The sequence below is a fragment of the Acinonyx jubatus genome, chromosome A2, assembly GCF_027475565.1.
Source record: "Acinonyx jubatus isolate Ajub_Pintada_27869175 chromosome A2, VMU_Ajub_asm_v1.0, whole genome shotgun sequence".
NCBI lineage: Eukaryota > Metazoa > Chordata > Mammalia > Carnivora > Felidae > Acinonyx > Acinonyx jubatus.
The window spans coordinates 163,771,319-163,911,898 of NC_069383.1; the positions used below are offsets into that span (position 1 = coordinate 163,771,319).

The window sequence follows — 140,580 nt, forward strand, 5'->3', positions numbered from 1 at the left end:
AGAAGCTAGGACAAAGAGCATACAGCAACAGACGGAAATAACAATTCATACGAAACTATACTCTTGCAAGCTCTCTGCATACCTACAAATTTCTAGCCAATTACATATTCACAAATTTGCAAGCCAGCAAAATGGAATAATGGAATAACGATCCTCTGGCCAAAAAAAAAAAAAAAATGTGTTGAGAACATATACCTTATGATGTAAGTAAAGAAGTGTCAACTTTAAGTGTCAAGTTGTAAGTTCTCTCAGGAAGATAGTAAAATGGAATATATGTATGTAATGGGAAAGTGATGCCCAGCTTGGAACATACGTGGCCAGTAAGAAAATCCAAACAAATACCAACGTCACATTAGTCTAAAGGCCCCATACTTACAGAACAATTTTAAAACTATATAAAATTAAACCTAATGCATATTTAAAACACATCAACCACCCGTGGGTGAATCACACTTCAAAATGGATGCAGAAATATTAACTGAATTCATGAAGGGGGAGAAAACCTACAATATATCAAAATTCATGTACTGTGTAGATGTACTCAGAATACTTGAGAATTTTCATCTCAATGTTTAGTTGAACGAGACATGGAAATTCACTTGCCAGAGGTCCACATTAAGGATGAGATACTGAGCACTACTGTGTAACTTTTATAATATTTCTCTTCTGGTGTGGATTTTCCAAACTATTTTACATGAATTAATATGCACTAGGTTTTCTTATATTTAGAAACTTTGACTGTGAGTTCTCACATGACTACGAAACGCTTTGAGACAACTGAAAGTTTTCCCACATTTTTCACACGTCTGAGGTTTCTCTCTAGTCTTTATCCTTATGGTTTTAGAAGGATTGGGACCAACTGAAGGCTTTCCCATATTTTTCACACTTAAAGGGTTTTTCTCTAGTCTGCATTCTTACATTTTTGGAAGGATGACTGAAAGCTTTCCCACATTGCTTGCATTTATGGGTTTCTCACCACTGTGCTTTCTGTCATGTTTGTGTAAGGATGAGGACCAACCAAACGCTTTCCCACATTTTTCACACTCGTAGCGTTTCTCTTCAGTGTGCGTTCTTACATTTTTGGAAGGATGAGGGCCAACTGAAGGCCTTCCCACGTTGCTTATGTTTACACGTTTCTCTCCAGTGTGCATTCGGACATGTTTGTGTAGGGATGAGGGCCAACCAAACGCTTTCCCACATTTTTCACATTTATAGGGTTTCTCTCCATTGTGAATTCTCACATGTCTCTGAAAGGATGTGAGCCAACAGTAGGCTTTCCCACACTGCTTACATTCATAGGGTTTCTCTCCAGTGTGCATTATCATATGTACTCGAAAGGATTTGGGACAGCTAAAGCCTTTCCCACACTGCTTACATTCATAGGGCTTCCCACCATTGTGCATCATCACATGTACGCGGAAGGATTTGGGGCAACTGAAGGCTTTCCCACATTCCTTACATTCATAGGGTTTCTCTCCAGTGTGACTCCTTATATGTCCAGTGAGGGAGTGGGAACGGATAAATGTTTTCCCACAAAGTTTACAGGCATAGGGTTTCTCTCCACTGTGAGTTTTCACATGATTCCTTAGGTAGGAAGAACAACTGAACGCTTTCCCACATTCCTCACACTGATATAGTTTGCGTCCAGTATGACTTCTTTTGTGCCTCTTAAGGGATGAACGATGCCTGAAGACTTTTCCACACTGAATACACTCATACAGTTTTACTCCAGTAGGCGTTTTCTTGTACAGCGTAAGACTTGGAATATGGTTGATGGTTTCTCCACATGTATTACCTTTGCTACTGTCACAGAGTCTCTCCACCATATGATTTCTGCTAAAAAAAAAAAAATGGAGGGGGCACATTATTAATGGTTTGTGTATTAATTATTTATTAATATTTGTTAATGAGCTCGAGGGTTACATTTCTACCATTTTTCTGTCTAAATATAGGTTTTCTGTCCTGTCGGAATTAGTTCAAGGTGGAATAAACTAAATGCTCTGAGAATGGGCTGAGGCACAGCCCATTACTACAACAGCATTTCTCATATGTACGGTTCCCTGGTCATTGTTTTCCACCAAATTATTTTTCAAACGCTTAATGTCTGAGTCACATGAAGGAAAAAAAGGGAGGGAATGATTTGTGAATAAACAAATCTGGAGCTAGGTTTATGGGTCTCTTGTTTTTGTTTTTGTTTTTTAATTTCATGAAATAGTAAGATTCTCTACTGTGATATTGCATTTTCTCCTAAATGCAACTCACCTCAAATGTCTCCCCTGGTTGTTGTGCTTATCTTCAATGCACTGGTCTTCCCAATTTTCTCCAAAAAGGGAGGTCCAGGAATCATTTTTTGTGAACCTTGCTATTTTCTGCTCATTGGATAATTTTTCTCCAAAAATAACCTGCTGAGAAGTGGACCCATTGGTTCTAAGTTGATTCTCATCATCTAAAACAAAACAGTGAATAAATCTTATGAAAAAGGCAACTGTGAGAAAAGAAATACATTCAGGAGTTCAGTGTTTCAAAACTTAATTATTAAGAGACACAAGAGGGGTTCCTGGGTGGCTCAGTTGGTCAATTATCTGATTCTTGATTTCAGCTCAGGTCATGCTCTCACATTTCATGGGTTCAACCCCCACACTGGGCTCCACATTGTCAGTGACAGAGAACACTGTTAGTGTGAGCCTGATTGGGATTCTCTCTCTCTCTCTCTCTCTCTCTCTCTCTCTCCCTCTCCCTCTCCCTCTCTCACTGCCCCTCCCTGCTCATGCATGCTCTCTCTCTCTTAAAATAAATAAATAAAATTAAAACAAAGAGGCACAAGAAGTCAAAATAGTAGGCAATTTAATATGCATGGAAAAAAACACAAGGTTTCAAACAACAAGCTTCTTCATGCCCACAAAGTGACCCACGGGTATATACACATACTGAGGACAGTGAAGAATGCTGTCTTTTAAACAAGAAAGGAAGAAAAACACAGGTCAATATATAGATTTTTACCGTCACTGAGAAACTGTTAGATTCTAGGTCTGTGACGGCTGTGATCACGCCTGTCTTATTTTCCAATGCGTCTTCCTTCCGCATTCCAGATTTTGAAATGGGCTTAATGAATGAGAAATAGTTGTTATCGAAATAACTAAGTGAAGGATTGATGCCACCCTTACCTACTGTGACCAGGTTCCTGAAGGTTTCTAGCATCACATCTTTGTAGAGCTTTTTCTGAGCAGGTTTCAGCAGGGCCCACTCCTCTTGGGTGAAGTCCACAACCACATCCTCAAAGACCACTGAGTCCTAAAACAAACCACAGATGTGTAGGAGAATGGGTAATACAGGGGAAGTGGACTCAAATTCACAGGAAGTTCCAACAAGATTCTATGGTCTCCCCACATCTAATCTACATCCACACTCACTTTCTGTATCATGGTCTTAACACACCACTAATACATTGAACTTGTCCCTCTCTCCATTTTTACTGTGACCCTTCCTGTGTGATCCCTGCCTTTTCACAGAGTCTAGAATAGTCCAAAACACATTGGAAAAATTAGAGAAATGCTATACAAATGAAACAAATATTTCCATTTTATGACCACCAATTCCTTGTGACAAAAACTATTTCATCTGTCTCCTTATTGCCCACCGCATTGGTCAGCACTGCATAGGTCCCAAGTTCAAATTGAAACGGGACTCTAATAAACAAAAATGCACTGAAGTTTTTCCTTCATTTCCCCTCACCAACAAGAGGCCCAAGGTGGAAACCCAACTTGCAACGTGGGCCAGCCGATCCTGTGTCTGGATGTACTCTAGGCAATTCAAAGTAGATATGTCCAACTAGGAGCATGAAGGCATTTTTCCTGGAGAAATGCTAATATTAACTTATATGTGTATTATTTATGTATATCATTTATCACAGAATCAGTTGCTACTCTTTCTTCCTTTGTGTGCCCTTGAGACAGAAGAGGTATTGAGAAAGAGGAGGAAAGAGGAAGACAAGATAACTCAGAAGGAGGGAAGAAGGCATGAAAACTTAGACCTTTCCATAATACCCACATTCATAAACCTTGGTGTCGGTATGCATTAATTTTGAGTACACACACACGCACGTGCACACTGAGGTTCTAAGATGCCAAAATAGCTCTTTCCACCCAAGATTTCTGGTGCCTTGATCTTGGACTTCCCAGCCTCCATACGTGAGGCTTCCCATTTCTCCAATGTGAGAAATACATTTCTGTCATTTCTAAGCCACTCTTTGGTGTTTTGTTATAGCAGCCTGAATGGGACGAAGACACATAGCCAGAGACTGGAGCAAAGTGAGATGGGAAGTAAGTCAAGAATGGTGGGGAGTGCTGGGAGGTTGGGCCCATCATCTTGTGGGGAACTAGTCAGATTCGATTCTGTGAGAACTGTGGAGCTACTTCAGGCTTTTGCACAGAGGAGTGGTCTCCTCTCTAGCTTTAATGATCCATCACTTGTGTTGAGACCAGACTATGGGGAATGGATGTAGAGACCAGAACACCTGTTAAGAAAATAAAGCCATAACCGGGTGAGAGGAAGGTGGGTCGGCCGGGGTGGTCACAGTGGAATGTACAGGGGAAATATTGGGAAGGGCTACAGATTCCTGATGGACTGAAGTTGGGGCAAGACAGAATGAGAGGAGTTGATGACGCTGATTATGTCTCACAATAAAAACTGAAATAATGGGGGCGGCTGGGTGGCTTAGTCAGTTAAGCGTCTCCCTTCAGCTCAGGTCATGATCTCATGGTTCCTAAGTTCAAGCCCACATTGGGCTCACTTCTTCCACATGGAGCCTGCTTCAGATCTTCTATCCCCCCCTCTCTGCCCCTCCCCCACTTGTGCTCTCTCAAGAATACAAATAAAACATGTAAAAAATCTCAAAAAAAAAAAACCCCAAAACCCTGGAAAGATGGAGTTTCCATGAACTGAGATGTAGAAGGCCATATGTAGACTAAGGTCTTGGGGAGAGGATGAGAAGTTCCTAACAGGCAATACCAACATGGGAATAACAATAAGACATCCGAGTGGACACATTCATTAATAATGTCTTCAGGAGCACCGGTCAGAATGGCAAAAATCTGAAAACACCCAAGTAGCCACTAGTAACAGAGTTAATAAATAATGGTGGTATATCCTTGCAAGTGAATACAAGAGAGCAATTAAAGGTTAATTAACTATTATTACCACACAGAAGACCGTGAAATAACTTTAAACAAAAGGAATCTTACCTAAAATCTACACTGCGATTCCATTTACATGCAACGTGGGACATGCAAAATTAGAGTATCTTTATTTAATGCTGCATACACAGGTGCTAAAAGAGCGGACACTGCCTTCACACCATTCAAGATATTGGTTACATCTAGAGAGTGAGGAGGGTCACTGGGAATCATTTCCAGTGGGGTGTCTGATGTCAAGCACTGTTTTAGCTCTAGGGCTGGATTTTACTTCACAGGTGTTTATTTTTTATTATTGCTATAGACTGTCCAATATGTCTTATGTACGTTTCTGCATGTATGTTATACTTTGCAATGAAACATGGTAATCAATTAACACAACTTACCTGACATCATCTTAAGAATTATAGAAAATGATTTTATACTGTTCAACAGAAACACATGAAAAAAAAAACTCATACTGCAGGGGAACCAATGGTAAGACGCATAGCCCAATAAAGAGCATAGTGGTGGGGGGTGGGAAGATTATTCAAAAAGGAAAATATAGGGGCCCTTGGGTGGCTCAGTCGGTTAAGCATCTGAGTCTTGATCTCAGCTCAGGTCATGACCTCACAGTTTGTGAGTCTGAGCCCTGCGTTGGGCTCTCTGCACTGGCAGTAGGGAGCCTGCTTGGGATTCTCTCTCTCCCGCTCTCTGCCCCTCTCCTGCTTGCATGTGTGTGCATGCACATGCTCTCTCTCAAAATAAATAAACTTTTAAAGAAGGAATGTATAAACGGTGTGAAGTTTTTCTACCAAAAAAAAATGTACAAAACTAAGTTCCTCTTGCCTCACTCCTGGTCAACATTACATGAAAAAGCCAATCCAGTGCCACAAGAAAATAAACAAATGTGCAGAATTACAAAAGAATAAAAAAGATCACTGTTATCCTTAGCACTAAGAAGCCTCTGCACAGGACCCCGACAGAACAAGAAGAACCACAAAATAAGATTTTTAGCACGATTCTAGAATAGATACACAGGACGAAAATAAAACTCAGCACCTTTCCATTTCATAACAACATTAAGTTGGAAAATTCATGTCAAAAAGTGAACACGAAAGCCATCAGTTCAAGCCTCTGGAAACAATCCTTACTAAGGACATAGAGCTGAAGAAACGAGTATTCAAGAAACTATGCGAATTCAGTACCAGAAATTAACAGTTTGGTATTTGAACCAAGACCACTCCCTCTCTCCCTAGACTTCCTTTTCTGACTGCAGCCGAGAACACAGGACCCCTGTCCACACAGCTCCCAGCCAGAAAAGGGGGGCGTCAGCATTTCTCATCCTGCCCCAGTTAGCTGCTGCTGAGTTTAAGCTCCAAGCAAGTGCAGTCGACAGGAGGGCCTCTCTACTTCCGCCAGCCCCCGCTTGTAGAATGGGGGCTCTACAGTGGGTACAGGGGATGCTGAGAATACGGGGACCTGATTGTTCTTGTTTTGCCTAAGGCGGAGGTTCCGCACCCAGGAGAGGCAAGCTGAGAAGACATCAAGCAAATGCTCTTCCTCCACTTAATGCTCAGCTTTTTTTTTTTTAACACGTATTTATTTTTGAGAGACAGAGCATGAGCGGGGGAGGGGCAGAGAGAGGAGGAGACACAGAATCCGAAGCAGGCTCCAGGCTCTGAGCCATCAGCACAGAGCCCGACGCGGGGCTTGAACTCACAGACCGCGAGATCATGACCTGAGCCGAAGTCCGACACCTAACCGACTGAGCCACCCAGGCGCCCCAATGCTCAGCTCTTAAAGTGGACTTGTCACTCAGGTGGAGGTGTGCCATTGTCCCCACTTCAACGCAGCCCTCTGGCTCAGAGATTCTTGACGAGGAGGAAACGCAGGCTGTAAAACAGCTCCTAGTCTTTCCCCCCAAAGAACTGACTTCATTTACAACAGAACATGGAGATTCCCAAGCCTAAGGCTGCTCTCAAAAACAGTGGAAGTTGTAGTGAAAGGCAACAGGGAAGAGATTCAAGATACAGGCAAAACTGTGGCCCCCTTGTTTTCAGGGGACAAATAGGGAAAGAGGAAGCTGGGAGGAGCCCCTCAGGGGTCTGAACGATCAACAAACACTAACCTGTGCAGCCATTCCTTCAAAGGAGTCCAAATTTGACTGGATTAGTCGATAGAGCAATGTACGCACCATGGCATGTTCAAAACAATAAAACAGTCAGCCTACAACTAGTGGAGATTAACAGCTAACAGCGGTTGGTCGAGAAAAAAATGAAGAAAACCCTGCCAACACTACTGCCATCCCAGGGTGACTGAGGAGAAACATCAGAGGCCTACTACTGAAGGGGTTGGGAGGAGAGTGAAATAGACTTGACTAAAATAATCCAGCCAGTCCCCAAGCAAACACAAATAAACAACAGTCAGGAAGCCCAGAAGACAGGGGCCAGTACCCAAAGTTGCTACAATATATTATCTATAGTGTCCAGTTTCCAACAAAAAATTACAAGGCATGCAAAGAAAAAGGACACTGTGACCCTTACAGCAGAAAAATAAGCAGGGGTCGGGGGGCACCTGGGTGGCTCAGTTGGTTAAGCGCCCGACTCCAGCTCAGGTCATGATCTCACGGTTCCCAAGTTCAAGCCCCGCTCCAGTCTCTGTGCTGACAGCTCAGAGCCTGGCGCCTGCTTTGGACTCTGTGTCTCCCTCTTTCTCTGCCCCTTCCCTGCTGGTGCTCTGTCCCTCTCAAAAATAAATAAAAATATTTTTTAAAAATTGTTTTAAAAAAGAAAAAATAAGCAGGAAACAAATAGCAAACAGATGTTGGTTTACAGAAGGGTTCAAAGTAACTTATAAATATGTTCAAAGAACTAAAGGAAACAATGATTAAAGATGTAAAGGAATATATGATAACAGTGATGCACCAAATAATGTCAAAAAGAGATCGAAATTATTCTAAACGAACCAAATGAAAATTCTGGGGTTGAAAAGCACAATAACTTTTGTATCCCTTGCCTCTGGAGACATGTCCAGTAAGAAACTGCTATGGCTGAGGTCAAACAGGTTGCTGCCTATGTTTTCCTTTATGATTTTGATGGTTTTGTCTCAAATGTAAGTTTTTCATCCATTTTGAATTTATTTTTGTGTATGGTGTAAAGAAAGTGGTCCAGTTTCATTCTTCTGCATGTGGCTGTCCAGTTTTCCCAACACCATTTGTTGAAGTGACTTTTTTCCATTGGCTATTCTTTCCTGTTTTATTGAAGCTTAACTGGTCTTCATACAGTTGTGGGTCCATTTCTGGGTTTCCTATTCTCTTCCATTGACCTATGTATCTGTTCTTGTGCCAGCATCATACTGTCTGGATGACTACAGCTTTGTAACATAGCTTGAAGTCTGGAATTGTCATGCCTGCAGTTTTGTTTTTCTTTTTCAGGATTGCTTTGGCTGTTTGGGGTCTTTTGTGCTGAGCGTGGAGCCTGCTCAATATTCTCTCTTTTGCCCTCTGCCCCTCCCCGCTGCTCATGCTGTCTCTAAAAATAAAAAATAATAATTAAAAAGGAAATGCAGGGGCGCCTGGGTTGCTCAGTCGGTTAAGTGGCCGACTTCGGCTCAGGTCATGATCTTGCGGTCCGTGAGTTCGAGCCCCGCGTCGGGCTCTGTGCTGACGGCTCGGAGCCTGGAGCCTGTTTCAGATTCTGTGTCTCCCTCTCTCTGACCCTCCCCCGTTCATGCTCTGTCTCTCTGTCTCAAAAATAAATAAACGTTAAAAAAATTAAAAAAAAAAGGAAATGCAACAGATTTCTATCGATTTCATATCGTGCAACTTTGCTCAATTCACGTATCAGTTCTAGCAAATTTTTGGTGGAGTCTTTTAGGTTTTGTACAGAGTATCATGTCATCTGCAAACAGTTAAAGTTTGACTTCTTCCTTGCTGATTTGGGTGCCTTTTATTTCTTTTGGTTGTCTGATTGTACTTTCAGTACTATGTTAAATCAACGAAACTAAAAGGCAGCCTACAGAACAGGAGAAGATATTTGCAAATGATAAAGGGTTAGTATCAGATAAAGATCTCATAAAGGGTTAGTATCCAAAATCTATAAAGAACTTATCAAATTCAACACCCAAAAAATAAATAATCCAGTTAAGAAATGGGCACAAGACACGAACAGACATTTTTCCAAAGAAGACATACAGATGGCTAACAGACACATAGAAAGATGCTCAACATCACTCATCACCAGGGAAATACAAATCAAAACCATGACAAGATACCACCTCACATCTGTCAGAATGGCTAAAATTAACAACTCAGAAAACAACAGATGTTGGCAAGGACGTGGAGAAAGGGGAACCTTTTCACACTGTTGGTGGGAATGCAAACTGATGCAGGCACTCTGGTAATAGTATGAGGTTCCTCAAAAAGTTAGGGGCGCCTGGGTGGCTCAGTCGGTTGAGCGTCCGACTTCGGCTCAGGTCATGATCTCACAGTCTGTGAGTTCGAGCCCCGCATCGGGCTCTATGCTGATGGCTCAGAGCCTGGAGCCTGCTTCGGATTCTGTGTCTCCCTCTCTCTCTGACCCTCCCCCGCTCATGCTCTGTCTCTCTCTCTCTGTCAAAAATAAATAAAACATTTAAAAAAATTTTTTAAGTTAAAAATAGAACTAACTGGGATACCTGGGTGGCTCAGTTGATTGAGTGTCCAACTTGGGCTCAGGTCATGATCTCACAGTTCATGAGTTTGAGCCCCGCATCAGGCTTGCTGCTCTCAGCACATAACCCACTTTGGATCTTCTGCCCTCCTCTCTCTCTGTTCCTCCCCACTCACGCTCTTTGTCTCTCAAAAATCAATAAAACATTAAAAACAATTTTTAATAGAACTACCCTATGACCCAGCAATTGCACCACTAGATTTTTACCCAGAGGATACAAAAGTACTGATTCAAAGGGGCACATGTAACCCAAAGTTTATAGTAGCATTATCAACAAGAGCCAAACTATGGAAACATCCCACATGTCAATCAACTGATGAACGGATAAAGAAGATGTGGTATATACATACAATGGAATATTACTCAGCCGTCAAAAAGAATGAAATCTTGCCGTTTGCAATGACCTGGATGGAGCTAGAGTGTATTATGCTAAGCAAAATAAGTCAGTCAGAGAGAGACAAATACCATATGATTTCACTCATATGTGGAAAACAAAACAGATGAACACAGGGGAAGAAAGGAAAAAAAAAAGAGAGAGGGAAGCAAACCATAAGAGACTCTTAACTACAGAGAAGAAACCGAGGGTTGGTGGATGGAAGTGCACGGTGGTGGTCTAAATGGGTGATGGGCATTAAGGAGGGTAGTTGTGATGAGCACTGGGTGTTATATGTAAGGGACGAGTCACTAAAGTCTGCAGCTATATGTTACTATATATGTTAACTACACAGGATTTAAATTACAACTTGAAAGAAAGAAAGAAAGAGAGAGAGAGAGAGAGAGAGAGAAAGAAAGAAAGAAAGAAAGAAAGAAAGAAAGAAAGAAAGAAAGAAAGAAAGAAAGAAAAGGCACAATAACGGAAAAAAGTCATCGGAGACACTCAACCATAGACTTGAACTTGTGAGAGAAAGAACTACAAAGTATGTTATTCCATTCACATGAAACGTCCAGAATAAGAAATTCTCAAGAAGCAAAAAGTACCTTAGTGGTTATTTATGGCTGGGAGTAAGAAGGAAGGTGATAGATAAATGGTCTGAGGTTTCTTTTGAGATGATGAAAATGAACTAAAGTTGACTCTGGTGAGAACTATGAATAAACAGACCACTGAATTCTACACTTTAAGTTGGTGAATTTTATGGTATGTATAGTATGTAAGTTACATCTTGGTAAAGGTCATTTTAAGCCAGCGCATAATAAAGAATTCTAATGAAGGGTATAAAAAGATTCTAATGGACAAAAACCTTCAACTCTATTGGATAATATCAAAGTAAAATGCATGGAAAAGCCGTACATGTTCTTTGAAAGAACTCAATGCCATGAGGATGTCAGCTCCCCCAAAAGAAACCCGTAGTAGTCTTTATAAAGTTCCATTAAATCCTCAGACCTGATTTTCCAGAACTTCACAAAAACAACGTCTCGAAAGTTTAAAGTTCTCCAGAGAACAAATGTCCAAAAAAAGGGGGGAAAAAGTTTCTTAAGAACATGATAGGGGCTTTCCAAATGCATGAAGGAATTTGAAACCACAGTAATATGGCCAGTATGTTATTAGTAGAGGATAAACCAATAGATTCATGGAAAGGGAAAGAATCCTGAAGAGACCCTATGCGTATGGAAATTCGATTAATGACAGAACAGGCATCGCAAAGCAGTGACAGAAATGCTGTATACTTTAATATACAGGTCAGGGAGAAATTAGCATCCAACTAGGAAAAATGCTTGGTATTGCCATCTAGTCCATGGGCAATAATCAATTTACTCTAGATTTAAATGCAAAAGACATAACTAGAACTCTTTCAGAAGTTAAAGGGAAAGGTTTTTATGATGTAAGAATAGGGGATTTTTTCTTAAATAAAATTTATAAGTATAAAAGATTATTATAATTAAAATTATAACCATAAAATGTTTACATATAAAACTTTCCTTAAATAATAAAAAAAGAGTAAGCTATAAAGGAAGAAACTGATGATTACAACCCTACTAAAGTTAAGAAACTGAAAAGGTAAACCACAATTCGAGATAAATATACTTGCAACACATACAAATATAAAAATGTGTGTGTAAAGCAAAACGGAATGGTCAAACAAATGAATGAGAAATCACAAAATGGTTAAAACATGTATCACAAAAGATGTAAGACTACATATGAGAAAAGAGTCAACCTCGTTGTCAGTGAGCAAATAGAATAAAATCTTGTTTCATACCAAGAAGGGCAAAAATTACTAAATTAGATCATGTTGGGTATTGATGGTCACATGGAACAAATAAGCAGTTATGTACAGATGTTTAGAGAATCAACTGGTACATTCCATTGGAATTTCCTAATAAATCTGAACTTGGCCATGATCCACAATCTAGAGATTTTCCTCCAGTATGTCGTAAATGTACCATGCATTTGCACTCGTACACTGAAACAAGACTCATGGGAGTGGCATTTTTCACAAAAGCAAAAAAAAAAAAAAACTTCAAAAACCCAAATCCCATAAGCACTGGAATGGAAGGAAGAATGATGGCAGTTTCAGACAGCAGCATGTATGAAACAAACTGAGGCAAAGAACCCTGGGGAAGCCTTTTCAGCGTAATTCCATTAATATTTATTTATTCAAAGTCCCGAAGGGATAAAAGTAAGCAGAACACTGCTTAGTAAAAAAAACATAAAAGGTAAAGGCATGAAGATTAAGCAAAGAAACAAACAGTAGTTACCGATGGGACAAGACCGTCATTTAGGGAGGGTCATGGCAGGAGTCTCTACCCAAGACCGATTTATGAATCTAGATGGTGAGTCTATGGATGTTTACACCATGATTAGTTTTAAAACGTCCAATAAAACTTTGTATGTGTGCTAAATACGATAAATTTCACCATAAAATTTAAAGCATCAATTAAGGTTGGAAAATTATATGCTTTTTGTATGTTTGCTTACCACGTAACATGAAAAAGTTTGATTAATGAACTTAAATAGAAAAATATTACATGCAGATCGATTGCCTAATTAGAACTGGTTGCATAAACTTGAAAATCAAAGACATCTGTCATTGCTACGAAAAGGTCTGCAGAATTAGCAATAGAACAAATAAGAAAAGTGTGCTGCACGTGTACGTCATGTCACCTTTCCTATAACAAAAGAAAAACTCTTGCACTTTTAATCGTTTTTATAGAAAGAAACACTGACAAAAATGCACAAGAAATCATTAAAACTAGTTGTCTGAAGGTGGCTGGGGCAGGACCAGCACGGACCACAGTATGCTGGCAGGGGATTGTCTTAAGTTAGATTTTCAATGTTTTACAGATTTTTTTAACCTTTGCATCCATTATTTACTTTACAGAAAGAGAAATCTATATCAATTATATTTTGCTTTTTAATGGTTTTTATTTTTATTTGGGAACCACTTTTCCATATAAGAAGTTATGTTAAGATTTAATCCTGTGAAAATTAATAGAGCAAAGTCTCACTAAAATGGAGTGGAGAGAAAAACAGTAATAATAAATGAAAAAATAAAAACCCAAAAGAAAAACAAAACAAAACAAAACAAAAGATAAAATGGAGTCAGGGGACCAGAAGGGGTAACCACACCACTCCACGTCAATTACAGGAAAGAACTGTCAATTACAGGCCGAGAGATGTCCATTGCATCTCCTATAAGAAATTGACTACCCCTAGGGGCGACGGGGTGGCTCAGTCGATAAGCCTCCGACTTCAGCTCAGGTCATGCACTCATGGTTGGTGAGTTCCAACTCCGTGTCGGGCTCTGTGCTGACCTCTCAGAGCCTGGACCCTGCTTCAGATTCTGTGTCTCCCTCTCTCTCTGCCCCTCCCCTGATCACACTCTTTCTCTGTCTCAAAAATAAATAAACATTAAAAAAAAAAAAGAAAGAAAGAAAGAAAGAAAGAAATTGACTACCCCTAGGGCACCTGGCTGGCCTAGGTGCATGAGACTCTTGATCTTGGGATTGTGAGTTTGAGCCTCACGTTGAGCAAAGAGCCTACTTACAAAAATCTTAAAAATGAAATAAAAAATAAGAATGGAGGATCCTTTACAGAAAAAGAAAAGAAATTGACTACCCCTATAATTCATCAAGAAAAACTGCCATCAACAACTCAGAGAAACTGTCATCACCCTGAACTCTTGCCTCTGTCCAATGGACTTTTGTCCAAAACAATCCCTCCCAACTTCCTCCTTGTCCATAAAATAATGTTGTTCTTTTGTTTGTTGGGTGTGCCTAGGGTTTTGCTGTCCTCGCAGGTCCCAAATTGCAATTTATATTCCAAATAAATCCATTTTTGCTGATAAAATAACTGACTTATTTTTAAGGTTAAGAATCCCCTGAAAGTTAAAGTTTATGAAAATGAAATATCTCAAACATCTTTACAACTAAAATGACAGGTGACACCGTCATTATTTGCATTTCCACTCCATCTCAGTTGAGGAACTATTTTCAAAAATGAGTAGAATACTTTGCACATCAGGGGTTTGGATCCAACCTATTCAATGCACTAGGATTTTCAAGGATTTGCACATCCAAAGGTAATTTTCCTCATATCAATTAAAATAAGAATTGTCTTGGGAATAGTACATTTGAAACTTCATAACTCTATAGAGACAATCACTGATATAAAAAAAAATATGGGAAAAGTGAAAAATTAACCTGAGAGTTTACTCTTTTTTTTTAATTTTTTTTCAACGTTTATTTATTTTGGGGACAGAGAGAGACAGAGCATGAACGGGGGAGGGGCAGAGAGAGAGGGAGACACAGAATCGGAAACAGGCTCCAGGCTCTGAGCCATCAGCCCAGAGCCCGATGCGGGGCTCGAACTCACGGACCGCGAGATCGTGACCTGGCTGAAGTCGGACGCTTAACCGACTGCGCCACCCAGGCGCCCCAAGAGAGTTTAAATACACCCATCTCCTATCTGGAAGTCCTCTTGTCAAAAAAAAGGAAGAAAAATTCTGTATGCTTTCAGAATTCTCTTCTATTGTATCTCTCAATCCATTTCTACTCACCCAAGAAAATAAAAATCTTACAACACTCAAATAGGGAAATCAAAAGGCCAAAGTTTTAGGGAGACTGGAGTTATATGGCAGCAACATTCAGTACAGAAATCAGAAGGGATGAAATTCAAACATTTCCATTGGCTCAGATAGAGCCACTGACTTATCCACCATTCCCAAAGAACACCCACCAGGTTCAAGAAGGTGAAACACACCCACAGGCTTGGGGTCCAGAACCTCACTGCAGAAATGCCAGCCTTCTGCTGGATCAGTCCCCAGCGATGGAGATAGGGTGACCTGAGCAGACACAGGGATGAACTCTGGAGCTCCACACACCCTCCACTCCCCTCCCTGCAGTGCGGAAATGCTCCCTCTCCAGGCTTCAGTTCTCACTACCCAGGAAACTCTTGGCTGGAGCCAGTTTAAAGTTCTAACCCAAATGATCCCCCAAATTCATAACTCTTTCTCCCCCAACCACGCACATTTTTCAGTGCCCTGCAGCATTTCTAGGTACACACATTCCTCCTGCGGATGGTGTGGACAGGCTGGGACATGAGCACAGAAGAGAAGCTCCAGAAAAAAACCATTTCATTCTCTCTCTCTCTCTCTCTCTCTCTCTGATATCTCATGATTGGCCTTACTTAGCTTGGAGTCACTGGGCAGGGCCCCTATCCCCACTTGAGGTAGTCACTCTTGTTGGACCCTATTGATTTAAATGACACAAACTCAGTGTTTGAGGAATCCGGCAACATCACTCAAACCCAGTGTTCATGTATAAAGGAGAGAGAAGACGAAAGAAGAAAACCCACAATGGGTCTAATGACTTTTTAAATGACTCAAGAAGAAAACCCACAAGTATCTGTTCCTTTCAGAGAAAATAAAGATGTCACTTTATTATTTCCATGGGAATAAAATGCTTTATAAACAATCACATTTCAACATGTGATGCAAATTTCACGAAATAGGATTTAGCATTAATCTCTGAAATCCAATAATACCAGACAGAATAAAATTATCCACAGTCATATATTCCCCACCCAGTAAACAAAAAATAGCTGACATTTTGGTGAGTCTTTGTAACTCACCAATTAATAGGCCAAGCTTTTGTGTGTGTGTAAATGCATTCATTTTTATGCATTCATAATGCAAGAGAAGCTTTCTCTATTTCTCTTAGATTCTTTTCCCCAGTAGCATCCTCGAGGCTAAGCCCTGGAACTCCATTTGTCGTCACCAAAAAGAAAACAACAGATGTGAGAAACTTAACCACACATGCTCAAGGAGAGGAAAAAAAAAAAAGGCACAAAAGAATTTTTAACAAATGGTATGTAAGACTAGATCTTTTTATTATTATTTCTGAACTTGAACCTTCCCGTTTCTTTGGAATTATTTTTATCTAATCTTTCTATTAATTAAATGTATTTTACATTTACTGACAAATCTCAGGCTCGAATAACCAAATAAATCTTTGCAAGGTGACAAACTCAGGGCGGGGCAGTGCAGAACGGGAACACTGAGATGACTCAAGGGTCAAGCACGGCCATCCTACCACGTGGGACATCCACCCCCCAACACCTGTTCTCTGAAATGCTCGCTGAACAGCCTCCCAAAGGGCACTGGCTCCTGTCCCACTGCGGGTCTGCAGTGCACTTTGCTTTGCAGGTTGCAGCACCAACTCACTGGGTTTTCTTTGTCCTTCGGGTTTTTCATCCTTCACCGTGAGAATCCAGGGGGCAGGAACCATTCCTCTCTTCCCTTCCATACCAGCATCTGGTCAACTGACAACTAACGTCCCTCCAGGAAATGAGAACTGGGGTCGAGGTCACCTAGGGATCCAGGACATACCAGGGGATCTCTCCGAGCCCAGGACCCCAAGCAGGACTCCCCGCACTCCTCACTCGTCCCCTAAGGCTCTCTTGTAGGAGGAGCTAACTCCGGGCTGAGATTCCCCGACCCCCGGGTGGATAGCAAGCTGTGCTCATCTGGTCACCCCAGGCAGTCCTGAGAACCCCAGACCCGCGCGGGGATGGGACAGGACGCTGGGACCCAACCCCGCGGCCAAGGACAGAAACTCGGGTCAGACCCTGGAGAGGGGTTGGGGAGAGGAACCCGGGCCGCGGCCACCTCCAGACGGTACCGGCTGTTGAACAAGCCCCTCCCGGTCTCGGCCGACCTCGCGCACTCACCATCTCGCGGCCTCGCTGCAGGCTCTCCTGGCGTCCTCCCCGTGGCTCCATGGCCCAGGCAGGTGAGCGCGACGCCGACCCAGACACCTGCAGCCGCACGGGGCAGGTGCACACTAGCGCCTCTGGCGGTCTCAGAGCCCAGCCCACACGGCTGGGAGCCCGCCCGCGGTTCTGATTGGACGGTGCTCCGAGGCCGCGGACCCTGATTGGACACGGCTTGCAGACCCCGCCCCAGCCCTCCCAACCAGATAATCCACCACCCTCGCCCCAGGGCCCCCGACGGGACGATTCAGCACGACTGCAACACGAGTGGCTGGCCCCTTCCGGCTGGTCACAGTAGGGACACTTGGGTACAAGTAGAACCAGCTCTAGTTCCCCCAAGGACTTCGGCGTCTTCCCGCAGGTCTGCGGCACCTCCTGTTTCCAGACTCCCATTTCCCCACCGAGCAATACCTCTCTGTCCAGAGAAGGAGGGGTGCCCAATCCCGGCTGGGCTGGGACAAGACAGGACAGGAGGCCCTGGTGTCCTCCAGGGGTCAGAGGTTGGCTTGGGACTGCAAGGTCACCCTTGGGTCTGGGCTCTTTAAGAACACAGACATTTGGGGGCACCTGCGTGGCTCAGTCGGTTGAGCGTCTGACTTGGCCTTAGGTTATGATCTCACCGCTTTTGAGTTCGAGCCCCACATCAGGCTCTTGTGCTGACAGCCCAGAACCTGGAGCCTGCTTCGGATTCTGTGTCTCTCTCTTAAAAATAAAAAATAAAAAAAAAAAAAACATAAAATTTTTTTTTTTTTTTAACACACATACATTTGATCGTGACTTCACCACGTGCAGTGCAGGGTCTGGATACGTTTTGATATTTGGCCCTTGACACCGTTGTGGCCTCACCCATGCTTCCCCACCCCCCTCATCTGCTGCTTTAGATCAGGAAACTGCAGCCTGCAAGTGCCAGGTGCTAGCGAGGAATTTGAACCCCACAGCCTGAAACTGGGCTCAAGATCTTTTCTCAGAAGGACCACAAGTTACCGGACATGTTCATTAAAATCCTCAGCTTCACATTCTACACTAAAAGGAAATTATTTGCAGATCCATGTTTTAGTATATCCCTAGAGAACTTTGAAATGTGAACGGTTATGCTATCCCTCAGGCCATTTAACTGATAGAAGAAAATAGCAAAAGCTTATATAAATTTGGCATGGACCCAGAAGTTTAATATGCTGAACAGATTGAGTCAAAATTCCTAGTGCATTTAATATGCTTCCCTTTTCTGAAAATACCTCCCAGTTTAAGAGCTAGTGGAAGGACACTCTATGGCATATCTTATTTACAAAGTTGAAGAAATTCATATTTTATGGTTTGCAAAAAGTATTGTCCGCTTTCATAAAAATTAGAGCTCAGAGAAGTAGCATGTAGAAGAGAGGCTTCTCATTAAAAATATATTTCTCATTTGATTTATAAAGTATTAAAAATTAGATATGGTTAATATACTTGTTTATTGTTTATAAATGAACACCAAGTTTTAAATAATCAGCACGAGGTTTAGAAATCTGCCTTAAAACTCTCTCCTAGCATACCCTCCAGAATTCGTGTCCATTTGCCCCCTCCAAATTCCAATTTTATTAGTTTTTGTACCTATGACCAGTTTTTCTTTATGTAAAGAGAAGCAATTTCAACTACGTTTTTTCTCCTCTTAGATATATTAAGGTAACATGGTTACACACTGGTATATGCTTCAACTTTATTCAATTAGAAATAAATTCCTGCAGCTCATTTCATATCAAGGTGCATACAATGGTATAAATTCGTGTAACCAGTTCTCTCTAGACACTGGGCTCATACTTAATCTGTTGCTACTCAAATGAATATAAGGGCAAGTTAAATGGGCTCAGTTAAAAGACTTGTGAATACCTTCCAAACAGACTGAAACCAAAACGAGGTAGGTGGTCAGATAATACAGTAAAACAAATATCTTTAAATTGTACTTTTTTTCACATGTAAACAATTCTTTAAATTTGTGTAGCATGTCTCATACTTTGCAAACATTGCATAAAACATTTTATCTTAAGTTTATTTTTTTAAGTTTACTTATTTATTTTGAGAGAGAGAGAGGGAGAGAGAGATGGAGAGGGAGGGGCAAGAAGAGAGGAAGAGAGAGAATCCCAAGTTCAGCACGGAGTCCAGCTTGGGGCTCAATCTCACCACCATGAGATCATGACCTGAACCGAAATCAAGAGTCAGTTGCTTAACCAACTGAGCCACACAGGTGCCCCAATTTTATCTTAAGTTTAAATATTAATATTGTAGGGGTGCCTGGGTAACTCAGTTGGTTGATGGCCCAACTCTTGATTTTGGCTCAGGTCGTGATCCCAGGGACCTGGGATCCAGCCCCGCATGGGGCTCTGCACTGAGCATAGAGCCTGCTTGAGACTTCTCTCTCTCTCTCTCTCTCTCCCCCCCCCACCCCCCTTTGTTCCTCCCCTACTTGCACACATGCTCTCTAAAATTAAAACAATAAATATTAATATTATATAAACTCTGTAGTTTGGAACAATCATCGGTAGACTTTGGGCAGATATTAGACCCCAGTGTGTCCACCCTTCATTTCCCTCCTACTCCCAGATGTGACCAGTATTTGGAATTTTATAGTTATTCTTCAGAGCTTTACTACGACTCATCACTAAGTAGTGTTTTGTCTAACTCTGCCTTTTTTGAGCTTTTCATGAAAAGATAGGAATAGAATTACCTGGAACATGGTCGTCATTGATTTCCTTGCCTCAGTCTGTTTCACGCATGCAGGCATCTGTGGCTGGGGGTGACCCAATTTACTCATCCTTTCCAGTGCTTATAGTTTCGGGGCTCTTTCATGTGTATGTTTTCCTGGCGTGGAAAATGCTGCTCCTATCATTCTTGTCTCGATTTCCAAGTGGCAGTTCATAACAAATCCTCTACACATTGGAGAAAAACTACTGAATTGGAGACTATGGATAATTTCAAATTATAGGAAATGCCAATGGGATGTGTGAATCAACACTCCCACTATTCTTGCATAAGATGATTGACCACACTGCAACTGTTGAATATTTGCCTATATAGTCCATGTGAAACAGGATTGCCTCGTGTGTCTTGCTTTTTACTAATTACCAATGATATCGAGCACTTTGTAGGTCTTTCGTCTGTGTAATCTTTATCATTTTCTTACTTTTAATTCATTTGTATGCTTATTGGTTTCTTCTGATTTCTTCATATACTCTGGATATGCATCTTTTTCATTTGTACGTATTGCAAATATTGTCTCCCAGACTGTGGTTTATCTTTGTACCCCCTTTATTCTACATTTCAGTGGTCTGTAATGAGTTTTAATAGTTTAATTTCTCATTCTCTTCCTTTGTAGCTTACTATTTTTTCTTATGTAAGAAAACTCCCCATATTCCAAAGTCACAAAAACTTGCCATAACTTCCAAGAGTGTTCTAGCTTCCTCCTTCACGTAAATCTTCAGTAAGTTGATTATCATACATGGAGTTGACAGATTTATTACTCCCTTTTAAATAATCCTTTGTTACTGTCCATGTGTTAACATATCCATAATTTTTACCACTGGGCAGCAATGCCTGCTTCGTCTTCTTGGTAAAATATGATAATAAAATATGATAATATTTTATAACATGGAAACATTTTTATCCCTGAAACGAGCTCCAGTTTTTGGTAGGTATCTAATAAATTGAGAATTTATACTGTCCAATATCCCATTTGTAACTTAGTCCTCATTCAAAACTGAGTTTTCTAGTTTATTATGATCACAGTCATGGTTTCATGGACACGTATATGTATCAAAGCATTTATGCATAAGGAGAGCCTGGGTGGCTCGGTCATTAAGCATCCAACTCTTGATTTCAGCTCAGGTCCATGATCTCCTGATTCAGGAGATCGAGCCCCACATCAGGCTCTGTGCTGACAGCAGAGTCTGCTTGGGATGCTCTCTCTGCCCTGCCCCCACACTTCTCTCAAAATAAAGAAACCTTAAAACTTACTTATATACCTGAATTTTATTTCATTTCACTGATTACTGAATAAACCTAAAAAGTTGGCTTGATCCCAACCTTTCCATTTCATGCAGTATGGAGCTTGCACAAACTTACTAAAAATAATCGTAAAGGTTTCCAGTTTTTGCACACGTAGGAATTTAATACACGATAATTATGTGCCTCTTAGAAGTTAAGTAGAGCCCGCTTGTAAATCTGCACCTGACAGGCCTTTATATTTCATTACACACATACTGGGGAGCCCATACATAGGCACAAAAAAACCACTACCGCATGCAGTGAGACAGGCACTGACACTCCTGCCTGGACACAGGGACCATCATCACCAGGATGATGGAACACATGGAACCTATCAGACAGACACATGTGGCCCTGCAGACAAATATACAGAATCACCCAGCCTTCATCACTGGAAATACCGATGGCACCCCCAAGCACACATCCTAGGCACACCCTCAGAGATAACGGTCCCAGAGGAAGACTCTCCCAGAGGCACACACAGCTCAGGACCTCAGCACACCCCTCCCCTCGCTTTGTTTCTTCTTTTGAGGAATCACCACCATCCGCACAGTGCGTATGTTATTTACATCCTTTGTATTTTCTGTATCCTAGAACGTCCGCTTCAAGGGGATTGTGATATTTTGCCTGTTCTGTTCACGACGGAACCTATACTACGATCGGTTACACGGGAAAAATCAAGAAACACCCATGGACTGTCCGGGCCCAACAGACGCAAGAACGCAGGTGGTGGCGCACCACCGTCATCGTCGAGCTACGCCCACTGCAACTTCCGGAAGTGAACTGGTTTTCGCGCCCAGCCCGCGCGGCAGAGGCCCCCACACCCAAACGCAGGTGCTTCAACCAGCCTGGTGCAGAGGGGCGTTCCTGAGCCATCACTGGCCACCTAAGAACTGACGAACGGGGACTCTGAGCCCCTGAGGCTCAGTGGTCAGACACGACTGCGACAACGATGCCCCAGGCCCTCCCAGAGAGCTGCGATCCTTCCAGGAACAGGCCCTTCTTCACTCGCGTCTGTCCCCTCGTTCAGCCACAGGCCCTCCACGGCCGTCACCTCTGACGCCATCACCTCGGCTGCAGCGTCCTCCTGCACCCGTCGCGAGGACTCCGTCGGACTTCAGGGGCCTTCCCCGACAGTCAGCGCTGTCCGAGCACAGGAGGATGCGAGCGGACGGAGGCCTCAGGAGCTAGGGCCACCGGGCCAACCGCCACTAACTCACGGCCCACCAGAAACCGGGGTTGGGGGAGAGGGGGCGGGACTCCCACCGCTTCCGTTACCACACCCGCCTTGAACCCCTTCGCGGGTCGCCACCTCCAGTGGGTGCGCCTGCGCAGTTCAGCGAAGACCCACTCCCAGGAGTCTCCAGGGCACAGGGGCTTTCCACGCAGGCCAGCGCTGCATGCTGGGAAAAACCTGAGTGGCTGGACTCCCAGCATCCGAGGGGCCTCCTTCCGGAACTACGTTTCCCACAGGCCCATGGGCTGCGTCCTGTGCCGTCGAGGCTCCACTCGAGAAGAAGTGCGCGTGCGCCGTGGCTTCTGGGAGGCCCAGAAGACCTGCCCTGGAGCCTGAGGATAAGGGACGCGCGGTGGTGCGTAGTGGGCGTCTTGCGGGCGCAGAGTGTCAGACCTGAGAAAGAGGAGAAGTCCCTTCGGTGACTGTGGGGGAGTGGGTGTGACAAGCAGTTTTGAGACCCTGAGAGGTGTGATTGTACTTGCGGGTAGTGAGATGTGTATGGGGCTGCGGGAGTTGCAATGGCTGGGAGTCGTTTTGTACCCACAGCGTGTGTTCTGCCACCGCTTCTTCTTCCCTCTGGGCTCGCCGCCACGTGGGGCTGCTGCAGTGGTCCCAAGGGATGTCGGGATGAATACTGGCGTTTCCCAGCAAGAAGGCGGGGGACTCGCTTGATGGCAGGTTTAGAGCTGGAAAGGCGTGATGCTGATGCCTAAGAATTCAAGACAGGCCCTGGAGAGTCACGATGCTGGTGCCCAAGGGTTAGGACGCCCCCAGGTAGGGTCCTCCTTGGGGAACAACCGAGGGGTCCACCTTCAGGTTTCAGAACCAGAGCGTTGCTGAAGGTCTGATCCAAAGAGCCTGGTGTCAGATCAAACATGGATTCCAGACGAGGTCTTACTTCCCTCCAGGTATGTGTGTGAGGCGACGGCCCTAGACAGTGTTTTCTAACTACTAACTGGCTTCCCAAAAGGGCCTGACAAGTCCTTTCCACATTATGAAATTCTTCCCAAGATACCAACGTGATGGAAATGTCTTGTTGTACACCTATGTATCAAGGTTGAGGAGAGTTTTAAATTTCTTCTAAGCATATGAAAGCAGTTTTGTTTTTTGGTTTGTTTTGTTTTGCTTTGGTGGCTGTTCATTTTCTAGTAATTCAGTTTTAATACACCTATATCCAAATTCATTAAAGTGTAGTTCTATCCGTTTTCCGAAATGTACACTTGCACTGCAACAATCAAGATACAGAACGCTTGATCACCACCCAAAAATCTCATGGTGCCCATTTGTAGTCAGCACCCCCACCCTTACCCCTCATCTGTTCCAAATCTCTATACCTTTGCCTTTTCCCAAAGAATGGCACATAAATGGAACACTACGTTGCCTTTTCAGTCCTATGTGTAAGTTGTGATGTCATATTTGTAAAATTGTGTATACTTACTTTACAGAGGTATTCTGAGTTTCAAGTTTTTGAACAATACCCATCATGGTGGTGGCCTGTATTATACATTCAAAGTGACAAGATTTCATTATTATTATGAACCATGTGAGATCAGAAAAGACTGTGCTCCGTTGCTCAACTTTTTTCATATGTACGATGATAGAGATGATGTGAGGTGGGTGGGGGTCAAATGAGATACTAGGTGGGTGGGGGTCAAATGAGATACTAATGATTATCAAATCACACTAATTCCTTATTTTAAGAGGTTTTTGTTTGAGAGAGAGAGAGTGCACATGTGCACACAAGCAGGGGAGAGGCAGAGGGGGGAGAGAGGGAGAGGGAGAGAGAGAGAGAGAGAGAGAGAGAGAGAGAGAGAGAGAGGGAATGAATCTTAAGCAGGCTCCATGCTAAGCATGCAGGGCTCCATCCCATGACCCTGGGATCATGACCCAAGCTACAATCAAGAGTTGGATACCCAACCCCCAAATCACATTAGTTTCTGTGGCACTGTGAAAATATAAGTTAAAATGGAGAAATGGACAGATTAGACTTTATTTGTTCTTTAATCAAGCAAAATGCTGTCACATTTTTTTCTCTTCCCTAATGTGCTAGAAATATATCCATATAGAACTTACACCTGTGAAAAGTAGAATGGGGCTTTTGAACTTTGTGGATCATTAAAACAAAAACCTTCCACCTTCTATAAAAAGCATTAAAATTTTCCCTGCTTGAGAATATCAAGTATACCTTTTTTACTAAATTGGAGTATTATTCAAAATGGTACCAACTGCAGATCATCTCAGTTTTTCATAGATAACTGTCCCCCTACTCATAACTTACCTTGCTTCTGCCAGAAGGTTACAATCGACTTGCGTTAATTCACTATACTCATAAGACCATGATGGGGTAGAACTGTGCAGATGACCATAATGCTTAATCAAATTAAGTGCAACCTGTGGTTTTCTGGGGTACAAATTGTGTGAGTCAGTCTACAGTAGCAGCAAAAATATTTCAAGTATATAATACAACTTACCTTTTTTTCCCCACAAGAGTATTAAACACCCACACCCTATACTCTGCATAACTGGGAAGAATCTGGCCCCAAATACCCATGTCCAAATTCATGGAAACATATCACATGCTTTAAAACATTAACCATTACAAACATTAAGCTGAACCAGACCTATACCTTTATTTTTATGGAGAATCATTATGGTTAACTACATGAACGCACGACTGTCCATATCATTCTCCACTATTTACAAACAGTGAATATTTGAAACAGTGCTTATTAAAGACCTATTAGATGATGGAAAGATAAATAAATTAATGATGAAATCTTCACTCAATGAGTTTCTCATCCCCCACAAAAAACTACACACTGGAATCCCTGCATTCTCTATTAGCTCCCTTGCCTTTGTTTCCTTCCCAAACTTCTTATGAGCCAAGTTTTACCACTTGTTAACCACTACTTTTTTCCCATAAAAACATAAACACTAAGACTGCAACAACCTGTGTGTATTTCCTGCCTCTCCATTCAACATAAAACAACATAGAGTACATTGGTTACTTTTGACTATAGCTGTTTAAATACTGAGCCTACAGCACATGGCATATATGGATGCTCAACATTAGCATCAAGTAAATAGTATGGTCTTTGAGTAGTAAGAGCTTGAAACCTGATTATGTCTTTGTCTCCTGCTATCTTTGAGATCTCTGGTAATTTATGCAAACTTGTATTTCTCAGTTAACTCATAAAAGGGCATAGTGTATTCCCCATCTCACAGAGTTTGCTGAGGAGTAACTGAATTTCTATATGTAAAATGAGTTACTCAATGAAAAATACTAAAAAGCGTCCGATGCAGATTGCAGTGTATACAGAAGCAGCCCAGACAACCCAGAGTTGGCCTGGCAAAATAAAGAATCTTACACAACACCATCATTAGACAACACCATTTGGTGACCAAACTGGATCAAGACAAAAACAAAAACAAATGCACTCTAAATAAGTCTGTAAAAAGTAAAAAAAAAAAAAAAAAAAAAAAGTCCCCAAACTCCCCTCTTCTTGTTAATAAAACTGACTGCTGCTTCTTTAACAATTAGTGTTATCACCACTCCATTCTTCTTGCCTTCTGGATTGAAACTTAAAATTCCCAATGATGAAATTACATTCAACTCCTGATAGCATCCAATAGAGAGCAAATCTCAGCTTCCTTGAACATAACCCAAATCAACTAATACAAGCAGAATACAGTCCTATAAGTCTTTTTTATAATACAGTCCTATGATAAGTCTTTTTTAAACACTGATTTAACCCACAATCATTAATGGTGTGTTTCTAGAACTCAGTACACCCAACATCTTTTACCACAGGTGTGATCCTGGTGGTCTTTCTCTAGAGGACACCAACAAACCATTAATGTTTCACTGTTATTAATAAAAAGTTATCTTAATGACAAAAACTTGAAGTATATAAAAATAAAGTTTATCTGAAAGAAAAATGCCTAAACTTGTATGCATCTGGCAATACTAAGAATTTATAATGTTCAACTTGACAAAGTTACAAAAATCTTCACAAGAAAAAAAGGCCAGCAAACTAAAACTACCAACATCTTAAAATGATTATACACCATTACCAAATGGTATTTACCCCAGGAATGCAAGATTGGCTTAACATTGAAAATTAACTTAGGGCACCTGGATGGCTCAGTCAGATAAGCATCCAACTTCAACTCAGGTCATGATCTCACAGTTCATAGGTTCAACCCCCATGTCGAGCTCTGTGCTGACAGCTCAGAGCCTGGAGCCTGCTTCAGCTTCTGTGTCTCCCTCTCTCTCTGCCCCTCTCCAACTCATGCTCTGTCTCTCTCTCTCTCTCTCTCTCTCTCTTTCTCTCTCAAAAATAAATAAACATTAAAAATTTTTTAAGAAAAGATAATACACCATATGAACATCATAAAAGTTAAAAATCACATGATAATCTCAATAGACATGGAAAAGCACTTTAGTAAAATCTAATACCACTTTATGATAAACGCACTCAGTGAACTAAGTAAACTCAGTAATCTGAGAAGGGAACTTTCCTAACCTGATTTTTAAAAATCCCAAACTAACATCATACCTAATAAATACTGAACGACCAAATGATTTCCCCCTAATAACAGAAACAAGATAAATATGTCTGCTCTTGCCACCTCTCTTCACCATTGTAATGAAGGCTCTATCCAGAGAAGACAGGCAAGAAAATAAAGGGCATCCAGATAAGAAAGGAAGAATTAAAGCTAAGTCTATTTGCAGATGGCATGATTTTTGTCAGTAGAAAATCTTGTACACTAATTAGGACTGATAAACAACTTCAGCAAGGTTGCAGGATACAAGATCAAAAGGCAAAAATTAATTGTACTCCAATACTTTTGTAAATCAATGAAAAAGGATACAGGGTCTGGAAATAAACACACATACTTAAAGTCAACTGATTTTTTTTTTTTTTTTTACAAAAGTGTTGAAGTAATTCAATAAAGAAAGTGTAGTCTTTTCAACAAATGGTGCTGGATCAATCAGATATCCATATGTAAAAAAACAAAACAAAAAACTCATGCTGTTTGCAAAAAAACTCAAAACTTATAATAGACCTAAATGCAAGATACAAACAATAAAACTTCTAGATGAAACAAAAGCAGGAATTTCACTGTGACCTCAGCTAGGCAAACATTTTTAAGAGATGACACCAAAAACAAGGTTCAACAAAATTAATGAATTAGAATTTATCCAAATTAAGCTACTTTCCCAAAGACACCACTGAGAGAACAGTAAGCCACAGATACCAAGAAAAAATTCTCAAATCACATCGCTGATAAAACATGTGTGTCCAGAACACATGAATTCTGGCAAAGCAATGACAAACACCTCAATGAAAAGTGTGACCTTATTTAGAAATAGGGTCTTCAGATGTAATCAAGTTAAGAAGTCATTAGAGTGTGTCCTAATCCAACATGAATTGTGTCCTCGTAAGGCAAGGATAAAACATACAAAAGAAAGACACACAGGGAGAATGCCATGTGATATCAGAGGTAGAGGTTGGAGTGACGCAGATCAAGGCAAAGAATGTCTAGGATTGAGGGCTTGCACCAGAGGCTAGGAAGTGACAAGGAATGATTCTATACACAGTCACAGAAGAAGCATGGCCCTGCTGACAATGATTTCAGGCATCTAGTCTCCAAAACTGTGAGAATAAATTTAAGCCACCTGCTTGGATGGTCTGCCCTACATTCTGCAAATGAATGCCTTCTTTTTCACGTAACCCTTCACAAGAGTTTTAACTGCTCCAGGTAATAGTCATCAAAGCTGGCTTCCATCACAAAAAGATAAATCACTTCCTTTTTGACATTTTGAGGGTGATCCATGAAAAGGATGTGAGCCCAGAATGCAGTAGAACACATGAGCTCTATTCAGGCAATACTCTGTCAGGTTTGCCTGTAGGGAAAGTCCCTCACAGCATGAGGCCGTCCAGAGGCAATGGCAAGGGAGCTACTACCCAGAAAGGGAGGTGCGCAAGAGAACTCCCAGGGAAGAAGGGTATCAGAGACTTACATGGTTGGGTGAGGTCGCTCTGCAGCCCAGATGGAAGTCTTTGGATCAGAGAGTTCCAAAGGGCAGCAGCAGCCTGGGTCTTTCATAGCTACAGGGATTATCCTATTTATGGCTAGCAGCTGTTGGGCAAAGTTTCATGGGGTAGGCATGAAAAGCAAGCAGGCTCTAAATAGCTAAAAATGCACTTATTTGAGCTATGTTTAAAACAGATAAGTAAAAAATTGAGTTTGGCACCACTGGGCTTTTGAACCACTGGTTTACAATGAAGAAATAAATCACGGAGGGACAATATACAGAGGCCATCTTTGTCTCATGTATACAGAACCTCCAGACTCTATGTGCCTCCAGCTAGAAATACTCAAATAATATCTAAATTATACTCGTCAAAATATCAGACCTGAATACGGTCACACCTGTAGATCTAACTTGCAATTACTTGCAAATATAAAGAACAGAAAACGTTAAAAAACAGCATGGAGATATAATTAGAAGACCCATTCTATGAAAATTTCTACATGATTTATTCAACAATTACATTACAAAGAAATACATGCTAAGGGAACTATAGATTAGATACAAAGGAGATATTAAGTTGTAATGTATGGGTCTCATTAGATCCCAATGCAAACAATCCAACAGCAAAATTTTAAAATTATGTAAAAAACTAGGAAAATTGACCACTGCCTATTTATTTGAATATATTAAGGATAATTGTTCATTCCAAAAATTTTAAGATTGAAATGATATACTGAGAACTGCTTCAAAATTATCCAGAGGAAGCCAAGTGTTGTAAAGAAAACTGATGGAAATTGTTGAAGGCAGGTAACAGGTATAACAGATTTTCCTAAACCATTCCCTCTACATTTACAGAGTTTGAATTTTTACAAAATAAAATTTTGTTAAGTTTATTCATTCTGAGAGAGAGCGAGCGAGTGAGCAGGAGGGGCAGAGAGAAAGGGAATGAGACAGAATCACAAGCAGGATTGGCACTGTCATCACGGAGCCTGATGCGGGACTCGAACCCATGAACCATGAGATCATAACCCAAGCCAAAAGCAAGAGTCAGTTGCTTAACCGACTTCGGCTCAGGTCATGAGTTTGAGCCCTACGTCGGGCTCTGTGCTGACAGCTCAGAGCCTGAAGCCTGCTTCGGATTCTGTGTTTCCCTCTCTCTCTCTGCCCCTCCTCTCTCTCTCTCAAAAATAAATAAACATTAAAAAAATAAAATAAATTATTAAGGTGCACCTGGGTGGCTCAGTTAATTTGGTTTCAGCTTGGGTCATGATCTCATGGTTTGTGAGTTCAAAACCCTGCTTGGGATTCTCTCTCTCCCTCTCTCTCTCTCTCTCTATGGATCTCTCCCCTACTCACTCTCTCAGCTCTGTCTCAAAATAAATAGAAAGAAAGAAAGAAAGAAAGAAAGAAAGAAAGAAAGAAAGAAAGAAAGAAAGAAAGAAAGAAAGAAAGAAAGAAAGAAAGGGGAGGAAGGAAGGAAGGAAGGAAGGAAGGAAGGAAGGAAGGAAGGAAGGAAGGAGGAAAGAAAGGAAAACTATTTATAAAAGGAAGTTTTGGTATGGTCTCTATAATTATGCTAATGCAACCCCTTTCTTAAAAGGATATTCAGATTGTGTGGTAGATTTTCCAATCCCCTGTGAAACAATCTAGCAATGTCCTCATGATAGCACAATAGTAATTTTTCCTCCATTTTGAACCATGTGACTCACTTAAGCCAGTGCTATGTGAGCAAATGTTATGGCAGAAACCCTAAAATGTGCTTTTGGCTTTCCTCTGTTCCTCTAGTGCCTCATCTTGAAGAAGCTTCCCTGAGCTTCTGAGTCCTTTCAGCTCCAGAATGGACATCTCAGATCAGAGCCAATACAGCTTCCTGAAAACCCACCACTTGTCACAACCCACCTAAAGTCAGACCTATGAACATGAAAATAAATGCTTACTGCAGCATGTAATAAGCAAAATCTGACTAATGGTTATTTGCACAATTGCAATTAATGACAACATTTGCACAATTAGCAAGATGTTGGACAAAATATGCTATTTATAAATAGAAATCATGTGCTCTGGAAGGTCAGAGAAGGAAAAGAAATTTATACAACTGACAAAGAACCAAGAAAGTCTTCATGCAGGAATGGTTAGTGAGTGCTTGCATTTATTTCCCCATTTTGTGGAATCAGATGATATGAATTTTAAATATTTGGAAACAAAACGTTATTGAAATGATCAGAATTTAATTTTTATTAAGATTAAGTTCAAACTGAAGTGCAAATTATTATCCTCTTGCTACATAGAAGTTTCTCTTAGTGATCTACAGGAAAAACCAAATAACAAGATGGCATTGTGTCAACCATATTCCTTATTTGCCCTTTGGAGATCCATTTCCGTGTCACCTGTTCATTTACTTTAAGAATGATCACAATCTAAAATACTTCATCACATGACAATTATCATTCAAGAGTTTATCTGAACCACCGTTGGTGTTAGAAACTTGAAGTGAAAAATCAACAGATAAGGAAAGAAACTTAGGTGTGAGAAATTCTAGAGAAGTCCAAATTACTGCCAGCAGGTGCTATGCTGTTAATCTAGGACTAAGAACTCTGTAGAATGTTGGAGCTCATGAAAACCTACTAAAAATAATTGTGAAGCTTTCTTTTTAAATATTTCGTTAGAATTTATTACAGTAAATATTTGACTCCTAAAAGTTAAACACAAGTGACTTGTAACCATCTGTTTTTACTGTGTATTTGGGTTTCCATACACACAACTGCGCAAAAACCCAGGGAAAACACTACAGCCATGCAGTAAGATACGCGGACGATAACAGACACTCCTGCCAGCACAGGAACCACCACTCAAACACCTGAACTCTCTCACATATACACACGCTGCAGCGACAAAATCACAAAAACTGTCACTGGGACGGACACACATGTGGACACACCCAGACAGACACAGAAACTCAGACACATTGGCAAAGATGATGTCTCCAGAGAAAACTAATTCACTCCCAGGGATACACAGGCCCTCTGAAAACCACCCACCCAACAACTCTCTACTCCAGACTAATCCACATCAGCTACACTACACGTTTTACTGCTGTCTCTCCTCCTGGAACGGGGACTTCACACTTTCTGAATCTGTGCGGTAGGGAAAAACCTCTCTTGATAAGAACCCCTACACAGGAATCCGAGGAAGAAGTGGAAGGGACCCTATATGGCTGGGGTTATGGTGTTCCAGCCCCACACGCTGCTTTTAGGATTCTTTGAGAAATGCACTCATCACTACTTTGACCTCTTGTCATTGCTTTCCAACTGGAAGCTCGGTGAAGGCAATAACGGTGCCCATCTCGTGGACCGGCAGCCACCGTCTCCTACACTGCGGTCTTCCTGGCAGTCCTCCCCTCTCCTGGTCTCATGTGCCCACACACCTTGCTCCATCCACCGTGGGCGGCCCCAACCTCCTCCCAAGACTCCGCGGGTGGACACCTTGGGCACTCAGGAGCTCGTCCCACACACGTCTCCCAGCCACTGAGCCACCCATAGCAGAAGCCAGGCAGCCACGGGAACTGAAGCCCAAGGACGGGGACTCCACTTCCCTCTTCGCTGGTGTAGTGTCTTCCGCGCGTGCGCGTGCGCGTCCGCCCCGCCCACACGTGCCTGCGTACTTCCGCGTGGGCTTCAATCCCAGGTGGCTCTGAGGAGTACTTCCTCACAGGGCGCACGGCATGCTGGGAGGAGTCTGAAGGGTGGAGCTCTGGGCCTCTGTGGAGTCTCTGCCCGAGACCTCCACTTCTCACAGGCAGCAGGGCTGAGACTACGCGGAACCGGAACGCAGAGCACGGGCGTTGGTAGAAATGCGCATGTGCACTGGTGAGGTGGCGTTGTAGTCCCGGATGGGCGGCGGGTAGGCATGAGCTGTGGTGAGGAGTCCCGGCGCCGACAGTGCTTGTGCCGCAGCCTCAGTCCTCAGGCCAGAAGATTCCAGAACACTGGCAGGTGAGTGAGGGACAACAGGTGTGAGTGTGCATGCACCTACCTGAGGGCCCTGACCAAACATCCAGTAGTGACTTCACTGAGGGTTTGAGACTGTTCACACGGCCAAGGTGGGGAGCGATGAGCAGGGGCTCCTGCGGGAATAGGGGCTGCTGTGGCCATGGGGCACGTGCTCTCAGCCCGGTGGGGCTGCCGTGACGTCCGAATGGCATCAAGTTTTACAGACTTCTAAGACTATATACAGGCATTCCTTTTGTGAGACATGACAAAGACAGGGAACTAAGATCACTGACTAGGTTTGGGGGATTTGAAAACAAATGGGCACCTCTGTTCGAGAGTGATGGTGTATTCTTTCTCTACCTCTTGCTGGGTCATACTCTGTCTCTCTCTCTCTAAAATATAAACAGAAAAAAAAAAAACTTTTTAAGAACTAAAAGGCAACATATTCAATAAAGGATTAGTATCTAAAATATATAAAGAACATATAAAACTCAAACACCCAAAAAACAAAAAATCCAATTAAAAAATGGGCAGAAGACATGAACAGACATTTCTCCAAAGAAGACCTACAGATGGCCAACAGACATATGAAAAGATGCTCATCATCACTCATCATCAGGGAAGCGCAAATCAAAATCACAATGAGGTATCATCTCACACCTGTCAGAATTGCTACAATCAACAACACAAGAAAAAACAAGTGTTGGCAAGCATGTGGAGAAAAAGGAACACTCGTGCATGGTTACTGGGAATACAAGCTGGTGCAGCCACTGTGGAAAACAATATAGAAGTTTCTCAAATACTTCAAAATAGAACTACCTTATGATCCAGCAGTCGCATTACTGGGTATTTACCTGAAGAATGTAAGCACGCTAATTCAAAGGGATACGCGCAGCCCGATATTTACAGAAGCATTATTTACAATAACCAAGATATGGAAGCAGCCCAAGTGTCCACTGATAGATCAATGGATAAAGATGTGAAGATGCACACACAATGGACCATTCAGCCATAAAAAAGAAGGAATCTTGCCATTTGCAACAAGGATGGAGCTGGAGTATTATGCTAAGTGAAATCAGTCAGAGAAAGACAAATACCATATGGTTTCACCCATATGTGGAATTTAAGAAACAAAACCAGCAAAAGTGGGAAAAAAAGAGACAAATCAAGAAATAGACTGTCAATTATGGAGAACTGCCGGTTCCCAGAAGGGACGGAGTAGGGGGATGAGTTGAATAGGGATGGGGATCAGGAATGTACTTGTGATGAGCACCGTGTGCTGTATGAAATGTTGAATCACTATATTGTAGACCTGGAACTAACATAGCACTATGTTAACTGGAATTAAAATTAAAACTTTTTTTTTTTAAAAAACAACCCTTCTTCTCAATGACTGCTCTACCAATTTTAGTTAGCTAAATTCAGTTATTTCTGCCTTCTACAATCACCAAACACAAGCCAAAATCTGAAAATATATCCTTCCAAACACCCTCTGACTGATACATCCCACTGTCCAGGTGTTCACTCAAATTGCTTGAATTCAATGCACCCAATTTTCATTGACTACCAGTGTGTTCCCAGTGGTTTGAGTTAGAAAGCTTTGACAAAACAATTATTTAAGGTTTTATTAGCAATGAGTAAGAAATCAGTTTAATAGGAAATTCTTATGCAACAATAAAAAAAGTTACACGACAAAAATGTCTTAAGTTGTATGCACCTGGAAATACTGACTTAGGATGTATAATGCTTGCCAAAATTACAGTTGATCTGGAATGCATAATTGCCATGGGATATTTTAATGTGTTCTCTCAGTAAATGAAAAAGAGTATAGCATTTGGTAGAGTTACGGGTTGAATTGTCCACCAAAGTCCTATCCCCAGCACCTCAGAATGTGATCTTATTTAGAAACAGAGTTACCACCAATATAATTAGAGGAGGTGATACTGGAATAGGATGAGCCCTAACTTGATATGTGTGGTCCTTATAAAAAGAACCCCAGATGAAGAGATAAACACGCATGTGGGCAGAATGCAGAGTAAAGATCAGTTATATCGCCACAAGCCAATGAACTACCAAAAGCTAGGAGAGGGCTGGAGCAGACCCTTCCTTAGCACCTTCAGAGGAAGCATGGTCTGGCCAATACTTTGAACTTAGACTTCTACCTTCAGAACCATGAGACCAAAATTTCTGTTGTCCTAAGCCACCCGACTGTGGTACTTTGTTACAGCAGCCCCAGAAAAGTAATGCAGTAAGTGCACAGATGATATAAAAACACTGTAAGTTGTGTATTTCTAGGAAATATCTACAAAAGATTTCCCTTGATAAAATACATACTGTTTTTAATGACACATAATCAAACATAACAGTAAAACCCTTAGCAAGAAACAGCATTTGGCTCTCCCAAATCTAGTATACGAATGTGTTTTTTTCTCACGTTGAAGGACTGACTCAGCACACTACAAGATGTGATAGGTTAACTAAGTCCCATGTGTTATTTTGCTTTGTAGCAACACTGTAGCTTTTATGGCAGAATCAGGATCACAGAGTCACTAGAAGTATTGAAAATAAGGCGTTCACTATACAAATTAGACCTTATACACATATGTGAAGATCTAGAGAAGAGTGAAATCATAGTATCAGAAAAGATCACTAACCATGAGTCTGAAACAGTGGCCTAGAGGACACATCAGAGTTTGTAAGAATATCCAAACTGTGAGTGCAAGACCACACAAATGGATCCTTTATGCGCAGCTCAGGAAGATATTCATGGAAGCCTGCAACTCTGAGAAAAATGGGAATCAAGCACATGGCATTTCTTTTGCACGATACTCTTGATTGGCAGGGCCAAACTCAGGGGAAAAAAGCTCCTTTGCATCTATCACACTTTAATATGGCTCCAAACAGAAATGGCTTCTTCACTTCCACCTTCCAAGTCTTGTGCCAAGTTAGGCTACTGGTAAATCTGAACGTAAAGGGAAGGGTTTCTGGGAAATGTAGTTTCCAACACTGCCCACGTTGACATAATACAATCTGGAAGAACCACCTCAAACTCTGTATCTTATATCTCATGGTTGCAAAGTATCTCTCAAGTAAAAGCCTACTGTCCAATTTCCAATCACACTCAAGGGCAAGGAGCAAAGGGAAAAAGTTGAAAGTGACAATTCACACGAGACTATGCTTTGAAGAACTCTGCATAATTATCAACTTCTGCAAAATATTTGTAAAGCAAATGCAATAAGGCTCCTCTGGCCAAATCAAATAAATAGATTCTCAGTATGGCAGAAAATACGTAACAGGTGATACCCAGGATCTGCCACACCAAGCTAGTAAGAAAATCCCAAGAAATACCAAAGTGTCATTGTTCCAAAAACCCCTTAAAGAATTTAAAGAACTAAAAAACTAAAACTACTTACATATTAAAAACACACTTCAAATCACCAGGAGTCCAACAAACTGTAAAGATAGGTTTATTTATTGAAATGTAGGGGAAAACATAGTATTTGCAAACTTTCGTATGAAAGCTAAGAGTACTTGGAGAGCTATTCTGCACCCAAGTTTTTATCTGTAAAAGAACTAGAAATGCACACCCCATGGGTCCACTTTGATGGGGTTCTCACAAAGGCAGTACCATATTTACAACTTTTATCAGATTTCTCTCCTGGTGTGGATTTTCTGAAGCATGGGGCATGAATTCATCTGCAGAATTTCCCGCAGTGCATAAGTAGTGTCTCTCGGTAGTGTGTATCCTTACATGTCTTCTTAAGGATGAGGAACAACTAAAAGCCTTCCCACACTCCTTACATTCATAGGGTTTCTCTCCAGTGTGCACTCTCATATGTATCGGCAAGGATGACGGCCATTTGAAGACCTTCCCGCATTCCTTACATTCATAGGGTTTCTCCGCGGTATGTGTTCTCACGTGCTGCTGCAGGAGTTCAGGCCAACTGAAAGCTTTCCCGCACTGCTTGCATTCATAGAGTTTCTCTGCAGTGTGCCTTCTCATGTGTTTCTGTAAGGATATGTGGCAATAGAACGCTTTCCCGCATAGCTTGCATTGATAGGACTTGTCTCCTGGATGCATCCACACATGTTCTCGAAAGCAAGCAGACAAATTGAAGGCTTTCCCACACTGTTTGCACTCATAGGGTTTCTCTCTGGTGTGTGTCCTCATATGTCTTCGTAAGGAGATGGGCCAGTTGAAAGTTTTGCCACACTGACTGCATTCATAAGGTTTCTCCCCAGTGTGCACTCTCATATGCCCTCGAAAGGACGAGGGATGGCTGAAGGCTTTCCCACACTGGCTGCACTCATAGGGCTTCTGTCCACCATGAGTCCTTTCATGTCTTCGAAAGGACTGGGGATAAATGAAGGTTTTCCCACACTGTTTGCATTCATAGGGTTTCTCTCCAGTGTGAATCCTTTCGTGTCTCCGGAAGGACTGCAGGTAAATAAAGGTTTTCCCACACTGTTTACATTCGTAGGGCTTCTCTCCAGTGTGTGAGATCATGTGCCTGCGAAAAGCTGAGGAGTAGCTGAAGGCTTCTCCACATTCCTTACATTTATGTGGTGTCTCCCCAGTGTGTGAGATCATATGCCTCCGAAAAGTTGAGGAGTAGCTGAAGGCTTCCCCACATTCCTTACATTTATAGGGCTTCTCTCCAGTGTGCGTTATCATGTGTCTCCGGAAAGTTGAGGAATAACTGAAGGCTTTCCCACATTCCTTGCACTTATATGGCTTCTCTCCAGTGTGAGTTCTCACATGACTAGTAAGACTTGAGAAATCAATGAAGGCTTTCCCACATTGCTGACACTCATAGGTTTTCTCAGCAGTGTGAATCCTTACGTGCCGGTTGAGGGAAGAAGTACGAGGAAAGGTTTTTCCACATAATTTACACGCGTAGGTTCTCTCTCTGTTGTGGGTTCTCACATGCATTCTTAGGTGTGCACGACAGGTATAGGCCCGCCCACACTCCTGACACTGATACGCTTTGTGTCCAGCGTGCATGGCGATGTGACTCTCGAGGGAGTGACGCCCGAAGACTTTCTCATACTCACTGCATTCATCCTCTTTAACTCCGCAAAGAGTTTTCTCATACAGATTAAGATTTGGAATCTGACTGGAGCCTTCCCTGCACTGACCATTACTTTCAGAGAGTCTCTCCACCACAGGATTTCTGTTAAGAAGAAGAAGCATGTTATCAACAGTTTGACTAATGATTTAATATTTACTAATAAGTATCAGCATTACATTCTTAGGGGCGCGTGGATGGCTCAGTCGGTTAGGCGTCCAACTTTGGCTCAGGTCATGATCTCATGGTTTATGAGTTCAAGCCCCGTGTTGGGCTCTGTCCTGACAGGTCAGAGCCTGGAGCCTGCTTTGGATTCTGTGTCTCCCTCTCTCTCTCTACTCCTCCCCTGCTCATGCTCTGTCTCTCTCTGTCTCTCAAAAATAAATAAACGTTAAAAAAAAAAAAAGGATTACATTTTCATCAATTTCAGTGAATGTGTAGTCTATCTGATAAAGCAGAGTAAACAATATCATGAGGAGATTGAACCATAGGCATGATGAAAACAGTTTCTTTTTTTTTTTTTAATGTTTACTTATTTCTGAGAGAGAGACACACACAGAGCGTGAGGGAGGGAGGGGCAGAGAGGGAGACACAGAATCTGAAGCAGGCTCCAGGCTCTGAGATGTCAGCCCAATGCGGGGCTTGAACCCACGAACCATGAGATCATGACCTGAGCCAAAGGCGGATGCTCAATGGACTGAGCCCCCCAGGCTCCCTGAAAACAATTTCTTAAACATGGGCTTTTCCGGGGCGTCTAGGTGGCTCAGTCGGTTAAGAATCCGACTTCGCCTCAGGTCATGATCTCACGGTCCATGAGTTCGAGCCCCGCATCGGGCTCTGTGCTGACAGCTCAGAGCCTGGAGCCTGTTTCAGATTCTGTGTCTCCCTCCCTCTCTGACCCTCTCCCATTCATGCTGTCTCTCTCTGTCTCAAAAATAAATAAACGTTAAAAAAAAAATTAAAAAAAACAAAACAAAACATGGGCTTTTCCTCCTAATTGTTTCCAACTGAATTATGTTTCTAACACTCAACATCAACATATTTAAGGAAATTTTTTTTGTAAAAATTCTCACTGAGTAAACAAATTTGATCTAGGCTCCTGTGGGTGACTTGTTTTCTTTGCTTTTTAAATTTCATGACATACTAGGATTCTCTCCTGGAATACTGCTTTCTCTTGTGAGTGCAGCTTACCTCAGATGTCTCCCCTGGTTTGTGGGCTGATCTTCCGTGCTGAGTTCTTCCCAAATTTTCCCTAAAACAGAGGCCCAGGATTCATTTCTGGTGAACTCTGCCAATTTGTTTCCCTTGGATATTTTATTCCCATAAGCATCCTGCTGAGAAACAGACCCATTGGCCTTCAATTGAGTCTCATCATCTGAAAGCAAAAAGGGAACAAAAGTTTTAAAGGAAGAAAGTACCTGTTAGTTGAAATGACACTGAGGACTTTAGCTGTATCAGGACTTCACCGATACAAGTACGAGGGCTCAAAATGGTAAGCAATTGAACGAAGGCAGTTGAATTCTCATACGATTACATAAACTTCATTGGGCTCCTTAATGACCCATGAAATCGGTATTTTCTGATGACACAAAGGGAGCTTGCTTTATAGAAAGAAAAAAAAATCAGTTTAATACAAAGATTCTCATTCTCATGCAGATATTATAAGATTCTAGCTCTCTGATGGTTGTGACCCTGGCTTACTAATTAATAAGCATTCCCTTTCCACATTTAAAATCTTGAAACAGGCTTGATGTGTAAGAAATGCTTGTTCTCCAAACAACCACGTGAAGGAATGAGGTCATTCTTACCCACTGCGGCCAGGTTTTTCAAGTTTTCCAGCATCACATCTCTGTAGAGCTTCCTCTGAGCAGAATCCAGCAAAGCCCACTCCTCCGGGGTAAAGTCCACAGCCACATCCTCAAAGACCACTGAGTCCTAAAACACCCAACATATGTGCAGAAGGAAAGTTGAGACTCTAGAGCAAGTCAATTCAATTCACGGGACATTCAGACAAGACCCTGTGGTCACCCAACGTCCACTCTATGACTCAATCATCAGATCTCTCACTCTGTCCACACTTACATCCTCCTCACAAGTTTAACAGTACCACTCACTCTACTGAACTTATCTTTACACTCTTACTGCAACCACATCAAATCTCATTCTCCTTTAACCAAAGGGTTCGGACCACAATGGAGAATTCACAGAACAGCTCTCCAAATGAATCAAATATTTGCATTTTAAGACCCACCGGTCCTTTGTGATACAAACTACTTTCGCTCCTTCCCTGTTGCGCACCATGTCAAGCCCCAGGTCAAACGTGGGTGAGGTTTTATGAAATCAGAACACACTCTAGGATTGGGGACTTTTCCTTCCTGAGAGACTTGGTGGAATCCATCTTGCAGCAGGGGCCAACTGACCACAACATCTTAACTCCAGGCCCTAAGTAGACAGGTCCTACTGGCTAAATGACAAAATTCTCTTGAGGAAGTACTGTTTATGTATTTGTGTCATACAGGAATAGGATAGAAAGTTGTTGAGAGGTCAGAGCTCAGGGAAGAGGAAACAGGCATGAGAACTCAGACCTGCATCCATTCATTCCCCACACTCCCGAGTCTCAGTGCGACTGCCCGCCGGACCCCCACCAGACAAATGTTATCTGGTGACAAGCAGCTCTTTCCACCAGAAACGTAGAAGAGTACTGAAGATAAGGTTCAGTCCCATCCCACCAGGGGGTTAACTGAAGTCAAAAACACCCATCAGTGAATTTGCCCTTGATGATAAAAACAGATCGGGTTGGGCAGTGCCTTCCTACAAAGGAAACCCTCCCACATATCAAGTTGCAGGTAAAAGCTCCCCCCTCCATACATCATCCCAGAGGCCATGCTCTCAATTTCTCTCCTCCCCCTGTCCCTCCCCTGCTGGGCACGTGAGCATGTCAGGCCAACCCCTGAGAGCACAGGACCCACTGAGCTGCATGCCTCCCTTGAACCCTGGTCTTTTAAAAAGTTCATCGGCCCACTGACATCTATGAGCAGGAGAAAATACTCTCAGTCGGCAGTTCTGCTGCCAGAATTTACCTGTTCAACAGGGTAGCAGCTGAATGGGAAAATCCCCGTGACGCGCACAGGGAGCAACCGGTCCCTGAGTCAGCTGCACTGTTCTTAGTTATCTGTAGTGCTTCTTCCAGTGAATCCCCACTCCTAGTGTGTACGAAACGTGCCATCAGGGGCCTTAACTTTATTCGTAGACACAACTCCTGGCAAGGCTGGTGTCTGGGAACCTGGGTTTCAGGTTTCACACCAGCCTGACTGATCTCACCCACGGTGTCTAAACTGCTGTGCACGTGACACGTTAATATGCAACACCTGCCTTCCTTCTGGGAGTCTGGAGTCAAAACGCCGGGCGCTGGGTCTCTACCAAGACTCCCTGCATGACAGTACCTCCCGCGTCGTCAAGACTCACTGCTGGGCGCACTCCGTGTGACTCCACCGGGAAAGAACACTTTTCCCCATGTGCCTGTTCCCTGTGCTAACTCTGCTGTGTCTGTTGTAACAGATCACAGTCATGAGTAAAACTATATGCTAAGTCACGAGGGTCCTACTGGCAGGACACAAGGATGGTCTTGGGGGACACCGGACACAGTTGGCATCAGAAGTGGAATCTGCTAGAACACCCCTGGCTCACTGAAACATAGCAGAAGCCATGTGTATGGAGAGAAGGTGTGGAGAGACCGCTGAGCTGCAGTCTGTCATGAATCAAGAGTTGACAGAGGTAAAGATGACAGAGGTCCATCCCCAAGGGGGGCTGGCGCACTCAGTATACTGCTGCTTTGGGCCATGCTATCTGAGCAAGAAGACTTAAACAAAACACAGCTTTGGTGAGGTCTCGGATTTTTGTTCTCTCTTCCAGGCAGGAGGAGAAAGGGCCCCCAGGTTCCCAAGGGTAAACTATGGATGGGCAAAATATATGAAAAGTTTGCATTGCGCTGGGAGAAAAAAATTAGTGAAACCAGTTTCCAGGACTGGAGCAGAACTTCAGATAAACCAAGGGAACAGGGGCAGGGATCCTCTCCCCATCCTTCTGCCTGGTTGCTGCTGGGCTGCCGCAGCCTCCCGGCCCACCCCTCACATGGCAGCCAGGATCATCCCTGGCAGCTGTAGTGTTACCCAGTAAATGCTGGACTCACTACGAGGGCCTCATCGTGGGTTACGCTGTCTCCCAAAAAGGTACGCTGAAATCCTAATCCTTGGTATCTATGAATGTGACCTTCCCTGGAAATAAGATCTTTGCAAATGTAACCCAGTTAAGACAAGGTCGGTAGGATGGGCCCGAATCCAATCTGGCTGGTGGCATCCTGAAGGGGGAATGCCAATGCAAAGTCAAGGACACGCAGGGACGGCAGCCATGTGAAGATGGGGTGCAGAGATTGGAATTATGCTGTCACCAACAAAAGAACACCCGGGGCTGCCCGAGGCCGTAAGACACCAGGATGACACAGAAGCACAACCCTCCACCATCTTGATCTTGGCCTTCCAGCCTCCAGAATCTGAGAGTGAGTTCTGAAGCCACCCAGTTTATGGTCACTTGTTACGGCAACACTACAGAACTCAAACGGCTTCAAATAAGTTTGTGATGAGGAAAAAAGGAAAAGGTTGTTTTGTGGGTTTTTTACTCAAATTGGTTTTGTTTTGTGGCTACTGCATCTGCAAGGAAGATAAAAATGGACCCACATGCCTGTAATGTAATAAATGCTAAAGGAATCATCCCAATCAGTGCAGGGAAACAGTGTGGACAGGACACGACCCCCTTGCTTGTTGCCACTGGTGCATGGGGTGGAATTTAAACTCCTAAGTGGTAGAACAAGTTTAGGTTTTTTACTGAGTTTTTACCTACCGGAGGTTCACAACCAGAGGGAAACAGTGAAGCAGGCAATCTCTAAATGGAGAGATGCTTTGGGAATTTTAAGTACAAGTTTTCAGCTTGCCGAAGAGCTCTTACAAAAACCTACTTCTTTTTCTTTCTTTTATTTTAAAAAAGTTTATTATTTTTGAGAGGGTGAGAGACAGGGCGTGAGCAGGGGAGGGGCAGAGAGGGATACAGAATCCAAAGCAGCTCCAGGCTTTGAGCTGTTAGTACAGACCCCGACGCGGGGCTCGAACCCACAAACTGCAAGATCATGACATGAACTGAAGTCAAATGCTCAACTGACTGAACCACCACCGAGGCGCCCCACCAAAACCCATTTCTGATGGCCGCTAGACGCAGACGACGGTCCGGCAGTGCGTCACGTGGACTCCGATGAGAGCAGGGACCGCACGTGCAGCTTGGAACACACAGTTCTGACCCTGCAGCGTCTCAGCTCTGCTGCTTCTAAAAGAGGCCCCTGGTGATTTGGGGAATTGCCAACCGCCTGAACTTGACTGCAAGCTAACGGCCCGTGGTGTCCGCGATGGCTGTTTCAGCCTCACTGCACGCTGGGCTGCTCTGAAAGCAGGTGCAAGCTCCAGGAACAGGACTCTGACCGGGAACCCTGCAAACTTAGGACACTTGTCTGAGGTCCTAACCCACGAAAACCTCCAGGTGGTCCATCTGGGTCACTCGCGGTTGCCGGTGATGAAGGCCTTGTTCTCCAATGAGACAATCTGAAATCAAGCTGTTCGTTTCCATTACTTTCCGCACAGACCACCCCCAGATGCCGTCGCCACCAGTGAAGTGGACGAACTAGTGTTGTGGGTCACAAAAGTGTCTGAAGGTGACCACCGCAGGCATCCCTGCTAACAAGGACCAGACTGCGTTACTTCAAATAGGCTGCACTGAGGGCGCCCGGGTGGCTCAGTTGGCTAAGCGTCCGACTTCGGCTCAGGTCATGATCTCCTGATTCGTCGGTTCGAGCGCCATGTTGGGCTTTGTGCTGACCACGTGGGGACTGCTTGGGATTCTGTCTCCCCCTGCCCCTCCCCCATTCACCCCCCCCCCCCCGCCCCTTCTCTCTCGGCCTCTCAAAATAAATAAAGTTAAAAAAATAGGCTGGGGCGCCTGGGTGGCTCAGTCGGTTAAGTGTCCGACTCATGACCAGAGCCAAAGTCGGATGCGGTCATGATCTCGCGGTTCGTGAGTTCAAGCCCCACACCGGGCTCTGTGCTGACAGCTCAGAGCCTGGAGCCTGCTTCATATTCTAGCTCCCTCCCTCTTTGCCCCTCCCTCACTCACACCCTGTCTCCCTCTCTCTCAAAAATAAATAAAAATATTTTTTAAAACAATAATAAATAGGCTGCACTGAAAACTCCAGGGCAAGCCCCCCCACCCCAGAGTCCACAGTGGGGACCCGCTGACCTGGCTGCCTAATGCATATCCCATCAGGACACTATCTTATCCCTGAAAGACACTCGAGTCAGCCAGAGTTGTGCCATGCCAGAACGGACACCTGAGGCCAGGTGAAAATAAAATACAGAAATTTTGAGGATGAGCCTCCTAATGTTCTAAGACCTTTACCTTTATGAGCAATGGGATTTGCTTGAACTGGACAAGTCAGGACCCATAAAGGGCATAACCAAAACCAATACTGCAGACTGGTCTCACTCGGCTACACAGGGTACCACTGATAATAATTTTGCTGTAAAGATGTCTTGTCCAAGGGCCAAAGGAATGGACTGTTCAAAAAAATTTGTTTTCGATGTTTTTATTTATTTTTGAGACAGAGAGAGACAGAGCATAAGCAGGGGAGGGGCGGAAAGAGAGGGACACACAGAATCTGAAGCAGGCTCCAGGCTCCGAGTTGTCGGCCCAGAGCCCGATGCGGGGCTCGAACCCACAAGCTGTGAGATCACGGCCTGAGCTGAAGTTGGACGCCCAACCGACTAAGCCACCCAAGGTGCCCCGGAACGGACTGCTCAGAAGTGTTAACTTAATAGGCCTGAGTCCTGCTCCCAAGGTTGGCCCTTGGCTAGTTCACAGGAACTTGGATTTGGGAAGGCTTCCCACCACCCTGTTAGGAGAGGCTCCCTATGTCCTGTTATGCTAGTAATGTCTTGTGCTGAAGACCAGCTTTCCTTCTGGGAGTCTAGAATGTTGGTACGTGCTAGGCATAGGGTGTCTCCATGACCCGGTACCAGAGTCTCTCATTAGCTTCCCTGGTAGACACAATTTACATGTGCCCTCACTCCGGGCTACTGGAGGGACTGAGCATATCCTGCATGATGTCCCCAGAGGGGACACCTGGAACCCTGTGGCTGGTGTCCTCGGGACTTGGCCCCAGGCACATCTCCCCTCTGCTGACCTGGTGCTGTGTTCTCTCGCGCTGTAATAAATCAGGGCCGTGAGCGCAACTACGTGCTGAGTCCTGGGAGTCCTCCTAGTGGACCTCTGAATTTAAGGGTGGTCTTGGGGACTGCTATGGACTGAAATGTTTTTGTGCCCTCCAAAATTCAGGTTCAATCCTAACTTTAGTGTGAGGGTACTGAGAGGTGGGGCCTTGGGGAGGGGATTAGGCCAGGAGGCTTCAGCCCTCATAGGTGGGGTGAGTGCCCTTATAAGAGGCCCGAGAGAGCTCCCTCGTCCCTCCATGTGAGCACACAGTGAGGAGACCACTGTCTGTGAGCCAGGAAAAGGTCCTCACCAGACACGAATTCTGCCAGAAATCTGCCAAATCTGACATCAAGACACCTTGACCTTGGACTTCTCGGTCTCCAGAACTGTGAGAGACAAATGTATATTGTTTATAAGCGCCTGGTCTGTGGCATTTTTTTTTAATGTTTATTTATTTTTTAGAAAGAAAGACACCATGAGTGGGGGAGGGGCAGAGAGAGAGGGAGACACAGAATCGGAAGCAGGCTCCAGGCCCTAAGCTCTCAGCACGGAGCCCGATGTGGGGCTCGGACTCACAAACCGTGAGATCACAACCCGAGCCAAAGTCGGACACTCAACCGACTAAGCCACCCAGGCGCCTCAATTTTATTTTATTTTTAAAATGTTTATTTTTGAGAGACAGAACGCAAGCTGGGGAGGGGCAGAGAGAGACCGGGGGGGGGGGGGGGTACACAGAATCTGAAGCAGGCTCCGGGCTCTGAGCTGTCAGCACAGAGCCCGACGCGGGGCTCGGACTCACAAACCGTGAGATCATGACCCGAGCCGAAGTTGGACGTTCAACCGACTGAGCCACCCGGGCGCCCCTGGTCTATGGCATTTTTGTTACAGCGGCCCCAGCAGATGGAGACAGGGACTCCCAACACACCTGGCTCAAATCCACCACCTTTATGAAATTAATTTTTTAAGCGCCATGCAGAACCCAGTATATGCAAAAGATTCTGCCAAAAGCCTCGTATGCATCAGCTCGGATATTCTTAAAAACTCCACAAAGCAGGTATTATTAAAACTGGCTCACGGCAGAGGAAATGCAGGACGGTCGGTAACATCCCCGAAACTCCTCCAACGCCTGCACTCGTACACACACCGTGTGGTGGTTTCTCTGTTGTGACTGCTGTTTCCCAGTGTGGTAAGAAGAATGCACTGACTTCTGCCGGGCACTAAGGTGAGTAGGCAACAGGAACCTCTCCTATTGCCCTCATGCCCTCACGCTCCTGCTCGTGGCAGAGCCCTGTGTCCCTGCAGGACCGCTCTGAGGACCTCACCTCTGGCTCTTTCGCGGAGTGAACTGTATTCAGGTCGCGGTTACTTGGGTCCTAGAACCTGCGGGCACCGGGGCTGCAGCACTGAACAAAACAAGAATTCTGAACCACGTGGATTTTAAATTCTCTTGGGAGGAAAATGATAAATAAGAAAATCAAGTTGCCGTACTACGGGAAATGTGCCACACAAGCGGGTTCGGAAGAACGTATATATGTTGACGTGTGTGTTTGTGTGTCATTGATCTCTGTGTGGCTATTGACATAGATACATATGAATGACTGGCTGCAGGGCAGAGGAGAGGAGAGCAGGAAAATTAATCATTTCTGATTATACTGCAGTTAGATACCTAAATCGCTAAAAAACATACACACATGTACATGTTACATACACACATGTAACGATATGCGTGTACGGAACTCTATGGGCAGAACCACAAATATACACATACAAGTCTTCATATACTTCTACGTATTCGTTACCCCTGGAGAGGGAGAGGGCCTGCCTGGGGTTCACTTCAAGTGGGGCTTCTCGTGTGAAGGCTTGTTCTACATTTACGGCTGAATTTCACTGCACGGAGGGTTCTTTTTTAAGTTATCTGTCAACTGAACCTGTGTCAAATGCATTTTCCTGCACTGGTGCTATATCACACAACAGAATATGCTAAAACCAATTCATGTGATTTACGTGTAATGCTCCCAAGAGACGTCAAAAGCCATTTTATAATATTCAGCAATCATACATAAAAAATCTTACCACTGGGAAACGATGGTAACATGCCCAACCTGGTCAAGGAAAACCAATGAAAGAAGGTTCAAAACAGAACAAAGATGGGGCGCCTGGGTGGCGCAGTCGGTTAAGCGGCCGACTTCAGCCAGGTCACGATCTCGCGGTCCGTGAGTTCGAGCCCCACGTCGGGCTCTGGGCTGATGGCTCAGAGCCTGGAGCCTGTTTCCGATTCTGTGTCTCCCTCTCTCTCTGCCCCTCCCCCATTCATGCTCTGTCTCTCTCTGTCCCAAAAATAAATAAACGTTAAAAAAAAAAAAAACAGAATAAAGATCATATAAAACGGTATGAAGTTCATTGTTTCCTCCAAAACAATTGGGTACAAATCAAGTATGCCCGGCACCTCCCTCTTGATTTAATCAACATTATACTAGAGATCTGATCCGGTACCACCAGAAAATAAACACAGGTCCAATACTAGAAAACAAACACTGGTCTTCGTGCCTAAGCTTAAAAACTGTATATACGGGGGGCGCCTGGGTGGCTCGGTCAGTTAAGCGTCTGACTTCGGCTCAGGTCATGATCTCACGGTCCGTGAGTTCGAGCCCCACGCCGGGCTCTGTGCTGACTGCTCAGAGCCTGGAGCCTGTTTCAGATTCTGTGTCTCCCTCTCTCTCTGCCCCTCCCTTGTTCATGCTCTGTCTCTCTCTGTCTCAAAAATAAATAAACGTTAAAAAAAAATTGTTTAAAAACTATATACGGGACACCGACGTAACAAAAATGACAGTCACAAAATAAGATTTTTAACAAGATTCCAGGATAAAAATTCAATATGAAACCAAATTTCATTAACAGCAAGTCAAAAATTCATTTAAAAAAGATGACACATACCATGGTGAAAACCAAATTTCAGTAGTATCAAATAAGTAAAATGAAAGCTATAGAAAGAGCCAGATGGAAAAATCTGAAACCATTAAGGGTTAATACCCAAAAAGAAATAAATGGAAAGAAAGCACAGAGACAAGATCTCACTGTTACTAAGATACCAACCCTCCCAAGACAGACCTACAGTCTTCGTAATATTCTATTAAACCCACAAGCCCAAGTGTGGTTTTTTGGGGGGGACTAGACAAAGAGTAATTCTGCAAATCTAACAAGAAGAACAAATGTCCAAGGACAGGCAAAGTGTTCTAAATAACAAGGCAGGGCCTGCCGACACTCGGGATTTTAAGGCAATAGCACTCCGACATGATGGAAGATGGCCGAATCAATGGGAAACGGGTCCAGGCCTACGGGGAAACTCGATTCACGGCGGGACAGCCCCTGAAGAGCGGAGGCAGAAATGATGAACACTTTAATTCATGAGACAGTGATAGACTGACTTCTAAATAACAAAGATGCTTGCATTCCTACCCCTTCCATGGACACTAATTTGTTGCACATTACAGCAAAGTGTATCAGCAATAAAAGGAAAGGGTACTGTCACAAACGCTCCACGCGGCCAACTCAACGAGACTGGCCCACCAATCTCACAGACTGGTTTATCCTTCTAATGTACCAACTGACCTACCACGCTTTGCGGAAGGGTATTCGTTCCTCCGCAGCCCACGGGAAGGGAGATGTTCTCTATTCCTCGGACACTCTTTTCCCCAGAAAGCCTTTCCCGGGGAGGCCCGGGATTCCACCTGTCATCACCCAACGGCACAGACCCGAGAAACTTACTACACACGGGGACGGACTTCCAGAGAACGTTTAACAAATGGAATGTAAGACATTTTCTTGTTTTTCTGAAATCCACTCCTTTGAAAACATTTCATGCTCGCCTTCGCGCTATTAACTAAACGGGTTTGACATCTGCTAAAACACCGAGGTTCCGGTAAGTGAATACATCTTCTCGGGGGGGGGGGAGCCGAACCAGGCAGGCGCGGTGCAGAGCCCCCGCACTGCACCCCCGAACAAAGGGCGCCGACCCCGGGCCCGCTGCAGGTGTTGAGGGGAGGGCATGACGCTTCGCAGGAGGCCGCACCAGCCCCCCGCAGGGGAACCCAGGCGCCGGAACCGCCTCTCCCCTCAGCCCCAGATCCAGTCCGCTGTCTGCCACGTCCCTCCCAGGAGCGGTTACCTGGGGCCAATGATCTGTCAGGGGGTCCCCCCACCCCGAGCCCAGGGCCCCAGACAGGTCCCCCCGCACTCCTCGCCCGCCCCCCGAGGTGGGGGGCAACCCGGGACTGCGAGTCCCCAACATCCCCCCCTCCCTCGCCCGAAGGCGGAGACTCGGGTCGGGAGCCCCGGGGACGGGGACACCAGGGCCGCGGCCGCAGGGAGCGGGTTCCGGCCGGATGGAACCAGCTACTCCCGGTCTCGGCCCGGGCCGCGCGCACTCACCATGTCGGGGCCCGGCTCCGAGCTCTCCGGGGAAGACGTCTTCCCCGCGGGCCCGAAGGCCGAGCAGGTGAGAGGAGGACACCTGGGTCCGCGCGGGCAGGTGCGCAGGAGCCCCCGGGACCTGCCCGGAGCCACGTCCACGCGGCCGCAAGCGCGCCCGCCCCCGCGCCTGATTGGACGGTGTTCCGGGCCCCCGCGCCCTGATTAGATGGTGCTCGGAGTCCTCCCTCTCCCAGGGCTTCTGATTGGATAGTTTTCCGAGACCCGCCTCTGGTGCCCTTGATTGGACAGTGCTCCTCACCCAAGCTCCTGATTGGCTAGTTCTCCAAGCACCGCCCCGGGGCCTCTGATTGTGTTTCGAGAAACGCCCTGGTTTCAGAACGCCAATCGTTCTGATTGGACGGTTCTCCGTGACCACACCCCTGCACCTGAGCGACAGGCAGTCCCGACACACGTGGCTGACCCGCGCGCTCCGGATGTGCGCCGGGAGTTGAGCCTCCAGGTGGCGCGGCGTGGCAGGCCCTGACCACCTGACTCGGTTTCGCCGCGGAGCGTCCCCTGCCCGGAGCCGGGACCGAGAAGACAGGGCCGCAAGGCCCGGAGGCGAGGTGACCGTGGACGAGTACTCTTTGTTCAAGAACAAAGACCCTACGCGGTGACGTCACCGCACGGAAGGCCGGGTCGGGCTCGGGGTTCAGGAGTGACCTTTGACATCTGAGGCTCCGACCCCGTCCCGGTGCTGGAGGTCCGCTAATCGCGGGGGATCGGGACCGGGCGCCCCGCCCCAGTGCGGGCAGCTTTTGAAACCCGCGGGTGTGCGTTTTACGCTGCAGAGAGATGTATTTCGAATCAGGGTTCTGTTGTGTCCCCAGGGAATTCTGCAGACTAAAAGCGTGATGTCCCCGAGGCAATTGAGTTCCTATCTTAACTGATTTGAAACAACAGGAAAGTTTCTGTAAGGCTTTGGGACGGACCTGAAAACACTTAATAAATGGGGGCTTAACACCCAAGGTATCTAATAAGGCCTACCCGCTTAAGAAAACTGTGCCTAGGCTGGGTCTGGACGTCCAAACGCTTGGTACCACTTACTTGATTTACAAACAGAATTAAAAAAAAAAAAAATCGAGGGGGTTTGCAAAAAGGTTTTATACGCTGTCATAAAAATGAGTGTTTAGAAAATTAATACATAAAAAGCTTCGAGTTAAAAATAAATGACTTGTTGGATTCATAAGCTATTTAAAGTATGATTATATACTTTTTCGCTTAATATGGATTAATAATGAAAGCCAAATTTCAATAAATCAGCATGAGATTTAGAAGTCTGCCTTAAGACTGGGTTCTGGCACGAACCTCCAGCACCGTCTGCCTGCCATAGTGTGTTCAGATAACTACCCTGTAAGCATCACTCATAAAGGACATGTCATTTCATTCATTAAGGTGAAAAATGAGGCTGATCTGGGAATTCTTCACAAAACATTCATTGCACAGAGAGCAAAGTAAAACTGTAGCAGCCTGAGGGGAAAGAAGTGTGAGTCAAGTTATTTGAGATGTGATTCATGTGTGGAGGTAACAAAGGCATTCTCAAACGCACAGAGTGACAGGACAGGAAGGCGCAGACCCCTTCTCCCTCCTGCGCCCTCCATCCACCCTGCGGTTAGAAGGTTCTAGTATTCGGGGAGCCGCTGGCGAAGTAGAAATGTGGTTTCCTGCATGTTCAGCCCACTCCAACCCCACATCATAAAGCCAAGTATGAAAGATGTGGCCGGCAGAATAAAGGTGCACACGTGGTGATCACCAGAACCTGTGAACATGGCCCCGGACATGGCAAAAGGGACTTTGCAGAAGGGATTAAGGGCCCTGAGGCGGGGGTGACCCTGGGTTCCCAGGCAGCCCAGCATCCTCAGGAGGTCCTCAGGAGACAAAGGCAGGGGGTAGGAGTCAGAGAGATGGTCAGACCCCCAGCTGCTGGCTGTGAGGATGTCGGAGGGATCTCAGGCCAAGGAGTTTGGGTGGCTTCTAGAAGCCAGATAAAGGTGAGGGAAGAGATTCTCTTAGGGTCTCCAAAAAGAAGACGGCCTTGCCAACACCTTGATTTTAGGGGGCGCCTGGGTGGCTCAGTTGGTTAAGCGGCCGACTTCAGCTCAGGGCACGATCTCGCGGTCCATGAGTTCGAGCCCTGCATCAGGCTCTGGGCTGATGGCTCAGAGCCTGGAGCCTGCTTCCGATTCTGTGTCTCCCTCTCTCTCTGCCCCTCCCCCGTTCATGCTCTGTCTCTCTCTGTATCAAAAATAAAAAAACGTCAAAAAAAAAAAAAAAAAAGAAGAAGACGGCCTTGCCAACACCTTGATTTTAGACTTCTGACCTCCAGAACTGTTGTAAGAAATTGGTTAAGTCACTAAGTATGCAGGAATTTGTTACAGCAGTCACAGGAAGTTCATAAGATGGCTCTGAAGCAGAGGAAAATGCCTCAGCATGGGGCACAAAGAACGCCTCTTCCCAGCCTGAGTTTTTGTGAGACGACTTTGAACTTTCCACGGGCTCCTTCAACATGACTCTGCTCCCACAGCGGCGCATCTTGGAACGATCTGACCGTTTTTTAGAGAACAATGTCTTTGCATCTTTGTGTTTGAAAGGTAGCACTTTTCAGATGGATGATATTCTGACTAGAGATTTTATCCAAACAGTAAGCATCCATTCGTAAGGCGTTGGGAGGGCTGGTTTTTGCATTCCTCAAAGAAGTATCTCCTAATGATAACCACAACAGGGGGAGAAGGGGAGCACTTTCAACCCGTCCCCCAACATTTCAACCATACAGAACATGCTGCAACATTTTCAATACTCATGTATCTACTGCCAAGATGTATGAAATCCTATCGGTTTACCATCCTCTATCCGATTTCTTGAAAGAAATCTGATACTTTACAGGGGCGCCTGGGTGGCTCAGTGGGTTGAGCATCCGACTTCGGCTCGGGTCATGATCTCACAGTTCATGGGTTTGAGCCCCGTGTCAGGCTCTGTGCTGACCGCTCGAAGCCTGGAGCCTGCTTCAGATTCTGTGTCTCCCTCTCTCTCTGCCCCTTGCCCGCTCACGCGGTCTCTCTCTCTCTCTCTCTCTCTCTCTCTCTCTTTCTTAAAAATAAATAAACATAAAAAATAAATAAAATAAGATAAAATAGAAAGAAAACATCACAGATAGAGTTGAAACACCCTGTGTATCACCTCCAGAATCCCAAGATCCCTTCCACGTCCTCCCAGAGGAAACCATAATCACAAATTTAGTGCATATTATTGCCATGACATACATTTGGATCCACAAACTACATATAACATTTTCCTGACTTTCAATTTTAAAGTGCCCTTATATACTATACACACTCTGTGACTCGACCTTTTTATCCTACAAAAGCTGCTTAATATTGATAATCACTACAGGTTTCATTATAGGGTTTAATGTAATAAAATAAAATGCCAAAAGAAACTGAAGCAGGAAATACACCTTCCAAAAACACCAGCAAAGAAATACACTCCACCAATACAAACAACAGTAGAAGACAGAAAATAAAAGCTTCAAAAATAAGAAAAACGACATAAAATACATCAGAATTAAAGCCAACAACATTTATCAAAACAATAATTGGCATAAATGTGTCCTTTAAAAACAAATGGATTTTCTGCTTTGAATCCTAAAGCAAAATTCAATTATGTACTAAAAATGAGAGATGCAAGGAATTTTAAAGGTTGAAATTCACAGGAGGTGAAAAATTATTCCAAAATTAAAGGCTAGTTTTGTTTAAAAAGTAGAGGTGGGGTGCCTGGGTGGCTCAGTCGGTTAAGCGTCCTACTTGGGCTCAGGTCATGATCTCACGGTTCGTGGGTTCAAGCCCCACATCGGGCTCTGTGCTGACAGCTCAGAGCCTGGAGCCTGCTTTGGATTCTGTGTCTCCCCCTCTCTCTGCCCATCTGCTGTTAGCACTCTGTCTTTCTCTCAAAAATAAATAAACATTTTTAAAAAAAAATTTAATGCACATTACTGGGCACCAACTCTAACTTGTTAAATCTGAACGTCCTGACGTGAAATTTGACAGCCAATGATTAAAAAGGTTGATGCAGCAGGCAAGCCAGATTCCAAAGCATAAAAACAAAGAACACAGCTTCTCCCTAAGATCTAGAGAACGTTTTAAAACTTGATCACAGGGTACACCACACAATGAAACTCAACACGTTTCAAAGATTCAGGACAGTAGACACATTCTCAGACCACAGCACAATAAAGCAGAAACTTAACAAGATAATAAAGATAATGGGGATCTACAGAAAGCCCACAGAAAACATCATACTCCATGGTGAAGGACTGAATGCTTTTCCCTAAGATCTGGAATAAAGCAAGGAGGTGTGTTCTCAACACTCCTGTTCAATATTGTACTAAAGGATTGAGCCATTGCAATCAGACAAGAAAAAGAATGTGTTTTTAAAGAGAGGGAGATGGGCATTTAAACACCAAGAAATTGAAAATATATATATATACATTCTCTCTCAAAATACTTTGAGATAAATAAAAAAAAATGTTGTAAATATTTTTCTTAATGGGCTCCGTGTCCATAATCTCACAACCTTGAGATCAAGAGTCACACACTCTACTAACTGAGCCAGCCAGGTGCCCCTCTAAATAGTTTTGAAATATGTGAAAACAAAGCTAAACGAAAGCTTTCCTCTGGTTAAAGGCCTCACCTTGGAAGCTCCAGTGACTCACATTTCAAATTAAATATCAGGTTGTCAGAAAGGCCCCGAGGTTAGTCACTCTCTTTTTATCTATCACGGCATCATCCTGTTTACGTCCCCAAGAGCACTACCAAAATCTGCAATTATTTAATTAAAGTATTTGGTTAGCGATTTCACATCTGTTCCTGCCCGTCACTCCATCATGGATCTGGCTATACAATGAGCAGAGTTCACTGCAAAATGAAAACATAGCAGGGGGATCCTCTGAATATCAAGATGGGGGGCACCTGGGCGGCTCAGTCGGTTAATCGTCCAACTCTTGATTTTGGCTCAGGTCATGATCTCATGATTTGTGGGATCAAGCCCTGTGTCAGGCTCAATGCTGATGGCACAGAACCTGCCTGGGATTCTCTCTCCCTCTCTCTGCCTGTATCCTGCTTGTGCTCTCTCTCTCAAAAATAAACATTAAAAAACATACATATATATATAGGGCACCTGGGTGGCTCAGTCGGTTAAGCACCAGACTTCGGCTCAGGTCATGATCTCATGGTTCGTGGGTTCGAGCCCTGCCTCAAGCTCTGTGCTGACAGCTCAGAGCCTGGAGCCTGCTTCTGATTCTGTGTCTCCGTCTCTCTGCCCCTGCTCAGCTCATGCTGTCTCTCTCAAAAATAAACATAAAAAAAAAAGAATATCAATATGGATACACTAGAGTATTTAACCAATCACAGGACCTTTGTGAGACACACTTGGGTGACTGCACATATCACAACCGACAAGGCCGTCCTGCTTCCCCACTCCTCGAATACATGTGCAGGGAGGGCAGACACCTCATCCACCTTACACACAGCCACCTAGCACAAGGAGTTCCCCACAACTGTTGGAGGGAGCAAGGGATAGAGACCGGAAAACAGTGCGCTTGTGACACCCCGACATCAGCCAGCCCTCAGAACTGGATGAAAGCTACAGATGCTTCCCCAGATGACGCGCTATGCCCCAACATACATCCTGCGTCGAGCACAAGACTGTTCGTGGAGCCCTTAAAGAAACGTATCCGTCAGCCCAGTAGGGTCTACACAGACACCAGATGAGGGATCCCTACTTTAGAGAAAGGCAGCAACAAACGACGTGATCAAGTACCACTTAGGTGAGAGGAGACCCGACAGGCAACCTTCCTCATCAGCCGCAGAGAAAGGGGAAGATCTAGACAAAGGTCAAATGACTTCCAAGGGAGAATTTAGAAAGCACAGTCCCCCTGCATCCAAATGTGGCATGGGCCCTTGTACAGGTCGTTCAGGTTCAAATCCTGGGTCCGGCACCGTCTAGTCATCTGACTCTGGACAAGCTCCCTTATCTCTGTTTGCCCTTTTGTAATGTCGGCATGTGAACAGCTACTATCTCTTGGGCTTGGTGAGAGTCAATGATGAACCACACAGAAGTGCTGGAAACAGAGCAAGCAACCACCAGGTGACGCTGGTGCTGGTGATGGTACACATAAGAGCTCTCGGTCTCCACTCAGGCAAGTCCGCCTCGTGGGTGGGATTTCTCCCAAGCTGTCAAAGGCTGCTCCACTCCCCACTGTCCCGAGACCGACTGCACTCTACCCTCCCCACCATGGCATCAGCAATCCTGATCAAAGAAACCCGATATCCCTTGGGGTCGTTTGATTTCTACCTACCGTCAAAACGATTATAGCAACGCCAGACAAAATGACAAAAGGCAGGAAACCACACATCGTCAGGTAACTCTGACAAACAAACTCTGTCCAGTTCCTCCACATCTCTGCCCAGCCTTTGTCCGTTTATGTACATATTCAGAATACACTGGACGGAGTCACACATACCATTTTGCACGCTTTATTTTTCACTGTGCACCCAAAGCTCTTTCCGTGTGAGCACACGTTCTGTGTTGACACAGCCGAAACAAGTTAGCACCTAGCTAAGGGACCGACAGGGGCAGGATGACTAAGTAAAATACTGAAACAGACTATTGAAACAAAAGTACTGAATTGGGGGCACCTGGGTGGCTTAGTCAGTTAAGCGTCCAAATTCGGCTCAGGTCGTGATCTCGTGGTTGGTGGGCTCGAGCCCTGCGTCTGTGCTGTCAGCTTGGGATTCTCTCTCCCTCTCCCTCTCCCTTTCTCTCTCTCTCTCTCTCTCTCTCTCTCTCTCTCCCCATCTTTCTCTGCCCCTCTCTTGCTAGCATAATCTCTTCCCATAATAAACATTTTTTTAAATACTGAATTTTGAAACAAAAGGTACTCTGTTTCAACAACTAAATTAGTATGACGATTCTCAGCAAAATCCCTTTCCACATTGCTGTTCACATTTATCAATCTTTTCCAAAAGGACACGCCCCACTCGGCATAGCTCAATGGCAATTTCCCCCACTAAAAGGTCCCTTCTCAGATCTAGACCTCGGAGCTTTTCTTCAAGAACGTGCATGGGGCGCTTGGGTGGCTCAGTCAATTGAGCGATTGAGCGTCCGACTTCGGCTCAGGTCATGATCTCACGGTCTGTGAGTTCGAGCCCCGCATCAGGCTCTGTGCTGACCGCTCAGAGCCTGGAGCCTGTTTCAGATTCTGTGTCTCCCTCTCTCTCTGCCCCTCCCCCGTTCACGCTCTGTCTCTCTCTGTCTCAAAAATAAATAAACGTTAAAAAAATTTTTTTTAAAAAGAACGTGCAGAAGCCTACTTCTTTTCAAACAGTCCAATCAGAAGGGCAAAATCTAACCATACTTCTGTAGCGGAGAGCTAAAAGGTACCTAACAGGCAGCAAGTGGTCTCTAAAACCCAATGAGGTTGCTGCTCTGATAGAAAGCTTTCCCACAATCAATTATTTTATAGGTTTTCTGACTGGTGTGAGTTTTCTGATGTGTGATAAGGGACGAGCTCTGGCTGAACGCTTTCCCACATTCGCTACAGCCGTACGGTTTCTCTCCAGTGTGAGTCCTCTCGTGCCTAACGAGGGAAGACCTCTGACTGAAGGCTCTTCCACACTGATTACATTCATAGGGGTTCTCACCGGTGTGAGTCCGCTCGTGTTGGTTAAGCGAGGAACGATCACTGAAGGCCTTTCCACACTCGTTACATTCATAGGGCTTCTCGCCTGTATGCGTTCTCTTGTGCAAGACCAGGTAAGAACTCTGGCAGAAGGACTTTCCGCAGTCTTTGCATTTGTAGGGCTTTTCCCCTGTGTGAATCCTCTGGTGCTGGGTGAGAGACGAAATCCTGTTGAAGGCTTTCCCACATTCGCCGCACGCATAGGGTTTCTCTCCAGTATGAGTTCTCAAGTGTCGTGTGAGGGTTGAGCTGTGCGTAAAGGCTCGCCCACATTCCTGACATTCATATGGTCTCTCTCCTGTATGGATTCTCTGATGCTCACTCAGGGAATGCCTCCGGTTAAACACTTTCCCGCAGTGGTGACATTCGTAGGGTTTCCCCGCTGTATTCACCATGTTGTGTGTTGTGAGAGCCATACCGTGAGGAAATGATTCCCCGCTTTCGGCGGCTCTGTTGTGTTGACTGAAGGCACTATTGTGGCTGACGTCTTTTCCACATTCGTTCCCTTCACAGGGTCTCTGATCTGTATATGCCATCCGATGATGGTTTAAGAATGGATTAGCTACCAAACTCTCAATATCTAGACCACAGTCGTGGGAATGTTCTTCTATAGAACCTCCTTGAGATAAAGCAAGGTCTGAGCTCATACTACAGGCTTCCCCAAACTCATGCCAGGCAGTGGTCTCCCTTTGAGCAAACACCTCCGCCTGGGGGTACGCCAGCTGCCTCAAAAGCCTGTGCAGGGCTTCACGATTCTCCTCAAGTTGACCATAGCCCCAGTCTCCTTTGGGAAGCTTTACTATAGTCATACCACTGGGTGGTTCTTCCCCCCAAACCACCTTCTTACAAGATGACTCTTGGCTTTTCAGTATGGCAGCCAAATCTGAAATAAATTGAGAAAAGGGGGGGAGAGAAGAAACTTTTAACTTAATAATGGCGGCACAAAAGTACTTCCAACATGCATGAGGTACAGGTGAATCCGCGTTCAAGTATCAGCGCTCAACACAGGGAGAAAACAGGAAAAGCTCCCGAGGCCAGGACGCAGTGTAAGAAGTTTGCCGATGATGGAAAACAGGGGGGAATGTAAATGTAGAAGGGATGGCCCCACAAAGGAGGGGGGATGAGAATGGCAAGGAGAAAGAATTATCAAGAAGGCAGAGAGGGAAGATATGTAACAAGAAACACAGGTAGAATAGCTTCTAGAAGGAAATGAGGGGCGCCCGGGGGGCTCAGTCGGTTGAGCGTCCGACTTCGGCTCAGGTCACGATCTCGCGGTCCGTGGATTTGAGCCCCGCGTCGGGCTCTGTGCTGACAGCTCAGAGCCTGGAGCCTGTTTCAGATTCTGTGTCTCCCCCTCTCTCTGCCCCTCCCCCACTCATGTTCGTTCTCTCTCTCTCTCTCCCTCCCTCAAATAAACATTAAAAAAAGAAAAAAAAGGAAAAAGAAAAGAAAGAAATGAGATATATTTCCTCTGCACCCAAAGGCTTATAGAAGTCAGCGCACAGGACAAGCCTGCTGGAGAATGAAGGAAGGTATCTGAGAAACTGCAACCAAAGACCTCAACCTTCTCCTTATGCAAGAGGGCGTCTGTGGAGAGACCTGTGACCTGCAGTCCCCAAGACGCCGCCCCCATTCAGTGGCTCGTATCTGCCTGGCTCTCACCTGAACAGGAGGTTTGGGGAGTTCCTTCCCCCCCCAACCACACAGCTACTCCTTGCTCCAGCTGGAAAGGCACCACTGGTAGAAAGAGTGAACCCCCCACCCACGGGGAAGGACCGGCGGCCTGAGAGGCTTGGGTTGCGGACAGTGCACCAAACTCAATGCCTGCATCAGCACTTCGGGTCTTCAAGGTTTCTGGAAGAGACAAGAGCACACTGGAGACATGGCGTGTTGACCAAGCTGAAGATTTTATTTTCCTAATTAAAAACTTGCAGACCTCGGGGCACCTGGGGGGCTCAGTCAGTTAAACACCCAACTCTTGATCTCGGCTCAGGTCATGATCTCACAGTTCGTGGGATCGAGCCCCGCGTCGGGCTCTGTGCTGACAGCTCAGAGCCTGGAGGCTGCATGGGATTCTGTGTCACCCTCTCTCCCTGCCCCTCCCCTGCTCATGCTCTGTCTCTCTCTCTCTCTCTCAAAACTAAGCAAACGGTAAAAAATACTAATTAAAGAAACCTTGTGGCTCTCACATTTCCCCAAGGAGATCTACAAGTGGCCAACAAGCACACGAAAAGATGCTCAACATCATTAGGCATCAGGGAAACGCAAATCAAAACCACAGTGAAACACCATTTCACACTTAATAGGATAGCTATTATTTTTTTAATGTTCATTTATTTTTGACACACACACACACACACACACGTGTGAGGAGGGGAAAGGCAGACAGAAAGGGAGACAGAGAATCCCAAGCAGGCTCTGCACTATCAGCACAAAGGCTGACGCGGGGCTCGAAGTCACGAACCGCGAGATCACGACGTGAGCTGAAGTGAGACGCTCAACCGACTGAGCCACCCAGGCGCCCTGTAATTTTTTTTTTTTTTTTTTAAGCAAAAACAGAAAATAAGGATTAGAGAGGATGTGGGCCAAGCGGAATCCTTGTGCGTGGCTGGTAAGATGGTGAAACACAGTCTGGCGGTTTCTCACAAAGGGAAGCACAGAGTCTCCATATGACCTAGCAAGTCTGCCCCTAGGTGTGCACCCGAGAAAGATGAAAGCAGGAACTCAAAGTGCTATTTGCACATCTGTGTTCACGGGAGCATGATTCTCAGCAGCTACAATGTGTCCACCCGTGGATGTGTAGATAAATAAAATGGGGTCCATCCACACACTGAAATATTACTCGGCTTTAAAAACCAAGGGCAGGGGCGCCTGGGTGGCTCAGTCGGTTAGGCGTCCGACTTCGGCTCAGGTCACGATCTCGCGGTCCGTGAGTTTGAGCCCCGCGTCAGGCTCTGGGCTGACGGCTCGGAGCCTGGAGCCTGTTTCCGAGTCTGTGTCTCCCTCTCTCTCTGCCCCTCCCCCGTTCATGCTCTGTCTCTCTCTGTCCCAAAAAATAAATAAACGTTGGGAAAAAAAAAAAAAAAAAAAAACAAGGGCAGGGGCGCCTGGGTGGCTCAGTCGGTTAAGCGTCTGACTTTGGCTCAGGTCATGATCTCACAGTTCGTGGGGTCGAATCCCATGTCGGGCTCCGTGCTGACAGCTCAGAGCCTGGAGCCTGCTTCGGATTCTGTGTCTCCCTCTCTCTCTGACCCTCCCCTGTTCACACTCTGTCTCTGTCTCAGAACTAAATAAACATTAAAATGTTAACCTCATTAGTATCCTGTTACCATATCTAAAAAAAAATAAAATAAAATAATAAAAAAAATAAAAACCAAGGGCAGAGGTGCCTGGGAGGCTCAGTCGGTTAGGTGTCCAACTTCAGCTCAGGTCATGATCTCACGGTTTGTGGGTTCGAGCCCCACATCGGGCTCTGTGCTGACAGCTCGGAGCCTGGAGCCTGCTTCAGATTCTGTGACTCCCTCTCTCTCTGCCCCTCTGCCGCTCATGCTCTGTCTCTTGCATTGTCTCAAAAATAAACATTTAAACAAACAAACAAACAAACAAGGGCAGGGGCGCCTCAGTGGCTCAGCTGGTTAAACGTCTGACCTCAGCTCAGATCATGATCTCGTGGTTCATGAGTTCCACCCTGCGTCGGGTTGTCTGCTGTCAGCAGAGAGCTCACTTCAGATCCTCCGTTCCCCTCTCTCTCTCTCTCTCTCTCTCTCTCTGCCCTTCCCCCCCTCAAATAAACATTCTTTAAAAATTAAATAAATAAATAAATAAATAATAAACAGGAAGGACATCCTCCCACCTGCCACCACGTGGACAGACCCGGAGGACACTGTGCACAGTGACAGAAGCCAGACACAGAAGGACACGTCCCACGTGACCCCACTCACAGGGGGTCCCTAGAGGAGCCCCGTCCACAGAGACAGAGAGTAGATGGTGGGAGCCAGGGGTGGGGCAGGGGGCGGGGTGTCAGTGCTTCGTAGGGGCAGGGTCTCAGTCTGGGGAGATGGAAAGTTCTAGAAACAGATGGTGGGGGTGACTGCACATTTTGAATGTAATTACTGCCAGTGAATTGTATACCCAAAAATGGTTTAAAAGGCAGATTTTATGTTATACATGTTTTACCACACATACAAAAACATGTTTCATGATGACTCTGTACCCGAGGGGACTCCGGGACATTATCTAAGCCTCAGGTGAGATGTGCGGCTCGGCAGCAGCTCTGGGAGAAATCGGGTCACTTGCAGTGTTGGAGAAACCAGTGGACCACTCACCCCACAAGGGCAGGGGCCACACAGCTGCCTTATTCACCAACAACCCCCCACTTCCTAACACGGCTCTGGACACACCGCGGAGGCTACGTGCGTGTGAACCGATGGGCAGGTGCGTGCACGGCGCTGGTCTTACCCAGTGCAGCCAGGTTCCTGTAGGTCTCCAGCATCACCTCTCTGTATAGCCTCTTCTGAGCAGGGTCCAGCAAGGCCCACTCCTCTCGGGAGAAGGCCACGGCCACATCCTCGAAGGTCACTAGCTCCTAAAATATCACATCGATTCTGCTCAAGAAAGCCCCCCCCCCCCACCTTTTTACAAGAGGGCCGAAGGCCGTGGCCAACAGGAGATCCACGGGGAGCAGGGAGCGAAGCCCGGAGGTCAGATTCTGCTAGCACGCAGATCTCGCGGGAACACATGGCCCGTTTCCTACTGAACTGGTGAGTCCCACTTTTGGATCTGTGAGCCCAACATTCCCACTTGAGAATCTCCCCCTGCTTATTCTAGAAAGAGGTAGCTTGTGGGATCGGACGTGTATTACTGACTTTCCAGGACGTGGCCTCCTCATCTGCTCAATGCAAGGAAAATGGAAGAAACTCCTTCCGCTTCACGGGGTGCAGTGAGGCTGAGTAGTTCACGCCGGTCAGGGCATCTGCTAGTGATACGGTCAGAGAACCCAGAAGCCACACCTGCCGATCCGCACGAGCGGAGAAATGTGGCAAGAGCGCTGATGGGCAAAGGAAGGGCACGTAGAGGGGGGATGGCGACTGTGTGGTGCCTGGCTGGCTACTGCAGCCGTCCTGGCTGGAACCAGCAGCTGGGCTGCTGTCTGTCGTGAGGGGAAAGTTACCTATGGACTTTGAAAGCGATGGCTCCCACCCCAGGCGAGCAGGCCTGCTGGACCCGCTGGCTGGTTTTAGCCATTCTGGCTGAAGTTAAGGTGGTTTTTGGTTTCGTTTTTAAAAAGCACAGTCCTGAGGCGCCTGGGTGGCTCAGTCGGTTGAGCGTCCAACTTCAGCTCAGGTCATGATCTCACAGTTTGTGGGTTCGAGCCCAACATTGGGCTCTGTGCTGATGGCTCGGAGCCTGGAGCCTGCTTTGGATTCTGTGTCTCCCTCTCTCTCTGCTCCTCCCCTGCTCACGCTCTGTATTTCTCTCTCTCAAAAATAAGCAAACATTAAAAAAAATTTTAATAAATGAATAAATAAAGATGCAGGCCTGAGCTGCTAAGGGGCTCCCGTGAAATCCTGCGTGGCCTGAACAGGCAATGACCCTCCGGCCTGACTGCCTAGGTCTGGGTGGCTCCGTTTACTTAACACGAAGACAGATAAGAAGGGACCCTGCCTGGCCTCGTGGCATCTCAGCTCTCCCGCTGCCGAGGGACAAGCCACAGCTTTGTTTGAACCCTGACCCCACAGGTCCCGGGGGCAGCGTGGGCTCCAAGCTGAAACCTGACAGTGTCCCCGGGGGCTGTGCCAGCCTCAGCGAGCACCAGGCTGGCCTGAAAGTGGGTGTGCCTGCGATGACCAGGACTTCCATGCAGTGGCCAGAGCAGATCAAGTACCCCTCTCCAGGGGGCCCCGACAAGGACAATATCTAGGACACTGACTGGACCCTTGGGATCGCCTGCAAATGTCCACAGGAAAGGGCCTGTTCCCCCAGGGACCACCTGAACCTGAGCCGTCAGTCGGCCCTATATTTCTGGTGCAGACACTGATCACTTTCTCAGACTTGTGGCTGCCACCCGAAGCCGAGAGCTAAGGGACAGGGACCCCATCTACCAGTCCCCACAGATGTGTTGTCCCAGTGGATGGTGACCTCTGCTGTCCTGATGCTCATGGCCTGTAAGGCAGCTTCACATTAAACACAGCTCTTCCAGGCTTACAAAGACTGACCCGGCCTCAGGAAGGAAGGACGTCCTGCCGCCTGCCACCACGTGGACAGACCCGGAGGCCACTGTGCACAGTGACAGAGGCCAGACACAGACGGACACGTCCCGTGTGACCCCACTCACAGAGGCTCCCCAGAGGAGTCCCGTCCACAGAGACAAGAGAGCGGATGGTGGGAGCCAGGGCTGGGGCGTTGGTGCTTCATGGGGACAGGGTCTCAGTCTGGGGAGACGCAAAGCTCTGGAGACGGATGATGGGGGCGGCTGCACGACACTGTGAGTGCGCCTGGTGCCGCTGAGCTGTGTGCTTAGAGAAGGTTACGATGGTGAATCTTTTACCACAACTGAAGTAAGAGACGGTGCTTCCCAGGCGGCCCCCCGCCGCGGTGGGGGAAGGGCTCCCTGCCGAGGACAGAAGCTCAGCTGTCTTGCGGGGAAAGACGCATGAACAGCAGCCTGTGCTTCTGCTTACAAGCAGAGGTTCTCGGACCCAGACGCTCACGGGGAAGGCTCCCTGAGCTCCCACACAGCAATGGGGCTCCCTTCCCTATCTGGGAATGCACTTCTTGGAGGAGTGTGTCCTCTGGGCACACTGCACACTTTCAGGGGAAGAGGAAGGTCCCGCTCACCCGGGGCCCGGGGGACACGTACTCAGGTCCCGCTCACCCGGGGCCCGGGGGACACGTACTCAGGTCCCGCTCACCCGGGGCCCGGGGGACACGTACTCAGGTCCCGCTCACCCGGGGCCCGGGGGACACGTACTCAGGTCCCGCTCACCCGGGGCCCGGGGGACACGTACTCAGGTCCCGCTCACCTGGGGCCCGGGGGACACGTACTCAGCAGCCATCCTCTTCTCTTGGGAAAAGCAGGATCCGGGGCAGGCAGAGCTGCGGGAGGAGAAGGGACCGTGAAGCCCAGGCCCAGGCCTGTCCCTGATCCCCAAATCCTGGACCTGGACACCTCTGGCACAATCCAGGTGCCCCCCACACACACACACAGTGTGGACAACAGAAGCCAGGACAGAGGCCACAGGCCTGAATGGCCCCTTAACCCATGCATGGACCAAAATACGGAAGGTCTTGGAAGCTTACAAAGTATACCAATTCTATCACGGAGGAGTCTGTGCAAGTGTCCTGGGGCCACTGAAATAAACGACCACACGCTGGGGGCTTAAGACAGCAGAGATTTATTCTCTCACGTTCAGGAGGCCAGAAGTTGGATCAAGGTCTCAGGGCCAAAGCCCCAGAACAGGGTCTTTCCTGCCTCTTCCAGGTTCTGGGACTCCAGCTTCCCCTGGGCTTGTGGTCACATCCCTCCAGCTTCTTCCTTGGTGGTCACGTGACTGTCTTCTGACTCTGTGTCTCTCTTCTTATAAGGACGCCAGTCGTTGGATTAGACTCACCCATTCCCATATGACCTCATCTTAACTAATTACATCTGCAAAGACCCCATTTCCAGATAAGCTCACATTCCAAGGTTCCGGGTGGACACGAATTTTGTGGGGAACCCCATTCAACCCAGTAGGACCTCCCAGCCTCGAAGCCCACAGGCCCCCACCCTTGGCGCCTCCCAGACTCATCTCTGCCTTCCCACAGCCCAGCCGGCTCCCTGGGGCCCCTCTCCCGGGCCCCCTCCTTTGCCCTGGACTCTCCTACTGGACCACCCCAGCTCTGCAGCAGGAAGGATCCAGATGCGCCTGTCCCACCCAGAAGGCACAGGCCGGACTGTGAGCCCTGCACACTCCCGGGAGGCTCCCTTCCCTTCCAGGCTGATTCTGGTGCTGCCTGGTGGCACCAAGGACCCTCTCTCGCCTCTCTGAGCCCTCCGTCCAACTAGGCCTTGACTTCTGGGCTTCTGAGTTCAGCTCAGATGCTCTGTTTTAGCCAGAGCCCTGCTAAGTCACTTCAGCTTGAAGCCCCCGCCCCGTGTCTGATCACCCTGGATATCCGGCCAATTTCCTCCTGCCCCACCCAGGTGGCGGGGGGTTGAGGGGGGTGGGGATCACCCAGAATGCCTGCAGCAGCAATCTTATCAGGTCTGTTCAGCCAGAATCCCCCGTGATGCGTCCTCACGGCAAGTACCCGTCTGCTGACCCCCACCTACTCCCTTGTTATAAACCCCCACTTGTCCACACTGCATCGGGGATGGGGCCCAGGTGCACTAGAGGTCTTTCCCCACCGCAACAGGTCCTGAACAGGTTCTCGTGCTCTAAGGACTGTCTGGCTGTGGCCCTCTGTTAACAACATCCTGGAGCAGTCCTGCTCTGTCCCCACTCACTACACGTGAGCCACCAGCCTGCTCTGGGTGATGTCGTAGGCGTGAAGTCTCTTGTAAACGCAAATTCTCGTGCAGACTCATGAGGAATGAATAGAGGCCAGTTACCGGATACTTATGACGGGCGTGATCTGGATTCCCGGATGAAAACTTCAAAAATCACCACCCAGCCCCGTTAATAGAAAATCACCATGGGATTTTCATGGGAACACCCCGGTGATCATCCCCGCAGACAAGGCCCACAGATGCACACGTCATTACCGGGGACACTCCAAGGAGAGGCGGGACATCGGGTAGCAGAAAAGTCACACCTCCAAAATACTTGTTAATTACCGCCATGGTGTTAACGCATCTGTAAATTCTTCCATGGTCCTCCCTCCAGGACGCAGAGCCTCCCCTCCCCCGCGCCATCCACGTGGGTTCACTCAGTGACTTGCTTCCAGCAAATAGTGCGGATAGAGTGAAGAAGGGGAACTTTATTCCCGGAGAAACCTGGCGGACCCCGCCCTAGCCAAGTGATGAAGATCAGTGTCACTGTGATGAGGACAGGACGCCTGCTGTGATGTCCCCTATGTGACAGGACACCTCTGGGCCACCTTCAGTGTAAGGTAACCTCAGTGTAATCATGAGAAAACATCAGACGAACTCAGTCCAAGGGACCTTCTACAAAGCACCTGGCCACTGCTCTTCAAAAGCGTCGAGGCCACGCAAAACCAGGAAAGTGTGAGGAAAGGTCACACTGGAGGAGCCCCAGAAAACAAAGCGAGATGGCGAGATGGCGAGATGTCATGTGGGACCCCGGATGCGGTCCTGGGCCAGAATGAAGGTCCTGGGCTAGTGGAAAACCTGGTGAAATCTAAATGAAGTTTGCAGTCTGGTTAATATTCTGAACCAAGGCTGGTGTCTTGGTGGGTTGATGTGGCTTTTTTTGTTTAAGTTTATTTTGAGAGAGAGAGAGAGAGAGCGAGAGCGAGCGAGCAGGGGAGGGGCAGAGAGAGAGAGAGGAAGAGAGAGAATCCCAAGCAGACTCCACGCTGCCAGTACAGAGCCCGACGTGGGGCTCGATCTCACAAAGTGCGAGATCACGACCTGCGCTGAAATCAAGAGTCGGACGCTTAACCAACTGATCTGCTCAGGAGCCCCAGTGGGTTGATGTTTTTAAAAACGGTCTGTGGTAAGAACGCTTAACATGAGATTTATCTTAACAAATTTTAAGCGTAGAAGGCGCTGTTGCTGACCGTAGGTACGACATCGTCTGGTGGCCCTCTCGCACGTGCTCATCTTCCGTAACTGAGACTTGATGTTGCCCAGCCCCTTCCCTCGGCCCCTGGCGGCACCACTCGGGGGTCACGTCTTGGCTGTGATAAATGTCCCACAGCGAGACGTCAACATCAGGAGAAGCATTCCCACTACGGCGACGTTAACCCTGAGGTAGCACAAATCGGTTCTTGGGACAGGGAGGGGAGAATGTAGAAAGTATTCTTTTACACGCACGCCGAACAGAGGCAGATACGGGCATGTCTCATTTCATCACACTTCACGGCCACCGCGTTAAGACTGAAGGTCTGTGACAACCCTGCGTCACCCCGTTGGCACCATTTTTCCAACAGCATTTGCTCACTGCGTGTTCCTGGGTCATGCGTTGGTGATTCTCACGAACTCATGATCTTTTTTTAATTTTATTTATTTTGAGAGAGAGAGGGAGAGAGAGAGAACACACGTGCAGGAAAAGGGGCAGAGAGAGAGAGGGAGACAGAGAATCCTAAGCAGGCTCCATGCTGTCGGCACAGAGCCCGACGTGGGGCTCGATCTCACAAACTGCGAGATCATGACCTGAGCCAAAACCAAGAGTCGGATGCTTAACTAACCGAGCCCACCAGGCGGGTCTGCACTCATTATTCTTATAGTTGTTACAGTGATCTGTGACCAGTGATATGACTGGCTGACAGTTCCCATGATGATAAGCATCTTGTAGCAGTTAAAGTACTTTCAAATTAAGATATTTACATTGTTCTTTTATTTATATTTTTGAAAAGGTAGTGGAGATTTTTTTAACGTTTATTTTTGAGAGAGAGAGAGAGAGCGCGCGGGAGAGGGGCAGAGAAAGAGGGAGACACAGAATTGGAAACAGGCTCCAGGTTCTGAGCTGTCACCAGGGAGCCTGATGTGGGGCTCAAACCCACGAACCGCAAGATCATGACCTGAGCCAAAGTCGGAGGCTTAACTGACTGAGCCACCCAGGCGCCCCTACATTGTTCTTTTAGATACAGTGCTAATTGCACAAGGACCGGGAACATGTAACTTTTACATGCACTGGGAAACCAAACAATTCATTTGACTTGTTTCGCTGCGGTCGTCTGGAACCAAACCCGCAATATCTCCAACGTATGTCTGTACACATATATCTGTTGTCACAGGTTAATCTGTGTCCCCTCCAAATTCATACCTTCCAGTCCCAACCCCAGGACCTCAGACAGTAACTGTATTTCAAGATAGGGCCTTTAAAGAGGTATTAAGTCAAAATGAGGTCGTTAGGAATGGGCCCGGATCCAGTAAAACCAGTGTCCTTATAAGAAGAGAGGATTAGGACACAGACACGTGGAGAAGACAAGTCTGTGGTGGGAGCCGTGCAGCCCCAGCACCCAGACGCATCTCTGCTACAAAATTTTCATGGCGGGGGCGGGGCATCCGGGTGGCTCAGTTGGTTAAGCAGCCGACTCTTGAGCTCTGCGCTGACAGCGTGGTCTGCTTGGGTTCTCTCAATCTCTCTCTCTCTCTGCCCCTCCCCTGTTCACACGCGCTCTCTCTCAAAAAAATAAACATTAAAATTTTTTCATGGTGGGGGGGGTCAATACCCACGTGCTGGCTTTGATCCTAGGCTATCGTCAGGAGACAGGCCAAGGGGGCGAGCTGGGTGATGGGTGGGTGGGACTCCACCCCGTTTTTGCAACATTGTATGAGTCTATAATTAAGTCAAAGCTGAACGTTTAAGAAAATAGCCGCCTCCCCTCCAGGAAAGGGGGATCAGGGAACAAGGTTCCTTGGGGTGAGGCTGAAGGAAGAAGCCGGCGGAGAGCACGCACGAGGAGCGGTGGCGAGGCACTCAGGGCCTCCGCGCACACCTCTTCCAGAGACGGCGACTCCCTAACAAAGAGCTCCCGTAAAGAACAGGCACTTGTCCAAAGGCGACACGCGAACGACCAAGCTGCATGGAAAGGATGATCGATCTCATGAGTCATCACGGAAATCAGACCCACAGTGAGGAGGCCCCTCCCGCCCAGCAGGATAACTGGAGGCCACAGGACAGGAAGAGGTGTCGGTGAGGATGGGGGTGGGGGGGAATGGCCACCCTGGAGCAAGGCCGGCGGGGGTGGGAGGTGGGTCGCTGTCCTGGAAGACGGTCTGGCGGTTCCTCAAATGGTTAAACACAGTTTCCACTGGACCCAGGGATGCCTCTCCTACCGTCTGCCCGAGAGACACGAAAACACACGTCCACACCAAAACCTGTCCACGAATGTTCGTGGCGGCATGACTCGCGGTGGCCGAAGAGTGGAAGCAACCCCAGTGCCCATCAACGGATGAACGAGGAAGCACAATGTGGTCCAGCCGTACAGTGGAATATCACTCAGCCACGAGCAGGAGCAAGGCGCCCACACCCGCTGCCCTGCGGTCAGACCTGAACACATGACGCTCAGGGAGGGAACGAGACACGAGAGGCCACACGGGGGTGTGAAACGTCCAGAACGGGATCATCCAGGGACAGACAGGGGGCTCGTGGGGACTAGGGGAAGGAGGGTGACTGCTGATGGAGACAGGGTTTCTTCTGGGGTGATGGAATGTTCCAGAACTAGACAGACATGATGACTGCACAACTCTGTGAATACACGAGAAATCACTGAACTGCATACCTGAAATGAATGAATTGGTTTGTGGACTATATGTAAATAAAGCTGTTAGCCAAAAATAAACCTAACAAACCTGGAAAAAAATACCATGGCTAACTCCAGTAAGCATGTGTAACTGGTCTTTTTTTTTTCTTTTTTGGACATGTAACTGTTTAAAAAAAAATTTTTTTTAATGTTTCCTTTTTTGAGAGAGAGAGAGACAGAGCATGAGCCGGGGAGGGGCAAAGAGAGAGGGAGACACAGAATCCAAAGCAGGCTCCAGGCTCCAGGCTCCGAGCTGTCAGCACAGAATCTGACCTGGGGCTTAAACTCACAAACCCTGAGATCATGACCTGAGCCAAAGTAAGACACTTAACCGACTGAGCCACCCAGGCGCCCCATAACTGTTTAAATTATCAAGGGGGCGCCTGGGTGGCTCAGTCAGTTGAGTGTCCGACTTCAGCTCAGGTCACGATCTCACGATCTCGCGGTCAGTGAGTTCGAGCCCCGCGTTGGGCTCTGGGCTGATGGCTCAGAGCCTGGAGCCTGCTTCTGATTCTGTGTCTCCCTCTCTCTCTGCTCCTCCCCCGTTCATGCTCTGTCTCTCTCTCTGTCTCAAAAAATAAATAAACGTTTAAATAAATAAATAAATAAATAAATAAATAAATAAATAAAAATAAATTATCAAGGAAGGGCGCCTGGGTGGCTCAGTCGGTTAAGTGTCCGACTTTGGCTCAGGTCATGATCTCACAGCTCGTGGGTTCGAGCCCCGTGTCGGGCTCTGTGCTGGAGCCTGGTGCCTGCTTCGGATTCTGTATCTCCCTCTCTCTCTCTCTCTGCCCCTCCCCCGCTGGCTCACGCATGCTCTCTCTCTCTCTCTCAAAAATAAATAAACATTAAAAAAATTTTTTTAATAAAAAAAAATAAATTACCAAGGAAGACGTGATCTGTAAGGGCAACTTCTTTTACAGACCACTTATGAAATGAAACAGATAAAGTAGAACAAAAGTCCGAAAATCTAGAAGATGAGCCGGAGTGCCGCAGACTTCTCGAGCAGAGCCGGCCCCGCCTTGCTCTGCGCGTGTAGCTTCAGCTACAAAGGGGAGCAGGCTGTGCCCGGCCATGCCCCCAGGGCATCAGACGTGTCTTTACAAGGACACGCGTGCTTCACCCTGACGAAACATCTGCTGATGACACTGAATCAGGTCCTCTAAAAGACACGCTCCAGCCCTGACCCTCTGGTACCTGTGAAGGTGTCCCCATGTGCAAGCAGGATCTTCGCAGATGAGATGAAGTCATATAGGAGTAGAGTGGGCCCGATGCCACGGGCTGGTGTCCTTAAAAGAGACGCAGACACACAGGAAGAAGGCCATGTGACAATGGACGTAGAGGCGGGAGTGACACAGCTGTAAGCCGAGGGACCCCAAGCGTAGAGAGGGACCACAGGGAGCTGGAAGAGGCAGGAAGGGTCCTCCCCTGGAGGCCTGCTGACCCTGGATTTCAGACTTCTGGCCTCCAGAGTGTGCAAGAGGAAGTTTCTGGTGTTTCAGCCACCCAGTCTGCCCCGGGACGCTCACAAACACCAAAGGCAAACAGAGGGGCAGCATTCCTTGCCCCCCCCCAACCCCCTAGCCTTGCTGCCAGGGAGCCTCACGCAGGGGATTCTGTGCGAGCACCTGAAGGCATCTACCACTGCCTCCCACACCGCGTGCACTTCCGCCTTTGCTCTTGGGACTTTATAAATATTTTTGTTAATGCCTGAGACACAGAACGAGACAGAGCATGAGCCGGGGGAGGGGCAGAGAGCGAGGCAGACAGAATCCGAAACAGGCTCCAGGCTCCGAGCTGTCAGCACAGAGCCCGACGCGGGGCTCACACTCACGAACTGTGAGATCACGACCTGAGCGGAGGTCAGAGGCTTAACCCACTGAGCCCCCCAGGCGCCCCGGCTCTTGGGACTTGAAGCCGCAGCTCAGGGCAATGGGTCCAGGTCCCCCAGCCCCTTCCTAGGTCTTGCAGAACAATTCTCTCCCATCGTCTGATGGTTCGAAGACCCTCCTACCTTGTGGCAGATGCCAGTGGTCCCTTCAGCCCCCTCCTTCACCTAGACCTGTGCCACATGGCTTGGGACCTTCCCTTTCAATGTTCAAACCACAGAAATTCATCATTTCTCCCCAGGAAGGGCCTGATGAGGCCAATGAGGAACTCCTCTAAGGATAAAGTGTAAGTCGGGATCTCCCTCTCAGCATTGTGAACGGCGGTTCGGGTCGTTCTCGCCGGGCGGGGCGGGGGGGGGGGGGGGTGCTCTTCTGGGCACTGGGAGGAGTTGAGCAGCGTCCCTGGCCTCACCTACTCCACCCCAGGGCTCAGCAGGGTGACAACCACAGATGTTCCTAGATACCACCACAGTCCCTTAGGGACAGAGGCACTCCCCAGTGAGATCTCCCTGGTTTAGGGGAGTCTACCCACCCCCAAGACACTTTGTGTGCCATCATTATCCGCTCTACGGAGGTCCCAGGAGGCTGCACACAATTAAATACACACACGGGGGGGGGGGGGGGTCACTCTGGTTCCTACTGTCTGACCCTTTGAGGATTTATTCTGGTGTCTAGTGAGCAGGGATCGGAGTCAACTGGTTTTCTAAATAATTAACATAAGGTGTCTCCGCCTCAACCCTGTGGACACTGGGGCCGGATCATTCTCTGGGGTGGGGCCGTCCTGGGCACTGCAGGGGGGTGAACAGCATCCCTGACCCCCACCCACTCGATGCACTGCCGCCCCCCCCCCCCCCCGCCAGCCCCATCATGACAACCACCAACGACCCCAAACACTGCCAAGTGTCTCCTGGGGGATGGGGCAGGCAGAATAGTCTGGGGGAGACCCCGGGTCAGCCAAGGAGCCCTAGTGAATTCATATTCCCAAGTCTGAACGTTCCGACCCCTCTCGGTCTTTAAGAGCAAATGGGGTTTATTCCATTTCCCTTTCAAGTGCGGCCCCTCCCTCACAGCAGAGCGCGCCCCCTGGGTCTCACGCTGGGGTCCCCCCGCCGGGCAAGGGTCAGATGTGCCATTCTGGGCGCTGGGCGGCCTCCGTCGCCTCGAGTGACAGACAGGACAAACGCCCACGGGAACGCCTCGGCCGCCCCTCCCGCCGGACCCCCGCCCAGGGCCCCGAACACCCGTCTTCAGGCGCGGTGACCCCGGGGTGGGCGCAGGTGCCAACCGGGGCGCAACGCTCGGGCGCCACCGGCTCCCGCCCGGGCCCGCCGCGGCCAGTCCCGGACGCCACCTCCCTCCGCCCCCCGGAGCCCGCGCCCCCGCCCCCTCCCTGCGCCCCGTTAACTCACGCCGCGCCGCCGCTGCCGCCGCCTCCCAGACGAGCGCAACCAGGACGGTCTCCGCAGTGCGCCTGCGCACCACGAAGCCGCGAACTACAAGTCCCAGGAGGCTCGGTGGTGGAGCTGGGTGGCCCCCGTCCCTCTGGGGCAACGAGTCGAGTCACAGCGCCATCTGCGGGCGGGAGGTGTCTCCGCAGGACTGAGAAGCTTCCTGCAGCTGCGCACAGCCGCCGGCCGCAAACGCGCGCCCGCGCCGTCGAGCAGGTGCGCGGAGGGCTCCGCCAGGCCTTAAATGAGGGGCAAATTGCCAGCCTTCCATTTGGCGCGGTGCCAGAGACATACAGATTTGCCTATTGATTAACAAATCATGGAAACGTATAATCCGTTTTTTGCTTGGTAAAAGTGTTTTAATGATACTATTTCTTACTAATACCAATATGTTGATTTGTGTTATCAATAATATGTTGCAACAATAAAACTACCATATTAACGTATTAATGTATTGGAGTTTAGTAATATCTAATGTTGTAATTAACTATAATATTCTGTATAGTACAGTAAATGTAACCAACCTTCTAGAGGCGTCTGGGTGGCTCTTGTCCACTCTTGGTTTCAGCTCAGGTCACGATATCACTGATTGGGTCTGAGCCCCGCCAGGGGCTCTGCACCGGCAGCGGGAAGCCTTCGTGAGATTCTCTCTTTCTCTTCCCTCTCTGCCCCTCCCCGCTGGCTCTGTCTCTGAAAAATAAATATTTAAAAAAATGTAACCATCTAGTAATAAAACGGTAATAAATTACATAAATATGTGATAAATTCTACATTTAAAGAATTCTTATTATTGGTCCAAATCCTGATATGTATTATATGTATTTCTGAATATTATTTCTCTTTTTTTAATGTTTATTGTTGAGAGAGAGAGAGACTGCACAAGCCAGGGAGGGGCAGAGAGAGGGAGACACAGGATTCGAAGTAGGCTCCAGGCTCCGAGCTGTTGGCACAGAGCCCGACGTGGGGCTTGAACTCACGAACCTCGAGATCATGACCTGAACCGAACTCGGACGCTCAACCAACCAACAGAGCCACCCAGGCACCCCTATTGCCTTTCTCACTCTTTCTCTCTATGCAATGCCCAAGCCCTAAGCTGCGTGTTTTCCTTAGAGAAGAAATGGGGTCCCCTGAAGTGGAGAGAAGTTGGCAGTGTTTCCTCCATTACAACTGATGCTTTACTGGAACCGGAGATGGTGTGTCACGTGACACGTAATTATAAACATCATGCTTGTGACTTTGTCATCCGATCTGGGGCAGAACGGATTAGGATCTTTTCTCCAGAGTTGCATCTTACTTGTTTCAAGCCTAGATTGGGAATCTAGTCTTCGAGTGGCTTTGATTTAAGTAGGATAAACATCAGGTGAAGGTCCCAAGGGTTGGATGAATTTGTGTAACAGATGGCCCAAGCCAATGCAACAATGCACATTATGTGTGTTATACCTGAATGTGTTCCCCACCCCAACCCACCCCCAAATTCTTAGGTTGACACCTGGTGGCCAGTGTGATGATATTAGGAGGTGGGGGCCTTTGAGAGGTGGAGTCATCACGGATGGGATTAGTGCCCTTATGAGAGAGACCCAAGAGAGCTCCCTCGTCCCTTCTGCCATGTGAGGACACAAGGAAGAGGTCGGCTCTCTGCAGCCTGGAAGGGGGTTCTCCCCTACCCGGGCCAGGACCCTTTATTATACCAGCCTGAACAGACTCAAGGTGTTCAATAATTTCCCAACCCCACTTTTTCAGTCTGGTTTTTCCAGTCTTAGCCCGTGATGCAGAAGATACGCTGTCCAGACTGCCTGTTTAGGACTGGAGGACCTGATCCTCCTCGTACCCCTCCACACTGCTGCTGGCAGTCCTGGGCTTTCAGCCTCGATTAATAAAAAATAATAGCAGTGGTTCCCCGGGGTGGCTCAGCTGGTTCAGCGTCTGACTCTTGATTTTTCAGCTCAGGCCATGATCTGAAGTTTAAGCCCCACATCGGGTGGGTGAGTGAGTTTAAGCGTGAGTTTAAGCCCCACATCGGGTGAGCCCCTTCTCTCTCTCCCCCTCTCCCTCTTGCACCAATTCTGTCTCTCTCAAAAAAAAAAAAAAAAAAAAATCCCTTTGCAGACAGCCTACTCCTCTACTGACCAGTCCTTTGTGGTCTATTCAATAAACTTCTGTCTCCTCTTAAAAAGTCACTTTAATTGTTACTGGTTTAAATACCTAAATTAAAAGTCATAGATTGTCATATAAAATGGTAAGAAAATAAATCAAAAGGACATAACGATCCAAGATATTTATGCGTCTATTAACAGAGCTTCAAAATACACAAAGCGGGGCACCCGGGGGGCTCAGTCGGTTGGGCGTCCGACTTCGGCTCAGGTCACCATCTCACGGTTCGTGGGTTCGAGCCCCGCACCGGGCTCTGTGCTGACAGCTCGGAGCCTGGAGCCTGCTTCGGATTCTGTGTCTCCCTCTCTCTCTGCCCCTCCCTTGTTCGTGCTCTGTCTCTCTCCCTCAAAAATAAAGACTTCTTAAAAATTTTAAATAAATAAATACAAACAAAATACACAAAGCAGAAATGCAAGGAGAAATGGGTAAGGGCACACTTACCGTTGGAGATGATTTCAATATTCCTCGTATCAATCAGAGTTCCTGGAGGCAAACAGGGCGGTTAACTTTTAGGAACTGCGTTATGTGATTACGGGGGCTGACAAGTACAACATCCACAGGGCAGGCTGGAGACCAGGGAAGAGTAGCTGTTGTAGCCCAAGACCAAAGGCCGTCGTCGTCCTGTGGCGGGATTCCTTCTTCCTCGCTGGACCCCAGCCTTTCCTCCTTGAGGCTTCCAACTGATTGGATGAGGCCCCCTGACATGACGGAGGGTAATCTCTTCACTCAAAGCGGGCTGATTTAAATGGTAATCACACCTGGGGCTCCCAGGTGGCTCAGTCCGTTGAGCACCCAACTTTGGCTCGAGTCATGATCTCACAGTTCATGAGTTCAAGTCCCAATTCGGGCTCACTGCTGTCAGTGCAGAGCCCGATTCAGATTCTCTGCCCCTCTCCCACTTTTACTCTTGCTCTCTCTCAAAAAAAAAAAAAAAAAAAAACAAACATTAAAAACAAATAAATGTTAATCACATCTAAAGATTCGACCTCTGCAGCAACATCTACACTGATGTTTGACCAAACAATGGGTACCATGACCTACCCCAATAGATGCATAAAATTAATCACCACCCCCCCCCCTCAATAATTAACAGAACAAGTGGGCAGAACGTCAGCAAAGGTGTCGATTTAATCAACCCTATCGACAAACTTGACGGGACTGCCATGTATGAGACACTCTAGCCAACAAGAGCCAAACACACATCCTTCCCAAAAGTGCACAAAACGGATGCAAAGACAGATTATATTCGAGGCCATAAAATTGTCTTCGATACATTCAAAAGGATTCAAGTCCTACAGAATATGCGTGATTGGCTAATGTGTATTAACACAGTACTGGGCTCCCTCACGCTGCTTCCAGTGAGGGAAAACCGGACCCCACTCTTCTCTTCCCCTTCAGATCCCTGAGGGGCCTTTGGATCTGCCCTTGAATGGCAAAGCTCAGTTTCCAGCTCTGCATCAGAGGGCCTCCAGGGATGCTGTTCTGGTCCCAGACATGGTGGCCGTGTTGCCGCATGGTGGCCGGACCTGGGTGGGGCCGTGTGTCTCAGATGATAGGAAGGGGAGCAGTTCCTCTGGGATTTGAAGAGGAAACAGTCAGGAAAGGTATCTTGCACAGCCTTGTACGGAGGGGATTCCTGCCACAGGGCGATTCCAACCTCTTTCAGAATGGATTCCCAGAGTCAACGATTTAACAGCCAACGTGACTATCGTTTGTAGGGACACCAGTTCTCTGATCAGCTTCCGCCTAGGCGGGATGAACACCATCACCACACAGAAGGTATGGGCCAGGCCACCCCGCGGGACTTCACCGCCGGTGGGAGAGACTCCACGCTTGACGCTTTCCAAGGGACTCTTGCCTTTTCACACCAGAGTCCTGAAATTCCTGGTTTCTCACGTTTGATACAGGTGGTTAACCCTCCTGAATACCCACAAGACGTCATCCTTAGGAAACGCTGGCGATTTTATTTCAGGTGGTCATCGCCAGGATCCGCCTGCAACGTTTTGGAGGGATGCCCACAGGATGCGTCTTTGGAGGACACACGCCCGCACTTCTTTGACAGAGTCCCGTGTGGCTCCCATGCCCTCCACGAGACGCTCTTTGCCCGGCCAGAAACGGGGTCTGTGGGTAACTCGAAGGGTCCGACGGTGCCCCAAGTGTGACCACTGCCACCGCTGCATTTGGAGCCTCAGAAACCGCAGTCCATCGAGAATGCCTGCTGGCGACAATATGCCCTCAGAAGGCCAAAGGGGCTCGGTTTTAATGAACTGGCGTTTTCCTCAAGAGTTGTGGGGATATCTGTGGTTGCATTTTCTAGGCAAGGACAAAGAGCGCCTGAGCTGGAAATGGCCCTGAAGTAGACGGTGCCTCTGGGTGCAGGAGATTTCATAAAGCAGAACTCAGTATCTATCCTTTGCTGCCCAGAGAATCTTCATAACCAGTCAGATCTGCTTTGGTCAGCGGGATGGATTTCCCAGCCATGATGTCTTGTAAGGATGGTGTGAAACGAACCAAGTCCCCCTTCGTGCAACTGCTCTGAAGAAGAGTTTATCCATTTTTTTATTTAATTCTACGAGCACTTTAAGAGAAAGCTATTGCTCTCTCCTTTTTTACAAATGAAGACATTGGTTCTTAAAGGGTCAACTACCCAGGAGCTTTAAAATGTAAGTTTTTTTTTTTAAGTTTACTCATTTATTTTGAGAGACTTAGAGAGCGGGAGAGGGGCAGAGAGAGAGGAAGAGAGAGAGAGAATGCCAAGCAGGCTCTGCATTGTCAATGGAGAGCCTGATGCGGGTCCCGAACCCACGAACTGAGTGATCATGACCTGAGCCGAAGTCAAGAGTCGGACGCTTAGCCAACTGAGCCCCCCAGGTGCCCCTAAAGTGTAGGTTTTATTATCTAGGTATGGCGGGGCCAACAGATCAGGAGAGAGCTGCCGTGGAAAAGACAGTTCATTGCCGACACTTCCCAAATGGAGGGAGCACGCCACTGGTGGGGAGCACTCCAGGAAGCACCAGGATCCATCAGGAGGCAGGGGTGTGGGGAACACGGGCAGGGACCTTCATTGTGGTTTCCGTGGGAAGAAACAAAGTGAGGCGATCAGACACAGCAGGTTTAGGATTCACTGATGTGAAGAATCTCAGCGGGCTGGGGAGCGTGTGTATTGTCCCTAGTCGTCTGGAAACTGGCCCTGGAATGGTTACGGCAGGGGGAGAGTGACCCAGATTGTGAGAGCCCCACATAGGAGGCGATGGGGTGTCGACCTGGAATTGATGGGTTTGCATATGAAAGGGACACTGCAGGTTGAGTTGTTACGGATCTTTAGGAATTAGCCCCGGAGGGGCTGTCCCCTCCAGGATCAGGGAGGTCTCAGAGATCAGAGCACCAGAAATAAAAGGCAAGGTTAACACACCAGCTCCCAGGTCCTAGAGTAGTCTGGATTTGAACCCAGAATTTTCTGAATCCCTATCAGATGCATAGATGGAGCACCTCAGTCGGTTAAGCGTCTAACTTCGGCTCAGGTCGTGATCTCACGGTTAGTGGGTTGGAGCCCCGAGTCGGGCTCTGTGCTGACCTCTCAGAGCCCAGAGCCTGTTTCAGATTCTGTGTCCCTCCACCCCATTCGCGCGCACTCTCTCTCTCTCTCTGTCTCTCTCAAAAATAAATAAACATAAAAAAGTTACCAGATGTGGGGCGCCTGGGTGGCTCAGTCGGTTGGGTGTCCGACTTCTGCTCAAGTCATGATCTCATGGCTTGTGGGTTCGAGCCCCGCGTCAGGCTCTGTGCTGACCCCTCAGAGGCTGGAGCCTGCTTTGGAGTCTGTGTCTGTGTCTCTTTCTTTGAAAGATGACAACAGTGCTGGTGATCAGGTTTCTTTGGACAAGAAAAGAAAATATGTGGAATGATAACGATATTCTTAACTATGGAAATTGTCCACTGGGACTGGGACTTGCGATGGAATGACATAGTATGTACCCCTGGCAAGCTCACGGTCAAGGTTAGGGCAGGGGGACCATCCAGGAAGACACGACTGAGTGGGCCATGGGGCTTCTTGAGATTGGATGCCATTTCAATGTTGGATTTATACTTCACACAGATGTTTGAGGAGAGCATTCCATCAGCACAATCACAGATTCCATCTCATTTCAGGTCCAGATTTATGGGGAAGAAAAGACCTTTCAATTTACGTAGACTTCTTTCTTACTCATTGTCCAGGGGCTAAAGAAATATCACACTCACACATACAGATAATTTTTCTGTAATTTTTTATTAAGCTAGTATTCTGTGGAGAACCTTGTGATCCCTACAGATTAACTAAATAGACTGACTTCTTAAACTAAGCCGTTTGAATGTGCAGATACCTGATAAACACCTGGGGCTAGACCATGTATCACATTAAATGAATGTGCCCCTACGTTTAAACTACATATTTTGATCTAATTTAACTGTTTCTTTATTGGTGGCATTTGAGTTGTTCTGAACTTTCCGTTATTACAAATAATGCTACAATGAACATTTTACGTACAGCTTGACCAAATGTGTGTGTACTTCATCAGACCCCTAGATATGGGATGTTGGGGTGGAGTGTATTTACATCTTAAATTTTAATAGATAATATCAAATTACCCCCCGTAAGTCTTTGTCAGTTCATTCCTTATCCCAATCCTGATATTATCACATTTTTAAAAATGCTTCCAATCTGCTGGGTGCCTTATTGCGTGATCTAATTAGATATTTTAGTGCTACCCACATCTCCTGTGTTTTGGAAGTGCGAATTTAATTGTTATTTGGCCCATATGGCTTCCATTCAGCTTTGCGATATGGATTGATATACCTTCTCCCCCCCACCCCTAAAACCATGGACCTATTTTCACTTACCTTTTATTTCCCTGATCATATGTATTGTCATTGTCGGGTCTGCAACACAGCAATTTTTGTCCATGTGAAAACACTATCATTATCTTTGTGAACCATTGGCACTCCCCCTGCTGCTAGTAAGACACGTGTCTGTTGGCAGAACTCGTTTTCAGACTCCCTTCTCTGTGCGCAGCGAGGGCTGTGGTCCCGGGTTTACGAAAAACCCTCAGGAGAGGATGCCTGCCTACTGCTCGCAACGCCCTTGTCCACATGGGGAGGGTTGCAGTCAGACAGGTGGGCACCCGCAGAAGCATTTTCTCTGAACACCCCCCAAGCCTTCCTTCTCAGCCCACTGGACTGGCCGTGTCTCGTGCCTTTATTCTTACACCACTCGTTCCTTCAGGAAGTGCGTTCTGTCAACCCGTCATAATAACTATTAGGACACTTTCACTCGTTTGGAATGCCCTCGCCACTGCCTAGAATCCTACCTAGGGCCTAATCAGGAACTCTCTACCCTTGAAAGGTCATTGAGCCCTAATGCAACTCAGCAGCTACGTTTTAAGAAACCAAACGCTCAAGTTTCAGGAAAAGGAAGAAAGAGTACAGCAACTGGGCGGAGGTGAGCTGTGCAGGTGCTGAAAAAAGATACGGAGTGAGACAGGCACCGATTAAGAATCGTCTTACGTTGCAATAAACTGTACCTGTGCTCTAAATGGACACAGCATAGATCAGAAAACCGTTAGCGATCTAAGCCAGACACACTGCAGAGCAGAAACGAAAAGAAAAACTGTTGCCACTGTTGCTACCCCAAGAAATTCTAAAGGAAATCACTGTTGCCTCCACTTATGCCAGGAAGTAAGAACCACGTGACGCCTCCAAGTGCTCGGTTCCAAAGAGAAGCCTTCAGGTGAGTACTCTAGTCCAGGGGACCAAGGTCAGGTGCCTGCACCCTTGCTGCAGCGGAGAGCTCTAATGTGAGCTCTGAGTCCTACCTCAGAGGTAGAGTATTCATGAGATGTAACTTTCTCCACACGTAAGAAGGTTAATCCCGAAATCAAGCCCAGCCATCAAGAGAACACATCTAATACACAATCACACGCCGAGTCTCTTCTCTTGCGGGAGTTATTTTGAGGAAACTTTTGCTTTCAACCCACACGGCAACCCCATAGGTATTATCATGACCATGATTTTACTAAAATAATTGAAAACATGTGGAAAAGTAAACGCCTTTGTAAGCCGCAAGGCCAAGATTTGACTCTGAACCTACGGATTCGGAATTGCCTTCTCTTTCAGGAATACCACCCTGGAATGTCACAGTCCAGTGAATGAAGGGTTGCAAATCAACGGAGCCCTTCACCATTTTGTGAAAGGCTGTATGAGAAGCTTGTATTGGGAGCTGGACCAGGACACAGGGAATGAACACGACAGTCTTGAAAGATCTGGGAATGGTTGCCAAAGGAAATGATGCTTGAGCTGAGTTTTTGTCCCCCCTGACCCCCCATACACCTGTTTCTGTCCCGCCCTCTGCGCTGGGAAACGGACTTCTATGGATTATATCAACGGAGCCCTGCCTTCTGCCTTCTATTTGGGTTTGGCCAACCTGGAGCAGTCTTGCTGGCTCCGTCCATGCGGGGTCATGGTTTGTCCATGGCTGATTGCCCAGTGAAAGGTATGGTCCCTTTGTGCTGGGTTCTGGGATCAGTTCGTCCGCTTTTCCCTTCGGATCAGAGGTGGTAACAGCTCCCACTCTTGCAGAATGCTGCAGGGTCTCTGTTGGCTCTCTTCAAACATATCCGCATATTCACAGACACTCCTCTCATTCAACTTTCTTCCATCATCCCCTAGAGGGTGCCATCCACTTTCTACAACACCCTTACCAACAGAGAGGGATCTTCAGGTCAGAGAATATGTGCAAGGGCACAGAGAAGTGAAAGGCCTTGGGGCATCTGTCGAATTTCAAGTTATAAGAGTGCCTTTCCTGCTAGGCTAACGAGTGTAGACTTCATCCAGAGCACACGTGATCAGTTTTAAACAGACTCATGATCAGATTTACATGCTTAAGCAGTCACTTCATTAGTGGTGCTCTTGTAGGAGGGGATTAGACCCGGAGGTGGGTACCACCTGGAAATCCACTGCAAGCAAAAGGAAGGGGCACAGTGAATATCCTTGTGTGTTTTTGCACAAGTGGCTGGGGTTTCTGTAGGACGGATGCCTGGAGGTGTGGTACTGACCTGTCCGTATGCACATATACCTTAAGCCTCTTTGGCACATTTTACCAAACTGCTCTTTCAAATTCTTGTACCTATCTACCAAAAACCTCATCCCTTTATCCCTTTAAAACTAGATTTTGCAGGCCACCTGGGTGGCTCAGTCGGTTGAGCATCCGACTTCGGCTCAGGTCATGATCTCGCGGTCTGTGAGCTCGAGCCCCACAGCAGGCTCTTTGCTGACAGCTCAGAGCCTGGAGCCTACTTTGGATTCTGTCTCCCTTTCTCTCTGCCCCTCTCCCGCTCACCCTCTGTCTCTCTCTCTCTCTCTCAAAAATAAACATTAAAAAATTAGTTTAAAAACTGGATTTTGCAATTGTAAACAGTTTGGCTAATCTACTAGATGACAAACAGTATGCCATCGTTTTACTGCACATCCCTAGATTTTCTTTAAGGGTGAAGACCTTTTCCTAGATGTCTTCGCTATCTATATTCCCCAAACTACCTCTTCATAGCCTGTTTTTATTACAGTATTGTTATATTCTTACTGATTTTAATAACTCTTGATAAATATTACTCCTCTGGACCAGGTCAGTAACTCTCAACACTTTTCCATACATATTTTATTTTTGTATTTCTGATGCATTTTAAAATAGTTTATAGACTTAATAATATCTCACCTTTAAATGCTTCAGCATCTAACTCTCAAAAGAGGTTTTAATGATATCACCATCATTAAATGGCAATGCCGTTTTAATATCATGATCACCCTTAGACATTAACAATAATTTGGGGCACCTGAGTGGCTCCGTCAGTCAAGCGTCTGACTCTTAATTTTGACTCAGGTCATGATCTTGCAGTTCGTGGGATCGAACCCCACGTCGGGCTCTGTGCTGTGCATGGAGCCTGCTTGGGGCTCTCTCTCTGCCCCTCCCCTTCTCACAATCCATCTCTCTCTCTCAGAAATAAACGTTACAAAATCTTTTTAAAAATTAACAATAATTCCCTGATGTCGAATAGATTATTAGTATGTTTTTTCCCAGCCTGAGATACAATTGACATAGAACATAGTATAAATTTCAGGTGTACAACCTAGTAATTTTATATGTATAGAGAGATGTATCTCGTCACATATGTGTCACTAAATGTGTGTTATATATGCATCACTCTGTATGTGCATAGAGTACATATGTGTAGTGTTTTATGTATACGATATGTACATATAGTGATATATATACATATATATACACAAATATGTACCCAAATACATATATATAAATGATTACCACAGTAAGACTAGTTAACATATTCACCACCCCACATAGGTACAATTTTTTTCTGGGGATGAGAATTTTCTTTTTCTAATTTTACCACTCTAAAATTGACATATGGCAGCGTGTAAGTTTAGGGTATACAGCATGACGACCCACATACACTGTGCGAGGATTCCCAGTTAGTTAACATCCACCGTCTCGTAAGGGATGTGAACTCTTAGGATCCACGCCCTTAGCGACTTCCATACGGACGGCACAGCGGTGTCCACGCTGGTCCTGCCGTAGATCATGCCTCCAAAGGGGCACTTGACCAGCCCCACCTACTTCTTCCACCGTTTCCCCTCCCCCCTCCCCAGCCCATGGTATAACCACAACTATGGTGTCTTTTTCTGGATCTAGTTTCCCGTGTTCTTACGGGGCAAAAAAATAATAATCCCGGTCAGGTAAGGCTGTATATATGGCATGTGACCTAGAGAAGTAATATGTAAGGTCTAAGAGTCTATTATAGTTTCAAAATTATTTCCAAACGAGGGACAATGAAATGGCTACCTTCCACAGTGAAACGCTAGAGGAAATATTTTGTCCATAAAACCACATGCCAGGGGGCAGTGTAGACATGGCCCCACTGGGTAGACAGTGTGTCTGTTTTTATCACGGGAATCGGTAAGAAATGCTGAACGGAAGGGATGGTTTCTGCTTCGTTCATCGGATGTAGAGAAATGTGTGAAGGGTGCAGCCCGCCGGTACGCACGGATGGCCGTGTCCGGAAGGGGGCGTGCTTCCTGGCTTGTAAAGACCCCCGGGAGCGGCTCTGGCCTGCACGACTATGCGCCTCCCTGTCCTCCGGGCTGTGGTCCTGGGGTCTTCAGGAAGCACCGAGGCACTCTCCCACTCAAAGCCAGCAACAGGGCCCTCGGCTACGTCCTGCTCAACTCCCCCACCTTACAGTTCATCGGCCTTCCCGACACAGCCACCCTCGTGCTCCAGCAAACCGCATTTGGAGTGGTTTCTATCGTGGCTGTTTGCACTGTTACGGCCCAAACCATCACTGTGGCCTTGGTCTTCAGGGTCACTGCACCAGGGAAGAGAGGGCGGCTCCCTGAGCCCCAGCTCCCTTTGGGCTCCGGCTGGGAACCTCGTCCCGTTCCCTGACACAGACACAGCCCGAGCCTGGGTATGTCCTCCTCCTGTGCAGCAAGGGCTCCGTCACTGCCCTCTGCTGTGTGCTGGGATGCCTTGGCTCTGGGCCCCAGCTCAGTCACTGCCCTCTTCTGTGTCCTGAAATGCCTCGGCTCCCGGGCCCCAGGCAGCTTCACGGTGGCTTTCCTGACACCTCCAGCAAAGCCAAGTTCCTGACATCCTGGCATTCTGTGGCATCCAGGCCACCCTCCTCCCCGACCAAGGGCAAGGTCATGGAGGCCGGGGAGATCGTCTCCATCCCGCCTCCGGCGAGGGGCTTCAAGGCTGCGTCTTTGCCCCCAGGGGCTACGTTATCCTCCCTGCGGCCTGGCCAGAACACCCCAAGAGGGGTTATGGAATAAGGTTTGGGGGACAATAAGCCTGCCAGATAAAAGGCTAACACTGAACCAACAAATCATACTTTTTCACAAAGTCTTATGGAGCAGGGTCCCTGGGGGGCTCAGTCTGTTAAGCAGCCGACTCTTGATTTCGGCTCAGGTTGTGATCTCACAGTTCATGGGTTCAAGCCCTGCGTCAGGCTCCGTGCTGACAGTACAGGGCTTGCTTGAGATTCTCTCTTCCTCTCTCCTGGTCTCTCTGCCCCTAGCACACACGCGTGCTCACTCTCGCTCTCTCTCTCTCAAAATAAACTTTGGAAAAAAAGTTTTGTTGAGCAAAAAATGAAATGTACTTACCCAATTAAAAAGTGACTGCCTGCCTGGGGCGCCTGGGTGGCTCAGTCGGTTGAGCGTTCGACTTCAGCTCAGGTCACGATCTCGCGGTTCGTGGGTTCGAGCCCCGCGTCAGGCTCTGGGCTGATGGCCCGGAGCCTGGAGCCTGCTTCCGACTCTGTGTCTCCCTCTCTCTGGCCCTCTCCACACTCTGTCTCCCTCTCTCTCTCTCGAAAATAAACACTAAAAAAATTTAAAATTTTTTTAATGTTTATTTTCGAGAGAGAGAGAGGGAGACAGAGCGTGAACAGCGGATGGGCAGAGAGGGGAGTCACAGAATCCGAAGCAGGCTCCAGGCTCCGAGCTGTCAGCACAGAGCCTGACGTGGGGCTCGAACCCACAGACCGTGAGATCATGACCCGAGCCGAAGTCGGACGCTCAACCGACTGAGCCACCCAGGAGCCCCTGTTCTCATTTTCCATCCGTGTTTCCAATCACCTCTCTAGCCTAGGAACCAAATGACCACTGCAAACTGTTACCCTGTCTTCTTTTGCATGTTTTCCTTTTAGAAAGAACAAAGAGAATGTGTTGTGAGCATGGAGAACGTCGGGGAGACAGGCCTCCAGTGACCCGCACCTGTTATTCACGCCCCGTGTGGCTCCCACCTGCACCGCCTGGAGACTGGTAACCGGCAGGGCGTTGGGAACGTGACAGAGTGTGACTTCCGAGGCCAGGTCGCGAGACACAGAGGCTCTGCCTTGCTCACTGTTGGGTGACTCAACTGGGAAAAGGCAGCCACCATATTGTGCGGACGCTCGCCACCCCTCAAAGCTCCCCACCCTCAGGTCCTGCAGCCCCGGGATGGTGTTCGGATGATGTTAACGTCATGAGAGACCCCAAGCCAGAAGCCCCAGCTGAGTGGCTTCTAAGTTCCTGACCCAAAGAAAGCGTAAGATAGTATTTACTGTTGTTTCAGCTGGGGGATAAGGTTATGCATCAACAGCCAACTCAAGCAACAGGATAAAGGTGTTTCACCAAAGACCTGGAAAGCCAGCGTCCCAGACACCTGCAGCAGAAAGGACAGGGTGGGGGGCATTCCCTACTTAAAACCCCTCAAGCCAGAGCGGACTCAAGCTCAGAACGCTCTTTGTCCGCTGGCTCGGTTGTGGTCTTGCTGGGATGGATGCACCTCGTTAGCCAAGGCGACGTTTGTCCTCCTAACGCAATCATCACTCCTCCTGCCTTTTACACCCTGTGTCCCTGAACCCTCGAATGTCTTCATCTTGAAAGTGTCAGCACTGAAATCTTATCATCTCAATGCTTCCTGAGGTATTTGTGGCGTTTTAACCAAAGAGCGGATGTCGCTGGTCCCCATCAACCCTAAGTCAGCTTCACTTATAGGAAGAGTGGAAGCATCACGCCATGGCCCCTGGGGTGGACCAAGGATGGAGGTCCACGGCCTTCGCCCCCCCGTGCGCCCCTTGTCATTCCTATCGTTATTCCCATCAGCTCCTCGAGGGGCCCTTCACTGGGATGGGAGAATGGGGTACAGGGCGGGACATCACGAGGGGAGAGGGGATGCTTCTCCAGCCTTCGAGGGAGCCCAATCCCGTCTCTTAGCCCAGCCAGGATCCAAGGGGATCCTCTAGATAACGATCAAGGTTGACTATTCCCTCGACCTACTCCAGGACACGAAGAGTCTGTTCTCCCTGCAGACATGCTCATGGCCAGGTACAAGATGTAGTCCTCTCCCCACCCCAGACTTCCAGGGACCACGGAGGTTTTCCCTGGTGCCACCCAAGCCGCAATGCTTTCCCAAGCACAGGCTCTTCTCCTGGGCCCAAGCATTCCAGGGCGTGCCCACTCACAATGACACGGTGGCTCTGCCCTGCTGTATGTAGGCTCTACGGCCACTCAACTGGCCGCCTTCCACGTCTGACCCCAGACACTCCGGATTTGGGGACCTTATCCTGCTCCACTTTGACTGGATGAGGGAAGCTGAGGCCAGTGCCCACTCGTCCGTGTGTTTCTCAGGACCACCCAACTCCGGTCTCCCTGCTGTTCACGTGGGATGCGCACCATCCCAGGCTTCAAGGTCTTTGCACAAATCTTTTCTGCCACCACCCACTGCTGCCCCACCAGGCCTGGGTATATATTGCATTTGGCATTCAAGTTCCCTAGCAATTAGGTCACAACATAAGCCCCAGGGTAGACCACCCAGACACACAGACCCCAGCCACGGCTGATGGAGAGGTCTCAGAGCTCCACGCGGCTGATATGAGCTAACTGCCTTCACCAGGCCAGGTGGTTTTTCTGGAAGGTTCCAGACTCTGCTCTCCTTCACAGGGATTGATGGACAGCAGAGACCGTCACCAGCCTCCGGTTCTAAAACACATTGCGACAGAAACTATTCCTGGTCTTGCTCCACATGCTTGCATAGAATACCCTTTGGGTATCCCACGTCCCTGCCTCCCCTGCGCAGGAAACCTCTCTAGTCCTGGGACTCTAGAACGCCACCCCAGGGACTGGAACTCCCAAGCAGGGGACCCCGATCTTCCCCGGTCTGGCTTTCCCAGTCAGTACCAGCAAGACGGAGACACATTATTTGCATAAGCTCTCATCGTTTGCAAGGGGGCTCACACATACATTTCTGTCACTTTCAACAAGATTTACTGCAAGACTTTACATGTTGGAAATCTGAATGACCTACTTTGTGGCCAAACAACAGAATCTCCTGGGGCTGTTAAAAGAGTTTTCTTCCTTAATCTCCACTGGACACTACCACCCATAACCCTGGGACACCTTCCCCACAATCTACTGGTAACTGACGCTCAAAAGGAGGGACCCTAAATCTGTATGGATGGGAGTGACGCAGGTGTTCAACAGCACAACCCTTGGGCCCTATCTGGTTGGGCCCACTTAAGAAAACTGGTCTTAGAGTTCTAAAATGTTGTAATCAATATCAAGAGTGTTTATTCGGGGCGCCTGGGTGGCTCAGTTGGTTTAAGCATTCAACTTTGGGTCAGGTCATGATCTCACAGCTTTTGGGTTCGAGCCCCGCATCGGGCGCTGTGCTGACAGCTTAGAGCCTGGAGCCTGCTTCGGATTCTGTCTCTCTCTCTCACTCTGCCCCTCCCCCCCTTATGCGCGCTCTCTTTCTCTCTCTCAAGAATAAACATTAATTAAAAAGGGGGGGGCCTGGTTTCTTTTCACTTTTGAGAGAGAGAGAGAGCATGCAAATGGGGGAGAGAGGCAGGGAGTGGGGACAGAGAGGCGGGGGGTGGGGAAAGAGAGACAGAGAGAGAGAGACAGAGAATCTCAAGCAGACTCCACACTCAGCATGGAGCCCAACACAGGGCTCGATCCCACGACCCTGGGATCATGACCTGAGCTGAAATTAAGAGTCAGACGCTTAACCAACGGAGCCACCCAGGCACCCCAGGACGCTGATTTCTTCTAAGCGTCTCTGGATGCATCATTCCAGGCCAATTCCTTTAGGTCATCAATAAAATATTCAGTATTGTTTGATTTTAGTTTGCAGCTACAAGTAACAGAATATGCAATTCAAACTAGCCTTGTAAAGAGGAAGTTCTGTTTTCACAGAAAATAGGGAAGAAGTCCTAGTCCCAGGGTCAGCTGTATCAAGCACTCGTCAGCCTCATCTGCAAGGCAAGCTCATCACGTCCGTCTTCCACCTCGGTGGCTTGCTGAGGTCACACGTGGGAGGCCCACAACACGGGCCAAGTGTGGAAGGTCCTCTCTGACACCGGGTTGGAGGCACAGGCGTGATCAGGAAACACACATTACAGGAGGAGCAGGGCACAGAGGGCGTCAACGGGAGTGACAGCCTTCCCACGCAGGGTCCCGTCTGGTGTCTTCTGCCCAGGTCACGCACCATATCATCAAGAGGCATCAGCCCTGGGTGGCTACTGAGCCTTGAAACCTGGCCAGTCCGTGCTGAGATGAGCCGTGTTATGAAACAAGATGCTGGATTCTGAAGGTTCTGTTCCCCCCAGAAATGTTTCTCTGATGGCGTTTTCTATCGATAACACATTGAAATGGTATTTTGGATACGTTGCATTAAGTAAAATATTAACTTCGCCTGTTCTGTTTGACTACTAGATTTAAATGCTATTGGGTTTTTTTGGGGGACTTGTCTAAGAGATCGAGACACCTGTCCTCCACCTTAGAAGGACTTCCATCCAGGGACCTTCTAGAGCGTTCTCTGAGGTGTGAGCCTTGAATGGCTGCATGGGGCACGGCCCTGCCACCCTGTGGACACAGCCCATACTGCAGCCCGCCTGCTGGGGTCATTAATTCTGCAAATACCCACCACTCCGATGGGTTGACGCTGTGCAGCACCACGTAAGGCCGTACATGGGGTGGGAGAAAAGATCTGAAATATTTGCTGCCCTTCGGCATCCAGCTTTACGATCCACTTAGTTCTGTTTTTGTGCGGGGCATAAGCGGGGGGATCAAGGTTCGGGGTTTTCTACCTGCAGGTCCACTGGCTGAAAAGGGGAGTCCTTCCCCCAGCGACGCGTAGTGACATCTTGGGTGCGAATGCAGGTGTCTCCTGTGTGTGGGGGTCTGTTTCCGGACTTCTGTGTCTTTTGCCCCACCAGTGAATTTGTCCATCCCTCTGCCCAAGCCACCCTTGCTTCATGACTGCAGCTTTCTAAGTCTTGGAGACTAACTGCTTGTCCCCCAAATTTCTGCTCAAGGCTGCCTCGGCTGTCCTAGCTTCTTTGCATTGTTATATAAATTTTAGAATCATCAAGTCAGTTTCTACCGAAAAAAAAAAAAAAAAAAGGCTGCTGGAATTTTAGCTGGGAATGCAACGCGTCTGTCCATCCGCCGGGGGAAGAAGCGGCGCCTTCCCAGCCTCTGCGCTCCGTGAACGCGCTACGTGTCCCTCCCTCGCCGGTTCTTTGTAGAGCAGCCGTACGTCTTTGTCCGGCTTTATCCCAGGTGCGTAATGTTTTCGACGCTATTATCAATAACCATCTTTCAAACGTGCGACTATTTCTGGTCCCAACTACTTAACCACCAGTAGATAGAGACAGGTAAGAGACCCGGACGCCTCACCGGGGAGCTCGGATGGCAGACACACGTGTGGAGAGCCGCTCGCTCGTCAGGAGGCAAGAAAGAGCAAAGTAAACCCGCGACCAGACGTCCACGTGAAGGCGGCACACAAATGTCCTCGGCAGTTTTATGAACAGCCCCAAGCTGGGGCCAACCCCAGAGCAAACCAGATGAACACGCGGACGCACCCACAGAAGGGAACACAACGCATGGACGCCCCTCAAAATAGCCACCCGCCCGGCACCCGCCCGCCCGGATCACCTCAACACCCCCAGTCAGAGGGGGGCCCCTGGACAGCCCTCGGAGGCTGAGAGGCCGGTCTGTTCTGGCCAGCCCTGCTCCAGCGGCCACATACCTGGGGCGGGGGAAGGGCAGGGTCGGCGGGGACGGGGTCAAGGGCAGAACTCTGGGTTACGGGTGACAGAGGGCTGCTCAAACTGGCTGAAGCAGGAAAGGGAACTCACTGGCTCAGCGCGAGGCTGGAGCGGCACCCAGGCAGCGTGTGGGGCAGGCTGTGGTCTCCCCCGGGGCCTCCCGGCCTCACTCGTCCAGCGGCTCCGTGCGGCCCACAGCCTGTGACCCCAGTCTCAAGTCTGGGGCGGGGGACACAGAATTTCTCCTCCCGGTTTCAACAGAAGTCACGAGGGCGCCAGCACCGGCCCAGTGATGCTATTTGTCACGGTGAACTGCACTCTGGCCCGAGGGCTGGGCAGTGCCTTACCCTAACCTGGCGCCCGTGGGCCCCTCTGGGATTAAGCAGAGCCCCACCCCGTCTCACATGCTGCCGGGCTGGCAGGAAAGCTCACGGGAAGTTCGGGGTGTGTGAGCAGCCAAGGTCAGCTTGCTTTCCCAGGTCACACGGGCTCCCACCTGGCCCAGCCTGTGCCCCAAGTGCACCTGGGGCCCCACTCATGCAACAGTGCAGCCCCGAGATCCAGCCCGGGATCCACCTGTGGGTTCCCAGACAAGCAAGCCGTGCTCACCAGCGAGGCCGCACCGGGCCATCTCTCGCCGGGCTGCTGGCTCCGGCTGGTGCTGCTGGATGGGGATGCCCAGGAAGGTGTGGACCCCGACCCCGGTCCTGAGACGCCCCACCTACAACAGCCCCCAGGGGAGGGCGAGTCAAGATGGCTGCTCCAGCCCACCAACCAGAAGGATCCAACGGCTCTCTCTCCCCAGCGTCCCGAACGGACCTTGAGAGCAGGTGCGGGCGCACGAAGCCAGCGGCCCTCAGCCAGCGGGCGGCAGGCAGCACCGAGCGGGCCCTGTGTGCCAACCCTTCATCTGCCCACCCGGGGACCCCCGAGGCCTGGGCATCCTCCCTCCCCGGCCCCCGACTGCCCAGCACGCCGCTGGGGTGCCGGCGCCCCACCTGGACTTTGCACAGGGACCAGGTAGCGGCCATCTGGGGTCTCTGTGCAGGAAAGAGAGCCCCAGCCCCCAACGTGACTACCACTGGCCAGAGGCCCCTCAGGCAAGCCCTGCTCATCTGTGTTGGTGTCTTTGCGCCTCCTTGGGCCCCAGATGGTTTAAGAGTAAGCAGCAGCAGCCTCACATGGGTCTTACCCCCTCCCTCCTAGCAGAGCCCTCACACGCCAGGGGCTCACCCGTCAGCCAGGGGCACACGAGCTTCGGGCCCTCGTCCCCGCACAGAGGTGGGAGCAGGAAGCGAGCCGGGTGTGCATAAGGGCGGATGCCACAGTCCAGGCCACAGCCGCCCAGCCCGGGCCTGCTGAGGATGGGCGGGCAAGGGGGCCCCACAGACACAGCCGCCTGGTTCCCCACTCCCCTGACCGTTCCCTCTGCAAGGGGCAAAGGACTGGTGGGGACCACTCAGGAGCAGGCGGCAGGGCTCCCACGGAGCTCAGAGACCAGGGAAGCAAACACGGGATGGCCCAGACCAAGTGAAGGCGGGATACGTACCCGTCCTGCTCAAGAACCCCTTCCGAATTCCCACTGCCACCAGAAAGCATGACCTAAGGCATCCTGAACAATTACCAGAGGCCCCAGGAAGGCCCCCGGCCATTACCGAGACTTGGCTGCGTTGCCACCAGCCAGACGGGGCTGGGCCAAGAGGGCCACACATATGCCTTTCTCAAGGTCACACGGACCAGAAGGTCACAGCCTGGCTTCCAGCAACTGTGCCCACTAGTCAGAAACCGTCACATCACAAATCCCTGAGTGTGTCCAAGGGGTGGGGACAGGAGCTCTGCCCAGTAGGCTGGCTCAGGGGCCGGAGGGTGGGCCGCGGCTCGCTGCATGCTCCAGCCACCCCCCTGCATGGGCACAGGCAGGCAGGCGGTCTTGGCCTTGCGGCTTCGAGGAAGGGCTGAGCCTGGTCCTACGTGGGCTGCACAGGAAAGGGGGCAGCCGGCAGCAGCCTGGAGAGCAGTATGGCCACACCCGTGCCGTGGGTCTCCTCCGTAGGCCTGTCCCCGCACGCTCTGTGACAGCTCGACCAGCTCCCAGAGACCCACACCCATCACCATCCAGCACACTTCACGCAGAGCAGCTGTCCCTGGCCCAGGGGCTGATCACAACCACATCTAGGGCTTACTGAGCGCAGTAAGAGCTCCATCCACCTGTGACAGCCTGCTCTTCTGTGGCAGGAGGGACAGAGTCAGGGACCAGGCCGACAGTCTCGCTCTTTTCTTTTTTTTTTTTTTTTCTTTTCAATGGCTGCATTTCAAAGAACCACTTTTCACTCAGAAAACTTCCCGGGAAGGGACGGGTCAGTGCAACAAAGTGGCGGGCTCGACTGCTCAGAGCTCTCCAGGCACCTTGAGAAGACCTCGCCAGCCCGGGCCGGCCACCGAGGGCGGCCCGTGGAGACCGGATGCAGGGAACGAACAGGGAGGGCGAACAGCGCCTCTCCTCGCCCCACCCCCGCCCCCACCCTGAGCAGCAAGCACCCCGTTTCCCGGGCGGCGGGAGCTGGGGCGGGGCTGAGCCCGGGGCCTGGGGCCCTCGGAGCCCTGGCGTGTCAGCAGGCCGGCGGCTCGCTGCTGTCCACCTGCAGCCCTTTGCTCAGGAGGAAGGCGTCCTGCTTGGGGTCTCGGCCCAGGAAGAGCTTCAGCATGACGCTGGCGTCCTGGGAGCCGCCAGGTCTCAGGATGCAGCTCCTGTAGTCCATGCCGACCTGCTGGGAGTAGACCCAGATCAGCCCTCGCACATCCCCTCCCCTCCCCTCCCCTCTCCCAGCCACAGGCGGGCTTGCGGGCGCCTGAATCAGCACCAGAGAGGACGCGTGGGCACGAGCGCACGTGCATTCGTGAGCACGTGTGTGTGACTGTGCACGAGCACACGTGTGCAGGAAGCCCGTCCTCAGAAACTCCTCGGGGCCCTTCGTCTGCACAGGGAGTGAGGCCCAGGCCAAGCCCCACAACACGGGTGGTCAAGCCGCCATGGTGGCTAAACACAGGTCTGGAAAGCCGGCTGAGCACCCGGCCCCGGGAGGGTCTAGGGTGGCGGCCCCTCAGGGCCGAGCACCTGGCAAAGACCAGCAGGTGCCTTGGCTCTCCCAGCCTGGTCCTGGGCAGCGGGGAGCAGAGCTGAAAGGTCACCTGCTCCCTCCACGGGCAGGTGTGCCCCCGCCCCCCGCCCCAGGGAGCGGCCGGCCTTCCCTCACCTTGCCGTTCAGGACGCCCTCCTGCTTGAAGCGCGTGTGGAACATGTCCATGGAGTACACCTCGCTCCACAGGTAGCCGTAGTACTGGGCGTCATAGCCACCTGCCAGGTGGCCGAAGGTCGCAGGCATGTTGGTCCCTGGGACAGATGCGGTGCGGCTTTCACTGCGGCCCCAGGCATCCCCCGGGCCCCATGAGAGACGACCCCCACACACCCGCAAGGAGAACTGGCCCGACACTTCTAGAAAGCAGGAGCTGGACAACTTGGCCCGGGGAAATACATCTTTGCCCACTATCTGCTGACGCTCAACAGTTTATGCAAAAGGAGGGACGCTGGGTGGCTCAGTCGGATGAGTGTCTGACTCTTGATTTCGGCTCAAGTCACGATCCCAGGGTCATGGGATCGAGCCCTACGTTGGGCCCCGTGCTGAGCATGCAGCCTGCTCAGGACTCGCTCTTTCTCTCTCTTTCTGCACCTCCCCTGCGCACATGCGTTCTGTTCCTCTCTCTCTAAAATAAAAATAAAAAAGCTTTTTGAAGGAACTTTCTACACGCTATGGAATAAACCAACGCCACACACCCTACACCAAAATGCCGATTATCTTCGATCATATCAATCCGAGCATTTGTGCTACTGACGGACGAGCATATGCGTTAATACTTTATCTACTATCTCCAGGGTGTGAAATCCCTGATCCTTCCTGCACCTTTCCAGGCTTGTTCCAAAGCGACATGTCAGAGGGCACAGGTGCCAGTGGCGATGGAGCAGCACGCGGCCTGAGCAGTAGGAGGGACAGCAAGAAAGGGCAGAGCTGCCCACATGCACCCGCGGCCGGCCTGAAGCCGTGTGCTTCCTCCTGGGCCTCAGCTGCAACCTGTAAATTGGCCTGACTCCCTTCAAACATCACTAGATCCTACCAGGGTGCCTGGGTGGCTCAGTCAGTTAAGCGTCTGACTTCAGCTCAGGTCATGATCTCACAGTCTGTGAGCTCAAGCCCCGCTTCGGGCTCTGTGCTGACAGCTCAGAGCCTGGAGACTGCTTTGGATTCTGTGTCTCCCTCTCTCTCTGGCCCTCCCCCGCTTACACTGTCTCTCTCAAAAAGGAATAAAAACATAAAAAAAAAAAAAAAAAAGAAATCACTAGATCCTTCCAACTCGGGGAATGGCTGAGCCCCAACCCCCAAGGTGGGCCCAGCTCGCGAGCAGCTACCTGGTGTGGCTGGGACCCCAAGGATCTCCTGGCAGAGGCGGGCATATTCCTCAGCTGGGTCTGCAGACGTCTGGGTGTGCAGGGCCTGGTCCACCTTAGCCAGGACGATCTGGCGCAAGTTGAAGAGACCTGGCGGGTGGAAGGAGATGGGGAGGCTGGCTCTGTGCTCCTGACCAGGCGGTGGAGAACACCCATGAGGGCACACGCCTGCCCTCACTGGGTGAGGCGTGAAGGACTCCCTCTCCCCCCAGAGGCCTGGGCAGGAAAGCGGCTCCCCCCGCGGGCACCTGTGTTGGCCTGCCGAGACTTGATGAGCTTGTCGAGCAGCTCCTGGGGGATGGTGTCGCCCGTCCTGTAGTGCTGGGACATCCTGAGCAGCGGCTCCTTCTCCCACACCCAGTTCTCCAGCATCTGCGAAGGTGCCTCCACGAAGTCCCGCTCCACGTGCGTCCCGCTGAACATGGCAAACTCCGCCTGCATGGGCGGACAGAGGCGCAGGAAGGTCTGGACCCTGCCCGATCCGCTCCTGCCCACTGGCCTTGCCTGGGCACACGGGCATGCAGTGGCCCCCTAACAAGCACACCAGGGCGAGCAGACAACAGCTGCGCGAGGCCTCGAAACCTGAGGCTCCTGGGGGGCTGTCAGCCCAGTACATGAGGAGGCGGGGAGCATGCCCACCCTTGAAGGCCACCTATGCTCCCTTCTTCCACCTATAAAGCCACTGCTCTCAAAAAGCCCTACAATGCAAAAGGCATTGGCCCGGAAACGAAGGGATCTGGAAGGCAACATGGCAAGGCACCCGGTGTTGTTTCCACTTTTGTCTGAAATTTTCCTGAAAAACACGGCGCCTGGTCAAGTAGTGCTAGAACCTGGCTCTGGCAGCCAAATGAGCCACACGACCTTGGGCGAGTCCTTGCCCGGCCCAGAGTGAAGCAGGGCAACGGTGGAGGGCTGGGGAAGGCACACGCTGCCCTTGTTACTGACAACCTCTGCGACCTCACCTACTTGCTAGGCTTTTTTTTTTTAATAGTTGTTTTTGAGAGAGAGAAGAGACCATATGTGAGTGGGGGGAGGGGCAGAGAGAGAGGAAGACACAGAATCCAAAGGAGGCTCCAGGATCTGAGCTGTCAGCCCAGCGCCCGACGCAGGGCTTGAACTCATGAACTGTATGATCGTGACCTGAGCTGAAGTCGGATGCTAAACCGAGCCACCCAGGCACCCCTACTTGCTAAACTTTTCAACCCAAAACCAACACCTGCGGCACCCTGTGACCCTCTGATGCTCTCTGCCTTTGGGTTTCGGCTCTGACTGTAAACCAGCGTCCTTTTCATCAACTACCAAGAGTCCCCCCACCTTTTTATTTGCATTTTTGTTTTTGTAGGTGGTCTGCCTGAAACGGATCCCAATTGTCACGTCGAAGCACTGTCTGGTGTTCCTGAGCACAAGAAGGCCGTGATGTGCCGAGATAGCACACGGGTCAGAGGCCCTTCCTTCAGGCACGAGCTATAGCACCGTCGGCCGTGAGTTCAGTGTTACGGCAACGACGCAGGAAAGGTGTCTTTCAACAGAAACACGTGACGCGAGGTTACATATCGGTGGGTCGTGACCAGAGGCTCGCAGGGACCTGTGTGTTCCCCCAGGAGCGGTGCCTCAGTATCCACGAACTCCGTGTTGGCGGCAACTTTACACAACTCTGAATGGTGGTAACGTGTGTCCGAAAAGGCCTGAAGGAAATGAGGGAGCCACGAGAGTTCTAGTTTTGGGAAATAACCAGTAAGAGCACAGCGCAGAGGCAGGAAGAGGGCACGTGAGCAGAGCTGACAAGGAGACCAGGGTGCACAGGGCTAGTGCTGTGTAGACACTGGCTGTGCCCTGCGTGGCTGCTGTAGGTGAGGGCCGACCCCCAACCTCACACCACATACGACACTTAACTCACAGTGGACGACAGACCAACACAAAGAGCTGAAACTGAAACTTCTAGAAAATTAGGAGAAAAACTTAGTGTCTTGGGTTAGAAAATGATTTCTTCAACAAGACACAAAGATGCAAAATGTGAAAGAGAAAAACACGACAGTCAACATCTGCTCAAAAGATACTTCTCAGCGCTCTACCCACGCACACACATGTCCCTCGGCTGCGAGGAGTGAGGCGCCCACACCCGCTGCCCGGCGTAAGGATCTCTGAACACACGACACTCAGGGAGGGAACCAGACACAAGAGGCCACACAGGGTGTGAGTCCACGTATGTGAAACGTCCAGAACAGGTTCTTCCACGGACGGGAAGGGGGCTCGTGGGGGCCGGGGGAGGAGTGGGGACAACTAAGGGACGTGAAGACTCTTTCTGGACGACGGAAATGTTCCAAAACATCTGGTTGGCAGCTATACACCTTGGTGAACAATCACCGAGGTATTCAACTTAAAATGACATCCCTGGGGTGGTCCTAATCCAACGACCGCTGTCCTTATAAGACATGAGGGAGGCACCTGGGTGGTTCAATCAATCAGTTGAGCGTCCAACTCTTGATTTCGGCTGAGGTCATGACCTCATGGTTGTGGGACTGAGCCCCACGCCGGGCTCTGCACTGACAGCATGGAGTCTGCTTGGGATTCTGTCTCTCTCTCTGCCCCACCCCTGCTTGTGCACACACACGCGAACTTTCAACGTGAATAAATATTTAAAAAAGAGAAATAGATGAGGACGCAGACATGCACAGAGAAACAACCCTATGAAGACAGGGGAAGAACACAGCCGTCTGCACCCCGAGGAGAGTGGCCTCACAAGGAACCGGCCCTTGGACAGCTGATGTCAGACCCCCAGCCCCTGCTGCTACCCATGAAGCCGGCCGTCTGTAGGGCTCCATGCTGGAAAGTGGCACAACAGGGCTTTACTGTGGCCATGGGGACATCAGAGGAAGACTCCACCAGGGAGGAAGCTGCCTCCAGACCCGCTAACCAGCAGCACCGCCCGCCCCCGCGCCCCCTGCACCCACCTGAGAGCAGAGCTGGTGCATCACGTGCCCAAACTCATGGAAGTAGGTCTCCACCTCGTCGTGCTGCAGCAGGGAGGGGGCATCCGGGGTGGGCTTGGTGAAGTTGGCCACCATGGCCGCGATGGCGATCTGGCGGCTCCCGTCCTGCCGCAGGCAGCCCGGCTGCAAGCCAAAGCAGGCCGCGTGCCCGTACTTCCCTTCCCTGGGGACGGAGGCCGTGTCAGGCCCAGCCAGGGATCTACTCCATCCCCCAGCTGGCCCAGAGAGGCCCATAAGCGTCCCCGATTCCGCCACTCTCTGACTCTGCAGCCCCCAGTCAACCCGGACGACTGGACAGATCGAGAGGCTCGAGCTTCCTTCTCAGGAGCGGGGGTCCTGCCCCCCCCCCCGGGCAGAACATCCCGGGCACCCACCCACCTCCCTGGACGGTGAACGTTCCCGGCCCCTCACCTGGCCCCGCGCTGTGGCGGACACAACCTATCTCACAGATGGAAACGCTGAGGCTCAGAGAAGGGTCGCCCAGCTCACACGCACCTCGGGTAAAGGTCCAGGTAGAACTTCCCGATGAGCTTCCCGGAGGCCGAGTCCCTCACGCAGTACAGCCTCACATCTTCGTGCCACACAGTGGCGTTCTCCTCCAGGCTGAAGGTCAGCCCTAGCAGCTCCTGGTAGATGCTGAGCAGTCCCTTGGTGACCACCTGCATGGGGAAGTACTCCTTGAGCAGGTTCTGGTCCACGCTGTAGCGGGTCTCCTCCACCTGGTTCATGTAGTAGCGCATGTCCCAGGCGTTGATGCGCCCGTCGAAGTCCAGGCCCCGCTTCTCGCACTCGGCCTTCTTCAGCTCCAGGATCACGGCCCGCTCCTGCTCCCCGAGGGGCTTCAGCTTCTGGGCCAACTCGTCTGGGGAGGACAGAGGGGAAGGCAAGGCTATACCTCCTGCGGCGGCCGCCCCCACAGGCCCCAGGCCGCGGCACGATGGCCCCGGCGCCCCACCCGGGAGGAAGGCCCGGGCCGCCAGCACAACTCAAACACGGGTGATACGTCGCCCTCAGCAGCCAGGGGGGCTCTGCCCCGTCCACGAGCGGGAAAGGATGGCCACAGTGGGGACGCTGGCCCAGAGCTCATGCCAGGAAGCCACAGGGCCAGGCGGACTCAGCCTCACCCCAGAGCCCCATGCTTGGCTGCTGGGCCGGGGCCCCTCGAGGCCGAACAGGGTTAGGGAGGCGTCGGGATTCCCTCTGGGGTGGACAGGACACGGCTCTCCGAGGCGTCTGCACGTCGCAGTCGAGGACCACCCAAACGCCGCTCCTGGAACCCGTGGCGGGAGGCTGAGGGGAGGCCAGGCTTACCTAGGAACGTGGCCACCACCTGGCTGCTCTTAGCCATGTTCATCTCCAGGACATAGTCGGCGTGCGTGCTGAAGCCCAGCAGACCGGACTTCTGGGCCCGCAGGGTCACCAGCTCTCTGAGGATCGCACAGTTCTCCTAGAACCGACCAGCAACCAGCTCTGCGGGTGCCGGGCCCACCACCCCCACTTGGGCCCCGTGGCCAGCACGGTTCTGGACCGCCGGGACCCAGCTGGCTCGTTTCCCTCCCTCCTTTCCCTGGCCTAGGTTTCGGGGCCCGCCACGTGACCCTGCCATAACGCCTGAGTCTCTATGAACCCTCAAGTCTCATCTGGACCCAGCAGGAGCGTAAACTGCGAGGGGTTCTGAGGCCGTGAGTGGACAGCAACATGGGGCCGGGACTGCAGGACAGCCTCGGGGGTGTGCACGGGGAGCTCCCCACCGGTCCAGGCCTGGCCCCAGGCACCTCCGAGGGGCTCACCCAGCCAAGCAAACTCACGGGACCAACACAAAATGAAACGCATGGGACTCGCTTCCAAGGGAAAGGGAGGGCTGCGCAGAACGCGGCGCTCACGGGGTGCCTGGTGGCTGCTGGGTGAGCGTCCGACCCAGGACTTGGGCTCAGGTCATGATCTCACAGTTCATGAGTTCAAGCCTCACGTTGGGCTCTGCGCTGATGGCGCGGAGCCTGCTTGGGATTCTCTGCCTCCCTCTCTCTGCCCCTCCGCCAAATATTAAAAAAAAAAACAAAAACAAAAAACAGAATGCTCCCACCAATCAGGTCCACAAGCAGGAAGTTGAGTGGAAACCTTCCTGACCAGGGGGCTCAGGGGTCAAGGCTGGGGGTGGGACGGGCCACGAGGACGAGGTGATGTCGACCCCACCAGTCCTGATCACAGACCTGAGGGCTCTGCTCTCAACAGTATAAAGTTGCTGCTGACACCCCAGAAGTGGCACGTCCCCACCAGAACCAGAATTCCCGGCTCCTCCACGAGCCACCACCCCCGTTCCTGCAGCCCCCGCCCGTGTGAGCGGGCTCCTCTAGGGCCGCATCTCGATCTGAGGGAGGCGACCCGAAAACATCATTTCCTTAAGGCCAGCGTGGTCGGTCTTCAGTCCGGGAAGCGGGGAACACGGGACCTGAGCACACACTTCCCTGTCACCCTGTAAGGGGCTCAGCCTCCAGCCGGTGGCTCCCATCCCCCAGCCACGCAAGCACTGTGGTGTCCTCACGGAGGCCGAAGGGCCCCTCCATCACCTGCTGCAGACACTGAGCAGGAGGAATGAGGCCGAGGCCACGCTGGGGCGGGGACAACCAACACAAGTGTCCATGTGGGAACAGGTGTCTGAGCGGTGAAGACGCCCAGGGCTGCAGCTCGAGGGCCCAGGCCACCACACAAAACAGAACAAGGGAGCTGGAGCCCGGGGAGCACCACCAGACACAGGGACAAGCAAACGTAAGGCCTGGGAGCAGTGGACACAGACGGCCTGCCAACCACCGAGCCTGGCCCAGAGCATAGGCCTGGCGACTCCCGGGTGCTGCCTCCGCACCTGCTTGCACCGACAGTTGAAGGCCTCCTCCACCTTCCTTCTGGTCTCCGGCACATGGCACTTCTTCAGGAGGGGAAAGTAATGTGGGTACTTGAGGGTGACTTTCAACTTGTCCTCCCCAGCCTTTTCCAGTGAGTTCAAAAAGTCCTCCGGGAGCCCTCCTGCAGGAACAAGACCAGGGCTGCTGAGGGCCCGACAAGCTGCCAGGCTTCCCTCCCACAGGCGGGGACAGGAGCCTACAGGGGACACACCCTGCAGGGGTCACGCCCGGCCTCCCCACCCTCAGCTCCTCCTGGAAGATGTGGCGCTACGGCCCTTCCCACCAGGCTCCTAGGGAGGAGCAGCGCCACTCGGCTCAACCCTAGACAGAGGGCTTCTGGGGGCTGCAGTCTCTTCCCTCACCCTTCCCTGGACAGCAGCACCTGCGGAGGACAGATGACCCCTGGGGCCCTCGCCATCCCGGTGGCCACACTTCTGCAACAGCCTCCCCCCCCAGCTCCCCACCCCAGACCCCTGCAGCTCACACTGAACATCTCCAGGGGCCAAGGCCTCACACCCCTGGCTCTGACCTGCCCACACCTCCTTGAAGGCCAGGCTGGGGCCCTCACCTCAGTACAGGTGGGAAGGGATGCTCTGGAGCAGGGTGGACGGGGCCGGGCAGGGCACAGCTTGGGAGGTCACAGCTTCCAGGCTCGGCGTGTAAACACAGGCGTGCAGACGCCCATTTCTACTCTGCCACAGGGCCTGGGAGCAGTGAGCACACCGGCACCCACAGCTGTTTCTAGACATCAGGCAGGGCAAGGACAAAACGGCCTGGGGCACGAGTCCCAAAGAAGCTGCTCGAGAAAACACAGGGACACCTCCACCTGGAGGAGCTCTCGAGGTTGCACTGAGACCATCTTGAGCATCGAGTTAGTAGAGACAGCAGCAGACCCCAACCCACTGAATGACGGGCCCCGTCCACACTGACGACTGCTGATAAATCTAGCAAGTGGGGGAGGGAAAGCTGACTTGTGAGGGACAAACACAAGGAACGATGGGGTCGGAAGCCTGTCCACAGGAGCTTCCCCTCACGGTGCGGCGTGAGCAGCAGCAGCCCCAAGGCACCTCTTGGGGGCCTGTGAGCTGGGAGAGCAGCTGGGACTCGGGGAGGGGGATAGAGAGAGAGAGGCGGTGTTGCTGTAACTGAACACCGACTCCCTCTCTGGCAACCGACTCCCTCTCTGGCAACCGGAAGAAAACAAGCACCACCAGACTCCTGGCCTTGGTCACTGCCCTGCCCGTCCCACGGCCGCCAGAGCTCCGCGGGGATCCCCGGCCGCCTATACGGGAGGCCGGCCCAGCGGATGGCGTGGGTGAGCAGATTCGTCTGCCCAATTCCAGAGACCCAGGACCCTCCCCTGCCCGGGAAACTTGGCGGGCATCTGTCTTTAAACGTGGGGCCCACGTGGAGGGACCTGCCGCCCGAGGCCCCAGGAAGGACTGAACCAGAACGAAGGGCGACAGAGGACGGCGCCGAGGGACCTGCCAGCCCCTGTTCAGGAGACTCGAGTCCGTGGCACCCCTAAGAGAAAGCTGCCCTCGGGGGCCTCTGGCAGCCAGGCCGAGCCCCCGGCCCCCCATCCCCGAGACGGCCGCTACAGGACCACTGCCACAGCGCCTCACCGCCTCACAGGGGACGGGTCGGAAACCCGGTCCCCGAGCCCCTGGCAGGGCTCTCCCAGGCGGCAGCAAACCCGCCCGCCTGGGCTCTTCAGAAGTGTCCACGGCAGGAAAGGTGGGAAGAAAACACTTTCGTGAACGGCTGAGGAGTGGCTCAACAAGAAAGGAGCCTGTAAAGACAGGATGCCCCCCCCCCCCACGTGACTCTGACTGGGAAGCAAACACAAAGAGTGTCCTCGGGGGCACCTGGGGGCTCCATACGTTAAGCATCTGACTTTGGCTTCAGGCACAGTCTCACTGTTCATGAGTTTAAGCCCCACATCAGGCTCTGTGCCGAAGCTCACAGCCTGGGGCCTGCTTGGGATTCTGTGTCTCCCTCTCTCTCTGCCCCTCCCCCCCCACCACACATGCTCTTTCAAAAATAAACATTAAGGGGCGCCTGGGGGGCTCAGTCGGTTAAGCATCTGACTTTGGCTCAGGTCATGATCTCACGGTCCGTGAGTTTGAGCCCCGCTTTGGGCTCTGTGCTGACAGCTCAGAGCCTGGAGCCATTTCAGATTCTGTGTCTCCCTCTCTCTCTGCCCCTCCCCTGTTCATGCTCTCTCAGTCTCTCTCTGTCTCAAAAATAAATAAATGTTAAAATAAATAAATAAACAAACAAATAAATAAATAATAAACATTAAAAAAAAAAAAAAAAAGGCACGTCCTTGGGACAGCAGAGTAAGGAAGCCCAGACGGGTCTCCTAGGAGGTCTGCTGTTCAGGGCTCCACCTCCCAAGTGCAAGATGTACACAGAGGGGCCAAGGATGGCCTCAGTCCTGGGGAAGGCTCACGAGGCCACAGACAGGGGTCTGACAGCGAAAAGGATGCGTGCAGCAGTGTCCACGTAAACGGACAGAACGTGCGACGTCAGCTGGGGGCCGGCACAGGCTGAGTACACAGGGCTTCCCACTGTGCCATTCCTGCAACTTTCCTCCAGCTGTGAAATTTTTCAAAACTAGACATTTGGGGAAAGAGGGGAAAAAAGTAAAAACTGAACTTTCCCTTCAAAATGCCCACGTCCGGCCGGATTTGGGAGCAGCAATCAGCCAGGACTCAGCCCAGCCCCTCTCGGAAGGTTACAGCGAGAAGAGCAGCAGGTAGGGGCCTTGCGGCTGAGACCTCCTCGGCCTAACCCAGCGCTTCTGCCGCGGCCCAAGGAAGGATCTAGAAACGTTGATTCCAAAGTGCTGAGCGCTCCAAGTGAAGAAACCCCCTCCCCAGGGCGGTGAGACACAAATCCCGCCCCCCACTTGGAAAGCCTGTGGGAGGTCAGCACCGCCCCCGCCCCCCGCGCCCCAGGCCCTGGGCCAGTACCCAGCTCCTCTCGAGTGAGCGGCAGGAAGGTCGTGTCCTCGTTCAGGTTCTTGTTGAAGTCGATGCACAGAAGACTCAGCTTCTTCTTGATGCTCTTGATTTTCTGGAGGGAGGAGCACAGCAGTGAGGAGCAAAGCCTCCGGGACTGGGGGCTCCCCCCTGCAAGGAGAAGTGGGAGAAGCGGGAAAAGCAGGCAGAGCCGTCGGCAGGCAGATACCCACCGGCCATGCCGAGCGGCCTCGGTGACCCCGGGGACCTGGGCTTGCGTCCCCAACTGTTGTACGTCCCCAGCCAAGAGCCTTCTGGACCCTATTCCCTTCAGAGTCTGCAGCTTAGGCATTTGGATATTATGACAGAGGAGCAGGGCTAAGCCTCAGGGAGGAAACTTCTGATGGGGGGGGGGGGGGCGGTGTGTGCCCTGGGACCACAACATCTGCCCACCACTGCCTCAGGGGGGGCCCTGGAGCCCAGCCCAGGCCTCGGGCATAACAGCTGCTCTGTGCTGGGAAGGTCGGGCAAGTGTGGCTGACAGCTGTGCAGTGACCTGGGGGCTCCTCGGGTGAGACCCGGGCTCAGAACCAGCCCGCATGGGTGCACTGAGCCTCCGTTGGCCATGACCCTGCACTGGGCACTTCCACTTATTTCCTGATCTCGCTGAAGCCTCATAAAACCAAACGCGGCCGTGCCAATCAAGGTTCTAAGGCGTGAAAACAGCTCGCGCCCCAGGAAACAAGGCACGGCTTCGGCTTCAGGGTCCCCATCCAGCCCACGGCCAGTGTCCTTCCTCCACCCGGAGCCCCCCGTGTCCCTCCCAGTGCAGCGGCTCTCAAGTCACAGTCAGGACTTTCAACAACGTGACGACAAAGCTTTAAGCACAACCCTGCAAGCGTGTGGGTGGCTCAGTCGGAGGAGCATGAGAGTCTTGATCTCGGGGTCATGGGTTCAAGCCCTATGTTGGGCATAAAGTTTACTTAAGGGAAAAAAAAAAAAGTACAACTGTGCTTCTGTTGCTCTGGCTGAGTTTATCACCTGCGCCCACAGAAGCTGAGACACCACACTGGATTCCAGAGCCCATAGTTCCAAGATGGAATTCGACTCAAGTCTTACCAGCATTGGTTTTAACCACAAGCACGCCTCATTTCCCTGATTCTCCAACCAGAAGGTAGAATCAGTTCTAAGTGAGAAGAGAGACACGGTCACTGAGCTCTGGGTGTGGATCTGGTATCTGCTTTAACTGTGTCTTTTGTCTCCTGTGCCCTGGTGCTTTCCTATCGGGGGCCTTGCTGACCCCGGAGGGAGGGCTTTTCCTAAGGGTGGCCTGTTCCAGGGGATGGTACCCAGCTCACCCATATGTGTGCCTCATGTGCAAACCAGCCAGCCCAGAGCCCACGCCCCGGCCATCCCCTCTGTGTGGCTGTGGGGCCTTCAGAGAAAATGGGAAGGGAGTGGAGCGGACAGAGACCCCCAGCGATTAACCCAGGACGGGGGCAGGTGCAGCCCTGCTCGCCCTCTGCCCCAGAAGGGAATGCAGGCGATGCCATCCACGACTGGGGTTTTTGATGAGCAACTCGTATATGCAGTCTTCGTTCCCATTCCTGGCACACGGCTCCTAAACCCTTGGAATTAGTGACAACACGACACTGAAATAGCTCAAGAGATGAGGTGTGGGGAACACTGTGCTATCTCTTACCAGCCCTTTCCACCACACTTGAGTGCAACCTAAAGAGATGCCTTTGGAAAGCCCCTAGGATGGGGGTGGGTGGCCAAGGAAGTCCCTCCTGCCTACTTAGGGAGTCAGTCACGGATGGAGTGACTAGTCGGGCTGAAGTGATGTGGCGGCCACAGAAGCCCTAAGGCACAGGGTTAAGGGAGTTTCCAGTTGGTGAACACGTGGAGGTGCCCATGAGGGCGAAGCACGCAGGGTACCGAAGCTCCGTGCCTCCCCCCCACCCCGACCTTGCCCTGTGCTTCTCTCCCAGCTGGCGGTTCTAGGTGGTACCCTTCACGATAGATCAGTAAGGGCAAGTAAGCTTTTCCCGAGTTCTCTGAGCCACTCTGTTGAATGAATTAAACCCGAGGGAGGAGTGCCGGTCGGTCAGAACCAAGGGCACCCTGGACTCGTGGCCGGTGCCTCAGGTCGGGGCGGCGTGGAGGGGCCGAGCCCTGATGCTGTGGTTTCTGATACTACCTCCGTGTACACGGGTCAGAACTGAGTGCTGGCATCACGGAGGACTGGATGGTGCGGGCACCCCCCGCCACCCCCCCGTGTGGGGTCAGAAGGAAGCCATGCCGTCGCAGCAGAGTCCTGAGAACAGGAGACCCACAGCCAGAGCGAGCTTCTCCTTACTGCCATTGCACCCAAGTCACGGAGAGGACCCCCTGAGCCCTGCCACCTGCCCCATGCGCTCTCCCCGCGGCCGAGGCAGCGCCACGCTCTCAGGAAAGCCTCACCAGGACCCTGGAGGATCCGAGGCAGAACGGGTGCAAAGAGAGAGCTGCTCCACATAGACCGCCCTGCCCGGAACCGAGGCAATAGAGCGCACACCAGGACTCAGGCGGTGCCCGCGATCGCAGGCCCTCCCCCCCCCCCCCCCCCCCAGCTGGCACTCACCTCCTGAGTGTCTTTGGGCAGGTGGAGCCCATTCCTTCTGCCGAGCTTGATCAGTCGCTCCAGGTACCGCACTGCCTCTGGCCTCAACGAGTCCTTCTGGATTTTTTCCTGGAGTAAGAAAGTCAAGGCTGTTTATAACGAAAAGCCGTGATGCTGCTGAATGTTGGTGAGGCAGCAGGGAAACTGGGTCGCTCACTCCAACATCACCGGAGGGAGCATGAAATGGGGCAGCCGCCCAGGAGAGCAGTTTGGCACAAAACGTGCGACTACTACCCGACTCCGCAGCTGCACTCCGGGCGTTTGTCCCAGAGAATGAAGACTGGGGTCACACAACACCTGTTCACAAACGCCTGCGGGGAACAGCCCAAACGAAGAGCAGCCCAGAGGGTCTTCCCCTGGTGAACAGTTACGTGGGAATGAGTCTGGGGGGCTGCATCAAGGTCTTTAACCCGGTGGTGACACTGACCGGTTCTGCAATACGTTACGTGGGGGAAACCGGGCAAAGTACAGACAGGCGCTCTCCGAGCTATTTCTTCCCACTGCACGCTGACCCGCAAAGATCTTAAAACGAGAATTAAATACAAGACACCGCTTGTGCTTCCACAGGCCACCCGCCTGTCCGTGCACCAAAGCACATTCGTGTGCCTTCCTGCCATCGAGGGGACACGGCAGCAGGTGCTAAGACAACGAGCAGAGAATCATCTCGGTTCACTTCCGACATCGGCAGCCGTGACCCAGGAGGCAGGACGATAGCTCTAGAGGGCACCCAACAAGGTCAGGAAAGTAAAAAGATGTGCTGGACGGAGGGAAGGCTTAGAAAGTCCTAGGCACAGAGCACGTGAGTGCGGTCAGTTAAGCGTCTGACTCTTGGTTTCGGCTCAGCTTATGATCTCACGGCTCGTGAGTCTGAGCCCCACGTTGGGCTCTGTGCTGACCACAATGAGCCTGCTTGGAATTCTCTGTCTCTCTCTGTCTCTTTCTGCCCCTCCCCAACTCGTGAGCACACGCTTGGTCTCTCAAAATAAATAAACGTTAAAAAAAAAAACAAAACAGTTTTTTTAGGCATCTTATATTTTATTTTTGCATTCCTGCCCACTTCTGCCATTTTTTTCATGTTTTTTATTGTGGTAAAATACAACATAAAACTTACCACCTTAGCCACTGTTAAGCGCATGGTTCAGCGGCGTTAAGTGTACTCACACCGTCACACAGCGATGCCCACCAGCCACCCACAGGGCTCCTCACTCTCTACCTTCTAAAGTCTGAGGAACAGAACGATCACATCTAGAGAGGTTCTGACCCTCCAGTACCACCTGGACACCGGTCTGTCCCCCCACCTCCCGCCCCCTGTCTTCCACCTCCAGCGGGCCTAGTGCGTGCCCCATCAGCCGCGTCCCGGGGCTGAGCGGACGCTGGGCTTGTCGCTGTCCCCTCACCTGCAGCCAGACAATCCTCTGGTATACATCCTGCCTCATGCTCATTTCCACGTCAAATTCAGACAGCTTTTTGTCTGCCTCTGTGCTGGCCGTCCGAATGTCCTTGGATGGAGAGACGTGCTGGGGGAAGTCAAGGATATTCCTCTGAACTGAAACAGGGAAACAGGACAGGTGTGAAAACGGGCCCCGGGTAGAAACTGGCAAGTATCGACCTCACCCTGGCCCGGCACGTAGCCCACCCGCGTGTCTCCATGTTCCGTGAACACTCTCCACGCCGGGCCCTGGGGTGGGCACTGGAAGAAAGGAACACTGGCACCCATGCCCATGTTCTTGGGGACCTCACAGGCCAATGGGAACAGACTCAACTCACAATACTCCAAGGTCCATGAAGGACCGTAACAGAGGAGTCTGACAAGATGGGGACAGGCTCCAGTGGCTCCGGCCCAGGAAAGAGCCACGGCTGCTGAGAGCAGTACTTTACGTTCATGAACAATTTTCTAATTTACAGAGCATGCTGACACTTTGTTAAATAAAGGGAACATGGCGGGGGAAGGGGGGGGGGCCTGGGGGGCCCAGTTAGTTAAGCATCCGACTTTGGCTCAGGTCATGATCTCACGGTTCATGAGTTTGAGCCTCGCTTTGGGCTCTGTGCTGACAGCTCAGAGCCTGGAGCCTACTTCAGATTCTGTGTATGTCTCTCTCTCTGCTCCTCACTGGCTCACGCTGTCTCTCAAAAATAAACATTTAAGTAAGTAAGTAAATAAGTAAATAAATAAAGGAAGCATGAGTAGCCATAACAACATAAGCTTTAATTTTCTTTCCTAATTCTTTTTAAGCTTATTTATTTTGAGAAAAAGAGAGGGTGCATGTAAGCAGGGGAGGGGCAGAGAGAGAGGGAGAGAGAATCCCAAGCAGGCTGTGCTCAGCACAGAGCCCAACAGGGGGCTTGACCTCACCAACCTCAAGATCATGACCTAAGCTAAAATCCAGAATGGGATGCTTAAGCAACAGAGCCACCCGGCGCCCCATAAGAGCATCAGCTTTAACAAGTATCACCTGACCCAGCACCCCACTCTCAAGCACCCACCCTCGTGAAATGAGAACACGTGATCACACAGAAATCACATACATGCACAGCAGCAGGCCCAGTAGTGACCAAATAGTAGAAACAGCCCAAACACCCATCAAAAGTGCACGGAGACACACGTGTCTGGCACGCACAGGAAGTCACTTGGCCGCAAACAGGAGCGAGGCGCCCACACCTGCTGCCCCGTGGTCGGACCCTGAACACACACTGCTCAGAGCAAACCAGACATGAGGTGTGTGAGTCAAGGTGTGTACGATGTCCAGAACAGGCTCATCCACAGATGGGAAGGGGGCTGGTGGGTGCCAAGAGCTGAGGAAGGGATGGGGAGTGACTGCCAATGGGGACAGGATTTCCCTTTGGGATGGCAGAATGTTCTAGAATTAGAACACGGTGATGCTTAGACAAGTGACTATAAAAACCACTGAAACGTAGGCTTCGAGTGAGCAAATCGTTAAGGTCTATAAATCAGATCTCAACAGAGCATTTACGTTTTAAAAAGCACATACTCTGGGAAAGAGCTGCATTCAAATCGCAGCTTGGTCACGCCCGGGGCCCCAGGGAAGGCCTACCGCTGGCTGCCCGAGAGGGGACAGTGAAAAGACAGAAACAGCATCCGTCCGTCTGGGATTTACAGGCTCACAAGCGCCTGTGATCGCACCAAGCACAACAACAAAACAGTGCATGCTGTCAGATCAATGCAGGCAGCTGTGTGAGCAGAGGGGGTGCAGGAAGGGGCTCCTGCAGGGGGTTAATCTGTGATCACAGAGAAGCCCAACATCCTGCAAAGCGGGGGGTGTGGGAAGCCCTGAGACGGGACAGCGTGAGCAACTGCGAGGCCACGTGGCCAGGCACAAAGTGCAGAGGTGGGTCAGAAAGGGGGAACCGTGCAGCACACGGAACACCACCAAGGACCCTGGCCTCCGTCCAGAGGGCAGTGGAAAGACAGAGGGGCTGGCTAGGGGGAAGGCCATGATCCAGTCTTAGTCTCCTCTAAAATTCCGTGGGCTACTGAGAGGAGACAGAAATAAAAGCCTGCAGGAGTGAAGTGGGGGAGAGACTAAATGATGTCTGGCAGGGCCACGCCCAAGAAGCAGGAATTAGCATCAGGCAATGCCCGCGAGCCTCTCTGGAAAGAGATGGGAAGGGGAGCATCCCGGCTGAAGGCGGCGGAGCAGCCCCTGCCATCTGGCACACCCCGCACAGGAGGCTCCTGGAGAACCCCGCTGCCAGGATTCCCAAAGGCCCCCCGGAAAAGGACTTGTCCTAGAGATCCGGGGGCTCGGAGTTCTCTGTCACAAGACTTGCTTGGTCTTCTGTCCCCTTGCCATCAACCTCCACACAGGGGCTCTGGGAAGCAGGGCTGTAGGTATGTGACCGAGCACCTCATCCTTCCCTCACAAAGGGAACAAACAGACCCCAAGGGGGAGACAAGGATCCAGGTGGGTGGTGATGAGGACACCTGACGGCATCAGGTTACCCAAAGCACAGTGGGGGGGGGGGGGGGCAGCGGGGAGAAGAGAGGCAAAGGGGTCCCAGTTCAGTCGCCCAGAGAGAAAACAAAGCTCTCCTGTGACACGAAAGGGGTAAGAAGGGGCTCTGGTTTCGGGGCTGGCACCCGAGCTGACTCCTGGAGAGAAGAGCGGTCACACGTGCTGTCCCGCTCTGGGCCCTCAGATGACACAGCCCAGAACTAAGTATGCCAGGCCACGAGTGCAGTAGGGTGTGTAGGAGAACCAGCCCTCCAGGCTGCCCCTGGCCTGGCCGAGGGATCCTTTACGGCCCCTGGGGAGTAGGCGCCCAGTAGGCCGCCTCCCCCGCGGCTGGGCGCTGCCGCCTCCCCGCCTGGGTCCTGACCTGGATTTACCTGTGTAGGACACCTCCGCGTCAGCCAGCGCCTTGAGGGTGCTCTCGTAGGACACGTCTTCAAACTTCTGGGAGCCCACCTGGTCATACACACGCTTGGTTTGCTCGATGAGCTCCACAGTGAGCTCCCCTATTTGCTGGGCGCTCAGGTCCCACCGCAGGTAGTTCACCTCGGAGCACGGGGCCGCTGTGTCCAGGGCATCTCCGGCACAGGCTAGACAGAGAAGACAGAACCCCACACTGAATGTGTCTGCTTCAAGGGCAGAATTAGGGTTAGAGTAACTAGGGGCTGGAGGGCAAGGCCAGGAGCACCGTTTCCCCATGCAGGTTGACAAGGACCGGGGGCCCCATGGGGGTACACAGGTTGACGGATCCTCTAAAGCACACGAAGATTCCGCACCCGGGAGACACCGGGTGACCTGTGGGGATGCTTGCACTTGTCACGACGGGAGAGTGATGCTACTTCGTCGGGCGGCGGGGTCTGGGGATGCTGCTCAACACCCCCAAGCACCCAGGATGCCCCGTGATGACCCAGCCCCGACATCGGCCGGCTGGGGCGGATGCTTGGCATACACCTGCACTCCACGGGGTTAATTTGTTTGATTGCTACCTCCGACGTCCTTTGTCGCACAGTGACGTTTGCACCATACTACTCGCCTAAAATAGGGGAATTCCCGAGTCCTGAACATCCCTGCCACGAGAATTTTTGGATAAGAGACTATGGTCTAGAACTGCTGTCACGGGAACCGCTGTGTGGTGTTCAGGGTAAAGATGCTTTGCTTTCGGCCCCTCACTGAATTCACAGCTCTGTACTCTGGGACCTATGTGGCCCCCGTTTTACAGACGGGGGGTCCTGAGATTTGGAGAATGCAAGTCTCGTGCCACGATCCCACACCAGCAAGCAGCAGAGGCGGGGGCTCAAGCCCGTGCAGTCGGACTTCAGCTCCAACGCTGCGAACTAGCATACTGTGTGCGCCCCACCTTTCTAAACATCTCATGTGCAGGTGGGGCTGCCCCTTTCCCTTCCCAGGGCTCCACCTACACTCAGGATTACAGTCCAACCTTTACTGGAGTCTGTATCAGACGCTGGCAAAGTCTGTCTCTGCACAGCCCGTAAGGTAAAGGTGACGAAGAAGGAGACTATGTGACTTGCCAAGACTGGACTAATTAGCCCTTTACAGGCTGGTCTGCTGACCCTTGGTCTAGATCATCCCAACTCCACTGGGTCCTGCACAGCAGGTTTGGCCAGTTGGTTTTGCCAACTTCCCTGCGCTCAGGCACACTGGCTTTCTTCAAGGTATCTCCCAGGCCTTCCCACAGGTTGCCCCCTCTGCCCGGAGCCCCGACCCTGCCAGTCTTCCTTTCTTGAATGTCCTGCTGGCATCCCTGTAGCACCTGTAGGGCTCAGATGGCTACACCTTCCCCCAATTTCTTGTCGAGTTAATGAACAGAGGCCTGTCCTGTGTGAGCCCCCAGCAGAATACACAGAAGCCGCTCCAGGAAACACCCACCTGTGCCCCATTTTTCCCTTCCAGCATGGCGGGGAGGGGAGCAGGGCCACAGTGGTCCTGGACAAAGGGGGACGGATCTTCGCAGGGTGCTGTGTTTGGCATCCCTAGGACAGGGCTTTTAACAGTATTATCAACACCTGTGTCTGGGTCACGCTCTGGGGTGGGGGCCACCCTGGGCACTGTACCGTGTTGAACAGCACCCCTGGTGCCCATCCACTCGATGCCAGGAGCACCCCGAGTCATGACAACCACAGATGTCCGCAGACATTGCCCCAGTGTCTGCTGGGGAGGCACGATCTCCCCGGCTGAGGACCACTGACATCTGCTACGTGGGAGAAAAAAAAAAAAAAGTCTCTTAGGCCAAGACAGGCCAGGTATTCTGGCCACGTGACTGCTCCGAGTTTACGGAAAATCTTTGTGCCTGCAGAGCATTTTGGACTTCAGAACCGCAGCAGAGAGAAGCTGTGGGTCTGGGTTAACTGGTAGCCGAGGGCTCCAGACGCTCAGGAAAGGTGGGAGACCCGTGTAAGCCAGAACTGTCAGCCAAACTTCCCGGAGGGAGCTAGGATTTGAAACCCTGGAGCAGACGCTCCCGTTCTGCAGTATCTACAGATCCCCACCCCCGAGCTGGGTCTCCAAGCTAACAACCCTGCAGCACACAAGGCAGACAACACTCCCCGAATAACCCTAGTTGTGATTTACCATTAAATGCAATTATCGTCACAGCCAGCTGGGAGAAAGAACTGGGGGAAGACAAACCGGGAAGAGAAAATGCCAGGAGGCATCATACGACCCCTGGGGAATTTTCTATAATCCCGCACGCACATCCTATCCCTCCCATAACGAAAACCCTTTCACGACGCCCTTTGCCCTTCCAGGGCTGTGCTCCAGCCAGAATGACTTGTTGCTACGCAAACGCGTTTACCCTCGCAGCTCCGGCCACCTGGGACAGGCCTCACGCAGGTCTTGGCGGCACCGCCGCTTCTCCACTTTGGGTCCTGGCTGATATGCCACCTCCTCCGAGAAGCCCTTCGGGACCGCCCTCAGCCCCACCACTGAGCACTCTCTAAGGCGCTCGCTTGCTTTCCTGCTGGCTGAACGTCTGTCTCCGACTCTGGAACTCCGCCTAGAACTCAGGGTCTCCCCTGGAGTCGGCACCCCCTGGGCCCGACCCGCCCTTAGCGGCCGCGACCTGGAGTTTGTTGAATGAGTGAACCGCTGGAAAAGCTGGCCCATTCATTCGGCCGCCGAGGGAACGGGATCTCCGGCTCACCGACCCATCCCCGCCAGGCTCCAGTCACTCGGGGGTCACTGGGCTCGGGTCCTAGGCCCAAGTCGCGACTCCGGGAGGCGAGACGCTGGAGGGGATGCCGGGGTCCGGGGAGCGGGGCCCCGCCTCGCGCCAGCCAGTACCTGCGGGGGGCTTCATGGCGGGCGGGTGTGCACCGGCGATCCCTTCCTCCACCTGGTCTGCCTCGGTCCGCCTCAGCCGCGGCAACCTGCCGCTTCGGTCCGCTCAGGGGCTGCAGCAGCCGGGACTGAGGTGCCCGCCGCCCGCGCGCCCGCTGAATCCTGGGAGCGCGCGTGCGCCGAAGAACAGAGCGCACGCGCGCCCCCAGCACCGCCCACACACCCGTGGCTGGGCTTTGGCACGCTATCGCACTCTGCGCACGCGCTGGAGCCCTCCCTGCTCATCATTGGCTCTCGCGGCGAGAGGGAGGAACCTCCGGGGAGGCCCGGGAGGGACGTTTCCATGGAAACCACACACAGAGGTTGCTTCAAAATCTGTGTGCATGCGGTTCTTTCTGCCGGTAGTTCTCTGTCTGGGCTTCCAGCCTCAGTGTTAATCCGTGCTTGTCACCTTTCTATCTTACAGTTGTGTATTTGGCTAGTTTTGCAGGTTTTCCCTTCACCTAAGGATCACGTTAGTGATCCCTTACCATACTCGTCTCAGGCTCTTTTTGTAGATTATCCCAACCAGCATCCTGCCCAGCTTCCTGCACCTAACGAAGATGAGGCGCTCCACGAGTACCAGCAGAATCCGGTGAATCAATTAAACACACTTTTTTTTTTTAAATCGGGAAAGCTTCAGAAAATGAATCCACGAGCTCAAACAGGTGTTTTGAGACGGTGCAGTATCCTAACCTGTAACTATTGTCCATTAAAACGAAAAACGAAATCTTGATCTAAGGCGCCCAGGAAGAAAAACATACCAGAACTAAAATGGCCAAAAAACACACTCCCCTTATTTCTGCAAAAGAAATTAAATCCCCGGGCTTTAAACATGCATGCGTTTTAAATAGGATAAAAGTGAATTCGGAGAACCCTTCTTGCAACTTTAACGGTGGTCAGTTGTGGGTCTTCCTAGAGACCGTCCTCATCGCTCACCTTTTATTAAGCACAGCAAGTTTTATCCTACTTAATAATAATTTCCACTGTTCTCCATACCTGGAGGTTTTTTTTTAAGGTTATTTTATTATTATTATTTTTTTTTTTAGAGAGAGTGCTTAAGTGAGGGAGGTGAAGAGAGAAAGAGGGAGAGAGAATCCCTGGCAGGCTCCCTACTGTCAGCCCAGAGCCTAGGGCTTTAATTCAGGAGCCATGAGATCAAGACCTGAGCCGAAACCCAGAGTCAGATGCTTAACCAACTGAGCCACCCAGGCACCCCATATTTGGGAGTTGTTTTTTTTTTTGCCTCATCCTCCAAATCCACATCTACAAGAAAGATCTTCCTTAACCATCACAGCCAGATTACCTCCCCAATCATAATCACCGCACGCCGTTTTATCATCAAGCGAAAGGTGTTAATTTACATACTAGTTTACGAGTTCGTCAACCCCAGTAGGAGTAACGAGAGCAGGCACTTTCCTGGTTTTGATAGTTGCTTTGCAAAACATTTGCTGACTATTAGGCACCTGCTGTAAACAAATATATCTGTATTCCTTTACGTCTTATAGATGGAATGAATGAAAGAATGCATTTGTGGCCGCGCGGGTGGATGGGTGGGTGAATAAACGTAAAACATAGCGTGTAACAGTCACTGGCATTCGCAGAGCCCCTGCGCTGCTCTGGGCGCCAGATACCAAACTGAGCCACCCCACGTGGCCGGCTCGGTGCCACGTGACCGGCTCTGCCAAACGCGCGGGAGTCCGCCACTGTCCCACGATGCACCGCGCTGTTACCGCTCGGGAGGGAACGACAGTCCTGATTTCCGGCCTCCAATCGGTCGCAGAGGTCAGTTGCCCTAACGACCAGCTAGCCCCCCCCAACCCCCCTCCAACGCCTGAATTACGTCACTTCTCCCCACGCCCGTCTTGATAATTGACGCGCCTGCGCAGAATGAAAGCCAACGAGCGCCGCCTCCTTCCGCGCAAGCGTCGCGGCCGGGGGCGGGGCCGGGTAGCGCTGCGGTGCGCAGGCGCAGCCGTCGGCGGGTCGGCGTTCGGCCGCCAGTGAGGTGAGTGGGGGGTGTTCGGTGCTGAGCCAGACGGGCTTAGGGTCCGCGGCTTGGAGCTCCCGGGGCTCAAAGGCCCGTAAAGAGAGCTGGGGCTGGGGCTGGGGTGGCTGCGGTCCGCTGGGTGCTGTGAGTGGGCGGCGCGAAGGGGAAACTGAGGCAGGGCGGCGTCGGGCAGGCCCTCGCCAGTCCTGGTCCGCCTCACCTGGACCCGAGGCCCGGCAAGTGCTGGTTCGAGGTGAAACTGCAAGTGAAAGTGCCCCGCAAGCAACGAAGGTGTCTTCTGCCCGGAAATACGGTCCCTTTGAATCAGGTATCCCGTTAGTGGGGCTCCGGTCGGTGTCCTGTCCCAGCGCCGCCACTCTCCACCTGGCTGACCTGGCCCGCCTCTTGGGTTCCCGGAGCCTCATTTTCCCCCTCTGTAAAACGGGTGTAGTCACGGTCCCTGTCTGATGTTTGTGGGTGGGGGCGGTGGTCCTTGGGAAGATTGAAGCCACAGGGACCGGCGCAAAGCGAGAGCTCAGTGGGGTCAGCAGGTGTTAGGGGCTTCTGTATATTGACCTAAAGGCGGGAAGAGTCAGCCCCACCACCTCTCGCTGGCTGTGTGAGCTTGAGGAAGTCGCTTGCCTGTCTGAGCAGCGCTTTCCTTCTAGAATAGGGGCCGTAGGAGAATGCGCTTCTTAGGGTCGCTCTGAGGTTAAGTAAACAGAACATTCTGTGACCAGGCTCCTGCTGCTTGTTAAGAGCATACTGGAGAACCACCAGGTTTCTTATTAGGTGTCAGAAAACGTGTGCGCAGCCCGCATCCCTCAGGCTGCAGAATCTTCCTGTGCCCTTTAGTTTTCCATCTCTGATTATTCTGTCTGCTTTTCCTCTCCCCAGACCGGTGGTTTTGTCACCCTGGGGGACACAGAGCGGTGTCTGGGGGACATTTGTTGTCACGACTGGGTGTGATCTTGGCGCCGAGTGGGTGGGGCCAGGGTGATGCTCAACACCCTGCGGTGCCTAGGACGGTCCATGAAGGGTCCACAGTGTCCTCAGTGCAGCAGTTAAGCCCTGCTCCAGACCAGTGCGTCTTCGCCAGCATGAGCTGTGTACATGGGGTTGGTGAGATGAACCCTAAGATATCCTGTGCACGTTTTGTGGGGAGAGGAAAGAGCACTTGGAGTGGAGGCTCTGGAGTCAGACTGCTGGGTTCAAAAGTCCGGGTTTGTGTCTTAGCTGGGTGACCTTGAGTGGCACCCCCATCTTTCTAGTGTCCGTGTTTTTTTCTGTAAAATGGGGACGGGGTAGACAAGCCAAGGTCTCAGCAAACTGTGATTGGGGGGCCAGACCCAGCTGCAGCTTGTTTTCCTGAACGAAGCCACGCCTCCATCGCAGACCCCTTAACCGTGGCTGCTGTTGCACAAGAGGAAAGTTGAGTGGTTGCCACAGAAACCCTGTGGCCCGGGAAGCTTACTTGGGCCCTTTTCAGAACATGATCACCTATCCCCTCCATAAGCCATTGTGTGAACTGCACTTAGCTCGGGCCTGGAAGGTGCTCAACACTCCAAGGATTTTGCCTGAGGCTTGTAATTTGGTCTTATTGGAAGGGTGAGCCAGCTCCAAAGATAGGGTTATAAGCTCCGCCTCAGATGGAGAGCTGTGGTCTTAACTTGGATCCTACGTTTTTATTTTATTTTTTTTGCCAAGAGCCAGCACTGGCCCCTGTGGGAAATACTCAGGAAGAGGGTTGAAGGAATAAAGGGAATTTTAGCAGGGAGGCAAGACCCAAGGTTTGTTGTCTCTTCTGCTCTTCCCAAAGAACTTGGTCAGGTGGCTCTGAATTTGACAGGGATCTAACATTTTCCCAAGACTGTATGGATCAAACACTGCTCAGTGCTGGGGTTCAAAGGGAAGGTGTCTGTCCAGTGGCTCATAGTCGGGGCAAGGGCAGGGGACAGATGACAGACCAAGGAGTTTCAAAGCCCACGAAGCCAGTGATAAGACTGGTACTTGGACTTTGCCAGAAAAAGAGGGCGTCTAGCTCTGAGGCAGCAACCTTGCGGCTCGGTATTGAAGGGAGTTAGACTTTCCAGATGGGTTGGAGCAGTTGTGTTTGAGTGGAGCCCCTGAGGGTTTGGCAGAGGGCCTCACGCACACACGCGTGACATTTCGGGGGGCTTTTGACGGTTTTAAAGCGTACAGGGCATTCTGGTGGCATTTTAGAAGAACACAGGGCTGCGGCGAGGGTCGTGGGCTCAAGCCTTGGGTTGGCCCTGCTCAGACACTGGAGGTGTGCTAGGTTGAGACACAGGAGTAGAGCACTGACTTTGCACACTGCTGTTTGTGAGCAGGGCTCGGGCTTCAGGATGGAGGCGGAAAGCCCTCGGCAGCGGCAGCGGGCGGTTCAGCTCCGGAGGTGGGGGGAGGCCTCACTTTTTATTTTTTTTAACGTTTGTTTATTTTTGAGAGACGGAGCATGAGCGGGGGAGGGGCAGAGAGAGAGGGAGACACAGACGAAGAGGCTCCAGGCTCTGAGCTGTCGGCACAGAGCCCGACGTGACCCTCGAACCCTTGAACCTCTAACCGCGAGATCATGACCTGAGCTGAAGTTGCACACTTAACTGACTGAGCCACCCAGGCGCACCAAGGGCTTGCTCATTTTAGCAAGGCATGCCGTTTTTTCCCCTTTCACCAGTTCTAGGCTCGGAAATAAAAGGAACAGAGGCTGATTTTTTCGTTGTTTAATGATGAAATGAAAAGGTGGACTGAGAGCCAGAAGGATTGTGAGGACCACCAGCGGGGCTGGCCCCAGGACCCTGCCACACCCTGGGACTCTGTCCGTCCACCCTCACCAGGCTCACCCGAACTGGGCCCTCCGTGGTGCTTCCTGAGAGCTCATAAAGCACTCACTGTTCAGAGAGCGGGCTGCTTTTGAGAATTTTGTCCAGTGGCCAAAACCCTACAAGTCGTGATTGTTCCGGGTGCCTGGTAGGAGTCGAGGGAAAGTGCTGTCCTTGTGTTTTGCTGGGCCTCACTTTGTGGCGAGCAGAAGGCTCGTTCGTCCCAAAACCCCTGCGTGGAAGTGAGATTTGCAAACTGTCTCGCAAAGAAGCGACAGTTTCGTGGACCACCTGTGTCAGAGGCCCTGTGGGTCCTTGTCGCACCTCCGGGAAGTAGTCCTCGATAGCAGACCCATGCTCCCTCTGCTGCAGGCCTGAAACCCAAAATGTTGCGCAAGCAGGTTTTCAGAAAGTGTGCAGCAAAGTCATTTGGCCAGAAAAGTCTGACTTGTACTGACTTAGAGTCTTCCAGTGACTTTCACTGGGGAGTTTGGCCATGTCTGGGGACATCTGTGGTTGTTACCACTGTGGAAGGAGGTGCTCCTGGCATCGAGGGGGATGGGGCCAGGGATGCTACTGAACCCCCACCGTGTTCAGGACATCCCCATGGAGAGCGACCTTCTCCTAAGGTCAGCAGTGCTGAGCGGGAGAGACCCTGCATTGATTATTTGGGAAAATACTGAGTCTAGTCCCTGCCCACACTAGACACCAGAGTAAGTCCCCAGGGGTCAGAGGGTAGAAACCAGGGCCGCCCTGGTGCCTGTGGGTCACCCTCTTTCCCTCCGCTGTTTGTGCGTATTTCTATATGTGCAGCATCCCAGGACCTCAGTAGTCAGATGCTTACAGAACACAGAGACTCCTGGGGGTGTCCCTTGGGGGGCGATTCTGCCCCCCGCCTCGGGGTACACTGGACAGAGACCAGGGGTGCTGTTAAACTCTGCAGTGAACAGGACATCCCCCCGCCACACACACACACACACACACACACACACACACACACACAGCAAAGAATGATCTTACCCCGGATAGCAATAGTGGAGAAAACCCGAGTTACGTCTTTTTTTTTTTTCCACATTTATTTTTTGAGAGAGCACAAGTTGGGGAGGGGCAGAGAGTGGGGACAGGATCTGAAGCAGATTCTGTGCTGACAGCACACTCAGGAACCGCAAGATCAGGACCTGAGCCAGTCGTATGCTCAACCGACTGAGCCACCCACACGCCCCGTAGGTCAGAAGTTCTTGGAACAGCTGTTAAGGACATCTCCGTTACCCCATCTCATAGGAGAGGAAAGTGAGGGTATCGGCTGGGACAAAGCGGTCCTTAGCTTAGGAGTGGGGAAAGTGACCTGAAACTGGCATGGGGCAGAAATGGCTGAGCCTGAGGCTGACTCCAGGCCCTTGTCCTCCCAGGCAAATCAGGCTCCCTGGCCTGTCATCCATACACCAGGTCCAGGGCAGGCTCCAGGGGGCGCTCTGACCTCTTGACGGTGAATCCCTTTGGAGGGGCCACCATTTGGGAGAAGATCAAGCGACAGACCAGGTGAAGCCCAGGAAGCAGGCAGTGAGAGCTTATCCTGGGGAGATCAGGCCAGAGTGCCTCAAATCCAGTGGGGACAAGGGATCCTCACGTGCAAACGCCCTGAGGTTCCAAGGGCCAGGGGCACAGAAAGGAGGGTGACTTGGTCTTTTAGTTTTTTGAACCCTTGCCTCCATGAGCCTTGATAGTCTCATACACAGCACCCCCCGCCCCCAGCTTCACCACTTGGTCCGGGGGGGCAGACTTCTGCTAAAGACCGGATTTCCTTCCTCAGTCTACTCTTTTTGTGTGTGTGATAACTTAGTTTTGAGGGAGAGAGCTTGAGCGGGGGAGGGGCGGACAGAGAGAGGAGGACAGAAGCTCCAAAGCAGGGTCTGAGCTGACAGCAGCAGGCCCGACACGAACCGCGAGATCATGCCCTGAGCCAAAGTCAGATGCTCCACCGACTGAGCCGCCCAGGCGCCCCTATCTTTCAGCTATTGTAAATAATGCTGTCAAAACAAATACCTAAAATGAAAACATTTTGACGTTTTTGGCAGCGTGTGTCTGTTCTTTTTAGATCTGGCGGTCAGCAGACTGGTTTGCTCTCTGTGCCCTCTTAGCTGGGGAGCGTGACTCCCCTTTTGAGGCTTCCCCCGAGATGAGTGGGTTGTGGTGGTTGATCTCTGTGGTTCCCTCTGTGTCTCCTAAGGTCTTCAGGGCCGGGACTGGCTGTCTGTCCTACAGGCTCTGGCGGCCCATCCTGATCCCAGACCTTGCAGTTCTGGGGAGGCTCTTCAGCCAAAGGCACTTGCTGGGTAAAGGGTCATTGTGTCCAGAAATGGGAGCGGGTGGGGAGGAGGGGGGCGCTCATTACCAGCCTTAACTTTAATTCCCTCGCCAGTTTTATACAACAAGTGTTTTAAGTTTTTTCCTTGCTTAAAATTGAGATATAACCCGTATACCTTAAAACAGCGGATTTCGGTAGATTCACACTGCTGTGGAACCATCAGCTTTTTCTAAGTCCAGAACGTTCCACCTCAAAAAGAAACTGTGTCCCCATCAGCCATCCCTCCCCAGCCCCCACGAACCCCCTTCCTGTCTATGGATGCGCCTGTTCTGGACGTTTCACACACGTGGAGTCACATCCTTGTGGCCTCTCGTGTCTGGTTCCCCCGCCTTTACGAACGAAGCAGCTGTTGATGGACGTAGGTTCCCGTGAACCGGAGACAGAGAGAGGTCTCTGAGGCCGGCCAGCGCCAGGGGTCTTGATGGCGCTTGCCCCGACCAGCCGTCTGCATATTCACATCATCTGAGTCTGATGCCAGCCAGTTTGGGGCCTAATGACTGACTCTTCCTGGTTCTGCGGGACACAGAGGCATTTTGGGGAGACCAAGGTGCTTCATGCTGCGGGTTCTGGCTGCACGGATGGACTTGAGCCGCCTCGGGCCGGCTGCTCCTTGTGGACCCCCAGCCCCCACCTGGTGCCCTTCTCAGTGGGAGCGACCGTGGAGGTCGCGGTCCAGAGGGAAGGAGATGGTGTTATGTACAGTGCTTGGCCCATCATAGGCCTCCAGGTGGCGGACCCCTCCCACCAGATCGTTCCACACCAGGGCTCTCCCCTGGGCACTGCTTATGCTGGAGCCAGAGAGCTCTCCATCATGGGGACATCCTCGGTGCCAGGGGGCTAAACAGCATCCCAGGTCCTCACCACTCAACACTGGAACACCCCGTTGTGATGGCCACAGATTTCCCCAAACCTGGTCCACAGTCCCTGGGCAGGGTCACTCCTGGCCTGGGAATCCAGCACATCGCAGAGGGACCAAGAAAAGGCTCTCTGGCTGCCAGGAAAGAGACCGGTGCCTCTGGGCCCTCCCCCGACCCCAGCCCATCCCCCCACTGCTCCCTGCCCCCCACAACACTTGTCCGACCCCCTCCTATCCCTCCGGGGCGTCAGCACTTGGAGAACCATCAGTTTGTTTTCTCAGCCTGAATGGAAAAGCAGGTGGGACTGTGGTCCGCCTTGTGCTTAGCTCAAAACTCGGGGTTCATAGACCTGCAGGAGTAGTGCTGGCAGTCTGGCCCTCCACACCCCTGGGAGCCCCCGTGTGCCACTCAGTCTGTGAAAGGGTGGTGATGGTTAAGGCCACGTCACTTTCTGTACAGTAAGGAGGCAGGGTTGCCTGGGGGGGCTCAGTTGTTCGAGCGTCCTGCTCTTGATTTTGGCTCAGGTCTTGATCTCATGGAATCGAGCTCCGAGTTGGGCTCTGTGCTCACAGCATGGAACCTGCTTGGGATCCTCTCTTTGTCTGTCTCTGTCTCTCTCAAAAAATAAGCAAACCTGAAAAAAAACTTAGAATAAGGAGGCAGGAGGCTGGAGCAGTCCTCTGCCCATGAAAGCCCCAGCATCTCATCCGTGAAACGAGGGTCATAACCATTTCCCCTCACTTGTCATTCAGATTAAATTGTCTCGTGTGCCTGACGCGGCTTCCGCAGGGCCAGGCCTGGTGAGCCAGGGCCCGGCAGTCCAGGGGCGTAGAGCACCAGGCACCCCAGGCACAAGGGGGAGGGGCGCTGCCCGCATGCCCTCTGCTTCGGTCCACAGATCCCGAGAACCCCTGGGCGTTGTCTCTTCCTGTCACAAGATGGATAACAAGAAGCGCCTGGCCTACGCCATTATCCGGTTCCTGCATGACCAGCTGCGGCACGGAGGGCTCTCGTCCGACGCCCAGGAGAGCTTGGAAGGTACGTGTGGGCCACTGCCCTCCCTCCTTCCCGCCATGCAGATCCTAGTCTCCCGCAGGTATTCTCGCCACTACCCATCTTTCATCGAGGTGCGGTTCCAGAATGTTCTCCACCACTACCGCATGTGTGTGACTCCAGTGATCAGAGAAAGGCTGTCTTGAAAGAGGGGGTAGGGCACCCACGGTGCCTGGAAGCCACGTGGGGCTGAGGGTGGGGAGGCCATCTGACCCCCAGAGTCACAAAGTCGGGATTGTGTTCAGAAGAAAACACCTCTGTTCTCCCTCACAGTTGCGATCCAGTGCCTGGAGACTGCTTTTGGGGTGACCGTGGAGGACAGCGACCTTGCTCTCCCTCAGACTCTTCCGGAAATATTTGAAGCAGCCGCCGCGGGCAGGGTGAGCCTCTGGGCTTCCCAGAACAACAGTAACAAGTGCCGGTGCCAGGCCTGTGGGCAGGGCAGATGGGGGCGCGGCCCGGCCACCTGGCCCAAGGCGTCTCCCTCGGAGCTCAGCTGCCCTCTCAGGCGGCCTGAGCAGGAGGGCGGCCAGAGGTGCGGGGCTGGGAGGAGGAAGACGGCAGGGCCGCCCGTTAGACAGCTCATCCCTGCCTTGGACCCAGGAGGCGCCCCAGGACCTGAGGAGCCCTGAGCAAACTCCGCCTTCAGAGGAGGACTCGGCGGAGGCAGAGCGCCTCAAAACCGAAGGTGAGAGACAAGGCGGGCCGGTCCCCAGGGTGTGGCAGCCGGGGGGCTTGCTGTCACGCGGCACCACGGCGCATGGGCTTGGGGGCCGGGGGCCGCAGAACGCGCGGATGTGAGGATGTGCACAGGGTAGAGCCCCCGACGCGGCTGGTGGGGGCGTAAGCGGGCCGTCGCCGTGGAAGGCGTTCTGACAGTATGCGGTCACCCGATGGCGTGGTGTGTGGCCCGGCCTCTCCCCTCCCGGGCAGAGCCGTGGGCCCAGGAAAAATGCAGGCGCGTATCCACAGCAGCAAAAAGGGAGAACAGCCCATATGTCCACAGACCAGTAAAAGGGATGAACAAAACGTGACCCATCCATAGTCAGGAACATCACTGAGCCTCCAGCAGGAGCGAGGCGCCCACCCCCGCCGCCCGGCAGATGGACCCTGAACACACGACGCTCAGGGAGGGAACCAGACACGAGAGGCCACACGGGGTGTGAGTCCACGTGTGTGAAACATCTGGAACGGGCTCATCTGTGGACAGGAGGGGGGTTTGTGGGTGCTGGGGGAGGAGAGCGGGCGATGGCTGATGGGGACGGGGCTTTCTTTAGGGGAGAGGGAATGTTCTGGAAGTGACTACAGTGATGGACAACTGAATATTTTAAAAACCACCGAGCTGCACACTTTGAAAATGTGAGTTTTATGTTATGTGAGTTACATCTCGTTAAACTTGGCTGTTTCTGAGGGGAGAAGCAGAAGTGAGGGCGTCGGAGACTTGTCTCCAGATGTCACAGGCAGCGACAGTTGTCCTCACTGGGTGCTGGCTTGGGCCACGAGCCCTGAGATGCCGGACGCAGCCGCCCCCTTCTCCCCTGCCACCGCCCTGAGCGACTGAGCGCTGCGTCCCGCCCGAGGCTCTCCTCACGCCTTCCCACAGACGCCCGGGAGAGCGGAGCCCGCGTGTCAGAGCCCTCGGGTCTCCTGTGAACAGCGGGGGTCACCAGTTTTCCTTTGTTTTTAGGAAACGAGCAGATGAAAGTAGAAAACTTTGAAGCTGCCGTGCACTTCTACGGGAAAGCCATCGAGCTGAACCCCGCCAACGCCGTCTATTTCTGTAACAGGTACCAGGCGGGGCTCACGCGGGGCGGGGACTCACGTGGGGCCTGGGCAGGCAGGTCGCGTGTCCCCAGGAGACCAGGAGAGGTGTCCGAACAGTCCCCTAGGGGTTATTACACCGCAGCCCCTGAGAAGCAGTCAGTGGCAGGTGGCCAGGAATGTGTCAGTAAGCGTTGACAGCGGCCTTAAAATTAGGGAGCACCATCCTCCACGCGGGTGTTGCGACGAGAAATAAGCTAACGCTTGGGGGGCGTTTCGTTCCTGTGTTCACATCAGCATCGTCGCCAACTGTGAAGAGTTGCATCTGGCTTGTACTTTAGTTAAATTTTTTAATGTTTAGTGATTTTGAGAGAGAGAGAGACAAAACGTACGCGGTGGGGGGAGGGGGGGAGGGCAGAGAGAGAGAATCCCGAGCAGGTTCCGTGCTGTCAGCGCAGCCAACCGTGAGATCGTGACCTGAGGTGACACCAGGAGTAGGATGCTTAACCGACTGAGCCCCCCAGGCACCCCTGGCTCGTGCTTCTGAAGGGAACGCCGTATCACCCCAGCCTCCCAGTAGGGACTTTCTTGCTCACGAGTGGTTCTTGGTGACGAGAGGGACTGGATGGGACGTGGGACAGAATCGCGCGTTCGTGTGAAAGGCACGGGAACCAGCGGAGACCAGAGACCGGAGGGGGCACCAGACGTCATCCACGTGGTCTCCAGGGTGAAACTGCTTTAGCTTTAATGTCTCTCTCTTTTTGGGGCGATCACACAAACGGGTGGACAGAAAAGGTAGGCGCGTCGTACAGAGTCCTGTACCCCGCTTGTGCCAGCGCAGCCGCTCCGTGCTTTCTAGCTGATGTCTTTCTGTACTTCAGAAACTGGGGGAAGCGTAAAGGGGAATATTAAAAAACACCCAGTGAGAAAAACCATCAAATGCGGCAAGTCGAGAGCGTGGACAGGGGTCTCGTGGCGGATCAGTTATTTTCTAGTAGGTTCTCCCTGACGCAGAACAGGCGCCAGCCCTCCAACAGTGGCGCCGCCCCGTGCGGGGCAGGGTTGGGCCGATCTGTTCTGCCTCCTTCAGCCTCGGTTTCCCCGGGAGGCTGCCGCAGCCCCGGCACAGCTGCTCAGCAGGCAGAAGCCTCGGCAGCCCCGCGTCCGCCCCGCCTGACAGACGGTGAAGCTGAGGCCCCTCTGTGTCAGCGAGCCAGGCACACGACCCCTGACCTGCGCTTTGTCTCCCCAGAGCGGCGGCCTACAGCAAACTGGGGAACTACGCAGGGGCCGTGCAGGACTGTGAGCGAGCCATCTGCATAGACCCGTCCTACAGCAAAGCCTACGGCCGGATGGGGTGAGTGCGCCCGTACGGTGTGTGCTGTCTGTCTTCCCAGACCCCTCCCCTGCGTCCCGCGCTTCCTCCTCTTCCCATCACCCCTGCAGTTCGCTTCAGTCCTGACTCTGCCCAGGCCAAGTGTCACACCCCACAGGGTCAGGACTCGGCCCCACTCACGTCTGGGCCTTCCATACTTGTGATCCGCCCGCTGTCTGGGCTCCTGCCACTCTCGCTCTCGTCCCTCCGTGGTTTGCGAGAGCAGGTCGCAGGACTCAGGAGCACGCCCGTGCTTCCTGCTTGATGGAGGGACACGGGTGAACAGCCAGACGAAGGGGTCCACAGGGCAGGGTGCAGGGGATCCCCCTGGAGTGGGGTGGCCTCCCTCGCAGCATGTGGTTATCTTCACCAGCGGGGACCTTCTCCAGATCTCATTGTTGAAGAGTTTTATAGCCTCTCCAGCCTTCTCCCTCCTAGAAGTTTGGGGGCCATGAGATTCCCCCCAACTCAGATCTGAAATTTGGTCTTCCTGGCCACCAGCCCCACCCTGAGTCACATCATTGGCATAAACTCAGATGGGGTTCAAGGGGCTCGTTTCAAAGAACAGGAGACGCCTATGACTTAGGAAGTTTAGGGTTTTAAGAGCTCTGTGCCAGGAACAGAGGCCACATCTGACCACCCCGCCCTCTGGCCCCCTGCTTCGGGCCTTCAAGCTCTTTGTGTGGGTCCCTCTGGGGCACTAGGCCTTGTGCCTTGGAATTTTCATATGCCTGTACTCTCGGCCCCCATGGCCCTCGCATGCCATTCCCACCGGACGCTGGCCACAGCGACACTGGAGCGGTTTGGGGTGTTGGGCAGCCTCCCAGGCCCTCCCCCACGTCGCGGTGCCTCTCCCCCAGCCTCGCGCTCTCCAGTTTGAACAAGCACACCGAGGCAGTGGCCTATTACAAGAAGGCCTTGGAGCTGGACCCCGACAACGAGACCTACAAGTCGAACCTCAAGATAGCCGAGCTGAAGTTGAGGGAGACGCCAAGTCCTGTGAGTGGCCCCGGGGAAGAGAGGGCCCTGGCGGGCAGGCCAGGTAGACACTCAGGGCTGGCGGCTTAATCCAGTCCGGCAGGAGACAAAGACACAGAAATGCCTGTCACAAAGGAAAAAGTTTATCCCCCAGGCCCTGGAAACGGGAGGCAGGGCCACACACAGGAGCTCCAGGGTCGGCCAGGAGGCCAGTGCCCCTGTGGTGGTTTCCGGGGGAGGAGCAGGGAGGCAGGGGATGCAGGCTTAGGATCAGCTAGGCGAGCAATTCCAGCAGAGTCCGGGGTATGGGGGCCAGCCCTGGTGGCCGAATGCCAGGCCCTGGGGAATGGCTGACTGGCTCGTGCACTAAAGGTGGCCCGCAGGTGACTGTTCACTCTCTCTGGGAATTGCTCACCCTGAGGGACCGTCCTCCAGGGTTCACGGGGGCCCATGACATCAGAACGCTAGAACTTGAAGGATGGCGCTCTTGTAAACTGTTCATAACTGGTTTGTGCCTTTCACGAAGTGCTCTTTGGCCTCAACGCCTGGCTGCTTGGTTGGTGGGATGTCTGAGTCGTATGCCTCTTAGAATTTGGACAGGCCCCGCGTGGGGTGTTGTGTCTCAGTTCTTGGTTCCTGGGGGCGGGGCCAGCCACCGTGGTCCTGTGACCACTCACCAGGGCTTTTCTCCCCACAGACAGGAGGTGTCGGCAGCTTTGACATTGCTGGCCTGCTGAACAACCCAAGTTTCATGAGCATGGTAATCCGCACTCCCCCCTCTCTCCTGGGTTCCGGTTCCTCTGGGGGCCATGACCTGGGCGCTGGGGGCTGAGCAGCATCCCCGGCTCCACCCCTTGATGCCAGGAGCCCCCCAGCGTGACAGACACAGATGTCCCCAGACACCACCCTTGTCGCTAGGGCAGCATTGCCCCCAGTGAGACCCCCTCAGTATGGAGCAGAAAGGACAGACTGGGTCCTGCCTCTCACGGTCGCATGACCCAGGAAAACAGCATCCCTCTCTCCAGCTCGGTTTCCACCTCACACTGTGGAGACCCTGGTAGCCACACAGCTGCACCTGCTCCTCGGAGGAGGAGACACCGAGGAGCCCGGGATGCCACCGAGGTGGAGGTCCCACCTTCCCATGCCAGAGACTTGAGTCCCGAAGCACCTGTTCTGTGCAGCGCTGTCCTTTGAAGGCAGGCACCCGCCTGTGTCCCTGGGGCTGGTCCCACACATGCAAATTCTTTCACAGTGGCCACAGGGCCTAGGGTTTCCAAGTGTCCAGAAGAGGGAAATCCTGCGCCTTCCGGCCGTCAGAAGCATCCCCACTACAGCAGGAGGCAGGCCAGCCAGGCATGGCGATGGGCCGGGCATCACTTTGTATTTTTGTTGGCACACGGCCACACCTGTGCAGTGACGGTGACACAGGGCTGTCTGGTTGGGGCAGGGCTGTCTCAGCCCATAAGGCTGAGAACCTTGACTCTGGCCCTTCACAGAATTTAGCCAGCCCTCCTGAGCCACGTCAGGAAGACCCCGCTTTAGCTGCCCACTCAGCCGCGTCCTGAAGTCGGTCCTAGGGAGAGAACCCTCAGGGAGTTAAGTTTAAATGCAGGCATGCAGGGTAGTGATAGTAACCGAGGAAACAAAAGAGGCCAACTGTGCTGACAGATCCGTTGGCCGGAAAAACGGATCTGGATACATCTACACAGCAAAGAGTAAGCAGCCAGTAGGAGATGACGAGGTGCCTAGAGTCTCTTTAAAGACAAGTCTTACGCGGGATGGAAGCACGTCAGGAAGGCCGAGCGCCCTTGGGAAGCATGTGCGTAGGAGCCCCTGGGCACCTGCTGTGTCTGATCATGTGTTCCTTTCTGCAGGCGTCAAACCTGATGAACAACCCCCAAGTTCAGCAGCTGTAAGTGACAACCGTGTGCCTTTGACCTTCTTGTGGTTACATTTTCCATTGTGACAAGACACATGTGACTTAAAACCTGCCTGTTGTAACTGGTTCAAGGTTTACAACGCAGAGGCATTGAGCATTTTCAACGTGTTGTACAGCCATCACCGCTGATTAATTTCAGGACATTCCATTATCCCAAAAAGAGTCCTTGTCCCCATTATAGGCATTTTAAACCCCCCCCCCCCCCCGCGGTCCCTGGCCCCCACAAACCCCCTTCCCATCCGTGGACGAGCCTGTTCTGGACGTTTCACACACGTGGACTCACACCCCGTGTGGCCTCTCATGTCTGGTTCCCTCCCTGAGCGTCGTGTGTGAGCGCCTGTGTTCAGTTCTTCTGGGCCAACACCCAGGAGTAGACTTGCTGTGTCGTGTGGTGATTCTGTGTCACTTAAGAATTGCCGGACTGTGGTTAAATGTTAAAGCAAAATTTCTGAACCCAGCACTGCTAACATTGGGGCAGTCACTTGGGGGGGGGGGGGAGGGGGGTGTGTACCAGGTGCCGTGGGGGCTAAACAGCACTCCTGGTCAGCCCCCACCCTCACTGCCAGGAGCCCCCCAGTCGTGAGGGCCACTGTCTTTAAGCCAGAAACGAGTGTTCCCGAGTGAGCCGGTGGCGTTCACAGCAGCTGCTGTCAGAGGACGGGCGGGCTGGGCAGCTCTGGGCCCCGAGGGGCCGCCAGGTGGCGGCAGAGAGCAGCTCGTGTTGGAGGAGCAGGACGCAGCCGGAACGGGCAGGCCAGGCTGGCTGTGCACATCGTGGGCTCTCTCCTTGCAGCATGTCCGGGATGATTTCGGGCGGCCACAACCCCCTGGGGACTCCGGGCACCAGCCCCTCACAGAATGACCTGGCCAGTCTCATCCAGGCGTGAGTAGACGTGCCTGGTGGGGCTCTGGGGTGGTGGGGGCCCGCCCTCGAGAATGAAAGCGCAAATGCTGTGTCCCTGGGTGCTCGATAAGACCCCGCTACTGGGACCCAGTGAGTAGCTGCGCCGCCTGTGGGGGCACGCACGGAGGAAGTGGCCGGGCAGGTGCCCCAGGGCCACCACCTGAGCCCGGGCACGCGCCTCCTGCAGCGGCCAGCAGTTCGCCCAGCAGATGCAGCAGCAGAATCCGGAGTTGATAGAACAGCTCCGAAGTCAGATCCGAAGTCGGACCCCCAGTGCCAGCAACGATGACCAGCAGGAGTGATGGCCCACGTGAGGGGTGAGAGCCTTTGTTTGACAGCCCGGGTGCACGAGGTTGGGGGTGGTGTCTGGGGCCATCGGGCCCCTTTCCGAGGTGTTTCTGCTCGAATCCTGCCTCTCCCTTCCCAGTTCCCTTCTGTGGGTGGGTTTTATACAGGGAGGGGCTGAAAGCCCACCACTCCCGGACAGGGCTGCTGCCCGAGGGCCTGCAGAGAGTGGGCAGCCACCACGATGGCCAGGGGGGTCTCCAGGGGTGGGATGACAGGCCAGCCCGGCCCCTTGCTTCCCGTGCTCCCCTGGGCTTGTGCGCATGTGTGTCTGTGGTGAGTGGATGTTGATGAGGGACAGCTGGAAAACAAATGGGGTGTCCCGGAGGGCTCCTGGCCGCCTTGGCTGGCTCCGGGGCCACCCCAGGGGCCCTTGGCCTCAACCTGTGTCCACTAGCCTTGCCTCCTGGCATAGTGGGCTTCCGCCCAGAGGCCTGGGCATTTCTATCATCCCATTTCTCCTTTAACCGTGATTTTTCTATTAAAAATTTTGAAGGACAGGGGCGCCTGGCTGGCTCAGTCGCAGAGTGTGCACCTCTTAGTCTCAGGGTCGGGAGCTCCAGCCCCATGCTGGGTATAGAAGTTATTAAAAAAATAAACAAAAAAACAGTTTTAAGCATTTTAAAAAACAAAAATATGAAGAAGCAGGAATAACAACTTTGATCTCTCCTCCCACGACAGCTAACGTTAGTTATTTGGGCACTTTTTTCCAGTTTTTTGGGGTTTTTTTTTTTTAGCACTCTTAAAAAATAGAACGAAACATAGTTAAGATCAATTTTGCATTTGTTGTATGTCGCAAGCTCATCTGCACAACACCTCTGCCAATGTTTCCCTGTCTGTGGCCTCAGAACCTACAGCACAGTTCTGTGTCTGTGCTGACGTGGTGCTGCCTCCCCCCACCCCATTGAACATGGCCGTGGGGCCACGGAACCACAGAGATTTAGGCCGAAGCGTCACAGGGCTGGTGCCGCCTGGGCCGCAGCTGTCCCCATCCCCATCCCCATCCCCGAAGTCTGGCCTCGTGCCCACCACACCCTGACTGGGCCCTCGTGTCCTCTCCCCACAGCCCTCCCAGCATCGCCAGCTCCTTCCCACCGACTGGAAGCCTTCTCGCATTTTGCCGTCTTCTCCCCTTGGACTGCCCAAGAGAGAAAAAGAAAAAGAAATTGGACCTGCATGTTAAGATGGATTTTTATTATTTTTATTTTGCCCTTCGTCCTTCCTTCCCTGTTTGTAGTCTCCCATGGCCCCCAGACCCCTCTCGAAACAGAGCCAGCAAGCTGTGAATGCAGACCAGCTCCCAGAAAACCCAGTCACTAAAGTATTTTTTAGACTGTTGCAGGGCGGGGGTCGTTCTCGAGCCCCTGTCCAGGAAGCAACCGGTTTTATGTCAAGCCACGTCAGGGACACCCGTGGCTCTCAGAGCCCCGTTTTGCAGCCCCCGCGGTCTGTCTTCAGAGGCCTCCGCAGCCCGGTGAGAAGACACTTCTGAGTCGACCTTGGCCTCCCCAGCCGCGCCCTGCTCGGATGAGCTCACTGCCAGCCGCGGTCTGGGCGCCAGTGTCTGCCCTGCCCCTCGGACTGCGGGTTTTCGCGTGAGGAGCTCTTCAGATGCATTTTCCTCGACGACAATTTCCGTTGCCTCGCGCCCCAGCGAGAGCAGGGGTGGGACCGTCCTGGGGCGCACAGGACCGGGTACCGGGACTTCCGATCGAGCATTTCGATGGACACGCATCTCATCTCCTCTGACCCTTTCATCCCAGTACTCGTGGCCGACAGACCCCAGGGGGCAGATCGTGACCTTCCAGCCCATCCCCAGCTGGGTGTCCCAGCCCCACTGCCCTTCTGCCCACAGGTGACCCTGCTGGCCGGCATGTCTAGGTTCTTGGCAGGTTCTGTCCTGTTCAGGGCTGGGGGCTGGCAGGGGGCCCTGGTGCCACCAGAGCTGCTTCCAGGGTGGGCACCCTGCCCAGGACACAAGGCCACCTCAGACATCCTCATGGCCTCTGCTGGGGGTGGTGGGTGGGGGTTGGGGGGCAGGTCCACTGGCCCCGCTGTACCAGCAGCGACGTGGACAACTGGATCGTTCGAGGTTCCCTGGTGTCGTCGGCTGTCTGCGAGCAGACCCAGTACCGTGTGTGTCGTAGGTAACTAGTAGGAAGACGGGCCACTGCCAGCCACCGCGGTCCGTCCTGTGTCTGGCAAGATGTGTCCTAACTCTTGAGTGCTAGCCATGGTGACAAGCATAACGTGTGGGGAATAAATAGACATCGTGACCTCTGCTCAGCTCTGCATTGACCTCTGGCGCCACCCTTACCCTCTTGCTCCCAGTTTCTAGAAGCCCCCAGCCTGGAGTTCCTACCTCTGGCACATGCTGGGTGTGAATCTTGTCAATGCCTGGTGTGATGAGGCTGGAAGCAGTTTCTGTGTCCGAGGTCACAGACGATTCCAGAAACAGTGAATCTCTGGGCTGGTTCTGTATTTTCTCTCCCTTGTTTTCATCTCCCATAACCCTCCCCTGAGGGGCCAGCCTGGACTCCTGGCCTCTCAAGAACAGGGAGACTATTCCATGTTCCTTCTCTAGTGTGTTCTGAGAGTCCACCCATTCTCCCTTGGGTAACCCCCGGGGCCTCCCTTTATAACTGCTGCAGGCAAGGGAAGTTGTCCCTCCAGCGGCTTGTCCTGGCTCCCACCCCAGTGCTCTGTGTCAGCAGGGACTTCCTGGGGACCCCACTCTACAGGCGACCTGCTCCATCCATGGGTGGGGAGACCCAGTTTCCAGGTTTGCGGCTGCCCTGGGGAGCACCCCTCTCGTGAGCACGAGGTTAGCACTCCTCTCCGAGGGCACGTGAGGCTCCTCTGGGCTCACCAGGGCGGCCCTGCCCTGGGGATACCGGTCTGCGTCAGGATGGCTGTGGCCGTGGCAACCACACTCCTGGTATGGAGCAGGTGGGGCCGGGGATGCTGCTTCGCCAGCCCCCATCGGTCTGGCCTTCACGTGGGCAGCGCAAGTGGTGCTGATGCATCTGTTTGGAGAACCCTGCTCTGAGAAGCCCTGGCTGGCACGTGAATACCAGCCATACGTTCTGGAAACATCTACATATGTCTTCGGTCTCCCCACATAATCTCATTTCTTCTATCTTGTGTGTCCGTCCCTGAGCGGCCCCACACCCAGCCTAAGTGTTCAGGAAAGCTCCAGAAACTTTGTGTTGGAACCGCTGGCAGAGTGGGATGAGGGGAAGAAAAGAAGCGGCTGTCAACATCTCCTCCCAGAAGCTGGCAGCTTCTCCGTGCGCCTTGACAAGAAGTGTGTCACGCTTAATTACTGCCCGATCCCACACGAGGTAGAAATAGGATCTTTCTGAACATTGCTGTCAGAGGTGCGTTGAGGGGGAGAAAGAAACGGCAATTAAGCACAGAGTTAGCATAAGTCGTGACTTGGAGAAAGCTCCCGGGAGTGGATGGAGCTTTGGGATGCAGGGCAGCAGCAGATGGAAACGGGGGTCTGTTCCCGTCCCTGCACCCCCAGGCTCCTGGGCGCCGGGCTGCAAGCCCACCCAGCTTCCGTCCCAGGGTGCTGAGGGGTCCCCTGCGGTCAGTGCTTCCCCTAGGGGACCGGGCAGTGTCTGGGGACGTGGCGGGGGTGGGGCCAGGGATGTCAACCAGCCCCCCGCAGTGCCCGGCACACCCCCAGAGGACGACCGTCGGTATTGCCAGCACCTGGTGGGCCCTACGTAAACTTGTCCTGAACAGTTTGCCCCCACGAAACCAGTCTGTTTGCTGGCTCTAGAGGGCTCTTGTAAGTCTGCAGTACAAACTGTGCGCGCCAACCTGGGTGACTTGAAAACCCCAAACTGAGCTGGCTTTCCCAGCACCCCTCCACCTCCTCTCCCTTTTGAAAAGCAATGATTTCAAAGGGACTCTCGTGGGTGAGACACTCGGGCCACCAGGTGGCGCACCGGCACCGCGGCCTCCCGCGTGCCTCCATCCCAGGGCTGGCGCGCGGCCTCTGGACAGAAAGAATGGCTACGTCCATTTCTGAAACCACCTGGGCGGGAGGCTAGAAACTGCCATGGCCCTAGGGGTCAGAGCTGTGCTCTCAGACCTGGTTCCCTTTCAGGATTGTAAATCCTCATAGCCACGGACTTTCTGCTGGGCGCTGTCCCATGACAAGGCCGCCGTCCTGGGGTGCCTGGTACAATATAGGGTGGGAGATACAGATCCCTTCTGTGCCCAGGTCGGAGAATGGAACCACAGATTCTGCTCAGCTTGTGGCTGTCGGAAGCTCTTTGTAAGGTCAGGTAGGTGTGGGGGTCCACTCTTCTCTCCCTCCTTACTAGGCTGCTCTTTTCCTCATAGCGTAACACATGCACATAAGTGCACACATCATGAGCAAACAGCCCGATGAATTTTCATGCAGAGAGCATGCCCTTGTCATCAGCACCGGGGCCAAGAGCAGAATCCAGCCATCTCCCCTCATGTCCCCCAAGGGTAACGCTGCCTTAGTGTTGATTGCCATGGGTTAGTGTGGCCTGTTTTTGAATGTGTGTAAAATGGAATTTTTTTAAAAGGCAAAATTATAAAGATCATAGAAGAAAATTTAGAATATGACTTGAGGTGGGCAGATTTTCTTAGAGCATAATGGTATGATGGTTAATTTTTTAACGTTTATTTTTGAGGGGGTGGGTGGTGAAGGAGCAGAGAGGGAGACACAAAATCTGAAGCAGTTTCCAGGCTCTGAGCTGTCAGCACAGAGCCTGACATGGGACTCAAACTCATGAACGGTGAGATCATGACCTGAGCAGAAGTGAAACACTTAATTGAGCCACGCAGGTGCCCCCATAATTTTATGTATCCACTTGGGCAGGCGATGATACAACAGCCCAGCTTCCCAGTCCCTCAAATACAGCAAGTTCTTATCTATGTTTATACCAACTGTCTTCTGCTGCCCTACATTCCACACACACATACACACACACCCACAGTGGACTTGGTTAATTCGCACACAAAACTCTTTCTCTTCAGGGCTTTTTTTTTTTTTTTTTTTTTTTTTTTAAGAGAGAGAGAGAGCGCAAGTGGGGGAGGGGCAGAGAGAGAGGGACACACAGAATCTGAAGCAGGTTCCAGGCTCTGAGCTGTCAGCACAGAACCCAACGCGGGGCTTGAACCCATGAACTATGAGATCACGACCTGAGCTGAAGTCAGATGGTTAACCGACTGAACCACCCAGGCCCCCCTCTTCAGGGCATTTAGTACAGTCGGTAGTTTTTCCTTTACGTATGTGCATTACCTAGTTACTTTCTGCCTAACAAACTACCCCCCCCCCCAACTTAGTGGCTTTGAAAGAGCAACATTTGTTATCCCATAGTTTTTGTGGATTAGGAATCCAGGTGCAGCTTAGATGGGGCCTCAGCTTCAGGGTCTCTCAAAGTCTATAATCAAGGTGCCCACTGAGCAGCGGTCATCGGAAGGCATGGCTGAGACAGGACCCCCTTCCATGATCATGATGTTGGCAGGATCCAGTAATTTAACAGGCTCTTGCACTGAAGGTCTGCTGACTGTTGGCTGGCGGTCATCCTCAGCCCCTTGCAGCGCGGGCCTCTCCAGCATCTCAGCTTGCTTCGCCAAGGCACACAAGCTGAAAAGGCAATGGAGTTATGCTAGGAGGACAGAAGGAGGACAGAAGTCGGTGTTTTGTAACCCAGTCAGGGAAGTGACATCCCATTCCTCTGCCATATTCTGTTAGAATCAAGTCCCCAGGCGCAGCCCAGAGTCAAGGAGGGAATCGCACAAAGGCATGGGTACTAGGATGTCGAGATCATGTGGAACCATCTTAGAAATCTGTCCATCGTGGTGTGCTATTCATTTATATTTGTCTCTCTCACTAGACTGTGAACTGTGAGGACCTAGGGTTCGTTTTATACTCCATTAATGGAAAATTTGGGGGGGGGTGCCTGGGTGGCTCAGGTGAGCATCTGACTCTTTGGCTCGGGTCATGACCTCACAGTTTGTGGGGTTTTGCCCCTCGTTTGAGCTGTCAATGCAGAGCCTGTTTGGGGTTTTCAGTCTCCTTCTCTCTCTGCTCCTCCCCCGCTCACACTCTATCTCTTTCTCAAACAAACATTTAGAAAAGAAATTTAAAATTTTTTAGTTGTGGTGAGATATACATAAAATTAAATGTACCATTTTAACCACTCTTAAGGGCACAGTTCAGCAGCATCAGGCAACACTCACACTGTCATGCAGCCACTCCCACCATCTGTCTCCAGAACTTTCCATCTCCCCAAACTGAGACTCTGTCCCCATGAAACACTGACTCCCCGCTCTTTGTCCCAGCACTGGATCCCACCAGTGCTCTGGATGGGATTCCTCTAGGGACCCCATGTGAGTGGAGTCACACAGGACATACCTTCTGTGTCTGTCTTCTGTCACTGCACACAGTGTCCTCTGGGTCCATCCACACCGTGGCACTCTGTGCTTTATTCTTAGCAGCTCTCTCCATGCCTGGCTCATAGTATGCTGACAACAAGACTTTAGTAAACAAATGAATACAGTCTTCTCTTTTATAACTCTTATTGCTTTAAAAAATTTTTTTAATTATTGTTTTAGTACATGTGCTGCCGAAGTGAGCACATAAGTCTGGTTGTTTTTATAGGGCAGTGAAACAAGCTTTTTAAAAAAGTATTATCTTCTCTCTGTCTAAAAACTATCAACAATTCTCAGTCTTCATCTTATTTGGCCTGTTAGCAGCATTGATACAATAACCAAATGATTGTGTTAAAAGATGCTGGATCTGTCATGTCTCTGACCAAAACTGCAACTGCTCCCTATTTCCCTCCAAGGCCTCTTGTGACCCATGTCCTCTTATCCTGTGCTTTGGCCACACTGGCATTCTTGCACAGACCTGCCAGGGCCTCCGTATTCTCAGTCCCTTATGTGTGCGATGGTCTGCCTCCATATACCCGCTGGACTAACTTCTCCATGTTCGCCTTTGCTCAAACATTAAGCATCTTACTTAAAATAGCAACCCAGGGGCGCCTGGGTGGCGCAGTCGGTTAAGCGTCCGACTTCAGCCAGGTCATGATCTCACGGTCCGTGAGTTCGAGCCCCGCGTCAGGCTCTGGGCTGATGGCTCGGAGCCTGGAGCCTGTTTCCGATTCTGTGTCTCCCTCTCTCTCTGCCCCTCCCCCGTTCATGCTCTGTCTCTCTCTGTCCCAAAAATAAATAAAAACGTTGAAAAAAAAATTAAAAAAATAAAATAAAATAGCAACCCATACCCAGCACTTTTGATAGCTCCTCATTGGCTCTTTTATCCCAGGGCACTTGTTACCTTCCGACATAATTGCATTACTTACTATGTTTACTGATTATTTTCTGTGTCCTCCTAGAATGTAAGCTCCAAAGTTGGCGGGGCATGGGGAGGGTGGCGGATCTTGGTTTGTTCACAGATGTTCTTCTACAAGAGGCCCTGGAACACATAGAAGGCAGGGATGTGGACACAGATGAATCTGCGTCTTAAATTGAAGGGAAGGACACCAGCGTCGTGGACGCTCAGGGAGAGACAGTCTCCCGTAGCAAATGGTTTCCCATCAATGGCCAAACCTCCCTAGAGAGGGATTCAGCACCGGGCACCCCTGGACAGCTCTGGCAGCCAAGTCGTACCGGAACCATTCCTCTAGGGCTGGAGTTTCCCGCCGGAGGCACCTGCTGGCTGTACCTACCGCTCAGAAACAGGAAACTACTTTCCCATGCCGGTAGGAGAGGTGGCGGGGGTGGCGGGGGTAGCGGGGGGGGGGGGGGGGTTCCACAGGATGAGTGGCAACCACAGCGGCTAATGGACACGATGCACTCGGCCCGTGGCGCTCGGGGTAGCCAATGAGCAGCGGCGTGGGCGGGGCGTGGGCAGCCGCGCGCGGAGCCGGGGCCGGACAGGAGCACGGCTTGTGGGGTCGAGACCGCGCGGCGGTTGAGCGGCGGGAGGCGCCGGCGGGCGGGCGAGGGCCCGGCGGAGGTGCGTGCGGACAGGGGCCGGGCACCGGGGGCCTGGGGCTGGGTGCCAGGGCGGGGCGTTTCGGGGTCTGGCCGGCTCGGCCGCCCGTTAGCGGAGGCCCGGCTGCGGCCCCGAGGCTGGTTTCCCCCCCGATCGGCGAGGTCTGTCTGTAGTAATTAGCTTTCGAGTCCCCCGGGCAGAGCGCGATTTGCTCCCTCCCGGGCGGAGCCCTCTCGGCCTCGGCCTCGCCCTCCCCGGGGCCCCCGCTGCAGCGCGGGCACACAAGAGACGCTCGGTGTGTAGTGAGTGAATGAATGAATGCGCCTGTGCTGTCCTGGTCCCACCCCCATCAGCCCCCGGGTTGAGAGCGCACAGCCCCCCCTCCCCACCCGCACTGCACAGACCGGGGCATCTGGACACCCGGCAGGGATTTACGCGATGCCCGCCGTCGACCTGCCTGTGCACTGGGTGCTGCTGGGGGGCCCGCCTCCAGCAAGACAGGCTCTCTGCCCGCTCGGAGCTTGCAGCCCTGAGCAAGGGAGCGCATTCAGGGACTCTTGAGTTATGCAGTTTCCCGTAGAACAAATAATGCCAGAACTTCACGCCAGGGAAGGGGAGGGAGAGGCCCCTCCATCCGGTGGCATCCGAGCTGAGACCTGAAGACCTCAGTGAAGTGGGGTGTGGGCAGTGAGAGCTGGGAGGTTAGGAGGAAACCAAGGGACAGAGGAGCAGCCAAGGGCCCTCGTACTAACAGTGACGCTTTCGAGTCCAGGGCGATATCTGCACCACTTGGGTTCGTGGAGTCCTGTAAAGAGGTCCACGTGCTTCATTCAACTCACCTGTTTGCTTGCCAGTGGTTACTGAGCATCTGTTCTGCACCAGGACTCGCGGTGGGTACAAGGCATACAGTTTAGGGCACAGGTCCGCCAGGGGAGGCCCTTCCAAGGCATCCTGGAGGCAGTGACCTAAAAGACATCATCGGGAGGTCAGGGGGAAGATATGTTCCAGGACAAGAGAACAACTCATACAAAGGCCCTGAGGCAGGAACGGGCTAGGCATATTCAAGGCCCACAAAAGCCCATGTGGGGTGAGCGAAGCCGATGGTGCAGGGCCTTCTGTACAGGGTATGGTGCTTGGTTTCACGTACGGGCAGTGGGAAACCAGTGGAGCAGCACCACCCGATGGAACATTCTGCAGCAATGGAGATGTTCTCTGTCTGTGCTGTCCAGTATGGTGGCGACGGCACTTGTGTGGCTATTGGACACTTGCAGTATGACTGGTGTGACCGAGGAGCGGAATTTTGCCTTTCATTCAGTTCTCCTTAGCTTAAATAGACGCACGTGGCCAGTGGCTCCCATACAGGACAGTGCAGCCGTGGATACTCCTGCGGAAGGCAGGGATGCGGGCCAGGCCTGGAATGGAGCAAGGTCCTGGGGGTGATGGGTTTGGTCACTAGAGCTGGGCAGGTGATCCATCAGCTGACGCGGTTGCCCCTGGCGTTCACAGCGGATGTCCCGAGGCATGAGCCCCCAGCCACGTGGCTGGGCCCAGTAGCACATCGTGGGACGGGAGTGTGCGCCCACACATGGTTTGGCCCTGCGGTGACCGGAGCAGCCTGGGCCACCACCATGATGAAGTTGTTGGTGGCCAAAGTCCTCTGCATGGTGGGCGTGTTCTTCTTCATGCTGCTTGGCTCCCTGCTCCCGGTGAAGATCATCGAGACGGATTTTGAGAAGGCCAGTCGCTCAAAAAAGATCCTCTCGCTCTGCAATACCTTTGGAGGCGGGGTCTTTCTGGCCACGTGCTTCAATGCCCTCCTGCCTGCCGTGAGGGAAAAGGTAAGGGGTTCCCGGGGGTAGGCGCCGCCCTTGGCACCTTATGGCCAAGGGTCACTGACGTTTTTTCACTAAAGCCACCAAGCTGGGTGGAGCCTTGACACTGTAAGAGTGACAGGAAATGGATTTGCTGTGTGACCGCGCATTGCTTGCTTCTCTTCTCTGGGCCTTGTCTGGTAAACAGGGGGTTTGAACTAGACACAGGGTTCCCCGCTGACGAGCTCACCCGTTGCTACCTGAGCAGACTGCCCACCATGGCTACCATACACTTTGTCCTGAAGCTGGCAGTTTGGGCCTCTCTTCAACACCTGTATCGGTTAGCTGCTGCCGCCTAACAAGTCACAACAGACTTAGCATCTTAACCGGATACGTGTTTATTATCACAATTTTTGTGGGGCTGGAGTCTGGACACCACGTAGCTGGGTCCCCTGCTCCGGGCTCTCTCAGACAGCGTTCCGGGGATCCGTGGGCTGTGTTCTCACCTCAGGGTTTGAGGAGACGGGTCGGTTTCTGAG

General features: G+C 51.0%; 5 protein-coding genes and 1 long non-coding RNA gene across 12 annotated transcripts in view; 2 read left to right on the forward strand and 4 right to left on the reverse strand.

The window, feature by feature from the left end:
- Nucleotides 1-210: 210 nt before the first annotated feature.
- ZNF556 (zinc finger protein 556) lies at nucleotides 211-22,379 on the reverse strand. Its single transcript, XM_027049254.2, has 5 exons — nucleotides 19,792-22,379; nucleotides 17,049-17,792; nucleotides 3,165-3,291; nucleotides 2,263-2,446; nucleotides 211-1,836 (listed from the first exon to the last, which is right to left on the reverse strand). Exons 2-5 carry the CDS (start codon nucleotides 17,481-17,483, stop codon nucleotides 915-917), a joined length of 1,668 nt encoding a protein of 555 aa, XP_026905055.2. The 5' UTR covers nucleotides 17,484-17,792; nucleotides 19,792-22,379; the 3' UTR covers nucleotides 211-914.
- Nucleotides 22,380-35,820: 13,441 nt separating this feature from the next.
- LOC106982162 (uncharacterized) lies at nucleotides 35,821-66,402 on the reverse strand. The gene is made up of 10 exons (XM_053220312.1): nucleotides 63,981-66,402; nucleotides 61,417-61,543; nucleotides 58,621-58,812; nucleotides 56,685-57,841; nucleotides 50,983-51,091; nucleotides 49,610-49,808; nucleotides 49,182-49,386; nucleotides 39,254-39,380; nucleotides 38,637-38,820; nucleotides 35,821-37,550 (listed from the first exon to the last, which is right to left on the reverse strand). Exons 1-10 carry the CDS (start codon nucleotides 64,011-64,013, stop codon nucleotides 35,990-35,992), a joined length of 3,894 nt encoding a protein of 1,297 aa, XP_053076287.1. The 5' UTR covers nucleotides 64,014-66,402; the 3' UTR covers nucleotides 35,821-35,989.
- Nucleotides 66,403-92,780: 26,378 nt separating this feature from the next.
- Nucleotides 92,781-113,964, reverse strand: THOP1 (thimet oligopeptidase 1). 3 transcript variants are annotated; one of them, XM_027049156.2, is made up of 13 exons: nucleotides 113,798-113,964; nucleotides 110,875-111,087; nucleotides 107,924-108,072; nucleotides 106,488-106,595; nucleotides 103,877-103,979; nucleotides 100,859-101,019; nucleotides 99,310-99,445; nucleotides 98,494-98,860; nucleotides 97,960-98,161; nucleotides 95,257-95,443; nucleotides 94,970-95,098; nucleotides 93,762-93,898; nucleotides 92,781-93,275 (listed from the first exon to the last, which is right to left on the reverse strand). In XM_027049156.2, the coding sequence occupies exons 1-13, from the start codon at nucleotides 113,811-113,813 to the stop codon at nucleotides 93,117-93,119; spliced, it is 2,067 nt and encodes a 688-aa protein (XP_026904957.1). In that variant the 5' UTR covers nucleotides 113,814-113,964; the 3' UTR covers nucleotides 92,781-93,116. The 3 variants fall into 3 exon arrangements, with proteins under 3 accessions (XP_026904957.1, XP_026904958.1, XP_053076137.1); XM_027049157.2 differs by having other exon boundaries at nucleotides 92,781-93,272; nucleotides 113,798-113,963; XM_053220162.1 differs by lacking the exons at nucleotides 92,781-93,275; nucleotides 93,762-93,898 and adding an exon at nucleotides 93,944-94,269.
- A 1,724-nt stretch (nucleotides 113,965-115,688) lies between these two features.
- Nucleotides 115,689-132,516, forward strand: SGTA (small glutamine rich tetratricopeptide repeat co-chaperone alpha). Of its 2 annotated transcripts, none has more exons than XM_027049135.2 (12): nucleotides 115,689-115,841; nucleotides 122,784-122,923; nucleotides 123,212-123,318; nucleotides 123,542-123,626; nucleotides 124,626-124,725; nucleotides 125,952-126,056; nucleotides 126,935-127,073; nucleotides 127,750-127,812; nucleotides 128,927-128,964; nucleotides 129,785-129,874; nucleotides 130,083-130,205; nucleotides 131,307-132,516. In XM_027049135.2, exons 2-11 carry the CDS (start codon nucleotides 122,824-122,826, stop codon nucleotides 130,195-130,197), a joined length of 942 nt encoding a protein of 313 aa, XP_026904936.1. In that variant the 5' UTR covers nucleotides 115,689-115,841; nucleotides 122,784-122,823; the 3' UTR covers nucleotides 130,198-130,205; nucleotides 131,307-132,516. The 2 variants fall into 2 exon arrangements, with proteins under 2 accessions (XP_026904936.1, XP_026904937.1); XM_027049136.2 differs by lacking the exon at nucleotides 115,689-115,841 and adding an exon at nucleotides 115,866-116,151.
- Nucleotides 132,517-135,300: 2,784 nt separating this feature from the next.
- Nucleotides 135,301-137,265, reverse strand: LOC113596330 (uncharacterized). Its single transcript, XR_003417081.2, has 2 exons — nucleotides 136,650-137,265; nucleotides 135,301-135,878 (listed from the first exon to the last, which is right to left on the reverse strand). It is a non-coding gene; the product is annotated as an uncharacterized LOC113596330 (long non-coding RNA).
- Nucleotides 137,266-137,881: 616 nt separating this feature from the next.
- Nucleotides 137,882-140,580, forward strand: part of SLC39A3 (solute carrier family 39 member 3) — a 10,860-nt gene continuing 8,161 nt past the window's right edge. The window contains exons 1-3 of one of the 4 annotated variants that reach the window (XM_053220163.1): nucleotides 138,112-138,251; nucleotides 139,003-139,120; nucleotides 139,737-140,068. In XM_053220163.1, coding sequence (XP_053076138.1) covers nucleotides 139,859-140,068 — 210 coding nt within the window. In that variant the 5' untranslated portion in view covers nucleotides 138,112-138,251; nucleotides 139,003-139,120; nucleotides 139,737-139,858. Of the gene's footprint in view, nucleotides 137,995-138,058; nucleotides 138,252-138,984; nucleotides 139,121-139,736; nucleotides 140,069-140,580 lie in introns of those variants that run through there. The other 3 variants (XM_053220164.1, XM_027049195.2, XM_027049194.2) reach the window with 3 other exon arrangements.

What these genes read in the sequence shown, in the direction of transcription:
- SGTA (XM_027049135.2), top strand. Translation starts at nt 122,824, where the DNA reads ATGGATAACAAGAAGCGCCTGGCCTACGCCATTATCCGGTTCCTGCAT. An exon ending in CGCCCAGGAGAGCTTGGAAG is followed by an intron (nt 122,924 to 123,211) that starts GTACGTGTGGGC and finishes TCTCCCTCACAG; the next exon opens with TTGCGATCCAGTGCCTGGAG. An exon ending in GCCGTCTATTTCTGTAACAG is followed by an intron (nt 124,726 to 125,951) that starts GTACCAGGCGGG and finishes TTGTCTCCCCAG; the next exon opens with AGCGGCGGCCTACAGCAAAC.
- THOP1 (XM_027049156.2), bottom strand. An exon ending in AGAGGATTGTCTGGCTGCAG is followed by an intron (nt 106,596 to 107,923) that starts GTGAGGGGACAG and finishes TTCTTACTCCAG; the next exon opens with GAAAAAATCCAGAAGGACTC. An exon ending in TGCACCAGCTCTGCTCTCAG is followed by an intron (nt 95,444 to 97,959) that starts GTGGGTGCAGGG and finishes CCGCCCATGCAG; the next exon opens with GCGGAGTTTGCCATGTTCAG.
- LOC106982162 (XM_053220312.1), bottom strand. Translation starts at nt 64,013, where the DNA reads ATGGCTGCTGAGTACGTGTCCCCCGGGCCCCAG. An exon ending in CGGGACTGCCTGTCGCTCAG is followed by an intron (nt 49,387 to 49,609) that starts GTGCAGGGGTGT and finishes GAGCACCATCTA; the next exon opens with ATCAGGGCGCGGGGGCCCGG. An exon ending in AACCAGGGGAGACATCTGAG is followed by an intron (nt 37,551 to 38,636) that starts GTAAGCTGCACT and finishes TCTTCTTAACAG; the next exon opens with AAATCCTGTGGTGGAGAGAC.
- ZNF556 (XM_027049254.2), bottom strand. Translation starts at nt 17,483, where the DNA reads ATGGGAGTCTGGAAACAGGAGGTGCCGCAGACCTGCGGGAAGACGCCG. An exon ending in TGCAGCGAGGCCGCGAGATG is followed by an intron (nt 3,292 to 17,048) that starts GTGAGTGCGCGA and finishes GGTTTGTTTTAG; the next exon opens with GACTCAGTGGTCTTTGAGGA. An exon ending in CAGGAACCTGGTCACAGTAG is followed by an intron (nt 2,447 to 3,164) that starts GTAAGGGTGGCA and finishes GTTTTGTTTTAG; the next exon opens with ATGATGAGAATCAACTTAGA.